We start from the raw sequence: 144,179 nt of genomic DNA, 5'->3' as shown, positions 1-144,179 counted from the left end.
AAATAAGCCAGGACGTTTATTCTGTTCACATTAGGATGAAAAGGAGACAAAACAAAAAGGTGGGTAGGGGCAATACCTGAATATTTTCCTGCAGCTGGAGGTAGGTAGGTGGGTAGAACTGCATCCCTCCATATTTTCTTGTCTTTTTAAACATCGTTTCTTTTGTTAATCACAGGTGTATTAACTAAGAACTGGAAGCCGGAATTAAAACCAGTGATTTAGAAGACACATCTCAAGATGGACATTCACTTACTTCCTGTACTGCACCGGGGCTTGGCAGTGATGAAGGGTCTCAGCAGTGTCTGTCCTCGGCTCTCCCAGCACCAGACCGTCGGGTAATAGGTTTTCTGTCACCACGGGACAGTGGTCCTGTAGGAAGCGGCTGAAACTCTCCCCTCCAATCACTAACTGGGGTTTCTGTAGGGAGAAGCAGCATCGGTAAGGGGTCCAGAACAAAGTTTACGGCGGTCGTAAACCAGCAACCAGTGGATTTATCAGTGTCCCTACCCGAAGGCCACGCGCGAACCCTCCGATTCCATCTCCCCGGAGACTGACGCACAGAATTCACAATCACAACAGTCTCAAGCTGCGCTCAGTCTCATCCCGGGAGAAAGGCGAACAAGAGTCCGGGTGCCCTTCCCGAAGTACTGCAGCTGTGCAGGCCGGACCGAGGCCGGGAGGACCCTAGGGGCAGGACTCTGGACCTCAGCAGGAGGCCCAGGGTTGCCCGCGCACCGACGGGTCCCCGGGGCCCGTCAACGCTCCACACTGCCCCCGCCCCCGGCTCAACTTGGCAATGCTGCTCAGGTAGTAGCAGGCATAGGCGACGCTGAAGCCCAGGATCAGAGACAAAGCCCACGCCCGAGCCGAAGAAGCCGACGCGAACCTGGTGCTCCAGGTAGAGCGCCAGCTCCCGGGACAGCACCCGCAGGTCCAATGGCCAGGCGCTGCATGGTGCGAGCCCAGCGCAGCTGCAGCGGAGGCCAGCTCGCCGGAGTGCCGGGGGACCAGAGACGCCGGGAGGAGGCGCCTACGGGGTGGAGGCGCGGCTTCTGCCTCAGCCAACGGCGGCCCAGGAGGGCGTGGCTCAGCCCGGCCTGCCCCACCCCACCTGCGAACCTTCCAGACGCCCGCTGGAACGCCCCGGGTCGTGGACCCTTAGTGTCCCTCCAGAACCAGGAGAGAGCGCGCGAGCTAGACAGACACAAAAAAACAAAAAAACAAAAAAACAACAACAACAACAACAACAAAAAAAAAAACAGGCCGGGCTGCTACTTTGCTACTTGACCTTGAACTAGTATACTCAGCCCACCTCGGGAGGCAGCACTTTGCATAGGGCCGGCACTTGCTTCTGATTCCAAAGCAGATGGAAGGAGAGCTTGCAGGACGCCGGAGAGAAATCCTCTGTCCTATTGGAGCTTGTGTCCCCTAGAGACTGTTTAAAGGAAAAACATCCCATCAATTGCAAGACGCTCATGCTGGATTTTCAGTCTCCCGGCGAATCTTTTAAATAGCTAAGGGCTATTAAATGAGAACTAGGTCTAGGAAAGGTCAGGTACTGGAAATAGGATTCAATCATGTGGCTCGTTAATTAACTCAGGTGTATGACTACCTAGGATGTGCACAGGAAACCATTTATGAAGTAGGCTCTCTTAGACTTGTTTGTGGCAACATAACAGAAATCTGAGAGTTAAAGACATCTGAAACAAGGGTGGCAAGATTAAACAAGGAAACAGTGAAGGTAAGAGCTGCTGAGACTACAAAAAAAATGCACAGAGTTCTAAATTACTTTAATATATTGCTCTTTTTCTTTTTAAAGAGAGAGTCTTACATAGCTCAGGCTGGACTTGAACTCACTATGTAGCCAAGAACTTAACATTTTCCTGCTTTCAGCTTCCTAGTGCTGGGATCATCAGCCAAACTGGGATTGCCACCAAGACAAGTTTATTTCCTGCAGGGGGATGGAAACTCAGGGCTTTGTGCCTACCACACAAGCACTCTACCAACTGAGCTACATCTCTATATATCTATATATCGCCTATATGTACAATCAATATATTTTTACAGCAGCCCTTGGTACTTGTATTTGTGGATCACACTATGAAATGGCAATACATGTCTAATCTATAGGGATCATTCGGGGTAAACTAGCGTGTCCATTGCTGCGGGTAAGTCATCACCCCTTTATGTTGGCATCCTAACAGTTCTGAAATAATAAAGTGTTGCCCACAAGTTAGGATTGTAAATTAATGATCTCTTACTTCATAGGGAGATGAGATGGGTTGGAAGTGAGCAATTTACTTGGTTTTGCCTTGGTCATTGAGGCTTGTTGGAGTTGGTCCCCAGAATAACTTCACCTTCACTGAGTAAGGCTCTCTGGATATCTCCGTCTCACTTTGTTTTGGTTTTGTTTCTCTAGACCAACAGTTCTCAACCTGTGGACTCGACCACTTTGGGGGCATGGGACCGATCCTTCCACAGGGGTGGCAAATCTAATATTCTGTATATCAGATATTTACATTATGATTCATGACAGTAGCACAGTTATGAAGTGTCAATGAAAGTAGTTAGAGACCAGCCTGGGCTACAGGAGACTCTGCCCCCCTTCCCCAGTGTTGCAGAACTTGTCCCATGACAGCAACTCTTCTGGGTTTTTGTTTTGGCCTTGAGCTGTGCTCTGGGAATGGCACTGCTACCTCTGAAAATAAGATGCTATCTGTCATCTCTGCCCCCGGCTTGTGGGAATTCCTAGTGGTCCCTGCCTCTTAACTTGGCTGGTGTAAGTAGAGTTAAAAAAAAAAAAAAAAAAAATGCAGTCTGGGATAACAGTGTAGCTTTCCTCCAGGAAAAACAACCACCTGGTTTTTATTATTTTTCCTGAGTGTGTGTGTGTGTGTGTGTGTGTGTGTGTGGTGGTGGTGGTGGTAGTGGTGCTGGAGATTGAGCCCCACAGCCCCCATGCAATGTTGGAAGTGCTCCAACGACGTGTTATGTCCCCAGGTCTCATTTTCAGCTACAGTCTATAGTGAAAGGCAACTGGAGAAGAACTTTTGAAAATAAGTGAGCAAAGACTTAAAATTTAGCCCAGCTTTTGGTTGTTATTACAGAGGAGGCAGAGAGTGAAAGTGGCCTGAAAGAAGAAAGAGGCTTGTGTTTTCTGGAAACTGGAAGTCCAGAATGAGGGACCTCATCTGACAAGGGTCTCATACATGGCAAACATCAGAAAGACAGCAGGTTATGAAGAAGAAGCAAATAATGAAAGTGCTCTTACAACATCTGCACCCACCCAGTCCCATGAAACCAAACACTTACTACCTCAAGAACTAACTTAGTCCTTCCAGAAAGGGAGGAACTCTCTTGACCACCCAATTATCTCTTCAAGGTAAGTGAGCATGGTAAGGGCTCTTCAAGTCCTCACTCATAATTAGGGACAAAATTTTGACATGAATTTCAAATAAATAATTATTATTATAATAATATATTGATATATGCTATATATACTATGTTAATATATGTTATATATTTTATATAGTATATATAATATATATGTTACATAGCATATATTACATAATATAGCATATTATATATTCACAGCATATGTGATATAGCATATTTCATATATATGTGTGTGTAGATATATATATATATATAAAACAAGTAGTGCATTATATACATATATAATTCCAGAAAAATACAAAAGAAAGAAGAATGGATGATTCCAGAGAGTGAAAATAGGCAGCTAGATTTGAAAAACATAATTGACTTGTTATTAAGTACTTTTTTATACCTTTTACATTTTGTATCATGTTTTTTGTTTCACATGTAAATAACAACAAAGGACAAAGAGAACTGTATTGGTTAACATTGTTTCAAGGTTAAAGCTAAACCATAGAAGGGACCCTGTCTTCTAAACTTTGGAGGAATGTTTTTGCTGTCTAGTCAGATCTGTGAAGGTGAAGGTGTGTGAGTGGAGCATATACATATATGCTGGACATGGTGGCCCATACCTGTAATATATATATTCAAGTATATTTACTTAATTATAGTTGGACTATAGTCCCCAAGCACATTATTACATTATTTTTTTTTAAGTTTTATTACATTGATTGATTGATTGAGTGAGTGAGTGAGTGTGTGTGTATGGTGGATCCCATGGAAAGGTACACATATGGAGGTCAGAAGATGACTGCAGGAACAGGTTTTCTTCTTCTACCATGTGGGTCCTGGGGATTGAATTCAAGTTGGCTTATTTGGCATCTTGGTACCCTTACTTTGGGCTTTGGCCACTGAAGCTCTTTCATTTTGGATACAAATTCTTGTTCAGCCCTCCTCTGTTGTTTAAGGATCCCTTGCTGTCTAGTCCCACAAGGGATTATTTCTAGTACTGTTACAGGCCTACTTCTTGGCTATGTCCAAAGCCTAAAGCTAGTTACGTCTCTAAAGAGCCATGGTTTATTCTTTCTTTTGTAAAACCAAGAATGATATAACCAACAACATTGGAGTATCACTGCCTTTAGAGATACTGTGAGCTCAGCAACATATACATGTATACTATCCATATATCTGCAATGTTTCTATCTGCATCTATCTGAATATACAAAATAGCTCAAGATGAATTTCTTAACTCTCATATGAATTCTCTGAGAGTTTATGAGGAAGAGTTATATCTCTTAGCAATGGTTTTTTTTAAATGCAATAGGGTACATCCTGTACCTTAACCTTCTCCAGTCTAACAAGTCAGCAACAGAATCCAGTAAAGAAGAGCTTATGATTTGTATTTACAGAGAATTCCAGAACGGAGAAGCATGGTCAGACAATGAAAACAAATTAGGTTTTACTCAATTTAAAATGTGCTATACAAATTACTATGAGAAATAACAAGAGTCATTAAATTAATATGCTTTTTGTTAGTAAAATACTGTGACCTCCAATTTCAGCTCTGTATCTTATTGTTATAATCACGGTCCTAACATGAGCACTATGATTTCGACTGACAGACATTACCTCTTTTAAAAAAAAAAAAAAAAAAAAAAAAAAAGGTCTTATTGGAGCTGGAGAGATGGCTCAGCAGTTAAGAGCACTGGCTGCTCTTCCAGAGGTCCTGAGTTCAATTCCCAGAAATTACATGTGGCTCATGACCATCTATCTGATGCCCTCTTCTGGCATTCAAGCGTACATGCAGATAGAGCACTCATACATTAAATAAATAAATCCTTAAAAAACAAAAACAAGAAACAGTCTAATTGAAGCCCTTACTATGGCTTCGAACGCATAGTAGTTTTCCTGCCTCAGCCACTCTAGCTTTAGACATTAACTAGAGACTATTCATCAAAGACATACACTACAAAGTATAGCTTAACATATATATTATAGGCTCATTCTACTCTAAGAACTGAGGATGAAAAATCCCCAAGATAAGAGGAGTTAAAATATGGAAAGAAAGAATGCCTACGTGGCCCAGGATGCTTAGGAATGAAGGGTAAAGGGTCAGCTGAGTCTGGGGCTTGGACTTCACTCCAGTCTGCACATTCATACTGATGTTTGGAGTCTTAAGTAGAAATGTGTACATGGCTTCTCTCAACACTAATTTGTTTATTAGATTCAGAGCCAAGCTGTATCCACAATAGGGAGAAAAATTATCCCTCCTTCCTCCAAGGTGACTGGCATCATTTGGGAATACCTTTGTGTAGAGAGGATTTATAGCCCAGTGGGGATGGGGGAGAGAGAGAGAAGCAGAGAGGGATGTTCTTTCCCCAGGAAAAAGCCAAGGACATACTTTTTATGATGCAGGGAAGGAAGGAAGGAGAAAAGGGAAGAGGAAGAAAGGAAAGGAAGGCAGCCAGATACAGATTATAAATACAATGACTAAGACAAAGATCTTATCAGAACTACAGCTTAATTCCTCTGGTTCTACTTCATTCAAAGAAGCAATTTCCTTTTAAATATTATTATCCACCAGCCTGCCTGCCCTGACTGTCCTGGAATTTGGAAGGTAGCAATACTTTGCTTCCTGACTTAAGGAATAATACGCATGCACTGCCATATCATTCTTAAGCAAGGCAACTCTTCTAAAGTGGATTTCACCAGGCTTAGCTGTATATACACTATATGACAAGAGGATATAGTCCTTGGAAAGGAGATTCGAACTGCAACCCAGGTGGAGGCAGTGTCCTTCCCTGTCTTAAAAATCACTGTACCCTCACAAGGTGTCTTACTTTCCTATTGCTGTGACAGAATAGCATGATCAAGACAACTTATAAAAGACTACATCTAATTCAGCTTATGGTTTAGACAGTAGCTCTCAACCGTCCTAAAGCTGTGACCCTTAAGTACATTTATGGTTGTAACCCACAACCATAAAATTACTTTGTTGCTACTCATGATTGAAATTTTCCTACTGTTATTAATCAAACTATAAATACTTGATATGCAGGATATCTGATATACAATCCCCAAAGGGATTGCGACCACAGGTTGGGAACCACTAATCCATGATGATAGAGCAAAAGTATAATGGCAGGGATAGCTTGGAGCTCACATCCTGATCTCTAAACAGTGCACATAAAGAGGCACATAGGAAATGACATGGGCTTTTGAAACCTTGGTGCTTACCCTGCCAGTGATATAGCTCTTCCCACAAGGCCACATCTCCTAATCCTTCCCAAGTAATTCTGGGGAATTAAATATTCAAACTGGGAATTAAATATTCAACTGGGGATTAAATATTCAAACATATGAACCAGTGGGGACCATTCTCATTTTATTCTCTGATACATACCATTCTGTTTCATCCCCTCTCCTGCATGAGGGAGTCAGGATATGTGACTGTGATGGAGTATTACTCTGGTGACTGTTACTTCACACAACAAAGGTAAAAGGGATTTTGCAGGTGTAATTAAAGGTCTCTAGTCAGTTGACTTTGAGTTATCAAAAGGAAGATTATATTGGGAAGATCTGATCTAATCAATTTCAGACCTTTTGTACTGGCTGGTTTTGTGTGTCAACTTGACACAGGCTGGAGTTATCACAGAGAAAGGAGCTTCAGTTGGGGAAGTGCCTCCATGAGATCCAGCTGTGGGGCATTTTCCCAATTAGTGATCAACGGGGGAGGGTCCCTTGTGGGTGGTACCATCTCTGGGCTGGTGCTCTTGGGTTCTATAAGAGAGCAGGCTGAGCAAGCCAGGGGAAGCAAGCCAGTAAGAAACATCCCTCCATGGCCTCTGCATCAGCTCCTGCTTCCTGACCTGCTTGAGTTCCAGTCCTGACTTCCTTTAGTGATGAACAGCAGGTGTGGAAGTATAAGCTCAGTAAATCCTTTCTTCCCCAACTTGCTTCTTAGTCATGATGTTTGTCCAGGAACAGGAACCCTGACTAAGATATCTCTAAAAAAGAGATCTGGATCAGGAGTAGAAGAAGTCAGAGGCTTGACTGCTGGCCCTGAAAAACAGCTGCCATGAGCTCCTTAGTGGCAGTCCAATGCCTTTTGTAAACAACTGTGTGAGCGTGGAAGAGGACCTAAAATGTCAGACTCCACTACAGCTATGAGCAGCTTGACTCCAGCCTTGTGGGACTCTGAGCAGAGGGCCCAGCTAATCAGATCTGGGGTCTTTATTCACAGAGACAATAAACAAGTGTGGAATCACTGTATCTGTGGTTTATAAAGCAGCAATTAATTGATATATCAGTCATTTCCATTCTAGGGTGCTTTCATCTATTTGTCTGTCTGTCTTGTTCTCCCGAATGTTTCTTATCAGTTAAAGAAACTCAAGTTTTTATAATCTTATAAATCTATTCCTAATCACATGTCCCCGTGTACTTACTGGTCTATCTGCCTTCCAAATAATAGCTAAATATTTTGAAAGAATGGTGTGGCATTACATACAGCTTACATAATGAACAAGATAGGACACTGTTTTTCTTTCATGTGAAGGCAGGTAATATAGGGTGTTGGTGGCAACTCAAAGAATTGAGTGTCCCAAGATGCTATTTTCTATAGCATAATATATGGTCCTGTGGTTTCTTTTATGACTCCCCCAGTCTTTTTAGTTGTATTGCAAGTAGGTAGAAAGGGCAGGTAATAGAAGGGACTGTCACCTGTCTAAGGAGTGATCTCAGATACCTGTTTATACCTAATTCTATAGAACTGGGCCACATGGCCACACTATTTTTATGAGAGTTTTGAGAAAGTCTATCTATAGTCAGGCACATAGCTCAACAGGGTACATGAGGTCTTAACAAAATTGAGGCCTTGTTTGTGAAGGAGATGGTGGTTTAGTCTACTTATGTTGCTATGAAAAAAATACTTTAAGTTAGGCAAAAATTTTAGCAGTGGAAATATGTTACTCAAGTACTAGAAGCTGTGAAGTCCCAGACCAACATACCAGAAATGATCAGGTGTAGTGGTACAGTACTCTAATTCCAACTTGGGAGGCAGAAGCAAGGGGAGCCTACAGGTTTGAGGCCAGCCTGGTTTACACAGCAAGTTCCAGTCAGGGTGCAGTAGTTTTCTTATTGCTGTCACAAAATGCCTAAGAAGATAACTTAAGGAAAAAAGAATCTATTCTGGCTCACTGTGAGAGAACACAGTTCCTGATGAGAAGGGCAGGGGTAGTGGCAGGCACTTGAGGGGGCCAGTATCTAAGTCAGGATTCAGAGAAAGGAGGGGGATGGGAAAAGGGGAGGGAGAGAGCAGAACAGAGAAGAGAGCTGAGGGAGGTAGGAGGGGCTGGTATTCAGTTTATGTTCTCCTTTTTATTCAGTGCATGACCTCAGTCCATGGAATGGGGCTGCCCATATTCAGGGTATGGGTCCCCACCTCACTTACAACCCCTGGAAATTTAGTAACCTGATAACACAAATATTTTAAAATTATAACATTTCCCTTGTGGTCTCTAAAGACTCATGTTCATTTCCCAATACACCATTCCTACAGCTCACCCCTAACCCTGCACACTATCTCTAACCCTGAAGTCCACCCCTAACCCTGCAGTCCACTCCTCAACCTGCAGTCCACCTCTAACTCTGAAGCCCACCCCTAACCCTGCAAACCACCTCTCACCCTGCAGTCTACCCCTAAAAGACCCCAAATCTGGAAAGTTCTGATGGGAAAACACCAAAACAGCCCATTTTCTCAGTGGGCCTTCTTAACTAGGCTAACCTTCTTTGGAAATGACCATATGGAGACTCCCAAAGGTGTGTTACATAGGTGATTCTGTCAGGTTGACAACCAAGATTAACCACAACACACTGCTAAATAGAAAGACATGATCTCCCAAAATAAATACATAAATAATAAACATTCAAAAAAACAGTAACAGATTCAGCATATGTCTCGCTGTATTTTAATGTGGCAGAAGACACAAAAAGGTTCTCTTAAACTTCTTTTTAAAATTATTCTTTAACAATTTCATACATATATAATGTATTTTTACTATACTCACCTCCCAATTACTCCCTCAGTCCTCTGTTCTCAACCCCTCTCTGACTTTTCATGTCACATTATTGTTATTTCTGTGACCCATGAATTTAATTATGGGTGCTTGCATGAGCACGCTGTGGGAACTTACCAGTGGTTCCATCGCTGAAGAAAGATGGTTCCTCCCATCCAATGACTTCCAGGTGCCTCTCGGGAGGAGTGGGGCCTCATGAACATCCTCTCCCTGTCCGTGTTGGAATGTTGCCTGGCTCCGTCTGTTCAGGTAATCATTCCTGTGGTATGTTCCTGAATGAAGCAGCCATGTTACGTCTAGAAGACAGCCTTTCATGGCACTCCTTTCCATCCTCCAGCTCACAGGGAACTCTATGCAGAGCAGGCTAGGCTTGACCCAAAAGAGCAGGAATTAAAGGTCTGTTGCCACACCTGGTCCAGCCTAGTTATTTAAGGACCTAATTCCATTTACAAGGGTGTAAGTCCCGCTTACCCTAGTCATCTTCTCAAAACTTTCTCTACTTTTTTGTCTTTGTCATTAGGGTTGTACATTTTAAGAGAGGAAAACTTCAGGGTCACACAGCACATCAGGGACACTAAGAATGTGCTCTATGCCTGTTACCAGATAACAAACCCACTGCAACCTTGATCTTGGACTTGAAGCTACCCAAATAGATCAAGACAGACTGCAGAAATTAACGCAGAACCAAGAACTATCCACCTAAGTCAAAGCAGTTTGCAGAGTTCCTGTGAATCCATTTGCTCTTCAATCTGTTACTGTTGTCTAGTTTGTACTGTTGTCTGGATGCACTGGTGTGTGCCTGTAATCCCCCACTATCTGGAAGGAGGATCATTTGAGCCTAAGCTTGAAGATCAGCCTGAGCAGAATCTCCCCCTCCCTTTCCTTTTAGAGACAGGCTCTCACCATGTAGTCTTGGCTGGCCTCTTTTTTTTTTTTTTTTTTTTTTTTTTTTTTTTGAGACACTCTCTCATATAGCCAAGGCTGGCTTTGAACTTCTGATCCTCTTGCATCTATCACCAGAATGCTGAGGTTATAGGAGTGTTCCACTATGTCTGGCTCATGTGGTACTGAGGATAAGTCTCAGGGCTTTCTGTATTTGAGATGTAATAGCTGTGTGGTTGTCTTCTGGAGTAATCTGGACCTGTGGAAGACTCATCTTGATTACATTAATTGAGGTGAGAGGATTTGATGATGATGGGCAGGACCATTGTCTGGTTGGGGCATTGAACTGTATAGTGCTGGAAACTTAATAGTATAGGCATCCATTTTCTGTCTGCTTCTTGATTGTGAATATGATGTGAGCTGTCAGGAGCTGTCATGCTCCTGTCACCTTGGCTTTCATTTCTCTGATGGCCTGTATTCTTGAACTGAGAGCCAGAATACAGCTTTTCTCCTTTAAGTAGCTTTTCATCAGAGTCTTTCACCACAGCAACAGTAAAAGAAACTAAGACACCAGGCTATCAATTTCCTAACTGAGCTATACTCCTAGCCCTAAATCTGACTGTTTCATCCAGACCTTTCTAGAACTTTTTTTTAAAGACTTCCCTGCTTTTGCCACTATTATATTGGATACAAGTAAATCTTTGCCTGGTTGCTTAAGATTTCCTCCTCAAAAAGCTGGACAGATAGATGGCTCAGTGGTAAAGAACACTCTGCTCTTCCAGAGGACTAGGGTTTGATTCCCAGTGCCTACATGGACATTCATAGCCTTCTGTAACTCTAGTTTTCGGGGATCCAGTGCCTTCTAGCCTCTGAGGGAACAAGGAACCTGCATAGTGTATATACACACACACACACACATGCCAACACCCATACACATAAAATAGCAACTTAAGACTATTTCTTCCTTTATTGGTGTTCATTTGCAGTGAGATCTTCTGACTCCCAAGAGAACTTCTCTTAGCAGGAGCAAGACACTGCTTTTCTCCTCTCTGATCCTACATTTGTCTCATGGAGACATGGATCTACTGCAATGAAAACATACTAGGTACTTGTAGCATTGCTCTATGGCCTTAGGGTGCTTACTCAGCATCTAACTCTTTATACATCTCAGACATGAGTCTCATCAATGCACTGGGTCCCCTAAACTGTGGGATCCATATACCTAGATCTCTAAATTCATAACGTGACCTTTCACTGATCCTGAGATTGGGGGAAATATTCCTCCTTCTTCTCTCTTATGGAGTATGATTCAGCTTTCTCTTCCCCCTTATCCTTTTAGCCATAAGTCAGCCAAGGGTCCTGAGACACACTCTTTGTTTGTTTTGGGACATTCTACATCTGTAGCCTAGGTTGGTCTAGAACTCAGGTACTCAGGCTTGCCTCAAATTCATGGCACTCCACTTGCCTCAACCTCCAGAGGGCTGAGCCACCATTCCTGGATTCCAAAATGTATTACTGTCCATTTTCTTTATAAACTCTGCCGTTGGTGCCTTCCAGTCACTTTCAAGTGTTGGATGGTGTTACATGTCTTAATGCATTTTCAGAAATGATACAGAAATGGTGTCGCTTTATCATCCTGATAGAATATATATAATTTTCCTCTTCTTTAGTTGCATGAAATTTCAGGGGACAGCAATTTCCTTCCATTGAACGCCCTCTCTTTTGAAAGAAAGCATGGTAACTAGAACATGATCAGCGTATAGGTAGACCATCCTGTCTGGTGGTGTCTTGCACTGCAATGACTGGAATGTTTAAACCGATGTATAGTATCTGGCATCAGCTTGAAACCGATGACCATCTTATGACTGAGCCTGACGTCCATTCTTTACAATGATGCCAACTTGCTGGGCTCATGGCTCAAGGAAGATAGCTACAAGGCACGCATTGTGATGGTGTTTGGACTGTTTCCTTGAGACAAATTGTAAACAGACAAAAGATGATCACCAATGCCTGGTGCGGTATGATGGTTTTGGAGGAGAAATGCAGAATCTAGAATATGTCTTTCCAATGGAAATCTAATCAGGACATTTAATGAGAGAAAATCCTTAAGGCCATTTTTGTAAGCTCCATTCCAGGTTTGTCTAATCCATCCCTAAAGGATGCGGTTTCCTTGGAAAATACAGTCTTCAAGGAGGGAAGGAAAACTCTAGTGTTCCTTCTTATCACCTGCTGAGAGAAGATTTCTGAGAGACCGAATGGTTGTGGACCTCACTGTCAAAATAAGGTCTACTTATCCATGGCATGTGCTGCCCAAACCTGGAGAAATCTTGGAAGAACACTGAGTCAAGATTGAGAAGAAGGGCTCTGAGCTATGTTCGAATACTACAGTGAAGTGTAATACTTTCATTAGACCCTGGAGAAGGAGCCTCAACAGAGGTGAAGAGAAAGTTTGTTCAGTTTGGTACAAATGATTCAGTTTATTTTTGAGAAAGAGCTCAGTATGCTGTACAGGTCAGTCTCTAACTTCTAAACTCTAACAATCCTTCTGCCTTAGTCTCCTGGACTATAGGCACACATCACCAACCCTTATGGTACAAGCAATTCTTTTGGACTAGTTCACATCTTTACCTGTGGTACACAGAAAAGAACTCAGTAACCTCAAGAATTGCTGTGATTTGCACAATGAGCATTTGATAGCATGCTGAGAGGAAGAAAAACATGTTTTGTAAAGTCCTCATGGGAAACCACAGAAAACAAATCTAAGATTTCATAAGTCTTATACTACGTAAATTCTCATTTATAGTATGTGTAATTCGGGAAGGAAAAGGAAGGGACTGCTATTGGCTGGTTGATATCTGAGGTATTGGTATAAATCTATTAGGAAGTAAAATGCCATGGTTCTCAAAGACAGACAGGCAGAATATGTGTGCTTGTGTGTGTGTGTGTGTGAGAGAGAGAGAGAGAGAGACAGAGACAGAGACAGAGACAGAGAGACAGACAGACAAAGAGCGCGAGAGACAGAAAGACAATCTCTGTCAAGAGCCAGTCTGGTACATTTCTCACATAGAAATGTTGGCTGTGACTTTCTCAAGTACCCACGTTTGATGCTTCTCAACATAAGTATGTTAGAAAGTACAGAAAACAAACCCCAAACCATTATATTTACATATAATATTAGCTCCTCTGTCTTGCATGTGAGGTAGTTGGAGACCAGGAAGTTAGGTAATTTGTTAAAGGATATAGAGGGAACACCAAACTAGAAACAAAGTCTTCTGACTCCATTGCCTCACTCCACTCATTTTGCTCCAACAGCTGACACTATCAAAAACCTCAGACAGTTCTTCCAACCTGCTTGAGAATGCAAACCATTCCAGTGCAGGTATTGCATGGCATGTTCTGACCTAATTGTTACTGTTCCTCTTCCAGTAGTTCATTCTTGAACATTTGACTTGTTCTCCTTGTATCTGCTTTTATACCAAGTGTTTGGGGTAGAGGTAACAACACCACATGCAACTTAAAAGAAGATGTGAAACCCATGCTTGTTGTGATCCCAGAGCTTGACTAAAGCATATGTACACAAGCTCTTTAGACTCATCATGTCAAAAAGATACTGCTGCTGGGATTGTAGGGAAAGAACTTCCCTTGCGTCCTGGAGCTTCTACTGGTAACGATGAGAGTGCACACACAGTAAGCCAAGATGAGGAAAGGCACAAGTGAGGACTAAGGAACCTTTGTTCTAGAGATGTTGCCTGGACTCTTAAATCAACACACATGCATCAGAATTTCCAAGAGGTTTTGTTTGTCTTTCAAGACAGTGTTTCTCTGTAGCCCTGGCTGTCCTAGAACTTACTCTGTAGACCAGGCTGTCCTGGAACTTGTAGCTGCCCGCAGCCACATGCAAACCGGGTTACCTGTTGAGAGAATTTTGGGGTTATAGGGAAGGGGGGCGAAAAGAACGTACGGCCAAGTCAATGTTCACTGATCAAAGCCGTAAACTTTAATGGCGCCAGACCTTTTAACAGCCCTTCCCCCCAGACTCCAGGCTGAGTTCCGGTGGAAGTTGTCTAGCTTCTCTTGGAGGTCTTCGTCTTGACTGCTCCGGCAGCTGGGTGGGTCACCTGTTTAATTCAGGAATCCCTATACCTGGAGGAACAATGAACTTAACCTTTACTACGAGCGCTCCACCCTAGGTGGAGCAGGATCCTGGCTAACTGGGAGAAGTTAACCTTGACCAAAGTCAAACTCTGACCAAGTGCAAGACTGCCCCAATATGGCTCTGTACAGAACTCAGAGATCTGGCTGCCTCCCAAGTGCTAGGATTAAAAGTATGTGCCACCACTGCCCAACATTCAAGAGTTTTTTCTTTTTCTTTTTCTCTTTAGTTAGATGATTCAAAGGATTCCCATTTAAGCCAATTTAATTAAATTTTCTATCTTTTAAAATAAAAAATTCCAACCAACACAAAAATATTTTATTGTTTAAATAAAATAACGTTAGGAATGAAGAGAATGGAAATCACCAAAGAATAAATTTCTGAAATAATATATTAACACACACCATAATATATTAAGAATTTGAAACAGGGGCTGGAAAGATGGCTCAGCAATTAATAGCACAGGCTGCTCTTCTAGAACACCTGGTTTAAGTTCCCAGCATCCACATAATAGCTCACAACTGTGTAATTCTAGTCCCAGGTGATCCAATGTCGGGCCTCCAAAAACACTGGGCACACATGTGGTGCACAGATATATGCACAGACAAAACATCTGAAGGCAAAAAAATGGAATAATTTAGGATTATATGCAGTTTCAAGTTACAAAATGGCTATCTAATCAGGCCTGGTGGCATGTAACAGTAATCATGGCACTTGGAAGGCTGAGACAGGTGGATTATGAGTTAGAGGTCAGTCTGGGATTAGCAATTAGATCCTGTCTCAAAATGTAAGCCAAATAGCCAAGTGCACAAGCCACCCCCCCCCAAAACAAAACAAATCAATAAGACAGTGTGACAACTTAAAATCAACCTTAAAAACAGCTTGTCAGAGATAAATGCTTTTTGTAGAGCACCTGGCTGGATAGGTGAAGCCCTGGATTCCATGTCCAGCAGTGTGAACAAGAATAAAACCAAACATCAAAAAAAGGGTAATTATTATGTCATACAAAACTTTAGAAGAATAGGGGTAAGTGCCAGGGTCAATCAGCCAATCAGTGTAATGACATCATTAAAGCTCCAATGTCGGGTTTGTGCCTATTAATTACAGAGAATGAAACAGATATGTACCTTATTTAAGTATTTTTTGATCTATGGAATCAGAAAAACTCCAACTCTGGTAAGCACAGATCTGACTTGAGCCATATTGGGAGGCCTTCAGCTAGTCTCTGGACATAAGCTGACAGACAGTTCTCCAAAATAAGGACCATGTCACATAGTTGTGTCTATCCTGTGATTCTCTTCCTTTTTCTCTAACACAAAACAAAAACAAAAAACAAAAAAACACAAACAAATAAACAAAAAACAAATCACCCCCCCCCCAAGAAGGACTCAAAGGAAAGGAGATTTCCCTCGGAAGAATCCCTACCTACTGACAATGAGGATGCTAATGCCTGTGGATCAGAGGTAGCTTAGGAAGTTATGATTAACCCAGTTTTGACTCTAGTACAATACAGTAATTCTAGGGGAACCAACTATAATTACTCCTTTGCTTTCTGAGAGTTTCTTCTTGTTTTGAGACTTATAAAAGATAACTTATAAAAGGAAGCATTTGATTGGGTTAACCCCTGATCCTCATTGTGGGAAGTGTGTCAGTTGGCAGGAAAAATGGCAGTGTGCAGCAGCCAGAGGCTCACATCCGATCCACAAGGTGCAGGCAGAGAGGGACAGAGAAACTGACTGGGCCTGCCATGGGCTTTTCTTTTCTTTCTTTTCTTTTCTTTCTTTCTTTCTTTCTTTCTTTCTTTCTTTCTTTCTTTCTTTCTTTCTTTCTTTCTTTCTTTCTTTCTTTCTTTCTTTCTTTCTTTTTTGGATTTTCAAGACAGGGTTTCTCTGTGTAGCCCTGGCTGTCCTGGAACTCACTCTGTAGTCCAAGCTGGCCTCGAACTCACAAATCCGCCTGCCCCTGCCTCCCAAGTGCTGGGATTAAAGGCCTGTGCCACCACTGCCCCAGCTTGCCATAGGCTTTTCAAACTTCAAAGCTCATTCTCAGCAACACACCTGCTTCAACAAGGCCACAATCTTGTTGCAAGATATTTCCTATCCATTCACACTGAGGCAATGAGAGACTGACCAGTGATTGGAGGGGAGAGAGGAGGAGGAGGAGGAGGAGGAGGAGGAGGAGGGAGAGAGAGAGAGAGAGAGAGAGAGAGAGAGAGAGAGAGAGAGAGAGAGAGAGAGAGAGAGAACACCGAGAACACTTGGTGGACCAGAGCAGAGAGGAAGCCATGAATATCCAGATGGTTTCAGAAATATTTCTGGTGTTTTGGAGAGGTTAGAAATATTGGGGTAAGACTTTATCATTGTAAACTGGTATTATGTAATTGGTAGTTTTATATACATAAAGATATTTGGTTAACTATTCAAGTTTAAGAGTCATGCTTTACCAGATACTTGGAAGGAGTGATACAGAGGCCTGGCGAGGTGGTACTCTTTTTAAATAATTACCCCTACAACATCTCCTAATACTTTTCAAACAATTTCACTAATTGAGGGCCATGCATTCAAACACATGAACTTATGGGGACCATTCTCATTCAGACTGCCATACGAGGTCTTACTGAATTGCTCAGACTGGCCTGAGGTCTTGGGATCAAGTGCTCCTCACACAAAAGCTTTCCAACTACCTGGAACTACAAGCAACTTCCCTGGCTTCTGAAAGAATATGCAGTTGGAATGGACATACTTGGGCATGAGGATAATTGACATACTAACTTTCTGACTTGTGAGTGAGACATTTTAGCAATAAAGTTCAAATAAGAGCCTTTTAACTAGTCTTTCTTTCCCTGAAACAAGTCACAAGTGATATCATATGCTTGGGAGAAGTGAAGAAAGTACTGCTATCAAAGACGGGAATCATAGGGGATAACGATTCCTGTCACTCTCCTGCTTAACTTGCTCATTTAGACTGAGCAGGATGATGGCTTGATGGCTTGTTTATTGCGTTGGGTTGACTCAGATGGTGAGTAAGTTGTAGCTGCTTTTTAAATGTGGCTCCATCACTGAAGCCCACTATTATGCAGCTCAGCTATCACAGCTATTGATCTGAAGATGCTCTTTCTTCAAATCACTTGACAAGGATGAACATATTGCATCCTCCTGGCAGCAGCAGCAGCAGCAGCAGAAGCAGCAGCAGAAGCAGCAGCAGAAGCAGCAGCAGCAGCAGCAATAGCAGCAGAAGCAGCAGTAGCAGCAGCAGCGGCAGCAGCAAAGCTTTAGCCTTTTCCCTCTGAGTCAGGAAGAGTCTGCTACTTTGTATCATCCATCACTTGCTTGTCTTTCCAACCCACAGGGCATCACTTGGCTTCATTGTGTGGATGGCAGTAAATAGATGTGCCTGGATGAGGCTGTGTGTCAAGAACTGTAGATGCTTCAGTAGGACACAGAAGATGAAAGAGGCATTCTAAGAAAATTCAGGTCTTGTCATTTTGGTGAAGTTGGTAGGAGCCCAGGGACATGTTAGAATATCCCATCAAAATGGCAAGTTGGTATACCTTAGTTGCTAATATGTGGACTTATTTGTATTTTATAGGCAAAATAAATATGCCACATTTGTATTGCTCTGTTTCTACCTTTTCCAATCACACTTGATTTGACCTGGTCCTGAAGCAAGTGAAAGTCTCTGCCACAGGCCCAGGTTGCAGAACAAGCTTTTCCCCACATGGGACATGTGAGCAACAGAGTCCATGTTGTTGAAGTGTCTAGTGTCAGATGGAGCATGTCCATGGATCTTGTGGTAAGTGCTGTAAGAATTGTCCAAATCTCTAGGACTTGAGGGCAAAGTTAGCCCACACTAGTCATATTTTCCATTTGAAAAGTAGTATGTTTGCTCCTGAGCTGTAGTTGAGGCGAAATTCCTGCTCCTGATCAAGCAGGGTGCATGCTTTGAATTTGTGACCATTATGTTATTTCCATAGTCAGAATCAGTAGGTTCAGGAACCAAGTTTTTGTTTTGTTTTGTTTTTGGCCCTTTTCATCATTTCACTATTAAATAACTACCTTATGAATTTTGGGAATGGGTGTTGAAAGGGGATTGCTTAAAATAATAGAAAATTGGGACTTACAGGTCTGGAGGCCAGAAATTTTATTAGAGCCACCTGAAGAGTCATTCTGTTCCTTTCCTATCATTCCTGCTGTGATGGCAATTCTTAGTTGTCAGCTTGACTACATTTAAAATGAATTAAAACCCCAAAATGGAGGGGCACACCTGTGAGGTGTTCATTTGAAATGGGAAGATCTACTTCTAAATCCATATCTTTGAGGTAAGAAGACACACCTTTCATTCTAATCTTGAGACAGGAATACACATGCACATGTGAATGTACACACACACACACACACACACACACACACACACCCTTTAATCCAGATCTTTTGCACTGGGAAAAAAACATCTCTAATGTGAGCCACACCTTCTGCAGGAGGTCTATATAGGACACAGAATAAGGAAGCTTTTGTTCTTTGCCTGCTTGCTCTCACCTTCCTAGCTATCAAGTCCATTCCTCCACTGCCATTAGAGCTATTTCTTCATTATTCTGTTATGTACTGAAGACCAGTTGAGATATTCGGCCTCATGGGACTGAACAAATATTGGATTTTTGGACCTTCCTTTCATAGGCAGCCATTGTTGGGATTAGCTAGACCATAACCTGTAAGCCATCCTAATAATCCCTTTCGTATATGTGTATGTATATGTGTATGTGTACGTGTATATGTATATTCATTCTATCAGTTCCTCTAGAGAATCCTCACTAATACAGTCACCAAGCAGAGTGCACAGGAAGTGACGAGCAGAGAGCTGGGAGTTCAGGAGTCTCACACTCTGCTCCCACACTCGAAGTCTTGGAAGACTTCTCTGGTAAGAATGTTCAAACTGAACGTGCATGTTGTTACTTTGATCATATGGAAGTTTAAGTTTGGTAGAATGGTCACATTATTGCTGAACACCTGATATAGTAGGCTCTTTTTGTTAATTGTAAGAGAAGGAAGGAGGGAGAAGCCAAGTTTTGTCCTGCTTCTGCTGGAGCTGTGGAGGTTTGTGTGTGCTCCCCTCCCCAGTCTTGGATCTGAATCCTTGGTCTCCAGTTGGTGGTGTTGTTTGGGGTGACTAGGAGTTGTGGCCCTGTTGGAGGAGGAATGTCACTGGAAGTAGCCTTTCCAAGTTTAAAGGTTTGTCACTTTAAATTTGATTTATGTTTCCTGCTTGAGATGTGAGCCCTCAGCTCTCAGTGTCCATTTCTAGTCTCCATGTCCCACCTACTGTTGCGCTGTCCTGTAATCCCAGACAACCCTTTCTTCTGTAAGTTACCTTGGTCATGGTGATTGTAGCAGTAGAAAGAAAATTACTACAGGGAGATTTTGGCAGTTTCTATGTACCTACACAGGAAGCCAGCTCCAGCAGCTGCAGGATCAGAGTGTGCCCTGTATTCTCTGCTAATTAAGGTCGAAGTCTACCATTGTCTGGATGGCCTTCTGAGCTTGGTGCTAAATGATGGACTCCTGTAGGCATATACTTTTCACAGTCTACTTTATTTACTGATTTTTATTTTTTCTAAAGATTTATCTATTATATGTAAGTACACTGTAGCTGTCTTCAGGCATCCCAAAAGAGGGTGTCAGATCTCATTACGGATGGTTCTGAGTCACCATGTGTTTGCTGGGATTTGAACTCAGGACCTTTGGAAGAGGAGTCAGTACTCTTAACCACTGAGCCATCTCTCTAGCCCCCACAATCTATTTTAATAAAGGTTCAACCTTTCCTCTAGCCCACCACTTACCAGAGGTAGTGGAAAAGAAAGGTTATTAGGATATGGGGAAGTGGACCTGTTTAGAAATAGTTTTCGGGGTGATTCCAGTCTTTCTTGTTCTTAGTCTAGTCCAGTAGCAAACACCAAACATGAATCAGCAGCTGCAGTCCAGTCCACTGGACAGACACCACACATCAATCAGCAAGGACAGTTCAATCCAAAAGAAACTGAGAGGCTCACCAATCAGCCAAGTGGCAAAATGCAGCAGAAATCTCGTGACAAGTTCTTTGGTGAACTTCTATGAAGTCACCACATTCAAAACTCAGCAACATAATGTAAGGCAAACCAACACATGCATGTCAGCAGTGAAGAATAGTGAGGTGGAGCAAAGCAAACCAATGCTCAAGCTCCCACTGTCTGTGGGGTCATGTTTATATTCTTTCTAATCACCATGCATCTCTTAATGTGTTTGCCTAGCAAAACATCTTTTCAACTGTGTACATTCCAGCAAAACATTCTTTCGTCTGTCTGTACCAGCAAAACATCATTATAACCTGAGTCTCTAAAGAAACCAGAAATTTCCACTTTAGGTTCCCTTTGTCAGTGATGCTTCCTTTTCTTAACCTGAGGGATCCCAAGCCCCATGCCCTATAACTGTAGAACGTCACATAGCCTTGGTTAGATTTAAGGTTCAGCTTCTTCAGATAAGAAGCCATTCAGCTAGCACCTGAGATTCCTGGAATGCTTCCCCATGTTAATAAGGTATCTTAGTATCTTAGCCTTTAGCCAGTGACTTTTGCCATCCTTGATATTCCTACCCAGTACCCCAAAACTATATAATCCTTGATTCATCCCAAGTACAGTTGGTCTGTCTCTCCAAAGCTGGTTCCAGTGTGTCATACTCACAGGCCATTAGAAACCCTGTTTGTTGACTCTGCTCCGGTTGTCCTCATAGGACAATGGTCCCAGGGAGAAGGGAGACTCACAGGGTAGTGACAGTGGTAGGTGGTATTGGACTCCTTGTTTCAGTCTTAGTGTGAATAAGAGACGCTGGCTGGCTGCAAAATAGTCATAGTTCCAACAACAGCAGAAGCTACTCAGTCAGCTTCAGCGATAGCCATGTGGTTCCCACACCACACCCTCTTTTGCTTCTCTAGTACCAAGGGTTGGCATTTTAGAGTTTATTGCTGTCTCTTCACTTCTGTAGCTCTTCCAACACTTTTTGCAGTCAATTTGCTATATTAAATTTCTGCTGTTTGACTATTTAGGAGTGATTTTAATTTTCAAAAGTGAACATCATTTTTTTCTCTCTCTCTCAAGTAGGTGGACCTGAGTTCTAGATGATAAACTGCAGCATTTGGTGTTAGGACCTTAAGAGTTCTGGTCCTCTATCTTCTCCATCTCTCCATTATCCATCTTAGGGGACAGTGGATGAACAGCATGAAACCCTGAATCACCATGTGGAGCAAAGCATTCACTTGCTTCAGCCTACAGAATGCTTTGAATAAAGGGATGTGCAGTCATGCCCAGCAAGGACTGATTTATTTAACCTGCAGTTGAAGAGAAGAAATCTCTTAAGTTTTAAATGGTGCCAATTTCCAAAAAAATGGGAAATAAACTTATGTATGTATTATAAACATGACAGACCCATACATGATATAATAACTTCCATGATGAATCATATCGATTTTTGAAGGTACCAAGGTAAATACCTAGGGATGCAGGAGTAATCTAAGTTGAGAGAAAAGAGCATGAAAACTTGTTTAGAGATTTAAACAACCATTTTATAATGTCTATTTTATAGGGAAACATGCATAATGTAGAATATAGCATTTTCTTAAGGGAGTTTGAGGCTAACCTAGACTACATGAGATCATGTCCAATATATACAAAGAACTCGGGAAGTTACACTCCCGAGAAACAAATAACCCTATTCAAAAATGGGGAGCAGAGTTAAAAGGAGAATCCCCAACTGAGGAATATCAAATGGCAGAGAAGTACCTAAAGAAATGTTTGACATTCTTAGTCTTCAGGGAAATGCAAATCAAAACAATCCTGAGATTCCACCTCACACCAGTCAGAATGGCTAAGATCAAAAACTCAGGTGACGACAGATACTGGAGAAACACTTCTCCACTGTTGGTGAGATTGCAAGATGGTATGACCACTCTGGAAAGCAGTCTGTGGTTCCTCAGAAAATTGGACATAGTACTATGTGAGGACCCAGCTATACCATTCCTGGGAATATACCCAGAAGATGCTCCAACATGTAATAAGGACACATGCTCCACTATGTTCAAAGCAGCCTAATTTATAATAGTCAGAAGATGGAAAGAACCCAGATGTCCCTCAACAGAGGAATGGATGCAGAAAATGTAGTACATTTACACAATGAAGTACTACTCAGCTATTAAAAACAATGAATTCATGAAATTCTTAGGCAAATGGATGGAACTAGAAAGTATCATCCTGAGTGAGGTAACCCAATCACAAAAGAACACACTGATATGTACTTACTGATAAGAGGATATTAGCCCAAAAGCTCGGAATACCCAAGATACAATTCATAGACCACATGAAGCTCAAGAAGGAAGACCAAAGTGTGGATGCTTCAGTCCTTTTTAGAAGAGTCCTTCTTAGAAGAGGAAAGTGTGGAGTAGAGACTGAAGGAATGACCATCCAGAGTCTGCCCCACCTGGGGATCCATCCCATATACAGTCACCAAACCCAGAGACTATTGTGGATACCAAGAAATGCTTGCTGACAAGAACCTGATATAGCTGTCTCCTGAGAGGCTCTGCCAGAGCCTGACAATAAAGAAGTAGATGCTTACATCCAACCACTGGACTGAGCAGGGGGGGGGGGGGGTCCCAGTGGAGCAGTTAGAGAAAGGACTAAAGGAGCTGAAGGAATTTGCAACCCCACAGGAAGAACAACAATATCAACCAACCAGGCGCCCCCAGAGATCCCAGGACTAAACCACCAACCAAAAAGTACACATGGAGGGACCCATGGCTCTAGCTGCATATGCAGCAGAGGATGGCCTTCTCGGGTGTCATTGGGAGGAGAGGCCCTTGGTCCTGTGAAGGCTCGATGCCCCAGTGTAGTGGAATGGCAGGGCAGGGAGGCAGGAGTGGTTGGGTGGGTGGGGGAGCCCCCTCATAGAAGCAGGGAGATAGGGGATGTGATAAGTAGCTTCCAGAGGGGAAACCAGGAAAAGGGGATAACATTTGAAATGTAAATAAATAGAATATTCAATAAAAAAGCCACTCTCCCCTAAAGACACCCATTAACTTAAGATTACCTCTTAAATGCCTTTTCAATTTAAGAAAATGCAGCTATTCATTTAAGGTAAAGTAAAATTCTTTATTTTATCTGTTTGTTTTTTGAGACATAGTCTCACTATGTAGCCCAGCCTGCCCACAGATTTACCATCTACTTGCCATAGTTTCCCAATGTTGCATTTCAAATGTGTACAGATGTTTGGAAAATAAAATGCTGAAATTAAAACGTTGTATGGTTACCTGGGCGTGGCGGTGCAAGCTGAGAGCCGAGGCAGCAAGTCTCCAGGTTAACACCAGATTGAAGTATGTAGAGAAATTCTGCTTCAAACAAAATCCCTGGCATTAAAAGTAAAAGTCCAGAGTCTGGGAGTGTAACTGTAACTCAGTGGTAGAACATTTATGTACTTAACATGAGAAAGACCCTAGGTTCCACCCCATCACCCTCTTCCAAAAACCAATTTAAATATGTCATTAGATGTAATCATAATATGAAGAGTGGAGTCTGCTTATTATCCTGTGCAGTAAGTCCAGGCACAACTTTCAGAAGGCTTAAAAACAGGATACCAGTCACCAATTGTGGTTTAAAATGTTTGAAGAATACAAGGAACTTTTAATCTGTGCTGTCATATGCCCTATTCCCACTCCCTTTAGAAAAGAAGCCTAAAAGAGTATGCAATCCTCAATTCACACCCAGGGAATCATTAACTCTGACTTTAGCAGAACAGTAACCTGCTCTCATCCTCCTCACTCTTCCTTTAGCCCAGCCCTTCTTCCTCATAGCCAATGGGAAGCACCGTACCATCCGCAGTCACTCCAGGGACCCACCCTTCATTGCTCCAGACAGAGGCGGAGGCGGAGCTTTCAGCCTCCGTGGGCCCGACTGCGCGCGTGCGCACTCCTTCAGCGTCCAGGGGACGCTTAGGGATCCGTTTCCTGCCCCCTTTTCCTGGATCGCGCGACTCCCCCAAACCCTCTCACCCTGTTGTCGCTGAGGAGCACCTCGCAGTCCCTCGCGAGGCGCCGCTCGGGCCTGGACGCGGCGGTACCCGGATGTGGAGCCGCTCTCGCCCGGCGGGGACTCGGTGGCGGGGCGGAGCGCGGCGGCGTGCGCGGGGGCTGAGGGAAGCGGGCCCCGGGGCCCCGGCGCCGGCCGCTCGCCGGCCGCTAGCGCCGCTGCCCGTCTCGGAGCCGGCTCCCGGGCGCCCAGGCCCGAGTGAGCGGCCGGGGGCCGCTGAGGGCCGGCGGCTCGCCTGGCCACCCGCTGCGTTCGCCGCCGCGCCCGGGCGAGCCTCCCCCGGCCCTCCGCGCTCCCGGCCGGGGGAGAGCGAGGTTTGCTGGCGGCCGTCGCTGTAGCCCGGCCGGGGAGTCCGGGGCAAGCGGCAGAGCCCCCGCCCACGGCCGCTCGCCCTTGGCCTGCAATCCGCCGCCTGCGAGCCTCCGCGGGCCGGCCTCCAATCGGAGCGGGGGCCACGACGGCCACGGCCCGGCCGGGGTGAAGGGCTCCTCGGGGACCGCGCCACCGCCGCCCCGGTGAGTCGGCCCCACGGCCCGCGGGCCTCGCTGCCGCCCCCGCCGGCGTCCAGAGTGCGGCCTGGTCCCAGCTCTCTCACGGCTCCCCCGCCTGCGGCGGCGCCCACCGTCCGGGCCCCAATGAGTAACTCCCGCAACAACCGAGTGATGGTGGAGGGGGTCGGCGCCCGCGTAGTGCGCGGCCCGGACTGGAAGTGGGGCAAGCAGGACGGTGGGGAGGGCCATGTAGGCACTGTGCGGAGCTTCGAGAGCCCGGAGGAGGTCGTGGTGGTGTGGGACAACGGCACGGCCGCCAACTACCGCTGCTCCGGGGCCTACGACCTGCGCATTCTGGACAGCGCGCCCACCGGTAAGCAGGGCCAGCGGGCCTGGGGTACACGGGTTGGAGGAAGGGGCGAGGGAAGCCATGGGACGGTTGCCTTGCTGTGTAGTGCCCAGTTACGGGGAATAGTGTCCAGTTACGGGGAGTTTGAGGTTCCAAACCCGGTAAACAACTTGCAGAATAGGACATCCTCCCCAATCCACAGAATGACCATTACCAGGATGCTTTCAAGTTTCCTAGATGAAAACGTTGCAGACAACAGATTTCCTCCTGTTCTAGGGCAGGGGCCGGAGACGCTGTCTAATAAGCACTGACATTAATCAGCTACCAAGTGATAAACTGTCTAATGGGAGGCTTGCCTTGCCATATGGTGTGGAGTTGCTCGGGGATATCCGCCTCTTGGTGCCTTTGCTTTGTTGAGCTAGCCTTTTTTCTTCCTGCCTGTGACACAGAATGACTTAAGAGTTTAGTTGGTAAATACTATTTGAGACTTGAAAATGTATTTCATAGAAATTGTTTAATTATATATCTTTGTAGTAATGGGCAGTGTGAGCTGGTGTGTGTGTGTGTGTGTATGTGTGTATGATTACACGCGCGCATGTGTGTGACTTTTTCCAAGAGAAGGACAGACATAGGAAACGCTGTTCTTTTTCTCTGTTTAGCATCCTGTCCCAATACCATATTAAAATTCTACATATTTATCCTGAGAGTTAGTGATATTCTTGGCTTACCCCATTATAGGCGTCTGTGAGTTATTGATACTATGGTTTTATATGACAAACATGAGTTGCTCCCACAGAATAAAAACAACTTATTTCAGTCTACTTTCACTTAGATCTATTCTTGATAACTGCATTCATTTAAAAAGTTCATATCGAACTTATATTACGTTTCATAATTTCTAAATAAAATGTTACTAAGATAATTAATTCGGCAAAGCCTAAATCTTGAATTGGATAGTTACTGCTACCAGCAGAAAGAAAGTTACCACGAGCTAACTCAGTTTTGAACTCGCAATTTATAAAATTTTGTTTAATTTTTAAAGAGAAGGTCTTGGACTACTGTGTTATTGAGGCTGGCTCTGCACTCCTAATCCTGCTGCTACAACCTCCCCAAATGCTGGGTTACAGACATGGGTCACCAGACCCAGCTGGAAATCGTGTTTATTTTAGCTAGTTGGATGTGTGTGAATAACTCAAAAGGCCACTGTTACCTGTTTCTTGTGTATTTTTACAGTTTCAGGCACAGATGCGAATGTACTGAAAATACAAATCTCCTTAAATGCAAATAGCAATAAACTGTATTTAGTCTTCTACACTTGTATGTGCGCCTGCACATGTATGTCTGTGAATATGGGGTGGGTATACATCTGGGTGTGCAAGTGTGTGAAGTGAGTATCAGGTATACATCTGGGTATGCAAGTATGTGGAGGTCAGATGTGTGGTGTCTGCTTTGCTTTTTGAGGCAGGCTTACTCACAGAAACTGCAGCTGCCTTGGGGGTCTTCATGTTTTTGTACCCCCAGCTCTGGGATTACAGGCACATATGGGAGTCCTGCCCGGCAGTTTTTTGGCACAGATACTGAGGATTGCATTGGACTGAGCCATCTCCCCAGCCACCTTCTGCACTTTACTGACTTCATCTTATAATTCATATTGGTGATCATTCCATGTTTGTTTCCCTGTGTAGGTTTACTTTATTCTTTATAGGTGACTGGATGCAGAGATGTACTTTCCCAGTAGTATATTGATAGGTGATTACATCTTAGGTTTTACAGTGATGAAGTAGATGAATCCTACAATACCTTTGTGCATATATGCTACTTCTGCAGAATTGGAATTGCCTCACCTAAGTGAGGCACATATTTAATATTCTCATAGATATTGACTGATTGCCTGCAAAGATATTTGACCAGTTTATACTCCCAACAATTGTAAGTTTATTTATGCATACTTTAAAGTTTTGTTTTTATACTAGTTCAGTTAGGAGTCTGACCATAGTATCATTATTTGGAGGAATTTTTAGGATCAGTGATTGTAGGTTTTTGGAGAAATTTAAGTGTCTTTCTAGAGTAGAGGTATTTTTATCTCCACACGTTTATCATTTTCTATGTGGTGAGAACCTTTAAAATGTGTTTTTACAGCACATTGTTATTTTGATATCCTCCCATGCAGCTGAGTCAGAGCTTATTTCTTCTCCTATGTCATGATTTTTCAAGGGCTGTCAACATTGGCTCATGTTCTGTAGTATGGAGTCCATATTTTGTATTGATACACTTAGTATAAAGGCATGTGTTTTTAAGAAGTAACTATCAGAGCCTTTGTTTACTTCAGGATAATCTAACATTATCTAATAGGAAGCAGCTCTTGTTTGGCTGATTTCTTTTGAAAATACTGTTTTGGTGCTGGGGATTGTATGACAGATACATTTTAGCTCTTAACCATTTAAAAACACTTCTGCATGCTGGTTATGTAGTCTTCACATAGAATGCTTGTTGGAATGTTCCTGAGGTTTAATTTTCATCCATTAAATGTTTTTTGAAGTATTAAACAAACATAAGCTTTAGCTCTGGTTTTATCCCTAAACTTTATAATGCTGCTTTTGTTTTGCTTCAAAATATTGAATGAATGATGTCCATTGACATTTTGCTACATTCTGTAAGATTTATTCTGTTGTTATATTCTGTACTTCATAGTTATATACATAATAGTGGATATGGTAAAATTCTGCTTTCACCTTGAAGTAATTTTGGCTTACAAAAATATTGTAAACCAGTAAGATTTTTCTTGGTTTCACTTTTCTCTTTTAGAGTTCTTTAACTTTGGGCCATGTTCTCATTCTTTGTTTTTCAGAGGTACCAGCCACAAATCATGTAGATTGTCCCTCAAACTGAGTTGTCTAATGTTTCCTCATGGTTAAATATGGGTTGGGTTTTGTGGCAACACTCTGATAGAAATAGTGGCAGCCTTTTCAGTGCCCTGCATCAGGAGATGCATAATCCATGGTCTCAATACTATCAATTTAGCCCCTCTTCACTTCCTAGGACTTCTATATTATCAGTGCAAAATAAAATTAATATGAAAGATTTGAATAAGATGTTTCATATTATCATTCCACCTTTGGCCACATGAAGCCTACAAAGATGCCTTTCCTAGGGCTGTTCAAGAACGAATTACTGCCCTAAGAGACTTTGTCACTGAATAGTTTTGTGTAAAAATGTTCACAGTAGTGTTGGTTATATGTAAAAGCAAAAGTTAGAAAAAAAACTTTGAAAATATATAAATAGAATTAATAATAGTAATAGTAGTAGTAATAAATGAGAGAACTGTACATATTTGAGCAGTGACATACTAAAAGTGTAGGAGAGATAGTAAGGGAACAAAATTGTAAAATGTTGGAGTTGAGGATATGCCTTAGTGGAGGGGGGGCATTTGTTAGCAGCCCTGGGTTTGATCATCTTGAAGGAAAAAAAAAGGCCCTCTGATATGTTAAAGTACTACTATGAATTAGAGTATTTTTAAAATTATGTTGTGCATGTGTGTGTGTGTGTGGGGGGGGGGAAGCTGTGTGTTCTGTAGTAGGAGTGGCAGTTCTCTCTTTCTACTATATGGGTTCTGGGAATCAAATCTGCGGATTAGATTGTCAGGCTTTGAGAGAAGGCATTTTTATCTGTCATCTTTCCGGCTCTGCTGCAGTGTGCAGAATTTATGTTCTAGGCTAGTCAAACTTAAGGAAGAGGAACATTTGGTAGAAATTTGTATAATGTAACTTGGGTCTTAAGAGATACATTTGGGTAATTTGAAGTCACCACGAAGATTGTGGAAATACATGGGTTATTAGTTTGGGGTTGTGAAGTTGATGGTCAGGTAGGTATAGTTGATTCTGTATCTTTTAAGTACTAGTTTTAGACAATTTGGGGAGAAGTATATTTTTACTTAAGATTTGTCTTGTCATCATTTGAGTGCAGTACTGTATCATTACCAAGGAGCATGGAGAACATGAATTAGGATTTTCTAGAGTTGCCTTTCTTATTGTATGTGTAAAAAAGGTGATGGTTAGGAAAGTCAGATGCATTCAAACTCCTCCATTCATTGTTAGCCCAGGATGATGTGTGTGTGTGTGTGTGTGTGTGTGTGTGTGTATTTGTGTCTTGTTCTACAGTGTTCTAAGAATGTTTCTCAGGTTCCATGTGAAAGACCCCATAGGTGTTTGTAATCAGGTATGGGTTTTAAGCTGCTAACCTAGGATTAAAAGAAAGAAATCTTTAGGTTTTTCTTTTCTGAGATTCTCTTCTGGTCCATTTTTAGAACTATAGTAGAAAAGTATATTGTCAAGTGGGCAGAGCCTTAGGAGAAAACAGAGGTTAAAGAATAGTGAAGAAGATGCCAGACCAGGAGTGGGTGGGTGTGAAATACAGTTGAGATTGCTGCTTAGTAATAGTTATCATCTGCAAAGGAAGTTGATTTTCCTATAGATGTTGACTGTTTAAAACATGACTTTATATCTGTCTTCTAAAACAATGTTTTAAGTGAAAGTCCAGCTAAATTTTGGGGGGGAGGATGTTGGAAGGTTAGGGGTGGAGCCCAGAGTCTTTAGTAATTTAAGCATGTTCTCTTACTATGACTGTCCTTGTATTAGATTGTGCCTTAGTTGGATGGAGGACTTAAGTCTGTTTAGTAGACCTTACATTAATATTTCTTTTCCTTTTTAAAAAAGATTTATTTATTTATTATATGTAAGTACACTGTAGCTGTCTTCAAACACCCCAGAAGAGGGCATCAGATCTCATTACAGATGGTTGTGAGCCACCATGTGGTTGCTGGGATTTGAACTCAGGACCTATGGAAGAGCATTCAGTGCTCTTAACCACTGAGCCATCGCTCCAGCCCTTCATTAATATTTCTGAGTGGCAGATAGCATATAGATCACACTGGGATCATTTAGAATGCAGATTCCAACTCAGCATTTCTGATTCTGCAAGAACCAGTCTCCCCCTCTCTTTTCTATCTCCCCTGCCCCTTTTCTTTCTGTGTATGTGTGTGCATGTGCCTATTTAACACAATTGTGAGTGACAGTACAGATAAACATTTCCCCTTTATTCCCTTCCCTGTTTATAGTATAGTAGTTTAGAAATGATCACCACCTAATTCTTTCACTAAAAGGAAATTGATTATAAGATTAAAAAAATTAGAAATGAAATTTGTGGTATATTATAAATTGAACAGCACTCTTTTATATTTTTATTTGTATTTCCTTTTATAATGGTATTAGCTGGTTATTTAAAAATGCATTCTGTAACAAGCATTTGTAGTTTGTTTGTTTGTTTGTTTGTTTTTTTTTTTTTTTTTTTTTTTTTTTTTTTTTTTTTTTTTTTTTTTTTGTTTGTTTGTTTGTTTTTTTCGAGACAGGGTTTCTCTGTGTAGTTCTGGCTGTCCTGGAACTCACTCTGTAGACCAGGCTAGCCTCGAACTCAGAAATCCACCTGTCTCTGCTTCCCAAGTGCTGGGATTATAGGCGTGAGCCACCACCGCCCAGCTGTTTGTTTGTTTTTTAAAGCTACACATAATTCTGTTTTTTTTGGGGGGGGAGCGGGGATCGAGACATGGTTTCTCTATATAGCCCTGGCTGTCCTGGAACTCACTCTGTAGACCAGGCTGGCCTCAAACTTAGAAATCTGCCTGCTTCTGTCTCCCACGTGCTGGGATTAAAGGTGTAGCACTTTTTTTTTCTGCTTGAGATTTTATTGGGTAGTTGTCCCTTGATATTTTTAGAGGATTGGTTCTAGGATCCCTTATTGTTTCCAGAATCCAAGGGCTCTCAAGTCCCTTCATAAAACGGCATAATTTTGCATATAAATTATGAGTATCCTGTTTAAGTCATGTTTGGATATTATGCCTTGCAATGTAAAGCTGTGCATATGGTAGTTATGCTGTGTTACTTAGAGAATAATGACAAGGGGAAAATTTGTGCTTGTTCAGTACACTTGCATTTTAGCTTTCCTGATATTTGAAAAAAAATTTGAAAATTATTGTATTTTATGTATGTAGGTGTTTTGCCTACATGTACGTCTGTGTATCACTTGCATTCCTGGTGCCCATGGTGGCCAGAAGAGGGTGTTGGCTCCTGAAAACTGGTGTTCTAGATAGTTGTGTACTGCTGTGTGGATGCTAGGACTTGAACTTTGTAGACTAGGCAGGCCTTCCTGAGACTGAAAGTGTGCACAGTCACCACCTGGCAACATAATATAATTAAAAAAAAAAATCTTTTTAAGGAAGGGTTTATACAATCCGTCATGGTAGCAGGAATGTGACATGGCTGGTCACATGACATTTGCATTCAGGAAGCAGAGAGTTGAATATGTTTTCCTGAAAAAAAATTAAAACACTCTTTTATGTATTATATCTTGATCATGTTTTCCCCCTTTTCAAGCTCCTCTCAGATCCTTCCCACCTTCCCACCCAACTTTATGATCTTTCTCTCTTTCAAAACAAAAACATATAAAAAACCCTTCACAAAACCAGAAATTGAAACAAACAAGCAAAAACCCAGTAAGACCAAAAATGTCCAAACAAAAGTGAAACAAAAAGTCCACAAAACAAAACTATGGAGTCTGTCTCCCCACCACCCCCATGGGGCCAGTCTTGGTGTATAGTTGCTATAACCAGTTATACTCCATTGGAGAAAACTTTTTTTTTTTTTTTTTTTTGTCTTTTGCCAGTGGGTATCAGTTGCAAATAGTGTCTTGTCATTGACCTAGGGTCCCATGAACTTCCTCCCCCAAACATACAAAACAAGGTATTGGAAGGCTATTGGCTGCTCTCCACAACTGATGGTAGGGCCCTATTGCTGAAGACAACGATTACTTATGTCATTGGACATGGAAAATTTGATCTGGTATCTAACTAGAAAAGTACTTGAATCCTACTGGAGGAGATAAGTAGGCATCAGTTTCATCCAGCTGCAAACCCCATGACTTATTACAGAGATCTGCACACAAGATGAACTGGTGCAGTAGTGGCACAAAGGTTATGGGAGTAACCAACCACTGTCTAATTGGATTTAAGGCCTGCTCTACAGGATGGAACTCATAACTGACACCGACCAGATGGGTCACAGGCCTATTACTGTTATTTTGTTGAAGGAAATTAGCAATCAGCTCCTAATGACAAACTGCTATACCCATTGATAAGTGCCTCACTCAGTCTGTATCGAAGAAGCTTCTTCTTGCAGTTAGATGGAAACTAACACAGAGATCCACGATTGGACAGTGTGCAGAGAGTGGAGTCTTTGAGCACTCAGTCAATCTAAATGGGATGTTTTTGTCAAACAGCTCACTTAAAGGCTCAGGGATCAATGTGGAAGAGGAGTCAGAAAGATTAGAGGTGATCTACTGATCACAGACAGAACAGGACTGATGCTCATATGAATTCAGAGAGAATGTCAGCTTGGACAGGGTTCGAGCCAGATGATGTCCCAGCACTGAGAGAGGAAAGTGGACATGGGGTCCCACTCATAATCTTTCCTGATAGTTTTAATTCATGGTTGATTGGATTTGTGAATCCATGTTTACCCCACTGTTAACACTTTTTCTGTTATATGTGTTTTCTGTTTGAGTTGCAAATAATTTAATGTGTTTGTTATGGCAAATAGATGGTTATTTTAATGCATTAAATTTACGCACTTGCAGAGAAACACTGCTGCTTTGCTCTCCCTTGTAAGCAAAGCATATGCACCTATTCTCTAGCTTTCTTTTTTTCTGTACTTTGACATCTTTCTAGGTTGGCAGGTAGACATTGGTCTTTTTAAGTAGATACATGCATTTAATAGTTCAGAGTGTTTACTTAACTGCTCCCCTTATATTACTTCCTTTTATTCTGATGTTGTAAACAGTGCTTAGTACGCATCTTAAAATACTGGTTAGTTGTATGTTAATTTGTTATAGGAATTCTGTTTTCACTGATTTTTGTCAATCTTGGTCTTTTGAGAAGCTAGTTTATAGGTATTGGTGATCAATGAATTTCTTATTTGATCACTGCTACTGTATTCCTTCTTGTGTCTCATTTTTCTGAAGAGTTGGAAAATTTTATTTTTCATGTTATATTTTTGATGTCTATTATTTAATTGACTGAAAATTGTCAGCTTATTCCTCCTTTCCATTGCTGTGATTTTGTGGAAATAATCAGGAAAATTAGTTCTAAATTGTGTTTTCCTTCCCATAAATAAACAAATAATTTTTTAAAGGTCTTTCTATGAAGCCTTGGCCTGGAAGTCACTATATAGACTAGGCTGCCTCTACTTCCTGAATATGATCCTTTTAATGCTTTAGAATTTACTCTTATGATGACATTATAGTATGGGTTATAGTTTAGTGGTAGAATGTGTGCTTATCATGATAAAGTTCAGGTTTTAACTCCTAACACCAACAGAACAAAACAGACAACCTCAACAAACAACAAAAGCATTAAACTTTACAGTTAATTACTGATAATTAGCTTTAGCTGGTCCTAGTGGCATATGCCTATATTCCTGGCTACTCTGGAGATTGAGGCAAAAGTTTTATTTAATTAAACCTTGGGATTGACTGTCAGCTGGGCATCGTAGCAACAAACCATCTCCACAAATAAACAAAAATGAAGTTTTAGTATTTAAAAGTATTACTGTCTTGCATTTCATATCTTCCCCCCCTTTTTTTTTTGGAAAAATTCTTTCACCTTTTAAAAAGAAAGAGTAAATACTTTGAATACTTACAGATCCAAAACTTGGTTTATATTATTGCATTATTCTACCCACTCTTAAACCTGAACTATAATTCTAGGCTCAAACCCTTTCCTCTCAAAACTGCCTTCCATTAATTTCTAGCATTTACTGTTGAAGATAAAAAATACTAATGTAAACTAGTAGTATATAGTGTGATTATTGATTAACTTGATGAAATACTGCTAGACCTTATTGACTTTGTATGTGTATGCATACACATGTAGCAGATAGCTTACTATATGGAATTACTTCATATGAGCCATCAGGTCCTGGATCTTGAGCTGGCTAGCCTTTACTATCAGGATCGTACTGGGTCCTTAATTTTTCATTTATCTGTGTTCCAGATATATTAATTCAAAATCTCAGTTATACTAGATGTTTGAAAGGTTTCTCAGTGCTCTAGGATTGGCAGAGTTAACCTCATCAGTGCTCATGGGTTGGCAGAATTACTATGAAAACAGTTTTCTTACCAAAAACAATCTACAGGTTAGACGCATTTTCATCAAAATTCCAAAAGCATTCTTCGTTTAAAAAAAAAACAAAACAAAACCCTAAAATTCATATGGGAGCATGAAGAGCTTTCTATAGTAAAACAATCCTAAGTAGGAAGTACAGTGCCAAAGGTTATCACAGCACCTGATCTCAGTTTTAACCGAGCATAGCAGCAGAACTAACGTGCTACACAGAAGCAGACACACTGACCAGTGGAGAATAGAGACAAACTCACACAGCTGCGGCCATGTGGACATCCACACATGAAAGAACGAAACTAAATCTTACCCAAGTGTAAGCAAGTTTACAATGATACATATATGTGTGAAAATGTCCTAGGAAAACATAGTAGTGGATACAGTAGCTAGAACTGACAGAAGGAAAACCAAAATCATACCCTACCTACCCTTGAAGCCTGCATTTTGGCTGAAAATTTTGGCTAAGATATTAGATAGTATATTCTATTGTTTTATGAAGAAAACTGTTCCTATAGTACTTATATTTTTATGTGTGGTGAGGGAACAATAAAGATCATTATGGGATGTGGATGTAACCTGCAGTTAAAGAAGACTTACTATATTTCTTTTCTATCCTATTTACCAGGTAAGTGAAGAATTAGAGTATACATGTGTGTGTTTAGGATTATGTGCTCAGTGTGGGTAAAGAGCACAAACTCATCAGGCACATTTAAAAAAAAAAAAAGACAGGCTTTCTCTACTGCCTTGGGACTTGTGAAGTAGGTTAGCTAGCTGTCCAGGGCTCTGTTGGCCTCTCCTTGTCTCTACCTGTAGCTCTGGGATTACAAATGTGCACTACTGTGCCATTTTAATTTTTTGTTAATGTGGGTGCAGGGATGAAGGATTCAAGTTCTTTACCCCCCCTCCACTCCCTTTTCTAGACAGGGTTTCTCTTTGTAGTCCTGGCTGTCCTAGAACTCATTCTGTAGACCAGGCTGGACTTGAACTCAGAGATTCCCCCTGCCTCTGCCTTCTGAGTTATGGGATTAGAAGTGTACACCACCACTGCCAGACCAAATTCAAGTTCTTGCTGAATGAGCTATATTATTGGTCATTTCTTACAAACTATTTGAAGCATTTGTTATTTGAATTTTAAATAACTCAACTAAAAAAAAATTCCCTGAATCCAAAATAAAGTAAAAATTAATTTAGGATACAGGTATGAAAGTTTGAGGGTTTCAAAACCCTCAAAAGTTTCAGCACTACAAACTATATATGGGCAGGTTGTGGAGGCATGCATCTGATGTCATGGGAAGACTGTGAGTGAGGTTGGGGCCAGCTTGGACTACACAGTCAGTTCCAGGCTAGTTTGAGCTGCCTATGAAGCCTGCCATCATTCCCCTCATCTTAAATACCAGTTTCACATTGCTTTATCTGGTTTCTTAAGATGGGACAGTGTTTTCATATTTATTGTCAGACTTTACCTGTACCTAGGAGGGGTAGATTAAAATAGGTATACTTTAAGAAAAAGATTTAGGAAAAAAAAAAAAGAGCTGGACAGTGGTGGAGCTCACCTTTAATCCCAGCACTTGGGAGTCAGAGGCAGGCGGATTTCTGAGTTCGAGGCCACCCTGGTCTACAGAGTGAGTTCTAGGACAGCCAGGGCTACATAGAGAAAACCTGTCTCTAGGGGGGAAAAAAAGGAAAGAAAAGATCTAGGTGATTACCCTTCACCTTTCATTGCAGAAAGACATGCAGTTTTAGAATACTGTTGTTTTGTAAAAGAGAAATGTGGAACTCATCTTTAGTTTTGGCCCGTTCGGTCATTTATCTCAATTATTTTGGAAACTTGCCTAAATAGGGGCCCAGAAGTTACAGCATGTGCTAGTGTGCCAGAGGTGCACTGCTGACAGGGCCCTTTTAAAGCCCTCCTTCACGCTCTCAGGGGCAGCCGTGACTGATTGAGTTAGCTGACTAATTTACAATTAATAAAACTTAATTTTACTCTTAGATTTTTGGGGGGGGGCAGAGGAAGTAAATATAAAAGTGAGAGTTGGTTTGTTTTGAGATGAACTTTCCTCATGGAGTACAGTCTGGCTTTTGATTTTGCTGATCGTTTTCCTGATTCCTGGGGTTATGGGCACATGCCACTACTTGTGCAGCTCAAAAGTTGTTTTACTGGACTTATACCAGTTCTTGGGATGGATGGGATTCGTTTATTTCCTTTGGGATTGTAGAACAAGCTGTATGGTCTGTTTGCCTCATAACACTTAACACCATGAGATTCACAGGAGCATTCTGTAACACATACATAAAATTCTGTAGTGAAATATATGTATAACCCAAGGGGAACAGCTATTACCTAGTCTATGTAGCCTCTTGATAGCTTAGGTCATGGCTTACCATGCATGAGTTTGTTGCTATGTTTTTTAAAGTGTTTTGGTTTTTGGAATTACACATAAGAAACTGGCTGTCTCTCCTCTAGAGTCCCCTCCCCACAATGCTCTCACACTTCTGACAGAGTGGCTGTCTGGGTTGTGCAGGGAAGTCTCTCTTCAGATTCAAGGCCCCAGCATGCTGTCTGGTATGATTTCTCCTGCTTGCTCTCCTGATATAAGGCCCAATCAATTGGGCACCCTCCCATGGTTGTGGAGCTCACTTTCCTAGTAAAACTCATTTTGAAGGTGGAAAGAGTGTGGGTATGCCACCCTGAATTTCCCAAGCTTGTCTTCTGTAGACCTGGGGCATGCTTCTCACTTTGAAACTGAACAAGCAGGAACTGTGTACTATAGGTGCCTGTGGAGACAGTTCTTTGTCCTCCTAGAGCAGTGGCTCTCAACCTTCCTGATACTATGGCTTTTTAAAACACAGTTCCTCATGTTGTGGTGACCTCAACCATAAAATTATTCTCATTGCTATGTCATAACTGCAATTTTCTACTGTTATGAATTGTAAATATCTGATGTGTGACCCCTGTGAAAGGGTTAACTCCCAAAGGGGTCTTGACCCACAGATTGAGAACTGCTGTCTTAGACCATGTCTTTACCCATGTTCTTAAGTATGTCCCCACACTGCTGTCTTGTGCAGACAGGGTTACAGGGATTGAATTATGTCTTTAGAGGAACTAGGAACACAGAAGCGTTTTCACCATTGTACTCTATAGATTGTAATTTTGGAATAAACAGGTTTTTGTGAAATAGTCACGTTCTTGTATTACCTTTAAAACGCCCTCCACCCCCCACCCCAGTGCAGAACCCAGTTCTAGTTTAGTGTGTAAATGAACTTCTGGGATATAACCACTTAAGGTGGACTTTAAATAAGTGGAGGAGATAATGTCATAAAGTGCAAATAGCAGAGTGTAGATGTCCCTTCCTCTCCTCCTCCTCGTCATCTTTTTTAAAGTGTCTTTACCTTTGTACTTACTTTGTTCAGACTAATTTAAGTTATCAGAACACACATGAGATATTCTAGGGCTGGGTTTATTTTTTATTTTCTTTATGTTCATTTATTTTGTGTGTGTTTATGTGTATTTGTGTGTATGGGCCACAGCACACATGTAGACTTAAGAGGGCAACTTGGAGAAGTTGGTTCTTTCCTTCTGACCCTCAGGTCCTGGGGATGGAACTCAAACCATCAGACTTGCAGAAAGCACATTTAGTTCACTCTTTGTACTGTTTTACCAGAATCATAGGGCTAACTTGGTGATTTTGCTTTTTAAAAACAAGTGGAGTAGAAGCCTATTTATTTATTTATTTATTTATTTATTTATTTATTTTGATTTAGGAGAATCATGTGGGAGTTTTTCAGGGCTAGTGACAGAAAATTACAATTGACAACTCTTAGTATTTTGTATTATGGTGCTTAGGCGTCCCTTTCCTTAGGAAGCAATAGAAAATGAAAAACCTTGGGATTTAGAGGATAAGATTGTTGTTTCTGGGTTTTTTGTTTTGTTTTGTTTTGTTTTTTGGGGGGGGTATTATCTATTTTTTAAATTTTTTTTATTTTTTATTTTCTATATTCTTTGTTTACATTCCAAATGATTTCCCCTTTCCCAGTTCCCCCCTCCTCATATATCCCATAAGCCTTCTTCTCTCCACCCATTCTCCAATCACTTCCCTCCTTTTTCTCTGTCCTGGTACTCCCCTACAATGAATGCTGGGTCAAGCCTTTCCAGGATCAGGGCCCTCTCCTTACTTCTTCAAGGGAGTCATTTGTTATGCTAATTGTGTGCTGGGTATTCAGAGCTTCTGGGCTAATTAATATCCACTTATCAGAGATTGCATTCCATGTGTATTCTTTTGTGATGGGGTTACCTCACTTAGGATGATATTTTCCAGTTCTAACCATTTGCCTAAAAATTTCATGAATTCATTGTTTTTAATTGCTGAGTAGTATTCCATTGTGTAAATATACCTCATTTTCTGTATCCATTCCTCCATTGAGGGACATCTGGGTTCTTTCCAGCTTCTGGCTATTATAAATAAGGCTGCTATGAACATAATGGAGCATGTGTCCTTATTGCATGCCGGGGAATCCTGGGTATATGCCCAGGAGAGGTATAGCAGGGTCCTCTGGAAGTGTCATGTCCAGTTTTCTGAGGAACCACCAGACTGATTTCCATAGTGGTTGTACCATCTTGCAATCCCACCAGCAGTGGAGGAGGAGTGTTCTCTTTCTCCACATCCTTGCCAACACCTGCTGTCTCCTGAGTTTTTAACCTTAGCCATTCTGACTGGTGTGAGGTGAAATCTCAGGGTTGTTTTGATCCTAGACCTCAAGCAATACTACAGAGCAATAGTGTTAAAAACTGCATGGTATTGGCATAGTGACAGGCAAGTGGACCAATGGAATAGAATTGAAGACCCAGAAATGAATCCACACACCTATGGTCACTTGATCTTCGATAAAGGAGCGGAAAACATCCAGTGGAAAAAAGATAGCCTTTTCAACAAATGGTGCTGGTTCAACTGGAGGTCAACATGCAGAAGAATGCAAATTGATCCATTCTTATCTCCTTGTACTAAGCTCAACTCCAAGTGGATCAAGGACCTCCACATAAAACCTGACACACTGAAACTAATAGAAAGGAAACTGGGGAAAACCCTTGAGGACATGGGCACAGGGGAAAAGTTCCTGAACAGAACACCAATAGCTTATGCTCTAAGATCAAGAATTGACAAATGGGACCTCATAAAATTGCAAAGTTTCTGTAAGGCAAAGGACACTGTCAAAAGGACAAAACAGCAACCAACAAATTGGGAAAAGATCTTCACCAACCCTACATCTGACAGAGGGCTAATATCCAATATATAGAAAGAACTCAAGAACTTAGACCCCAGGGAACCAAATAACACTATTAAAAAGTGGAGTACAGATCTAAACAAAGAATTTTCACCTGAAGAAATTCGGATGGCCGAGAAGCACCTTAAGAAATGCTCAACATCATTAGTCATTAGGGAAATGCAAGTCAAAACAACCCTGAGATTTCACCTCACACCAGTTGTTTCTGATTTTACAAATGAGTCTATTTGACTAGGGGGATGAGTTAACACTGATCAAGCTCTAGCCTGCTAGGCACTGGTAAGGGTTTTTTCTTAATTTTCATAAGAATGTAGGCTTCATTTTGTTGATGACAAACTAGGCAAAATTCAAATTCATCTGAAATGAATTGAGTGGGTTGACAGTTAACAAATTGTGGTTATTCAAACAAATTGTGGTCTTTACCTCTTCGGTCTTAAGTCCTAATTTTTCTTTTTTGCATACATAATAAAATTGGAGTAGGTCGGGGTGTATGCACAAGTGTTTGGTTTCTAAAAATTAAGTAATGAGTTTTGGCTTTTGAGCACAGTTATTTATTTATTTTTTAAAAGATTTATTTATTTATTTATTTATTTATTTATTTGTAAGTGTTCTGCAGTTATCTTCAGACACCAGAAGAGGGCATGAGATCCCATTACAGATAGTTGTGAGCCACCATGTGGTTGCTGAGATTTGAACTCACGACCTTACTGACTGAAGAGCAGTCGATGCTCTTAACCGTTGAGCCATCTTTCCAGACCTAGCACAGTTATTTTAATGTATTCCCCTCCTCTCCAATATCTCTCATGCAGCCTTGGAACTTGATATGTAGACTGGGCTGGCCTTGAATTCGCAGTATCCCTCTTGCCTCTGCTTCCCCAGTGTTGGGATTACAGACATGTGCCACCTTGCCAGGCTTAAACAATACAGTTCTTAATTTCACATCTTACTTTATTAAATTTTTTACTCCTTTATGACAAATGCTAAAAATAACAATTACTAGTTTCTGATTGCATGCTAGTTTGACACTTTTTCTTTTGCCTTTGCGTGGCATAGTTATAATTACTGTGTGCATTTGGAAAAGAGTAAAACAGAAGGGAATATTTATCCAGGAAAGATGATATAGCGGATTTGCAGGTTTGGTTGAGATGTTTCTACACATTTTCTTAATGTTAAACACTAGTTGGCTGGAAGTAAATGTTATATGTCTATACTATTGAAACAGATTTTACAATCTTCTAAATATTTAAAATGTATTCCTCTTGGAATTTATGTTTACTATTGCCATTTAATAATTTATATCTTGAATACAGCAGGTCGGTGGGAAATATGCCCTAGATGTTGTGCAAGGGCAGACTTTTAGAGTACTGCTTGTCAAGAGCTGAACCTTTTAATCAGTTCTGCCTGGATTCGAATGTCAGTGTGTCACCCTAGGCAAGTCACTTCTCTGAGTTTCAGTTTCTTCATAATAAAACGGGATCAATAATACATGCTTTATGGTTGTTGGGAAAGTTGAGTAAAATGTTTGTAGAGCACCAAGTTTGGTAAGATCAGTTGATACTTTATTTTATTTAGCACTTCTGAAGAGTAAGAAATGGAGACTATACTAGACAGTTGGTAGGTAATAAAGCCCTTGCCCTCGGTAAGTATTGTAATTATAGTTTGGACTTGAGTACACAATACCCAAGAAGAGCTCTCATCTTAAAGGGAATAAGAAATAGTTTATTCTGTAGCCATTTTTAGTGATCATGGCCTGGGAACACAGATTTAGGTAGTTGTAGATTTCAAATTCCAATGTGGAAGCAGTTTCAAGTTTTTACAAAGCAGAGAAAGTCATAAATCAAGACAAGTTTAAAATACATTGGTGGTTACATCAGAGAGGCAATTGTATTAAGATGGAGTTTTTCTCTAGCTTTTAGGATGTAGAAGCTAGTGGTGGTAGAAGACCAGCAGGGGTCTACTTGTCTTGTCTGCTAGTGACAAGGCCATAGTTTTGACACAGGTAGGTGAGGACCTGCAACATTGCAATCTCTCTATAGTAGTGAAATTCTAATCAGTCATTTTCTGAAGATAGAATTTCTTTTCAGGAGTTTCATTCATAGACTCTAGGTGGCTAATCCTTTCTGTAACATCTGAAAGAGTTAAAGTTTAATGAGTGTATAAGGCATAGACTCTTTGGATGATGGCAACATTTATACCTCAGAAATAAATTGTGTTTAAATAATAGTATTGACTTTTAAATTAATTTTTTTTTATGTGAGAAATCTTTTTTGTTGTTGTTTTGAGACAGGGCTTCTCTGTGTTTTTCTGGCTGTCCTGAAACTCAATATATAGACCAGGATGGTCTGCCTTTGCCTCCCGAGTGCTTGGATTAAAGGCATGTGCCATTATGTCCAGTTTGATGTTAGAAATCTTTGAATTTGGAGAGAATTTCATGGGTCACAAGGTGCCATGCTAGTTTACTGTGGGTGTTTGTTTTTATATCTGAGAATTTGTTACATAATCCTTAAGATATCTAAGATAATCAATACTACTACTATTGTGCCAACTTAGATATTTTTATCTCACTTTGAGTGTGCTTCACATACTGAACTGCTCTAGGGACTTCAGTTTATTGTCTTTTTTCTTTATAGGTTTAATATTTTATGTTAATCAATTAAGAGCTTATATTTTATTTTTATTTTTATATTATTGATTTTAACAACATGCTGTTCTGTATTTAAATATTTCCAAGAAAAAGTTGTTATCTATATAAATTCTTTGTTGTTGAACTTAAGAGAGAGACTATGAAGTGAGAACAGATGCTCATTTGAATTTGAGTAGAATGAGTCAAAGCTTTCGTCAGGCAGAGGCTGTTTAATGGTGGCAGGTGTTTCCATAAAGCATTGGGGAAAAGAGCATTGACTCTCCAGGGTAATGCGGCATGCAGCAGCAAGGAGAAAAGCACTAATGGGTTTAGCTAGGGAATTAAGGGGTTTGAAATGAAAACTCTGCTGGAGCTAACAATCTTAAAAGATCAATGAAGTATTGGCCTTGTTTAGTGCCCTTTTTTCTGCTTTAGGTTTTATTTAACCATCAGTTTTTGTTTTAAAGTCAGTTGTGTTCTCATTATAGGTCCCACAGTGACCAGCTTTGTTTACTTTTTTTTTCTTTAAATTCTCAGTGCTAGTCTGTTTCACAGCTGTTCAGTGGCTTTGTTGGCATTTGAACTGTGGGAACCAAGGAAGGATTTAGATGTGCTTTTGTGTGCACTGGTGGTTTTCCTAAAGTATTGTTTCACACCATGAATTGTAAATTGTAGAAGGTTCCTTTTTTTCTTTTTTAGCGTCAATTGTTATTGTGTGTATAAATGGGTTCTTTTAAAGAAAACCTGTATGCAGTTTATAAGCTCATGAATGTTATCATTGTACTTTGTAGAAAATGAACTTAGAGATGAAAAATATATAGATAGGATAGTAGTTGCAAACTGCTTTTCTGTTGAGTGGGGACTTGAGGATAGAATTTTCCTATTCCCTTTGTTCAGCTGCCTCATCAGCTGCACAGTAGCTGTAGTGGGTGTTGACTGGGTCAGTGCATTTTTACTCTTGGGATTGCAGACTAACTGGAGGTCTACTCTGGTCTGTTCAGAAACAACCATTTTGTGGATGTCTACTGTTACTGGTATCAGCATCCTGACATTTTGGGCCAGCTTTCCTGCAGTGAGACAGAGATTGCTGCATATGGTATGGATAATATACTGGGGAATGACAGTGTTTTCATAAGCATGACATAACTCAGTGTAAGGGTTAAAAATCTCAGCAGCAGTGGTGTGCCCTCTTACTAATGTAACTAGTTGGGAAGTTTAGATTTTGAGTTACCCAACATCTCACAATTTCATTTACCTGTCTTACTTTTCCAGGTGCTCTTAGCATTAACACATACTCAGTGTAGATTCTCTGGTAAACTGCAAAGGGCAGTTCCATAACAGGTTTTGGTAATTTTCTTTCTGGTTTGCCTATGGGGATATATTTTGTAATTTTAAAAATAAAATGTTTCATTGTGGATATTTGCAAACTAGGTAAAATATTTTACCATGGCAACATTTTATGTATTTTAAAACTGAAAAAAATGTCCTTTGTGGGTTAATTTAGTTTTTATACATGTGGCTCTATATTTTCTACATCTGTTAAGTTTTTGTCTTTATACAAATAATTGAGTATATCTGTGCCTTTAAAGGATTTAAGTGTTTTAACACATTTTGAAAGAGTCCTCAGTGGAGGTTTTTCAGTATTTGATAATTCTGGAATAGTATTTTTATTTTACTTTTGATTTTAGTTTTGATCCTTTGAGATGGAGTTTCACAGTGTAGCCTTGGCTGGTCCATAACTTGTGGGAATCTTCCTGCCTCTACCTGGTGAGTGCTGGGATTATGGTATATGTATCACATCCAACTTTGGATTATTATTTTTGATTTATGCCAGTTTCAGAAATAAAATTGCTCTTCATTGTTTTTTCCCCCTTAAATTAGAAAATAAACACCAGTATGCTTCAAATAAAAGTTTAAAGCAATTTAGAAATGTAAATAATGGAATGTGGGGGTTGGGGAGATGGCTCAGAGAGTCAAGTGTTTTGCTATGCAAACAGGAGAACCTGAGTTTGGAATCTCAGCATCAATAGAAAAAGCTGGGGAAGCCAATTTACATACATGTGCACAAATGTGTGTGTGTGTTCAGTCCACATGTGGCTTCTGTGATTTGTTTCATGCTTTAAACGTCCTCCTTAAAATTGTAACATTTGCCAGTTAACTTTTGTCCATTTTTCTTGCTCCTGTGCTGCTGGGAATCCAACCCCATGGAGCATCATAGGCAACTGCTATCTTCTACTGAGCAAGGTTACTAAACTTTTTACTACTACTTTCATGATTTTCTTTTTTTTCCCTTTTAGAATCATACTTAACTCTTTATTCTTGGTACATTGAATTGTAGGAGAACTATAATAAATACAAAATATTTTTAGCTTTCTTTGTTACAGTTACTATGGTTACCTAACAGATCATTCTCAAACCATATGCAAAGTGATTTATGTGCTGGCTCCTGTGGGTCAGGAACTTGGAAGCAGCACAAGAAATGTCTTGTGTTCACAGGTTTGAAGCTTCAGCTGCGCATCTGGTTGCAGTTAGGGATTCTTAGGTATTTCTCTATAGCTTTTTCCACCATGCACTGCAGCCAAGCTTGAGCTTTAGGCTCAGCTCTGACACCCCTGGGAGGGAGAGCAACCAGCACAGAGGGTTGGGGAGCGGCTACATCTGCTTAGGCTTTCATGACCTCACATTACAAGTGACACAGTGTTCATAGTGCAGTGTCACTGTCGGCTACTAAGAGCATATGGGATGGGATCTAGATCAGTGTGGCCATGTTTTTTGAAAAAGCAGGTTGCCACATTACCTTCTTTAAAAAACACTCTGCAGCTCCTTAGTAACATAATATAATGCACATCTAAAACAGAATGCACTGATTTTAGTATCAAAATCTGTGAAATTTTCTTTCTTTTTTTAAAAATACAATGTGTGTGTGTTAGCCAAAGAACAACTTATGGGGTAGTTGGTTCTCTCCACTATGTGAGGTCTATGGATCTAGATGTCCTCAGGCCTGGTGTAAGCACTTCTATCTATTGAGCAATCTCACAGGCTCTAAAACCATGCATTAAAAAAAAAAAAATGCTGTGATTCTTGGGCAGTTCCTCAAATTTCTGTTTCAGGAAAACTGAATGATCATTTTTATTGTTCTGTACCAGATAATTATGACCCTTCAAAAATACCCATTGATGAACTTGAGAATTTTCTGATAAAACTTGTGAGTGAATGTATTTTCACTTCATGAATTTTTGGTAGTAATGACAATAGAAGTAATTACAGAACTGTTGTTATAAATTAACATTAGATGCCCATGAGTATACCGTGTTTTAAAATATAGTATATGCATTCTTCCTAATCTAAGGGGTGATTACAAAGACTTTGAGGATTATTCGTGCACTTTTCTCCCTCTAAGTTATTCTGTGACTTATTTAAGTTGTGTAGCTGTGCTCTGTGGTCTTAAATTTCAGTTTATCTTCACTTAAATAGGACTGTAATTTCTTGGGATCTGTGGCTGATGCTCAATATAGTCAGACTTATTTGGCCATAGTGTACAAATGTCATGATTAACTGCTGGGAAGTGGCAGTGGGTCATCTACTAGCCTGGAAAGCTGGTTTCCTTGGCAATTACAGAGTGAAAACAGTTGAAAGGAACTAGAAAGATAAATGTATCTGGATCACCAGAGCTTTGGGGAAAATCTTTAGATGCAGTAGTAATAGGGCTACTGAGAAGATGAAGAAGTACTTGGTAAAATAGGCTTAATTAATATAAATGATCCAATATTCTCTGAGGAATTAGGGATTTTAAGTGTCAAGTATTTTTTAAAGAATTGGGCTTTAAAAGTTCCTCCACTTCTGTTTAAAGACTATAGGATTTGACTAGTAGGATGTATAATTTTGATCACTAATTTATGTAGAGGACCTAATACATTTAATGAATATATATTGAGGGCCTTAAATAGTGTATTGCTTTGGCTTCATTTGAAAGGAAGTGTTTTCTCAGTTTTAGGTGATACCAGCATTGTTCAGATCTCATATAGTTTAAGCTATTTTTGTGTTAGAATTAGGGTGTTTCTTTCTTTGTTTTGTTTTTTGTTTTTTGTTTTTTGGATTTGGGTTTTTTGAGACAGGGTTTCTCTGTATAGCCCTGGCTGTCCTGGAACTCACTCTGTAGACCAGGCTGGCCTCGAACTCAGAAACCCACCTGCCTCTGCCTCCCAGAGTGCTGGGATTACAGGCATGTGCCACCACTGTCTGGCTCATATTTGTGTTTTTATCATTTAATATAACACTATAAATATACAGGACATAAAACATTTCTGAACTTGTAAGTCCCCAGTTTAACTCTGTAATTTATCTTCAAGTTCTGATTCTATTTTATGGTCTTGCTGAAGTATGAAGCCTCTTGTGCTTGCTCTTCTGTGATGTCTTTCTTTTTTTGAGAGTCTTACAAATCTGTCATTCCTTCTGATTTGTTTTGGTGCTGGCAGTTGACTACGTAGATATTGTATGCTCTGCTCCATGGTATGTCCTCAGCTCTAACCAGAAAATTATTACTTCTTTTTGGTTGATAGCTCCCCCATTTCTCTCTTCCCCTCACCCACTCTTTTCTCTCTCCTCTCCTTCCCCTTCCCCTCTATTCTCTTTTCTTTCTCCCTTTTCCCCCTTTTTTTCTGAGATAAGGTCTCCCTGTGTAGCCTGGACTGGCCTTGAATTCAGGCCTTGCATTTCAAGTACTAGGGATTCTGCTGTCTCTTGACATTATAGTTGGACCCCTTCCTGCCTCCACTAGAAGGAAAAATTACAGAGGGGAGGAATTATCTCAAGTCAGTGCCTTAGGATTTCTATTGCTATAAAGAGACAGCATGACCATGGCAAGTCCTATAAAGGAAAACATTTCATTTGGCTTACAGGTTCAGAGGTTTAGTGTATTATTGTTCTGGTGGGAAATATGGCAGTGTGCAGACAGATGTGGTGCTGGAGGAGGAGCTGAGAATTCTGGATCTGGATCAGCAGGCAGCAGGAAGAGGAAGTAAGCCATTGTATCTGGCTTGAGCTTCTGAAACCTTTAAGACTCAGCCCTAGTGACACTTTTCCTCTAACAGGGCCACAGGTCCAGATCCTTTCAAATAATGCCATTCCTTATGAGCCTGTGGGCTCATTTAAACAACCATAGTCAGTAAAGCATGAGTACCTGAATTCTATCTGGAAGGCATGTTAAAATGGTGGCAGAGTGCTTATAATCCCAGGAGTAACCCCGGGGTTTACTGGCTAGTCAGTCTAGTCTAATTGGTGACTCACAGGCCAGTAAGAAGCCCTTTCTCTAAGGAAGTGGATGATACTGAACTTTTCTTCATGCACACATATACACACATATACATGTGCTAAAAAATAAAATCTGAGTTAGTAGACATCGATGTCTACTGTCTTCTTTTTCCTTTTGGTCAAACATTTGTGAAGTAGGAGACTTTGTGCATCCGACATAAATATTTGGCACTGAAAGTCACACTCTTGGGTTGTCCAATTGCCACTTCAGTTCACACTACGTGTTTTCTCCTTCCACCTTCCCCAGCTTTACTTTGGCTCAAGCACAGGCTTGTACTGAAGTTCAGCTTCTTGTTTGGAATCTGGTTATCTGAATATAGAAAATAAATATTACAGTTTCTTTCTTATTGGGGAGTAGTACTAGTTACTAGTTCTTTTAGAACTTAATAATATTACTATTTTTGTCCTGTAGTTCTTGCACATACAGCACATTCTTGGAGTTTTAGTGTATACTGCCTAACCACTTAAAAACATTGTACTTTCTCCAAAGGAGGCTAAAGTTTTCAGAGTAAATAGACTTCCTTTCTTTTCTTTAATTATGGAAAACTTCCTAAGTTAGACAAAATACAGAATAAGAGATATCTATGTTAACTCACTGGGCATCTTTAGCATGGCTGATCTTAGTTCATCTAAGTCCCACCTTCTTCTCTGCCTCTAGTTATTTTGAAATGTGTATAAATATCTTGCAAATACTTGAGTAATAACTTTCTAAAGAACACAAAAATAGGCATGAGATAGCTTTAGGTCAGTAGTAAGTTTACCTGCTAGGTTGTTTTAAAAAGTGGCGACCCTGGTGTCACAAGCCACAAACCACTGGTTTCAATGTATTGAAAGTGTTGCAGGGTAATAAAGGAGGATTGGCCCCACTCTTAAAGTTACTTTCAATACTTTGTTGTTTCTTTTTGTGTCTGTTTCATTCTTATGTGAGCAGTCTGAGGGAGGTTTTAAGTTGGTAACAAATGTATTGTTTTCCATTTAATAGGGAAATTTGATTGCTAATATTTTTAAAAGCATTTTTAATTGTGTGCTTATGTGTATGGAGTGTGATGGTATTTGTGCAAGATGCACCAAAGAGTCCAGATAAGGGCCGGGCGGTGGTGGCGCACACCTGTAATCCCAGCACTCTGGGAGGCAGAGGCAGGCAGATTGCTGAGTTCGAGGCCAGCCTGGTCTACAGAGTGAGTTCCAGGACAGCCAGGGCTATACAGAGAAACCCTGTCTTGAAAAAACCAAATCCAAAAAAATAAAAGGGTCCAGATAAGGATGATGAATCCCCTGGAGATGGAGTTACAGATGATTGTGGGCTGTCGGACATAGGTGCTGGGAACCAGAGATAACTTCTCTGAAGCATGTTGTATGTTCTTTACTTCTGAGCCCACTCTTAGCACCAGTTGCTAATCTTTTCAGTTTTTGTTTGTTTGTTTTTATATTTAGTTTGTGGTATGGGTTCACATTTGCCATAGAGAGAGTATGTAGAGGTCAGAAAAGAACTTGTGGGAATTGTGTTTTTCCTTTCACTATATGGTCTTGAGATGGAACTCTGGTTGTCAAGCTTGGTGGCAAGCATTCTTAGTTGCTGAGGCATCTGTCTGTCTCCTCATGTAGCTTAGGGTGTTGGAAGTTGCTGATTCAGGAAGACATTGAGTTCCTGATCTCCTCCATCTCCTAAGTGTTAGGATTATAGTGTATGTCACCATATATATATCCATCCTTAGCTAACAATTTTCTAAACTTTAATGTTTATGGGGGAAACACTGCTAAGTACTTAAGTAAAAGTTCATTTCTTTTGGAATAAGTATTTACCTGGATAGTATGTTGCAGTTCTCTCAAAATCCTGAGGGGTTTTTATTTTCTTAATTTATGCATCCATGTTTATATCATGCATGTTTGCAGGTATGTGGGCACACACATGTGGCTGTGGAGGCCCAAGATTGATATTAGAGTGTTTTCCATTTGTTGGATCAGAATCTCTGAAGTGAATCCAGCGCTCAAGTGATACAGGCTGGTCTAGCCAGCCAGCTGCTCTGTGTCTACATCTGAGTACCAGGGATAACGTCTAAACCATGGCCGTAGTGCTCTCACCAGTCTCTTCACTGAGCTATCTCCACAGCCTCTTATTATGTGTATTAATAGTCAGAAACGTTTAATTGATGGGAAAGCGTTCTTTGTATTAAGCCCAGATTTTATGGATGAGATAGCAAGTGCTATTGTGTAACAGTTTAAATTGTCTAATATCTATACCAATAAAGACACAGGAATAAACTGAGCTGAAAACCTCCTAGCTCAGCAAGGTATCTTTATTTTTTTTAACTATATACAACTATTTTCAAGCCTGGTCCTATAACTGAACTATTAGTGTTTTTAAAATCTCTCTCTGTCATTCTACCCAACTAACCCTAGAGGGGTCCTTAGCTCTCTTTCCTAGAATACCATTTTACCCATGTCTTGCCAACTGCTTCTCTGTTGTCCTGAAAGCTCAAAGAGAGAAAATCCCTTTTTCTTACCTGGAACATTTTCCATAAAGGTTCTTCCTCCAAGTCAAGAGAGAGAGGGAGAGAGGAGGGGAGGGAGAGACAAGGAGGGGGCAGGGGAGAAGGGAGGGGAGAGAGAGAGGGAGGGAGGGAGAGAGGAGGGGAGAGAGAGAGAGAGAGAGAGAGAGAGAGAGAGAGAGAGAGAGAGAGAGAGAAAGAGAGAGTGCAAGAGCGAGAGAGTGCACAAGCATAGGAGAACGTGGAGCTCCAGGTGCTCACAAAAGAAGTCTCTAGCTCCTCCCTTACACTCTTTTTGTGTCCTCCCTGAACCATTTTTGTGTAGCAGGGATCCTAAGCCAAGTCTGTAGGGGCAGAACCTATGGTGGAGTAGTGCAAGGCCATCCAGCTGACTTTGCCTTGCTTCATAGAGCAGAGAACACAACACTTCTCTCAAGCAATTTGTCTTAAAATAGGCAGAAACTTTCCATTCTTCATCATTAACCTATGGAAACTTTTTGAGATACATCCAAACTGTATCTCTTCAGGACACACCTAAATGCAATATATGACAAATGCAGTATGTATTTAATCTTTCATATTTTGCTAACAATTAGCTTTTCTATGTATAATAATCAAACATCCTATAACACTATTGGTTTACGTTTTACTAATAAAAAGAGAGTAGAAAAATTGTTATGATTTATGATTTAGTTTATGATTTATATTGATCAAAGTATTTCAGATCTATCACCTCAAAATTAGATGTATTGTTTTTCCCCTGTCCTTTGTTAAAATAACCTGTAATACACTGTTGTGTTTTCCCCAACACAGTAGTACACAAATAAGTGTTTGAGAGTGACATAAACATGTGATTGTTTTTATAGGCATCAAGCATGATGGAACTATGTGTGATACCTGCCGCCAACAACCAATCATTGGCATTCGATGGAAATGTGCAGAGTGCACCAATTATGATTTGTGCACTGTTTGTTATCATGGAGATAAGCATCACTTAAGGCATCGCTTTTATAGGATTACTACACCAGGAAGTGAACGGTAAGGGAAAGAAGTTTTTCTTCATGATTTTTTTGTTTCATCCTGTTAGCTTTCAATGTAGGAAGTAGCTTTTGACAGTTTAGATTTAGTGTTGGGGAATGAATAGCAGGCTAGACATTGATGATGTGAGAAACTCTGTGAAGGTAGAATTTTATTATATGTGCCTGCCTGCCTGCCTTTCTTTCCCCTTCCCCTCCCCTATTTTCTCCCCTTCCGCTTCCCCTTTGCTTTCCTTTCCTTCCTATACATGGTCTCACTGACTGACCTCCAACTATTATTATTATTATTATTATTATTATTATTATTATTCAGATGATCTTATAATTTTTTTCTAGCATGGAGACTTAGCATTGCTGATCAGTTGGAAATGCATGGGCAACCCATAACTGAATAATGTTTTCTTGTTATACCATTTGTGTTATAACTTTCTACCCAGTGAACACTGTGGCCTGCTGATTGAGTCAACAGGCACTTACTAAGGGTAGGGGACTAGAGACATGGCTTAGTTGGTGAAGTGCTTGCTGCACATCCATGGGGACCTATATTTGAATACTCAGCACCCATGGAAACCTAGGCAGAGTGACACATTTCTGTAATCCTAGTGCTGGGGAGACAGAGACCGGATGTTATTTGGAGTTCTGGTAGCCCATCTAGCTGAACATTGAACTATAGATTCAGTGAAAGATCTTTTCTCAAAAAATAAGATGGAAAAGTGGTTGAGAAAGAACCAACATTGACCTCTAGCCTAGACATCTGCATGCACACCTGCACACACAGATGCATCCAAACATGGATACACATACAGAAAGAGACTATATGGCAGCTACTGTATTTGTGATTTGAGGATAGTTTTCTTAAGGCGTTTATAATTTAAGAGGAATGATAGATCATGAAGGATGATCATATGATGTTTTAGTATATGGTAGGATAGTGTTTTAGTTTTTAGGAGCTTTGAAAAGGGCATAATGGGATAATGGGTGTGAAGTTTTAGGTTATGGATTCTTAGTAGATAGGATACTGCACTTAAATACAGTCAGCTAGAGAGTCACAGCTAGGAGTAATATGGTAATAGAGTTTTGAGACACAGCATCTCCAATTGCAAATTAAGGCCCTGCACTCAAACTGAGTACTTTGAAAACAGTTATTTTTGCTTTTTTAAATGAATATAACAATTAGGTAACATTCAAAAAACAAAAGTTTGAAATCTCTGAGTAAAAATGGTAGATGAGAAAGGGGGAGATGGCCTTGGGGAAATCAGCTGACTCAGATAATTAAGTGAATCTCTTTCATGTCTGTAATGCTCATAGGTGTGTAATACTCTGGAGGCAGTATAATGCAGTCAGACCTGTGTCTCAGACTCATTTTTCTGGCATATATACAGTATTCACAGTGCTTGAGTCATTGCTCATCTTTCGCAGATTTTTAAAGCCGCCCCGCGACCCCACCCCTGAACCCAGCTTACTGTTCTTCCTAGGTCAGAGCCAAGTATGGTTTATGACTCTTCTGGAGATGCTATCTGCAATAAGTCCTTACAGAGGACACCTACAGCCAAAGCCTGAAGTGCCGAGATTAATTCCTGTTCTGACGTCATTGCTTTGTAAACTCTTGTGAACCTGAGCAACATGTTTTTGTTATGCCTCAAGTTCCTCATTTGTAAAATGGGCAGTGTATTGTTGTCTTTCTTTTAAGGCGCTAACACTCACACCCATGTGAATGCTTTTATGTATAGATTACTATTACTTAATTTTATAAGATTGTGAAAATAAAACTTTTATTTTTAGGGTTCTGTTAGAGTCTCGTAGAAAATCTAAGAAGATTACAGCCAGAGGAATCTTTGCTGGTGCCAGAGTGGTGCGAGGAGTGGACTGGCAGTGGGAAGATCAAGATGGAGGCAATGGGCGTAGAGGAAAGGTGTGCACTTTGTAAAGGTTCACCATCTGTGCTAGAGTATCGTGTGTTAAGAAGATTTCTATTGCTGCTGTAAACACTTTGCCCATTTATTTCCATGCCAGGAACAAGTTTTTAAAAATCTTCATTTTTTTTTTCCTTTTGGAAGAAAGCAGTGTTCCTGCTTACTAGTGTTACTGTTTCTTGAGAAGGCTGTAGGTGGGTTTTACTTCAGGCTTCATGTTGCTATTGCCCAGATGGGCCTTCCTGAAGACTCCATTTTGGGGCCAGTCCTTCTTAAGTAGTACCTCATGTTCTTGATTCCTGCTACTAAAATTTTATCTGAATGGCTGAGGGTATAGCTCAATTAGAGAGCCTTAAGATGTTCCTGGATTTGATTTACAGAGTTGTGAAAAGTATAAACATTATAGCCACATGTTTATATTCTATTCTTTTAAAGGTTTGTTACTGAGTAAGCAGCTACTTTTTTTGGGGGGGGGGGGAGTCTGGGGATCAAACTAAAGCCCTTGTGCACAAGAGGGAGGTGGTCTAGGGCCAGTATTTGGGTATGTTGCTTATATTTATTTTGGATTTCATATTCTTTTAGCTGATACTTGATTATCTAGTTAAACATTGTTGTATATACTCTTCTGTGCTATATTAGATGGTCAGTGTACTGAAATGAGTAGCACTTGAAACATACACCTCACGCTCAGGTCCATTTCTGTCGTTTGAAAATCTTGCTTGGGAATAGGACAGAGGTTCAACTCTGCTTTCCTCCAGGTCAAACCAAACCACAAGAGAAAGATGAGTTATTACACCCAACCACTGCTTTTATTTAAAATAATAGAGCATTAAAACAAAATGAAAGCCAGACAAGTGTTTTACTATATTTCTGAATAGTTTATTAAGAAATATAAACTTCTTCCCTTTTTTAATCCAACAAATTTATTTAGCATGTATTATGTACAAGGAGCTAAGAAATGAGTTCTTCCTGTCTGGAAGTTTATCTTTTAATTAACAGAGGTAAATGAAAAAAATTGAAATCTGATTTCTTGTGAGAGTGATGTGATATATATATATAAATAACAGCCACATTAGTGTCCCCTGAGGTGTTATTAAAAGTGAGCAGTAATAAACGTAGTTTATGACAGACTTTCTAAACCAGGATCTTCATTTAAAGATGATCTCTGGCTTTCTGTTGCTGTGACAAGAACATTGGCAAAACCAGGTTGGGTTGTGGGGCTGTTACTACATCCTACATGTTATATGCTATGGTCCAGCATCTTGGGAAGCAAGGGCAGGAACCCAAGGCAGGAACTGAAGTAGAAGCCATGGATGAATGTTGCTAATTGGCTTGCTTCCTATCACCTGTTCAGCTTGCTGGTTTTTTACTACCCAGGACTACCCACTCAGGGGTGGCACCACCCTTAGTGGGCTAGGCCCGCCCACTTTTAAATCATTAATCCATGAAAAGAAAAAAATGGGGGCCTTACAGGCTTTGCCTACAGGCAGTCTGATAAAGGCAACCCCTCAATTAATGTTCCCTCTTCCTAGGTGACTCTAGCTTGTATCAAGTTGACAAACAAAAAGAGCACTAACCAGTCAGCATTTTTGGGAGAATGAGGAAAAGACATAAATAAAATTAGGCATTCCTGAAGCTTTGAATTATCACAGTTTTAGTTGGTTGTAGTTTATTGCAAGTTATATTTTAAGAAAAAAAATGAATAAAACCATTTTGTACCCATGTTACGCATGCATGCACGCACACACACACAACACAGACACACAGTTAATCTGAATCAGAATTACTTAAGATAATGCTAACTATGCAACACCAAATACTGATTAATTAGAATCTGAAGGAAGGTTATTGCTACAGATGGATTGCTGCACTTTCACTTCAACACCTTACAAGCTAGCTAGGTGAGATTGTACAGTGGTAAGTTGGGCAGAATCCTAATGCACAGTGGAGTAATGTTGGACTGAATTTAGAAAGATGGTTGCCTCTTTTGAGAGACAGGTGGAGGGTGGCTGTGATGAGGTGCAGTGAGGACCTGAGAAGTCTGGGCTTTACTTTTTAAGACAGTGGAATAATTATAAGGGTGTTCATTTCTTTTTTTATTTTTAAAAATATGTTTTAAAAGTGTTTATAATACATATAAAACTTTAAAAGAGTATATGGACTTACTAGTAATTTAAAGCATTTCTCATATGGTTCACTAAATCTTAAAAAATGAAATCCTTTTATTTCTAGAAAAACACGGCCAAATATTCCACAAACTGTTCTTTATTTCAGAGCAGAAAAGTTTAGTATGTATTTTATTTAAAGTAATATTAGTCTGCTTTTATGTTTATAAGTACTAATGATACAAGTTAGAACAGAATGGAAGTGCTGGTGCATGCCTTTAATCCCAGCACTTGGGAGGCAGAGGAAGGTGGATCTCTGAGTTTGAGGCCAGCTTATTCTACAGAGTGAGTTGCAGGACAGCTAGGGCTACACAGAGAAACCCTGTCTTAAAAACAACAACAGCAAAAAGTTAGAATGGAGAAAAAAAGTGGTTTGAATTGTGTGTGAACAGTTGTAGACAGACGAGGCTAGAGTGCCAGCTTTGTTCTCACTGTATGCCAGTTTGTGTACTTGATTATAGACCTTTAAGGAGAAGTTAGTAACTAGTATCTATGTGTATGGGAGCATGTGTTTGTATGTGGTGAGTAAGGAGATGGAGAGAGAGAACAAGTTACAATTTAACTAAGTTTAAGAATCAGTGAGTGAGTGGGGTGTTGTATCTATGTGCCCACTATTGCATGCTGTTCTAGCTGGGGTAGCCTGCTTTCTTAACAACTGAGCAGCCCACTGCCACTAATATTCTTTGCAACTTTGGGTTCTAACTAGAAAACAGGCTTATTATTAAAAATTTTTAATTATGTATTGGATAATTGGCTTAAAAGAATATGCTGTGTTCTTAAATAAATTTAAATTTTGCATTATTTAGTTTCTATTAATATAATTCCTCTGCTTCCTAATTAAAAATTTTTTATAGTGATTTTAGAATGTACTTCATAACTCTCAGGTAAGGTCAGATGTGATGACATAAACCTGTAATGCAGACACAACCTTTGTGGTCACCCAGGGCTAAGTACTGACAACTTGTTTCAACCCCCACCCTGCCCCAAACCAACAACATCAAAAACACTAGCCTAGGAATACAACACAGTAGTAGTATAGTGCTTGCCTAGCATACAAAAAAGCCCAGGGCCAAGTACCACAAGGGGAAAACAAAAACAACAGCAGCACAAACAATTATGTAAGCTGGATGGGGTGGTAGACATATCCTGCAGACCTTTCCCTTGGGAGACTGAGGCAGGAGAATTTTGAGTTTGAAGCCAGGGTGGGCTACCCCAGGATATTCTATCTTAAAACAAAATAAAAGTTAAAATTCTGGAAAAATTGTACTCAAATGATAATTCAACAATGCTAAAAGTGACTTTTAGCTGATAGGCAAATAAGTATTTTTCCTGATTTTGTTATAGGTTGATAGATGAAAAGATTTTTAAAGTTTCAGTATAATTAAAACATCTAACCTCTGCATTTTTTAAAAAGAGTTGTTTTTTTTTTTCACCTTAAATTTTTTATTAGGTAACGGAAATCCAGGACTGGAGTGCCTCCAGCCCACACAGTGCAGCATATGTTCTCTGGGATAACGGTGCTAAGAACCTTTACAGGGTTGGCTTTGAGGGCATGGTGAGTAGTGAAGAAGCACACCTGTGAGAACCGGGCCCATGCTGTGTGTGCACTGCTACCTGTCCCTGACGAGACACATCTGAGCCCTGGGGTGCACTAGGACAGGAGGTCCTCACACCTGACACCTCCCAGCACTGTGTGTCTACACTGCTGAATTGTAAACATGCTTTGGCCATAGTCAAGCTTTGGGTATCTTACTATATGTTATTTTACACATTCCTTTGTAATGTCTGTGTGTATGTGCCAGTTACCTGCTATTTACACCAGCTACTCTTAGACCTTCTTTTCTTTTCTTTTCTTTTCTTTTCTTTTCTTTTCTTTTCTTTTCTTTTCTTTTCTTTTCTTTTCTTATGTATCTTTTGTTTGTCTGTTTGTATTTTCTTTAATTTACTTCAAAGTTTTCATAAGTAACACCCAAGATTGCCTTGATGTCTTGTAACATTTCTTGTAACACATAATCATAGGTGTCTTCTCATTCAGGTCCTTAATAAGAATATGTTTTTTTTTTTTATAGAAATAAGTGCGAAGGCACTAATTAGCCAGATAAATGGGGAAATTACTTGTAAAGGATGAAAGGCTGGGTTTGGTTCCATTGCATTCTTCCCTGCTTCTGCAGGCTGCTTTGTTTTACATAATTTCCCTTCTTGTATTTGCCTTATAGCTGTAATAAACATGTGAAAGGATCAAATGTAGTCAGAGTTTTGGTTTATTTTGGGTAAAGTTATTTTAGAATTTCAGTGTGTTGTTCACACCTCAGATAGTGGATATTTCTGAGAGTTTATTTGTGTGCCTTGTGCTTTTGAAAGTACCATAAATTTGATGGGCGGGTGCTGACTGTGGACTTTAAAATTAGATAGCTGAAAGAACATAAGGTCTTTCTGCAGATGAGTTTTCTGCTCTAATAGATGTTCTGAAAGTAGAGCTGACTTGGCTCTCTCAGCACTGCCTCTGCCACCATGCTAAGTGGGGCTGGTCTGCTTCCTACTTTGCCTTATTACAAGTTTTAATGGGTGACTTTTCTGGTTTCTTTTCTTCTTAGTCTGATCTCAAGTGTGTCCAGGATGCCAAAGGAGGTTCTTTCTACAGAGATCATTGCCCTGTGCTAGGTGAGTTAACAGATAAAGAACATTTCCAAATAATAAGTCAGGTTCATAGAATTAGTATAATGTCTCAATTGAACAGGAAAAAAATTGATTATCATTAACGTTATATAGAGAAATACATAGTTTTAGTTTTAAAACAATTATTTCTTTTTTATAATTTATTTAGGCTCAGAATGAATGTCATGTCTTGGGAACTGATGTACTATTTGTGTCATAATGTGTATGTATTTAATAAACTTTTAACTGAACTTACACCATTGAAATTTTTTTGTATTAGGTTATATCAGTGTTGTATCTTCCGTACTACTGAGGAAAGAATTTGACCATTTTGTGATTATAAATACCTCACACTTAATATAATATATAATATTAATATATAATATATAATATAATATAATATATTCTTAGTAAAAGAATAGCTTCAAGATCAAGGTAATATAGTAAATATAATTCAAGGAACATAAATGTTTTTAAAGAGTAAAGAAGCCAATTCTGCTTTTGTTTACAAACTGGCTCTTGATGCTGTATTATGATGAGTCCACGGTCTCCAAGCACTCCCCTCCTGATAATGTGTGAGCTTTCATTTGACTTGCCTTTTTGTTGAAACATGCTATTGTCTTTCAGCATACTTTTCTTTTTAAACGTGTAAGAAAATGCACATGCTTTTGGCTAGCCCTTATTTTCTTGCTTTCTTTTGTGCCTTTATAAGTAAAGTGTGAACTCACATGAACATTTTGATCCCTCAGTGGAATGCTTTATGATTTTAAATCTTTGTCCCAGAATCTTTATTTTTAATTGGCCTTAGACAAAAATGCAGATTTTGTTTGTTAAAAATACTAAGCACATTTGAGGAAATCTAGGTTTCCCCTTTAGATTCTATATTTAGTTACTATGGTTATTGGGGCTCTGGTGCAGTGCAGGAGTCATCCAAACAAACTGTGTTATTATCTTTCAGAATGCTGTATTTATTTTTATTAATGTATATGAGTACACTCTTGTGTCTTCAGACACATCAGAAGAGGGCATCTGATCCCATTACATATGGTTCTAAGCTATCATATGGTTTTGGGAATTGATTCAAGACTTCTGGAAGACCAGGCAGTGCTCTTAACTGCTGACCTATCTCTCTAGCCCCCAGAACTCTATATTCTGATGTAGGATTGGTAGTCTTTCATACATTTTGCTTCTACTTAATTTTTATGAGTGACTATATTGTTAGAAATTTCTTGGTTTGTGGTTTTGTGGATCAAGCCCTGTGCTGTCCATCTGCTTGACAAGAGGTACAGCACTCAGCTCTAATGCATCTTGGCAGCTTATGAGCTATGTTGATTGACTTTTTGTGATTGAGAACTCTGTCCTAAAATCTTACACTCACATGATTATAGTTAGTTTTGGGGTCTTGTAGCATAGCATAGTGACTTTAGTTAACAGTTGTGTCTGTTTTGCTCTCAAAATAGCTAATAGAATTTGTAATGCTTTTATCATAAAGGACACATATGAGGTACTGGATATGCTTATTCTTACTTGCTCATTACCCATTATATGTATCTATTAAAATATAGTATATCCATGAATGTATATAATTATCACATCATTTAAAAATAAACTATTTGATAAAAAGTTTCTAAGGGGATACTATGAATCAATAAATGGCATAAAGTAAATGTAAAACACAGACTCTTACACTAAAACACTACAACTAATTAGAGAAGATTCAAAAAAGAAATGGACAATTAACACAGACCTCTGTCTTAGCAAGGGTTTCTATTGCTGTGGCGAAACACTCTGACCATAAAGCAAGTTGGGGAAGAAAGGGTTTTATTCAGCTTACACTTCCAGATTGTAGTCCATCATTGAAGGAAGTCAGGACAGGAACTCAAACAGGACAGGAACCCAGAGTCAGGAACTGATGCAGAGGCCATGGAGAGGTGCTGCTTACTAGTTTGCTTTCCATGGCTTGCTTAGCTTGCTTTCTTAAGAGAACCCAGACCACCAGTCCAGGGATGACTCCACCCACAATGGGCTATCACCCCACCCCCACCCCTCATTGGTTACTGATTGACAAAGTGCCTTACTTACAGGTGGATTTCATAGAGGCATTTCCTCAACTGAGGGTCCTTCTCTGATGACTCTAGCTTGTGTCAAGTTGATACACAAAACCATCTAGTATAACTTAACCAGTCCAGATAGCAAGGTAGTGATTGCACAGAATTGACATGAATGAAGTTGCATACTGCAGTGACTGCCTTTTTTCATTCATTAATTGTGTTTGAAATTACAGGTGAGCAGAATGGCAACAGGAATCCTGGTGGATTGCAGATTGGTGACCTGGTAAATATAGACCTTGATCTAGAAATTGTCCAGTCTTTGCAGCACGGTCATGGAGGATGGACCGATGGCATGTTTGAGACTTTAACTACAACTGGAACTGTCTGTGGCATTGATGAAGATCATGACATTGTAGTACAGTATCCAAGTGGCAATAGGTTGGTATTGTTTCCTGGGTTTTGATGACAAAGTTAACACACAGAGATAAGAGCCTTAAAGAAAGAGAGTACTATGCTGAAACTCAGAGTTTATTGAAGTTAGTTCTTAGGCAATAGCTAACTTAATTATTAATTAATTCTTAATTTGCCATTCTTAATTTGTTCTTGATAACAAATTAAGAGCATGTGGGTAAGACAGTGAGGGGCATATGTGTGTGTGTGTTTTTGTGTGTGTGTGTTCATATATTTATGATAAAAGCTTTTTATCTTTAAAATGTGGTGCCATGGTAGTACACACTTGTAATCTCAGCACTGAGCATATTGAAATAGGAGGATTATTACAACTTCAGAGTTGCAATGAGTGGTTGTTTGAATGAGAAATGTCCTCCATAGGCTCTGAGTTTGAACATTTGGTCCCCATTTGGTGGTGATGTTAGGAGGTGGAGCCTTTTTGGCAGTAGCACTTCAGTGGTGGCAGGCTTTGAGAGCCCATAACTCCCTTACTTCCAGTTTGCTCTGTTTCCTTTGTGTGGTTGAAGTTGAGATCTTCCAGCTTCCTGTTGCAGCTGCCTGCTGCCATGCTTCTTCCACCATTATGGATTTTCTCTGTGACTGGAACCCAAAAATATACTTTTTGTTCTATAAATTGTTTTTGATGCTGATATTTTATCACATGAACAGAACCTGAATAAAAACAATTCTATGTGCTATTAACATTAGGTCCAAAGTTAGCTAAATATTCTTTGTTCATGGTATACTGTAACAGTCTATTGTGGATGAAGAGCAGTGACATTACAGTTCCTTCAGCTCATATCTCTGGGATCCTCTCTCAGCAGCACAGCTGCTTTTCCTTGCTTTAGACACATGCATGTCCCTTGGTCTTGTCAGCAGTGTAGTATGGCATGCACGGGGTACTGTGCCCATTGTAGGACTGTGCGCAGTTCCTCCTTTGTACCTTTTTCATACTGTTCCCACATGTGGTAAGTAGCTTTTTTTTTTTTTTTTTTTTTTTTTTGTCCTTTGTTAGTAGATTTTGCTCCTTTACCTTCTGTAAATATCAAGTTTATAAGCTTTGACAACCTTTTCCCTCTACACTCCATGGTTTGAAGTTTCCTACTAGCTGTTAAAATTATTATTGACTCTATATCTTGATTTCAAGTTCTTGGAGGCTTAGTATATACCTTTTATTTTATTTTGGACCTTTTTAAAAGCTGTAGTTAGAGGCAGTAGCTAATATGAGTGTCTGACTTGGTTTTTGTTTTTTTTTTTTACAATAAGAGAGGGATTTTATTTACAATAAGGAAAACTGCATCAAGTTGTTTGCCTAAGAATGGAATCTTCTGTGATAATATCCAAGTATTTTTTTGTGGGTGCATGTGTATGTTTGTTAGTTGTGTTTTGGGGACATGGTCTGTATATTTAGCTTAGGCTTACCTGGAACTCACTCTGTAGTCTTGGCTGTACACAAACTCAGTCATCCTCCTGCCTTGAATCCCTTGCCCCATGCTGGGATTTCAGCCTTGCACCACCACCACTAGCTGTATATCCAGATCTTCAGGGTGTACCCAGTTGTATCAGTAGATATAGAAATATTTTAGAACATATTAGGTCAGAAAAAAACATGAAAGGACAAATGTAAGGGAGTAGGAAGCACTCTATATAGAGGGAGAGAATTAAGTCCATACTTCTGTGTTTAGGTGCTGTTGTAATGTTTTCCAGTACAATTTTGGGAGATAAAGGACACTGGCTGATGAGAAAGAATAGAATTTTGTGTATCATTCTTTAAAAAATTCTCTGTGTGTGTTTGTGTGTGTGTGTGTGTGTAAACGTGTGTGTATGTGTGTGTGTGTGTGTGTGTGTGTGTGTGTGTGTGTGTGTAAGCGTGTGTACTTACATTGAAGTCAGAGGACAACTTTCGGGATTTTTTTCCTTCCATCATAGGCAGTCGCAGGGTTTAAACTCAGGTTGACAGGCCTGGTGGCAAATGCCTTTAATTGCTGAGCTACCTTGCTGATCCCTGATTATGATTCTTAACTATTTAGAGATCCTTTTCTTCTGGGGTTGCTTTAGAAAAAAACTTTACTTGCATGGTTGTAATGTTTTATTTATTACTTACGTGTATATGTGTCTGCATGAATTTATGTACACCATATATGTGTAGGAGCCATTGGAGGCTTTGGACCCACTGGAATTTACCTAAGGGTGGTTGTAAGCCCCGGATGTCGATGCTGGGAACCAAACCCAGGTCCTATGCAAGAGTGTGTTTAACCCAGTGGTTCTCAACCTTTCTGATGTTGCCACCCTGTAATGCAGTTGTTCATGTTGTGGTGACCCTCAAACATAAAATTATTTCATAACTGTAATTTTGCTACTGTTATGAATCCTAATTTAAATGTCTAATATGCAACCTCAACTGTAGTGACCCACAGTTGAGAAACACTGGCCCTAACCTGTGTGTGACCAGGTGTTTTTTGTTTTGTTTTTGTTTTTTACTGTAGTCTGATCTTTTAGATTCTCTTACTTCAGATAAGCACTTGGATTTTGAACAATGCATAAAATGCAAATAATTTGGGAATTTCTTTGACAAGGTATTTTTTTTTTTTTTGAACTGGAGTCCAGTGTTAAGTGGGATTGTAATTAAGTGGAGTGTGTTGTGTATGTTTTGGTACATTTGTTTGATGAGATATTAAGTAGTCAGGAATATGATAGTGGCACAGAGAAATCCTTATGTAAAACAAAGAAGCCATCATTTTGGATTAGGGACATAGCTCAGTTGTCGAGTGTTTAGCTGGCATGAATGAAGCCTTGGGTTCAGTCCCCAGCATTGCATAAATATCATGTATGGCACATGTCTGTTATCTGAGCATTTGAGGTACAGAGGCAAGAGGGCAGAAAAGTAAGATTGTTCTCAGTATATTTGAGCCTAGCCTGGGCTATATGAGATTTTGTCAAAACAAAAATAAAAAACAAAATAAATTTGATTTGTGTGTGTTTCTTGGGAACTTGAACCCAGGATTTTGTGAGGTCAGACAATGACTATCACTGAGCCCCAGACCAGATTTTTTTTTTTTTTTGGATACAAGGGTTACAATTATGGAAAACATTGATGCACAGCAAATTAAAACTAGATAGTCTTTTATCTGTGAGATTGGCAGTGGTAAAGGGCAGTGATTTCTACCTTCCTAATGCTGGGATCTGTTAAATACAGTTCTTAATGTTGTGGTGATACCCAACCATAAAATTATTTTGCTACTATTTCCATAATTGATTTTGCTACAATTATGAATCATAATACAAATATCAGATATATACAGGATATCTGATATGCAACTCTCAGGGGTTGTGACAGTTGAGAATCCCTGATATTTGGGATGGATATGCTTGGTAGGGAGTTTGGCTAGAACAGAATGGTAAATACATACATGCGATCAGGAAACTTTCTTAAACTGCTCTGAAGAAACCAACTCTGTGTGCAGTGAGGTACGTACAGTGATGTTCTTTATGTATGATAGATACTGGTAAACATCAAAAGTTAGGTTAAAAAAATTCAGAATATAATTGCAGAGGATTGCTTTATTATTATGAAGTAGTACAGTGTTTTTCTCCCTGCAGTGTTTAAAGATATATTGAGTGAATTCACTTGTTCTGAGCCTGGTTCTGCTTTTGTAGATGGACCTTCAATCCTGCTGTTCTCACTAAGGCAAACATTGTCCGAAGTGGGGATGCTGCACAAGGTGCAGAAGGAGGCACTTCACAGTTTCAAGTGGGTGATCTTGTGCAAGTTTGTTATGATCTGGAAAGAATTAAACTTCTCCAAAGAGGACATGGTGAATGGGCTGAAGCGATGCTTCCAGTAAGTATATAGTTTGGGAAAAAATATTTATACTGTGCTTATAAAATTAATTAGCTAATTAAGTAAAGCAAATTAATTTTAGAAAAAATTGGAATTGATAATCACTCAATATAATTGTAAAGAAAGGTTGTGCACAGAAAACTGACAAAAGCTAAAGTCAAGCAATTCAAAATAAGCTAAAATAAGTTAAGGATATGCTAAGATACAGAAGAATGAAAGAATAGGAACAAGGTGTTAGAACACAAGAAAGAATTCAAAAGAAGAAAAAAGTCATTTAAAAAAATGGCTAAGGAGATGGCTCAGTTGTAAAGTACTTACCAAGCAAGCATGAAGGACTGATTCCTTCATCCAGAACCATGTGAAAGTCAAGCATCTGTAACTCCAGCATTGGGTAGCAGAGAGGGAGCAGCATGTCGGTGGAGCTTGCTGGCCTGCTAGGCCAACAAGTGGGTAAGTGCCAGGGTCCATAAGTTGGTGGGAGAGGGAGGGAGAGAGAGGAGGTGGGAAGGATGAGGGGAGGGAGGGGGAAAGAGAGAAAGAGAACTTGACCCTGTCTGAAATGATAAGGTAGAGGGAGAAGTGGTTCAGCATGTAAGGGCTGATGATCTGAATCATCAGGACCCACATCTGAATCTTCAGGACCCACATGATAGGAGGAGAGAATTGCTTCTTAACGTTTTCCTCTGAACTCCACTTATACCATGTCGATGGGTCCACACATACCTACATGCACACACATGCACACTTGCATTCTTACACACACAGTAAATAAAAGTAATTTAAAAATAAAGTGGAGAGTGATAGTAGAAGACATCTGTTTTTTTGGCATCCACGTGAGTGTGTGTGCTTGAGCATGAACTTCTTAATGAACTTATGTACCACACACAGATACACATACATACTCCGTACATATGCACAAAAGCCTTTTAAAAAGTGACGATTAGCTGGGCAGTGGTGATGCACACCTTTAATCTCAGCACTTGGGAGGCAGAGGCAGGCGTATTTCTGAGTTCGAGGCTAGCCTGGTCTACAGAGTGAGTTCCAGGACAGCCTGTGCTAAACAGAGGGGGGGAAAAGGTGATGGTTAAGTTGGAAGGAACATACAACAAGTAATTACCACAGATAATACCTTAGGAGCAATAGAAGCATCAAAAGCATGAAGAATTTAAATATGAAAAAGATAAAGTATATTCCACAGAAAATGACATGTAGAGAATATTTGATATGTTCATATATAAGCCCTGCAAAAGGTTTGAAACAAATAAGATTCTTTTTTGGTCTAAATAACATCTTGTGAATGCCAGCCAGCTCTCTTCCATTAAGCTAACATTCATAATTCCAGCTAAATGTTGTTGAAGTTGGAAACAGGTTTGAGGCTGAACTTGAAAGGGAGGGCACATGACATACCCAGGAACCTACTCGGATAGAGTGACGCAGTCTTTGAGGATAGGAAACTTTCTTCCGACTGCTAAGAAAAAAGGTCAATTAAGGAAAGAAAATGTATATTTAGCCAAAGTGATTTAACTCTAGGGGTTGTAAATTGCTTTGAGTAAGAATTTAAAGGCCCTGTTCCCATAATCTGTTCTAGATATTCTACTAAAGAATGGCACACTGATATAATCCAGGTGACTGCTTGCCAGCTGGTCATGCTGTGTGTTTGTTTGGTTAATTAATTTGAAAGGGCAACACATACAGTGATTATAGATTATAACAGCATAGCTGCAACAGTCAGAAATAAAAATGAGGAAACATGAGAAGTTTAAAAGTTTGTTTGTTTTTTAGCTGTGTTAACTATCACAGAATATTATTATATAAAATTATTGAAAGCCTGGTGTTCAATGACTGCAAATAGCCTCAGTGATAGCGCTTGTTGCTTGTGTGAGTTGCCCTGAGAGAACTTAAGACAGTTTTGGTGGGTATGCCTGTTTTTTTATTCCAATGCTGTTCTCCAGGTAGGCTCTAGACAGGGATCCTAAGGACAGGATTCACATTGGCCAGGTCATGTTTATCTGCACCAAGAATAAGGCACATGGTTAGTGACCTGTAGAGAGCCAAGGTCAAGTTCCTGGCCACGGGAACATCCATACCTAAAAGAAGTGGGACTTCATCACATTTAATGAATTTGAGGACAAGGTAGCTGAGAAGTGGCATGTTCAAGATGCCCATGAGATCTAATATATCTATCCCCAGTTATTGTCTTCTGAACAGCTGGTAAGGTCCTGCATTCCTGAGGGCCTCCACTGTGTGGGAATTCTACACTCCACTAGTCATGCTCATTAATAAATATTATATCCAGTCTGCCTGCCTTCGTTTATTTGCTTGCTTGTTTGCTTATTTCTTTATTTATTTGGTTTTTTGAGACAGGGTTTCTCTGTGTAGTCCTGGGTGTGCTAGAACTCATTCTGTGGACTCAGCTAGCCTTGAACTCGGAGATCCCACCTGCCTCTGCTTCCCATGTGCTAGGATTAAAGGTGTATCACCACTGCCCAGCTCTAGTCTGCTTTTTAAAAGTGTGTATGTGAAGATGTAGGGAAGGGGGGGTATGTAAGAAGAACACACAAATGACTAACTTCAATATTGTTCATACTACTGAATAGACATATTCATGTATATGAGCCTTTTTTAAAAAATAGAAGTAAGGAGATGTATGGTCACATTTATATTTATATAAAATATTAGTTAAATGTAGCTGTTAAGGACAATATAAATTTATGTTAAAAAATGGTAACTGGAGATTTAAACTCAGTTGTAGAGTGCTCAAAACTGGCTCACTAAAGTCTGTAGCTCCAGGTTCAGGAGATCTGTGGCCCTCTTTTGGCCCCTGTGGACAACTTCACGTTTGTGGTTCACATTTATGTACTCAGGCATGCATGCATACATGTAAAATACGAAATAATCTTAAAAAAAATAAAAACAAGATAAAGTAAAACCCTATTTCTAACTTCTGTCCATGAAGAAGCCTATAAGTAATGAGAAGGTAGTAGCAGTAACCAGCTTAGTGTAGGTTACGATTTTAAATAACTTTCTCCTACTAAAGAGGAAAGTTAGGTGAGAATGGGTCTTGTACCAGACAGCAAAAAACATATCAGGGTTTGTAGAGTTGTACTCAAAGAATGAACAACAGTGAACTTGAAGAGTTCTCACTGACAACATGCAGAAGGATAGAAAAGCCTGTTTAGCTATACCAATTAGCAGAATTCAGATTGTGAGTCAGATAATCCCATTTCTTCATACAATTTATAATGAGGAAAAAAAAGCATATAGACTGTGAAATTTTTGAAAATTTTTTTTTGAAAAATTTATTTTGTTTTTTTAAGCATTCTTTTGTGTCTTTAAGTGTATATGCATCATGTGTGTGCCTAATACCCAGAGGTTGGAAGAAGGCATCAATCCCTTGGAACTGCATTATGGATGCTGTGAGCTACCATGTGGGTGCTGGGAATTGAACCTGGTCCTCTGCAAGAGCAAATGCTCTTAATCACTGAACCATCTCTCTAGCCCTTAAGGTTTATTTTTTTATGTTTGTCTGTCTGTAGATCTGTTCATGTGTGCATGTAATGCACATGCCTTTGTAGTCTAGAGGAAGGCATCAGATCTTCTAGTGCTATAATTACAGGTGATCATGAGACAACCATAGCGGGTGCTTCGAACCTAACTTAGTTACTCTGCAAGAGCAGTATGTGCTCTTAACTCATGAACTTTGGATCTTCATTTTAAACAAACTAAAAAGTTGTTTATGTGACAGCTGGAAATTTGAATACTGATATTTTATGCTTTATGATACAGAATTGCTGATAGTGTTTAGTGGGTAGATAATAGTATGGATCTGTTAATAATGTATGTTTTGTATGTATAGACTGATATAATCTTGTAATGGAGAAAAGGTGGGGGAATATATGAAGATTGGCCATGAGCTGATAATTATTTTTAGCTGTTGGAGAGTATATGAAAATTCAGTATACTCTTAGTTACTTTTGTTTGCAGATTCCCATAATAAAACATCAAAGGGCAGATGAAAAAGAAACTAAAACATTTTATATAGTATTTATTAAATATTATATATGTATAGATATATTTTTAAATTTTATATTTTATATTTATTAAATACTATATATGTATAAATATACATATATATGTATAGAAAGTATTTATTAAATATTATGTATATTTTAGATATATGCATATCTATACCTATATGTATGAGAGAGGGAGAGAGAGAGAGATAGAGAGAGAGAGAGAGAGAGAGAGAGAGAGAGAGATAAAAGAAATGGGCAAAAAGGCAAGAGAAATCTAGAAATGCTGGGACTCCTTTTAAGAAGTTGGAAGAGTCAAACAGGCCAACAGTGTACAAGGTTGATCATATCTTTAGGAATTAGTCAGCAATTTTATTCTCACCAGTGCTTAGTTGCTGTGATTCTATAATACTTAAGAGATTGGCTTTTGAAGCTGAGTCTGAAATGGGGCTAATAAAAGTGCTTGTTTCTGGATTAGGTGTACCCATGAATATCCAGGTCTTAGAACAGTGCTTGTCATCTGGTGAGAACTCATGTTGCTACTGATGTCTGTGCACAGCTCACTTTCCTACTAGATTTAATATACATGTTATTTCTTTAAAAACAGTTGCTTTAAATTTTTATTTAAGAGTAATTAATATTTTATGTTTATCAGTGTTTGCATGCATGTATGTGTGCCGCATGTGTGCTGGTGCTTGGAGAGGTCAGATGAAAGTGTTTGATCCCTTGGAACTAGACTTAGTGTTGGTTGTGAGCCACCATGTGGGTGCTGGGAACAGAACCCAGATCCCTGCAAGAGCTGGTGCTCCTAATAGTTAAGCTATCTCTCCAGCCCCATTATTGAGATATTTTTAAAAAGATACTATTAGGTTTGTGATGAATAATCTATTTGAATATTATTATGTCTCAAAATGTTAAAATTAGTAACTAAGTAAAATCAATACTTTAAAATACAGAAGATGGTTATTGCATTTAATAATACAATTTTCTTTTTTAAGACTTTAGGAAAAGTTGGCAGAGTACAACAGATTTATTCGGACAGTGATTTAAAGGTGGAAGTCTGTGGAACATCTTGGACATATAACCCTGCAGCAGTTTCCAAGGTGGCACCTGCAGGATCAGCTATTAGCAATGCTTCTGGTGGTAGGTTTGTCTTGTTTCCTTAAGGATAATGGCCAGATCTCAGGCTGGAAATGGTAGCACACACTTTTAATCCCAGCACTCAGGTATATCTCTGAGTTCAAAGCTAACTTGATCTATAGCGCTAGTTCCAGGTCAGCCAGAGCTACATAGAAAAACCCTGATTTGATAAACAAACGAGGGCTGGAAAGATGGCTCAGTGGTTAAGAGCATTGAATCCTCTTCCGAGGGTCCTGAGTTAAAATCCCAGCAACCACATAGTGGCTCATAACTACCTGTAATGAGATCTGTTGCCCTCTTCTGGGGTGTCTAAAGACAGCTATAGTGAGTGTACTTACATAATAAATACATAAATCTTTAAAAAAAAATGAAAAACAGTTCTCATGCACAGATGGTCATGTCTGTGCATGTGGCTTTCTTCTAGATGGCATAGGCTCTTGGGCATTGAATATATACTTTGTAAACTTTTTTATTTGTTTATATTGTTTTTTTCAAGCAGGGTTTCTCTATGTAGCCCTGCCTTTCCTGGAACTCAGAGATTCACTGTCTCTGCTTCCTGAGTGCTGGGAATAAAGGCTTGTGACACCACTGCCCAGATACTTTTATACTTTGAAGAAGGGCTTTTCTTTTATACCCTCCCTTCCCCTTTCTGCTTCTTCCCCTATCATTCTTCTTTCCAGTTCTCCTCTTTTTAGTGTACTAAGTGTTCATTACTCTGGCTAAGGTACTCCTGGGAAGGTTCCATGAATTTGTGCTTTTCCTTGGGCATATCAAGTTTCTCTGTATCAGAGAGACACTTGAAGTTCAGATCTTACCTCAATCAGAAATTGAGTTTGTTTTTGCCATAAAAATCCTCTCTTGGCTTACATTTTATATCAGTTACAGTAACATTAGAACCCATGGTGTCTTAGTTAGGGTTTCTATTGCTGTGAAGAGACAGCATAACCAAGGCAACTCTTATAAAGGACAGCACTTAATCCAGGTTGGTTTACAGGTTCAGAGGGTCAGTCCATTATCATGGCAGGAAGAATGGCAGTTTCCAGGCAGACATGGGACTGAAGGAGCTGAGAGTTCTGCATCTTGATCCAAAGGAAACTAGGAAGAAGCTCTCTTCCACATTGGGCAGAGCTTGTATGTAGGACCTCAAAGCCTACCACCGTAGTGACATGTTTTCTCCAACAAGGCCACACCTATTCTAACAAGGCTATATCACCTAATATTACTACTTTCTGGTTCAAGCATATTCAAACCACCATACATGCTAAATATGAATTTGCTTAGTGCTTGGCTAAACTTGTTTCTAATGTCCTTCATATGCCCCAGCTTTGTGTGTACAGTCTGGTTTAGTCTGCATCATTTTCTGAGTTACTTTTGCCATGTAGTAGAAAAGAGAGGACCATAGTAGTGAGTGGAATATACCAACAAACAACCAAACCAAACCATTAGGTTAACAGATATGGTGGTTATATTTGCTAAGTAGAGGGAAGAGGAATCTGAGTTTGAGGCTAGCCTGGGTGTCTTGAAACTCTGAATCCAAAAAAAAAACAATGATTTCAGATTTTATTATGTAATGGTATCTGCTTTTTTCTCTTTTGAGTTCCTGTTGCAGATTGTTAGTATACCGATAACTTAAGTCAAGCTGTGTTGATTTCTATTTTGAGCTAGAAGCATCATGTTAGTTTGGCTACATCTAAACTAAAAAGCGAAGAGTAATTAATGCCTATTCTCAAATAATTTGGCTTCACATTCCTTTTGGTCTTTCTTTTACCCCACTTTGTGATTACTTTGCTTTTGAGTAATGACTCAAAGAATTAAAAGACTGGAACTTGATATCTTCTGTTACACTATTTAGGAAAAACAGTCAAGTGGCACTTAACAGAGCTTGCTCTTACCATTTATATGTTCATTTTCAGCGGAAAGTTGATTTCCTCCTAAAAATGTTTCCCCCGATATTCTAGAGGGTACATTATTTCTGAGTTATAATTGCTGTTCTGTTTTGTTTACTACAGAGTATAATGTTCTACTGTCTGTAGTATAGAATTAAGCTCTAAAATGCATTCTTACAATTGTGGGATTGCCATACTAGTGTGTTTATCTTTAGTATGACTAAATCTGAAATTATTTTAGTCAGTAATGCTTTACTTTTTCTACAATTACAATTTGGAATACACTGTTTGAAGACTCTGAAAATATTTATGGGGTTGAATTTAATAGAGCTCGGAATTAATGCTTATTACTTGCATGGGTAGCTGTCTGTACACAGTAGAAATAGCATTAATTTAGAAATAGTAAAACAGATAAATTGTTTAGGAACATGGAGAACATCTGTTCCTTTATTAACAGCTTGTTTTATGCCTTGCAGAAAGACTCTCCCAGCTTCTGAAGAAATTATTTGAAACCCAAGAATCTGGTGACCTCAATGAAGAGCTGGTTAAGGCTGCTGCCAATGGAGATGTGGCTAAAGTAGAAGATTTGCTGAAAAGACCAGATGTGGATGTGAGCATTTCAAACATAACCCTGAGGCATATGCAAAAATAGTAGTTTAATGATTTAATAAAGACTGAAGTCTTTTAGCCATTTAGAAATGGCTCTTGCAGCTTGTAGGAAACATGAACCTGTTTTCATTCTTCCTGTAGATAGTGTTTTTAGTAATAGATATTGAAACTACTGTCTTTTCTCCAGTATGTATCCTCCTCTTCCAGTGCCAAAAAATTGGCTGTGTTATTCATACTAGGATTAGTTGTTCTTTGTATCTGTTTTTGTGTAAGCGCCTGGCTGTTTTAGTTATTGAATATAGTTTGAAGTCAGAGTAGTATAGTACTCTTTGTTCTTCCTGCTCTCGTGTGTGTGTGTGTGTGTGTGTGTGTGTGTGCGCGTGTGCATGTGCACGCACGCGCGCATGCATGTTCGTAGAGCTTTTAGTTTGTTGGTTTTTTTAAGTTTTTTGGTTCTGTCAATAGTCACTGGGATGCGTTGTAGTTTGCTTTGGCCCTTTTACTGTCTTGTGATACATGATGTTTGTGTATCTTCCTGTGTTTATGTGTCCTCTTCAGTTTATTTCCTCAGCAGTTTAGAATCCCATCATAGAAATCTTTGACCTCTTTGGTCAAATTTATTCCTTTCTGCCTTTTGGGTCCTAGTGGTAACTGGGATAGAAAAGCTTCCTGTTCAGACGGATTGCTGGGGAGGCCTGCTAGTGCTGTGTTTGCAGTTTGTTGATTAATTCAAGTTGTTTTTTGGTGGGTCCTTTACAGTTGTCATCCATTTGTTTGTCTTTCCCCTTTTTCCTTCTGTACTTAAGTTCCTTTCCTTGGGCTTTTCAGACAGGATCTTGTTGTATAGCCCTGGATGGTCTCTTGCCTCAGCCTATAAGATGTTGGATAATAGACATCTGCTACCTTGTCTGGCTTTCTGATTTTCTGTATAGAAATTATGTTCCCTGCAGACAATGACAGTTTGATTTCCTCTTCCCAGATTAGATGACCTTTGTTGTGGTGGTTGTTATGTATTTGTTTTCCTTTTGATTGTGTGCTCTGTGATTACCAGGACCAAGTGAAATAAATATACAGTCATAGTGACCATCTTAGCCTTGTTTCAAATCTGAAAACTTTACCTCATTTAGCATATTAGGTGCTGTTTACTGTATATGACCTTTATATTGAAGGTCACATATTGAAATATTGAATATTGAAATATATTTCAGCAATATTTAGTCTGTTTAGTTTTCATCATAAAGAAACGTTGGATTTTATCAAGTTTGTGGGGTTTTTTTTAGCATTTATTGAGATGCTCATGAAATTTCTTGGTCTTTCATTTGTTGAGGTAGTATAATCATGTTTATTGATCTTGAATCTTGATACATTTCTTTGCCTGAACTACACTGATTGTGATGAATGATCTTTTCTAAAGGGTTATTTCCCTATAGTTTTGTTTTGTGTGTGTCCTTGTCTGGTTTTCATATAATGATAATGCTTACCTGATAGAGGTTGGAGTAATAATTGAAGAGAATTGGTGTTCATTCTTCCTTGAGAGGTACAGTTGAATGAAGCAAGTCTGGGACCTTGCTACTGATTCCCTCTCACATGTTACTTTCCACTCAGGCTATTTGTGAAGATACAGTGTTGAGAGAGAGGATAGGATGGATACAAAAGTCCTCTATGTATCTACTAATGTGTTCAGGATTCCCTTGGTGCTCAGTGCTCCCTGTTGGTTATAATTGCTTTTCATCTTCAGTTTTCAGTATTCCTCCTTTTCTTTAGTCACGCTAAGGATTTTTCTATTTTGTTTTATTTTGTCAGAGCACACTCCCTGTTTACTTGATTTCATTTTCAGTTTTCTTCTTCATTTATTTCTGCTCTGATCTGTGGGTTCTGGTATTCAGACCATGGCCTTGGCACGTGCTGACTTGCTCTTCAGCACACACTCTGATCTTCAGGGTTTTGTTCCTTCTATAGATTTTTGGATTTAATTGTATTTTTATATTCTTTGGAGCACAAAGATAATTTGTGTGATGGTTAATGTGGATTATTGACTTAATTGGATTGAGAAGCATCAAGGACATTAGGAAAATAAGTGTGTATGTAGAGAAGGAGGATATTTTCAGAAAAATTCAAGGTAGTAGTGAGGAGATTAAGTAGTGAGGATATTCTTGAATGTGGGCAACACAAGCCAATAGACTGGGAATCCAAGTAAAATAAAAGGGGAGGCTAGCTCAGTACAGGCGTATTCATTCTCATTCTCTCTCTCTCTCTCTCTCTCTCTCTCTCTCTCTCTCTCTCTCTCTCTCTCTCTCTCTCTCCCTCCCCCTCCCTCTATCCCTCTCCCTCCCCTCCCTCTCTCCCTCTCCCCTCTGTCCCCCTCTCTCTCCCCCTTTTCTTCTCTCTCTTCCTCTCCCTCTCCCTCTCCCCCTCCCCCTCACTCTCCCTCTCCCTCCCTCCTTCCCTCCCTCCTTTTCTCCCTCCTTCCCTCCCTTGGCTATTATGATGTACATTGTTCTGTCATCACTACCCCCCATACCTTCCCCTCCATGTTGGTCTAAGGCATAAACCCTCCAAGAAATGTATATTAAAAGAATCATTCCTTAAGTTGTTATTCTCATTTGTCACAAGAAAAAGTCTTAACTAACATAGTTGTTTATCTGAACTCTTTGTTTATAGTTGTGTGGATTGGGATATAGGGCTTTGCACATTCGAGGCAAGTGCTGTAGCACGAAACTGTATCCTAAGCTCTTGGAGTCATTTTTGGCGGCATTTTTATTTTCTTGTAGAAACTTTATACATATGTTTCAGTATGTTTTGATCACTACTCTCCTTCACCTCCTCCTACTGCCCTCAGTCTTTTCCATCTCATCTTCATGCCTTTTAAAGAAGAGGTCAAGCAGTACTGCCCAATATATGCATGGCATGGGTGTGGGGCCATCCTCTGGCATAGGCACCCTACCACCAGTAGCCATGCTCCTAAAGGACAGTGACCTCTCCCTCAGCAGCTATCAGTTATTCTAGGAGTGGGGTCTTAGGGGCCCCTTCCCACCCATGCTGGAATCTTTGTTTTTTATTGAGACAGAGTTCCTGACTGTCCTGGAATTCTGTAGATCAGACTGTCCTCAAATCACAGGGATCTGCCTGCCTGCTCTCCCACTTCCTGGCTCCATGCTGGAATGCTAATGGCTAGATCTGTACTGAATGACTAGAGTGCTGCCCTTTGATATGTGCAATAGCTGTGCATCCAGCAGTAAGCATTTCATGGCTCTCTTCCCCATTCTTTGGTTGTAACTTTATCTCCTCTTCCTTGATGTTCCTTCATGTCCATTGATTGAGGGAGGTTGGTATAGATGACCCACCCACAGGTGAAAATATAGCCAGCAGTTGGACCAGTTGAGAATCTTTATATTAACCATTACCTAGTGAAACAATAAATCTATGGGTAGAAACAGTATTAAGCAGAGTTTCACAGCATAACCTTTGAGCCAAAAGCCCTCCCACCCCCCCATCCCCCCATCCCCCTGTTTTTTTTTCAACAGTACCAGGCATGAAATTCTTCTTGTGTAGCAGGCCTCATATCTAATCAGAATAGTTACTAACAGCACTGTCTTGCCACTATTATACCAGGCAAATTAGTGTTTTAGCCTATACCAGTATAGTAGAAAATAGGTTTGGAAACTATATGATGTTTGTGGAAATCAACAATTACATATAAATACTGCACTTGATCTTAGCCAAAAGGCCGAGAAGTGATACACATAAATACTGGATCAAGGAAAAGTAAAGCAAATTTAAAAGCTCTTGAAACAAAAATATAAATATGGCATAATCAAAAATCTATGGACTAGGACAAGTACCTACTATAGCTTTTGTCTCTTACCTTATTTTTTAAATAATTTTGATGATTATGTTGTGATATTTTAATGTTAGATTGCTCTCAAAGAATCATATAAAGTCCATATTTATTGGCGATTTCTGATTTGTGATATTTATTAATATTTTCTTCTTTCTTTTTTAGGTAAATGGACAGTGTGCTGGCCATACAGCAATGCAAGCTGCTAGTCAAAATGGACATGTTGATATTTTGAAGTTACTTTTGAAGCAAAATGTTGATGTTGAAGCAGAGGTATATAAGCTAAGCTTGAAAACAAGACTAAGTAAACCTTTTATAAAAATAATTCCATATAAGATGGAATTTCATTCTTGAAATTTAATATTCACCCTATGTTATCCAAATTAAAAAATTAAGAAAAGATAGTTTAGAGCTTTCTTCTGCCTTTCTCTTTCTTCATTATTCCTTCTCTCTCTTTTTAATAATTCCTTAATATTTCAGATATAGTTTCCTTCTTCTAGAGTAGTAAAGCTATTGGGAGCCCAACTGCGCTCTCCATGATCCTTCTAGAAATGTGTACAGGGTGTATACACTTGGGATCAGCATCTTTCTTATCTAGCACTCAGATATTTTTTTTCTGAGTACAATTTCATTATCATTGGCTTAGCCTATTTTTTTTTTAACTTTCACAGTGTATCTTTATCCCTGCATGTGCATATGCTTAACTTTGTGTGTATTATAAAAGGGCAATAAATACTGACCTTGGAGTTTTAGCTGGGACATCTATTCTATGTATGAGGTAGAAACATTAGCTTATTTTGTTAACTGTAACATTAGGGGGAAAAGGATATCAGGATTGTATTTATTCTAGTTTAGACCAGGCTATGGAATAGTAGTTTTGTTTTCTCAACTCTCCTGTGGGAGGACTTAAGATGCTTCAGTTACCAGAGGATCTCTCTAGCTCTTTCTTTTTTTTAAATTTATTTTTATTTTATATATATCCTTTAAAAAGATCTTACTGATCTTATGTTACTTTTTTTTCTTTAATTTTTTATACTTTATTGGATACCTAAGGAGCTTATGGTGTTTTACCACTAAATAGTTTATCATTGATATTGGAATTTTCTGTTGCCCATGAAGAGTGTTTGAATGAATTTTAATTTTTAATCCCTCCCCCCCCCCTTTTTTTTTTGCAGGAGGAAAGAGAATGCATGTTTGTGCTTATATGTGCATACATTTGCTGGTATAGGTGTATGTGTGTGTGTGTGTGTGTGTCTATGTGTCTATGTATCTATGTGTCTGTGTGTACATATGCGTACAGGTATCTTTGCAGACCAGAAGTTAACATCAGATCCCTTTGAGCTGGAGTTGTGTGTGGTTGTGATGTCGGTACTGAGAACTGAATATAAGTCCTTTTGCAAAGTAATACATGCTCTTAACCACTGAGCCATCTCTCTAGATCCATATGCTTAAACTTCAAATGAACATTGAGGAAGACTCCAATTACATAACAGTTATTTTTACTGTGATGTTTTACTATGAGATATATAACATGATTTTTCATTTGCAGTAGTATAAGAGTTGGATTTTTCCTGACTGAATTTAGGAACTTAGATGTGGGTTAAAAGTTTTTTTGTTGCTGGGCAGTGGTAGCACATACTTTTAACCCTAGCACTTGAGAGGCAGACTCATGTGGGTCTCTGTGAGTTGGAGACCAGTGTGGTCTATAGAGTAAGTTCCAGGACAGCCAGGAGTACACAGAAATGTGTACTTCTTGCCCTCAGGAGATGGCCTACAGAATAGGGTATAGCTGACTCAATGCCATTGGATTCACTTTCATCAGTAACTTTTTTCCCTGATTAATTGAATTATTATAAAATAAACATCCAGTTAATACTGTAAACTTGTAAAACTGGAGCTTGAGTTGTTGGCTGGATGTTTGTAAATAGTCCTTTGGTTTGGAAACTGTTCCTTAGCTAGAACAGTGAGAACCTGTCTGGGACTTGTGTTGTAATGCTTATATAGATTTCCATTCCATGTGCTTTCTTCTACTGCAGATTTATATAACTTGTAGAAGTAGTATACAAAGCAATATTCCTCTGTCATTTAATAGCAGTTTCTTGGAATCTTTGTGAAGTAAGGGTAAGATGTGAACCTTAATCAGACTGTACCAGTCAATGTAGAGAGAAACAATGTTAGTGCATCTTGAAGTGAAGTGCCTGGGACACTATTGTTCCTGGTCACATAGGCACTGGGTTACTTGTACCCAGTTAAATTTTCCCCATCTGTACTGTGTTGGAGCATTGAGTGAGTCTCCTTATCTTTTCTGATCCTTGTTAGACTGTTAATTTAGTTGGGAGAGGAGGGAAGCTCTGTACTCACCTCTAGAGTTTAGTTTTCTTTTTAAAAAAAAAACTAAATAGATTTTTTACAATCTTGAAGATAAACATAGTATTTTCCCTTATTTTTCTCCATTAAATTGTTCAGAAGTTTAAAATGGTAAAAACATAATATTAAACATTTTACTACTGATACTGTATATGGTTTTACCTAACATTGGAGAATGATTGCCTTTGGAATCAATTCAAGAAAAGTTGTATATTTGCTAATTTAATTAGTTCTTGTAATGGCATTAGCAAATAAAAGGATGCTTATTATTTAGAACCCAGAAGTGACACTACAAAAACCCAGTTTCACAAGTGTTGAAAGAAAAATTATTTAAAAAATTAATTAAAATATAAATGCAACTCAGTTCAAGATAGACACAAAAATGCATTGATTCCCCCCCCCCCCCCCCAGAAGAGCTAATATTAGCAGGTTTTGGCTGGGGATAGACTATACACCAAATTTCTTTGACTTAGGAAAAGCTCAAAAAGCTATTTTGGAAAGTTAGCTCTGTCAGTTTACTAACCACAGGGTACTTTTTGTGTCCTCCTTATGTATAGGTTAGAATGTCAAGGCTTGTGGGAGCAAACTTGGGGCCTCTTCAGGGATTTGGGATTTTTTTTCCTTTACTGATGAAGTATTAAGATATGGAGGTTTAGATGAATGTCCTTTGTTTTTAGATAGCATGCAAACATTCTTAGGTTATTAGGAAATTGTGATTTTACTAAGGGCCTTGAGGACTCTTGACTTGAAGGTTAAGCAACAGGAGCAATATGAGACTTCACCATAGACCCTGATTTTTTTCTCTTCTTCCCTCCTTCCCTCATCCCCTCTTCTCTCCCACTCCTTCCTTCTATGTTCCCTACCTTCTTTCCTTCCATCTCCCCCAGCCTCATTTGTATACATACATATATTGCTATGTGTATATGTATGGCAAATACTTACTGATTGAGCTACCTTCTTTAGCCATAAACCCAAAATTTAAAAGATATTTTTGCTTCTAAAATGATACTGGGTAGAAAGTTCCATGATAAAAGCTTTAATTTCCTGAAAGGTGGTACTGTTATGGCCATGCCCATTGTTATCATTGCTATGTAGCAAGTAAACTTGTTTTCATTCTTTGAAAACACAAAATTCCCATTTTCTTGTCTGTGATAATATTTTAAGGGATTGTAATATGGAGAAAGAAACAAAGTATCATTTTTAACATGACACTTTGGTATCACTTATATTTTTTTCTAGCTAAAAATTTCCAACAGGCAGAAGAAGACAGTCTAGGTTTCCTCCCTCCCTCTCTCCCTCCCTCCCTCCCTCCTTCCCCTCTTCCTCCCTCTCTCTCTCTCTCTCTCTCTCTCTCTCTCTCTCTCTCTCTTCTCTCTCTTTCTTTCTTTCTTTCTTTCTTTCTTTCTTTCTTTCTTTCTTTCTTTCTTTCTTTCTTTCTTTCTTTTCTTTCTTTCTTTCTTTCTTTCTTTCTTTCAATAGATGTTACTTTGCCAAATTCTGGTTATCTCATTAATGAAAACAGAAACAAAACTATAAAACTGGCTTTAGAATTGATCAATGTAAAGAAATCTTTCTGTTAAATACCAGGACAGACTCAAGTTTACAGCTATCAAAATGGCTTTAGATATTTTTACCAGGAATGATAATTGAAATTGCTATTGAAGATTCCCTTATTCTTAAAAACTGACCTGGAATATCAACTATAGATAGGGAAGAGAATAATGGAGAGAAGTATTGTGTAAGAGAGAAGCACCCAGACTCTATCTCTGAAGACAACCTGGTGATGTGAGGCCTGCCCTCATCATTTCAGGGCCTTGTCACCCTCCATTGGGCCTTTCACAGATTTGCCTCTCACAGATTCACCTCTCCCAAGTACTTCTACTGTGTGTGTGTGTGGGGGGGGGGGCAAGCACACGAACTTTTGTGCTGCCAAATTGTTTCCAAACTGTAGAAGTCAAAAATACTCACTAAATGGAAAAGATAAATAGCACAGTGTCTTCCTTCTTCAGTTACAGTGAAGTGAAGGCAGAAGTGAAGCAGAAGGGCAGCGGGATCAGTCTGCCTTACAGCGAGGGAGGGACAGCCACATCACAGCTGAGTGAACTGTGGGAATGAGGCAGGCCTGGCAGGTGGAGATGAGGGAACAGGCTGGAAAATCACTTCAAGAAGAGTAACCGTGGTATTGGTACAGTGACAGGCAGGAGGATCAATGGAACAGGATTGAAGATCCAGAAATGAACCCACACACCTATGGCCACTTGATCCTTGACAAAGAGGCTGAAAACATCCAATGGAAAAAAGATAGCCTTTTCAACAAATGGTGCTGGTTCAACTGGAGGTCAGCATGTAGAAGAATGCGAATTGATCTATCCTTGTCTCCTTGTACTAAGCTCAAATCCAAATGGATCAAGGACCTCCACATAAAGCCAGACACTCTGAAGCTAATAGAAAAGAAACTGGGGAAGACCCTTGAGGACATCGGTACAGGGAGAATGTTTCTGAACAGAACACCAATAGCGTATGCTCTAAGAGCAAGAATTGACAAATGGGACCTCATAAAATTACAAAGTTTCTGTAAGGCAAAGGACACCATCAAGAGGACAAATCGGCAACCAACAAATTGGGAAAAGATCTTCACCAATCCTACATCAGATAGAGGGCTAATATCCAATATATATAAAGAACTCAAGAAGTTAGACTCCAGAAAACCAAACAACCCTATTAAAAAATGGGGTACAGAGTTAAACAAAGAATTCTCACCTGAAGAACTTCGGATAGCGGAGAAACATCTTAAAAAATGCTCAAAGTCATTAGGGAAATGCAAATCAAAACAACCCTGAGATTTCACCTTACACCAGTCAGAATGGCTAAGATTAAAAATTGAGGAGACAGCAGGTGTTGGAGAGGGTGTGGAGAAAGAGGAACACTCCTCCACTGCTGGTGGGGTTGCAAATTGGTACAACCACTCTGGAAATCAGTCTGGCGGTTCCTCGGAAAACTGGGCACCTCACTTCCAGAAGATCCTGCTATACCACTCCTGGGCATATACCCAGAGGATTCCCCACCATGTAATAAGGATACATGCTCTACTATGTTCATAGCAGCCCTATTTATAATTGCCAGATGCTGGAAAGAACCCAGGTATCCCTCAACAGAGGAGTGGATGCAAAAAATGTGGTATATCTACACAATGGAGTACTATTCAGCCATTAGAAACAATGAATTCATGAAATTCTTAGGCAAATGGATGGAGCTAGAGAACATCATACTAAGTGAGGTAACCCTGACTCAAAAGGTGAATCATGGTATGCACTCACTAATAAGTGGATATTAACCTAGAAAACTGGAATACCCAAAACATAATCCACACATCAAATGAGGTACAAGAAGAACGGAGGAGTGGCCCCTTGTTCTGGAAAGACTCAGTGAAGCAGTATTCGGCAAAACCAGAACGGGGAAGTGGGAAGGGGTGGGTGGGAGAACAGGGGGAGAGAAGGGGGCTTATGGGACTTTCGGGGAGTGGGGGGCTAGAAAAGGGGAAATCATTTGAAAAGTAAATAAATATATCGAATAAAAAAAAAAACCAAAAAAAGAAAAGAAAAAAAAAAAAAAGAGAGTAACCGTGGACTCTGAAGAGCACATAGAGGACTCGGAGAGGAAATAGATGCATGCAGGCCTGTAGGGCACTATTTGTGCTGACCATATGGGCTGTGGTTTTGTTAGGCAAGATGGGTCAACTTCAGTGGCACAAGCTTTAGAGGGTTGAAAGGAGAGAGAGGGCAGGAGAGGAGGAGCAGTGTTAGGTTTACTCTCCATAGAACCCTGTGTGCACTAGTACACAGAGTAACTCAGAAGAAAGCAATAAAATTTAGAATTGAAGCTAAGGTACTGTGATTTTTCCAATTTAGAAGAGAAACCTGAAAACATTTAATTGTACTGTCCTTTTTTTATGTGTGTTCTATAATCTTTAATTTAATTTTTTTAATTTATTTATTTTTGTATTTTTGAGACAGGGTTTCTCTATATAGTCCTGGTTGTCCTGGAACTCACTCTGTAGACCAGGCTGGCCTTGAACTCAGAAATCCACCTGCCTCTGCCTTCCAAGTGCTGGGAATAAAGGCATGTGCCACCACTGCCTGGCTATCTTTAATTTTATAAAAATGTTGTTACCTTTAATATCATGTATCAGGGCTTAAATTTTAATGTTTGTTTTTAAATAAACAAATTTGATAGGGCCTGCATAGCATGCGTCTATTAGTGATTTCTTGTTTGTTAGTTTTCCTTTTTTCTTTCTCTTCATTATTCTCTCTCCTCCATCCCTGCCTGTCTGTCTTTCTGCTTGTCTTTCTTAAGACAGAGTCTCGCTCACTCTGTAGCCCAGGCTGTCCTGGAACTTACTGTATATTCTGTGCTGTCCCGGAACTTATAAGTATAGGCTAGCCTTGAAATTTGGTCCTCCTGCCTCAGGCTCCTTAGTGCTTGGCTTATATATGTGTAGCACCATGCCTGGCTTCAGTTAATAGTTTTCTAATAACCATAAGTATAATAAATTCATATTTATAAATAATATTTTTATTTTGTTGGCAGTAGTGGATTGATGCTCCCTTTTTAAATGGAAAGGTAAATGAGTAGTCTTAAAAGATGGAGGGGGTGGTGAAGTGGCTCTGATTAAGAGTGTGTATTACTCATGTACAGGATCTGAGTTCAGTTTCCAGCACCCATGTTGCATGTCTCATAAGACCATATAACTCAGGAACTGAAACGTGCCTTTGGAATTCAAGGGCACTTGCACGCACTTGCACATAACCACAAGCTGACACTCACATTCTGTCTGTCTGTCTGTCTCTCTCTCTCTCTCTCTTTCTCTCTCTCTCTTTCTCTCTCTCTCTTTCTCTCTCTCTCTCTCTCTCTCTCTCTCTCTCTCTCTCTCTCTCTCTCACACACACACACACACACACACAGAGGGAGAGAAAAATATTTTTAAAAATTACAGAGAAAAAACTCCTGATTGATGGTTAGGACAATTAGTTGTCTGTCTTTCTGTCTCTCCTGTTTCTCTGTCTCTGTCTTCCTTTCTTTCTGTCTCTCAGGATGTGTGTGTACATGTACATATGCTTGTGATACTTGAGTACAATGCTGTTTTATCAGTGTGAGAATGGAACCTTCTCTGGTTGTTTGCTAGTCCTTTTTCAGTATTGATGATAGGTAACAAAACTTCCTTGTAGAAGGGAGTTTTCTATCAGTGTGTTTTTCCTCTTGGCCCCAAGCTCCTGGAAATAATGACTCTAAGACTCAAATATATTAACATATACCTAGGCCATATAGCTAGGCATGTTTCCCAACTGGTTTATAGATTAGTAATCCCATTCTTCTAAGTTCTGCTATGTGGCTGTTTCCTTGGTCCTTAGTTTATATGCAACCGTCTTCTATGTCTGGGGCCTAAATCTTCCTCATTTGACTCTATCCCAGAATCCTTTCTGCTTACTGAATGTCCCATCTTCTATTCTGCCCATTCCTATAGGCCATAGGTTTTTTTTTTTTTTATTGACAAGTGATACACATACAGTACACAAGAGATTTTTCTCTGCACCTCCTATTTTGATTCAGCTAGAAATGTCCACAAGGTAGAAATTTCCTACCTTTTCAAGAAATGTTATTGAACCAAATTCCCACATAAATATTATCCTTGATACCTGTTTAAAAGATAACAGGCAGATATTACAAAACAAAACTAAAACCAAACTTATCTTGAATTCAGTACCTGTTTTGTGTCTCTTATTTGTTTTAGAAGTATTTAATTACAGCAGTATTTACTTATGTGATCTTTGAGAAGTAGTTTTAGGTGACTGTGGGTACCAAATGAGTTTTCAAACCCTTTGTAAAATCTAGGGCGTCTGCTAGGTACTGACACAAAGATTGGGAGTCAACAGTTTTAAAGGAATACTTGAATAGGCTTACATTTAAGTGTAATTGTGTTGACATTTGGAGTGTAGTATTCTTATGAAGATAGTAGGAATATTATAGTACCCTTCTGCAAAGGAAATTAGGCTGATTGTATGTAAATATGTGTGATACATAATATGTGTTACCTTTATGGTACAGTACAAGCATTTCCCCTTTATAAAGTAGTTTATGTAAAAGTTAATCTATCATCTCTTTAGAAATATGACTATTACAAACAGTATGGCAAGTGTAGTTTAATTCCTCTGAAAGAATTATAGAATTTTGGATTTTTTTTTTTTCTCTGTATAGCTTTTTCTGTTCTGGAATTTGCTTTGTAGACCAAGCTGGCTGGGAACTCACAGCGATCTGACTGCCCCTGGTACCACTACCAACCGGCTCAGTTTTTAAATCTTAAAAAAAAAAAAAAAAAAACATTACTTAGTAAGATTTTCTGTTTTCAAATACACAGAAGTGGTATGTTCAGCACTTAGATGCAACATCTGACTTAGATGTAATTTGACTAATGTCTAATTCCTGTGTAAAGGTAATTAAGACCACATTGTTTTATATCTTTTTTGTTACCACTCAACTGATAGTAGTATAGTTGTCTTGCACCTGGTTTAGTTGTGCAATCTGGAAATGCCAGGACTTGGGATACTGAGACAGGAGGAGGAGGAGGGCTCAAGGTCAGATGATATGAGACCCCTAGCACTACTGTTTCAGTAAATACCCTGATATTGGCTTAGTTCAATATGATATAATGTAACTAACTAGTTTTAACATTTGTCATTTTTATATTTACTTTTCCACAACTTTTCTGCCCATAATGTGGTTTGTGATTATTTTATAGCTTTAGATTTTTTTTTCTTAACTCTTCTGATTAAACTTTCATGCTGATCTTCAGGATAAAGATGGAGATCGAGCTGTTCACCATGCAGCCTTTGGAGATGAGGGTGCTGTCATAGAGGTCCTACACCGAGGCAGTGCTGACCTGAATGCTCGTAATAAGCGTAGACAGACGCCTCTTCATATTGCTGTCAATAAAGGTCATCTTCAGGTTGTGAAGACTTTGTTGGACTTTGGTTGTCATCCCAGTCTCCAGGTAAGACTTGAGTGGAATATACTAAGCAGGCATTAGTAGGACTGGTTAAAGTGACTTACCAAGTTCTGTAGTAAATTTGTTATTATGAAGGATATCCAAGATACAGGCTGATATAAAATAACCTATTGTGCAGCTATTTAAATATTTTCATTGTAGCTTTATTATTCTAGATTCTAGGTTTAAGTCTGTTTTGGAAAATATATTATATTGATTTAGAGTAGGAAGGAAAATAGCCTGATTTTTGAGACAAAAATTTTGCCTAAAAATGATTTTTTAAGCTAGTTTAGCAACTAGATGAACTTAAGCCATATATGTAAGAGGAACATGGTCTATGTCCATGAACACTGTTTTTTGCATACACAGGGTTAAAATTTGGAATGAGTACTTAATTTCATAGAAAAATAAAACAGCATATAATCATAATATGTCAGTGTTTGGGTTTCTTTCTAGCCTTTTTTCTATCTTGATATCTTTAACAAAATAGACTTGAAATATTATTTTTAAATGAAAGTATTTTTAAATATATTTTATAATTATAATAAATTAGTATTTTAAATAAATGTTCTTGAGCACTATTCAAATATATAAAACTGCTTTCTTTAAGTTGAAAAGGCAGTATTAATTAGAATACAACAGGAGTAATCACTGTGATTTTAAATAGCTTGTCTTAGGAATGATTCTAGATATTAGGAAATGGCTGAAGCCCAGGAGAGGTAGAAGTGAGCAGCAGGTACTACTCAGCAAGCTGTTACTAGGAATGATTTTTCCGAACTAGGATGTAACTTTATGTCCTGCCTGTAGGAGGCAGAACTAGTGAACAGAGGAAGAACTCCCAAGTATTGATCTGTTAAAGAGAAGGAATTTAGCCGGGTGTGGTGGCGCACGCCTGTAATCCCAGCACTTGGGAGGCAGAGGCAGGCGGATTTCTGAGTTCGAGGCCAGCCTGGTCTACAGAGTGAGTGAGTTTCAAGACAGCCAGAGCTACACAGAAAAACCCTGTCTCAAAAAACCAAGAAAAGAAAAAAAAAGGAGAAGGAATTTTAGATCTACTAACCTTTCAGTCTGAAGGGGGAAACAGTTATGTGTACGGATTGTGATAGACAAAGCGTACTTGAGACCTGTGCTTTTGAATCGCTGTTGTGGGGACCAGGAAGCAGGACAGATCAGGGACCCATGGAAAGGTATTCCAGGCCACATTAGTTTACCTCAGGTGAGAGCCTGCATATTTTTAGTGTCAATAAATAGAAGGTAGGTGATTGGATTGAACTTGGGTTAGGAATACCTTATGTAGGTAGGTGCCTGTGATTGGAAAACACTTCCTAAACAAGGCCAGATTATACTATAGTTTTCATGTATTTTATTTCAAGGCCATATGTCTCTGCCATTACAGAATGAGGAAATCATGACTAATGCATAGCTGAATGGGTATGACTGTGTTCCTGTAAAATTTAATTTATAAAAACAGGTGGCAAGCTGGATTTGATAACTGTGGTGTATAATAGAGGATATGCTGTATATGACTTTGTAAAAGTACAAATTGTATATAAGCTCTAAATAATTCACTTTTACTGATGATCTATACTGAATTAGAATTCATTGCTAAGTAAATTGATTAATGATAAATACCTCCACAATAGAGTGTGACATTGGATGTGTTAATACATGCCTGTAATCCCAGCACTCAAAAAGAAGAGGCAGGAGAATCAATAGTTCAGAGCTAGCCTTAACTATATAGAGTAAGTCAAAGGTTAGCTCAGGCAGCAGTGTGAGAATGTGTCTCAGAACCACCACCACCACCACCACCGCCGCCGCCGTGTCAAAATCAGACTAACAAGAACCTAGACCATAATTGTTGACTGACAGCTTTTGCTTGTTAGAGAGCCTGCTTCTTTGTTTAGTAGTGAGTCTTCCTGTTGATGTGGTGATCAACAGAAGGAGAACTAATGGAAGTCTCTTTAAACTTAAAAATACAAGGATTCCGAAGGTGACACCCCTCTCCATGATGCCATAAGTAAGAAGCGGGATGACATTCTGGCGGTTCTTCTGGAAGCTGGAGCAGACGTGACCATCACGAACAATAACGGCTTCAATGCCCTGCATCATGCCGCACTGAGAGGGAATCCCAGGTACAGGTCCTCTTTTAATGCTTTAGGTGCTACTTAATTAAAGATGGTGTCCTGTTGGCTGTGGTAGTCATTTTCCTGATGTGATGAGGACAGATTTGGCTAATTTCATCATCTCAAATGATAAAGCTCTGTAGAAAATACGCCTTCGTTCATCAGGTACATGTTGCTCCAATATAAGTATTCCGAAGTGTTCTATTGAGTGTAGATATAAAATATCTACATATTTTAATTTTGCTTCTTCAACATCCTTTTTAAGGTGTCTTTTAATATCACATATTATCCACTTACATGATGTTAAGTATCTATGATCATTGTAATACTGGGTTATTTGGATATGTAATACCAAAGAACTTTAATTTTATTCTAGTAATGTGTGTTCTACCAGATTAAAAGGATTTGCTGGTTAAAATTGGAAAGGGCTGCTTTTGGAGACAAATACGAATGATAAGGTTTTCATAAACAACTTATGTTTCCTTATAGTTGAGTAAAACCCTATAATATATACTATGAAAAATGTTTACTTTGATGTTTTGTAATTTTATCTGTTGTGAATTTTTTTTAAAGGTTCATTTATTTATTTTATATATATGAGTGTACTGTCGCTGTCTTCAGGCACATCAGAAGAGGGCATCAGATTCCTATTACAGATGCCTATGAAGCCACCATGTGGTTGCTGGGAATTGAACTCAGGAACTCTGGAAGAGCAGTCAGTGCTATTTACTACTGAATGGTCTCTCTAGCTATTGTGAATGCTTGTTCTTTGGAACTCTTTAATATGTGTGTGCGTATATTTCTAATTCTTTGAATATTTTTACGGATATGACACATTATTATTTCCAAATGCTAAAATTTTCCCTCTTTTAAGACACAATATCAAATATAACGTGCTAACATTTTCCCTTTCTTTGAGCATTTTCTAGTCTTGCTTGTTAATGTGTCTGTCATCCATAATGTTTCAGCCTGCTTTTTGTGATCTTGTTTTCACACAGTCTGACATTACTTAATATGATTGTATTCTGGACTTCTGTTCCACCTTAGTTGTAACTAGTAATAGTTCTTTAGTTAGTATAATTCTCTGGTGTTTTTGAGAGTGTTTTTTTTTTCTTTTTGGAAGGAACATTTGCACTCTTTCCCCCATTAATTTTTTTCAACATTGTATAAGCTCATCTCAGGACAAGTGCTTGTAATCATTTCCACTTGTTATGATCGAAAATGTGAGAAGTTTCCAGAATTTGCATATGCACGTGTAAGTATGTATTCATGCATGTATGTATGTGAATGTATGTTTCTATGTATGTATATGGAAACTGAGTATTCTTCCTGGCTTTGATTTTAGTTAATAACAGTAATTTTTCAGCAGTGCATCAGCAACTTTGTATAACTGATAGTTACCGGATATGCTTTTCTGAAGAAAAACTTAAAATTCTGTACTTGAAAAGATGTCTAAGGTGCCTTATGTTTATGGAAGGTATGCTTTGAGATCTGGACTTGAAGGTGCAGATCAAAACAGATTGTAAATTTAAACGCTGATCTGTAGGGTTAGGAATTGTAACTCAGAATAACACTGGTCCTATTTTCTGATACTTACTTGGTGGTTTTGTTTATGTATGGGGCCCTGGAGAGTGAGCCCAGACATTGTATATGTGAGATTCTCTTGAGCATCTCCAGCCAGGTATTTGATGCTTATAGAGATCTTTCCCCTTAGAGCTTAGTCCTGTTATTATATCTCCATTGGGTAAAACTTCTGTTGTAAATCAAGATTGATAAAAAGTGAAAGCCAGGTTTATTTGAATGAACATGAAGCCCAGGTCACCCAGGCACCTGCCTGTAGGCCTTCACCATTGCTGAAATGTGTGCTTAGTAAGCAATGTAAGCCGCCTGCAGCTCTCTTGTAGTTACTGAGAAAATCGGGTGGATATTGTCTCCTTCAGTTCGTTTCCACTTAGAGACTTGTGAGGAAAGTTTCTCTGAAGGACAAAGACAGAAGCAATGGCATGTTTGTTAGTGAGGGTTGTCAGCTGGCAAGCAAAGAAGAGTGAGAGTTAAGGGTCTTCATAGGTAGTAAGTAGTAACGTTTTAGCATTTTCTTTCTGTGTTAAACATTACAAAACTTTTGCTTCAGGTTCAGGGTCAGAAGAATTAGATGTTGTTGTTAAAGTCTGTCCCTGGACAACATTCTGCTAAAACTCAGTTAAATAGTGGCAAAATTGGAGCCTTAGTCCCATTGAAGATCATTATTGCATTTCTGGAGTACTAAATATTATTACAGTTTTCTGTTCTGTAACTTAAAACATGCATGCCATGTACTGGAGGGTGGCTCAGTAGTTACAAGCACATCCTGCTATTTTTTTTTTTTTTAAGAGGATGTTCAGTTTCTGGTACCCATGGCAGGTGGCTTATATTTATCTGTAACTCCAGAGGGATCTGATGCTTTTGCCCTCCATGGGCAGCTGCACTCATGTACACAATCCCACATACAGACACATACAAATACACCTTACTTTTAAGATTAAAAAAAAAAAAACAACTTTTAAATTATGTGTGCCAGTGTGAAATAGTGTGATATTCCCATCATGTTTTTAGGTGAGTTTTCAATGAGTTTCTCAGATATTTTTGTCATTTTCATTAGAGGTACAGTAGGCATTTTATTTATCACTTTAAGAAAAAGAGATTTAATAATGTGACTTTTAAAATTTAAAGTGCTTTTATAAAAGTTTTAAAATTTTATTAATTAAAATGAAAATTTAATACCACGACCACAAATAAATAACTTTATTTGAAATTCCTCTTATCACACATTTTCATAAATCTTTAAAGAAACCTCATTAACCAGTTTGGTTCTTCCAAATAAAACTAACAGTTACTAGTTATAGTTGCTTTTAATTATAGTCTGTATGAATTCAGTAGGTTGAAATTAGTTGAGATGTAATTCACATTCACAAAACACTGGCTGTCCTGTGGTAATCAATGCATAGCTACAGCTGGTTGAAGGGGACCAAATCCATTGAAGAGGCGATTTGGTTCCATTTTACCAGCTTTAGCAAAGCATTGCCGCTGCTGGTTTAGGATCCAAACAGGTTAAATGCTCTTTTGTAGAAACATGACAGGTATTAGCAGGTCCCATACTAGTGTACCAGTGGTTAAATAGGAAATTCCCATGTTTAGGCACATGTCCTACTACTGCTGTTCTTGCAGCTCACATCAATGTGCATCTTTGCTTAATTCCTAAATGCACACAATAGCCTTTCAAAACCCACATTTAAAAGAACAAGTAAGTCATAATGCGTTTCATAGTAGTGCTTCTAAATTATCACCCAGTTGGTTTGTTCATTCAGGTTTCTATGTAGCCCTGGCTGGCCTGGAACTCACTATGTAGATCAGGCTACTCTCAAACAGAGATCTGCCTGCCTCTGTCTCCCAAGCGCTGTGATTAAAGCTGTTTGTCACTATGCCTGCAAGCCAGGTTTTTAAGTAATTAAACTAGAAATTGCAAAAGTGTCGTGTTAGCTACATATTTTTGTACTGCTTCTATTTTAGTGTGATAGTAGAGGACTTAACAAGTTCTGATAGGGAGGGTAAGGATATGAATAGCCTTAAGAAAATAACTCTGTCCTTTAATTTATTATTGCATCATACATACCTTCAGTGTCATTCTTTGCTTTTACTTATATTGGCATACTAACCCTAAGTTCAGAAAATAACCTTTTTAAAAATCTATTTCCTTAACTAAATTCTATGCTGTTTTGAATTTAGATTGTTTAGTTCTTATTATAAGATTATTGATGCATTGATATATGGTAGTTGGCTATAATCCCTGAATTTTGAATATTAAACCTACCATGTGATACCAGGACTTAAGCACTTGTTAATATGATTCTGTTATAGTTTTCCTGCCTGAAGAAGATATCTTATGACACATAATTTTGATAAATTATAGTTTGTCTGTAAAATAAGAATGCTGAGGAAAATACCATATAATTTTATTTTTTTAAACTAATATGGTAGAAGGACAGCACAATCTCAGATAATATGCAAATAGTTTAATATTCTCTTCTAATTGTTGTGCTTCTGTTGAAATTAATGTTAAAAAGAATTTTAATTCTTTCCATCATTTTTTCCAAATAGTGAAGCAGGTGTTCTGTTGCCTGAACTTAAGTGCTGAAGATAGCACTTACCCGGTTCTATTTTTAGTAGCTCCATGGCAGCCATTGAGCAAGTGCAGTGCTCAAGTGTGCTTTTGGGTTTTGTGTGTGGGCCATATCAGGACAGGGAGAGGCCATGGGAAAAAATAGTACAGCGCCTGATAGTGTAGCATCTGTTATCCTGTCAGGGAGACAGCTGACGTGTTTGAGTTAGAGCAGTGTCAGCAGATGCCCAGAGTTTAACATGTACTCACTTCAAAAGGACAGCTGATCAAAGTGCTGGATGTGACATTTCAGAGTGATTCAAAACACTCCTAGACATAAGCTGAACTTGGAAGCAACAGAATCAGTTTTCAGTTTTACTTTATAAATGAATAGCTAGTGTTCTCTAAGGATTGTAACAACCTCTTAGTTGTGAAAATGTTTCTTAATGAATTATTAAAACCTTCCAGACCTGTGGAATAACTAATGTAATTGTTTATAATTCATTATGAGAAGAACAATACCATTTGATATAATCAAGGATCACACAGACTTGTATTTTTGACAGTTTGTTATCTATATATCCTGTTTACGCTTTAGTTGTGGCCTAGGGTTTTGCTGTCTTTATAATTCTCTCTCATGCTATAAGTACCAACTACACTTAAAGTACAGATTGGGTTAAGAACTGACAAACGGAGAAGGACAAGGGCCAGTGATTTCATGTGTGCTGTGTAATTTTACTTAAAAGATAGTCTTTAAAAATTATAGTTTCAATAGCTGTCAGAAAAGAAAATAATAAAACCAAAAATTTTGGCTTAGAAAGTCAATCTCTCTGATGTTAAAATATGAGTAAAATCAGCTTTTTGTTGCTTTATTTTTCTTATTAGATTTGTTGGTCCTGATGTGATACACTAAAATAAATATCCAATTGTGAAGACAGGTAATTGTTGATCTGTGTCTCACTGTTTTGTGCTAGCAATACTACTTCCTCTGTAGTAGTCAAATTTTAATCTTGTGAGTATTCAATGTAGAGTGTAGTATGTCTTAATGTAAAAGTTAAAATCCACTTCCATGGAACTTTTCCCTTAAATATAATATAAGGGATATTAGTTTGCACTCATAAATGGCAGGTTCTTTTGGAAAGGGGCTATTAGTATTGTCAGTGGCTATTTTCTTGACAGTAGATTAATTCAAAGTATGAAGGTCATCCTCCTGGAAAGAGTTTCCTTTAGCTTCAGCTTAGCTTCCTCTTGGCGGACATTACCTACCCAAAATACATACTTCTTTACATTCCATAGCATCGTATGTTCATATGGGTACATAAAGAAGTATGTGCTCTGAGTAGGCACTACTACGCCGATAGTTGTAAACACACGAAGCAGCCCATTTCTCCCATTTGTTAGTAGAACTTTCTGATTACTTTCCTGGAACAGTAATAGATCATGTGCAGAGATTAGCTTATCAAAGACTGAATTTTACAACAGATTTACCTGATCCCATTAATGCCGCTTCTGCTCTTTGTTCTTTTAAGCACTGCCATGCTTTGCCCTGCTTCTTTCTTTTCCAAGAGATGCAGTCAGCAGAGTCCTAAGTGTATTCAGAAATGTTAGCACACTTGCTGCTCTTGAAACACTCATACATCTCTTATCTTCTTTATAATTTGCTTCTAGATCCTTTATAGACAGATGAAAATCAGTTTAGCTTAGTTTAAATTATTTTTATAAACCAGATACTTAAAACTTATTGGAAGAAATGTTATAGTTAGCATAGGCTTTGAAATTGGGTCATTTCATTGTGTGAGTGAATTAATGTTCTTAAATGGAAATTTAATTTAACAGATTAAAAACTCACTATCACTTAGCAAGTTTTTGTTGTGTTTCTGTTTGCATTGAATGCAAATTCAAATAGTTATGTCCTTGGTTTATATGATATTACTTTTTAAAAATGGTTTTTAATATAATGGAAAAGTACTAAAATAACTTTTCCAAAGCCCCCATAAAGGAGCAGAAGCACTTTAGTCTATGAATCTCTGGGTTTTACCTTAAGTATTTAGCACAAGGAAAAAAAAATTAGTGAGTGGCCTATAGTCTCTAAGACATTTTGAAGGTTAATTCAAAAGGAGACATTGAGAAGCTTTGAGATTTGGTAAAGAATAGAAAAGGGAGTGCTAGGAGGGAAGTGGGGGAATAGGATTTCTGCAGCCCACAAAAATCTGTGAGCTGCCAGCAGGGGCCTCAGTCAGCAGTGCAGCTAAGAATGACCATGCACTGTCATGCAGATGTCTGTGGCCTGTGTAGTAAACAAGGGGAGACATTTTATAACCTAAATCTTGAAATAGCTTTTAGAAGCAGTTGTGCTTTGGAGGCCAGGATGCAGATTTACTAGAGAAGAGAGACACAATTGAAACAATTGTTTAGTCTAAAATAATATAGAATATGTCTTTAGGGATATGTCAGTGGTAGTTTGTACATTTTTGAAGTTATCTGGCATGTTATTTGAACAATGGCACTTTTAAAATTAAATTATCAATTTGAGCTTTGAAATTAGCCTATGCCCAGATAGAAATTAATTTAACAATGAGAATATATATCAGTCAATATTAGATAAGCATGCAGAAAGTCAGAAGCATCCTTACAAGTCGGTTCTCATGCTTGGTTACCTGTGAGCTTAGTGTCCTGCAGCACTTTACAGGGAAGAGATGCAGTGACTAGAGTCACATCGCAGTCATATCATGACTGTTCTTTCATACTGCTGCTGATCCAGCACTTTTTTTATGAGCTGGGTGAAGTAAGCAGGTGTATAAGTGAACACAAAACCTTACCTTTTAAGATAAATTTGAAAAACAAGTTAAATATACAAAAAAAAATACATAATTTACCTTTCTCCCTTGCTCTTCCTTATAGACATACACAGACACAAATACACAGATGTGCATGTAGGCGTGCAAACACACACACACTCTTTCTCTCTCTCTCTCTCTCTCAAATTGAATCAGCACTGGTCATATGATTTGGACTGTAACATATCAATTATATAGATATGTAGAGAAAGTTAAGTAATGGGCAGGTTGCTGCAGTGACAAAGAGACTGTATCTAGGGTTTTTGTTAGATGAAATGATTCACAAGAGGGGAAAAGTTGCAGAGGATGTTAATTTTGTAATCTAAAATTGAAAAAAAAAACTTCAAGCAAAACTCTAAACACACCTCACACTCCCCCAAGGAGCTGTAAACATTCACCCTGTTTCCTGTGCCCACCAGAATATACTGGGTTCTTCTGATGGAAATATTCTGCATCTTTCTTGCTTTGGGATTCTTTTGGATGAACAGGAGTTTGAATTTCCAGGGTTAGTGGTAGATCTGTAATGAAGCTACCTTGTTATATCCAGAGGTCTGCAAGCGAAGTCAGGACTTCCACATAGTCATCACAGAGGCCAACTTATATTCTTCCCGACTCAGTGGCCACAGCCTAGACTGTTAGAGCTTTATAGGCAGCTAAGCATTTGAAACATGCACTCCCAGGCAAACAGACTCTCTGTGCCTCTCTCTTCCCTGACCATATTTAGTCAGCCATAGCAAAAAATAGTCTCTCAGCTGTCGATTGTCGATCTAAAAGCTGAGGAGGCTTCTATCTTGCTTTCTGCCTATTGATTGTTCTTCCTGTGCTCCCAACACTGCTTTGCCATTTGTCCTGCTGTTTTTTTAGTACTGCCAAATAAAGCGGTGTCTCATGTTTCCACTTACATTTCCCAGATTCTCCCCGAGCTTGTGCTGAGACTAGGAAAACCTCACGAGGCTGTCACTATACTTAGAAGCACTGCAGAGGAAAAGGGTGGGGTTGGGGGGGGCACAGCAAATTTGCCTGGTTGGTAGCAAGACAGTCTAAAGGCAGATCTGCAGGATACAAAAATCCCTCTGCTACCAAAATATTTCATAATCTGACTTTTTTGATGGTTAAAATGTTTTGTATAGTAATGTATTACACAGCTGTTGGCTTGTCAGGATTTTGTACAGTTATATTTAGGGCTAATTATTTCTATTTCTTTTTAATTATTTAAAAAATAATAAATAGTACTTGAATGGAAAATAGAAATGGTGTGTAGAATTTATATAGTGACCGTGAGATAAGATCAGTAAGAAACTTGCATAAAGGATTCTTTGGAAGGTTATTTAGAATCTTAGTTCAGTGTCTACTTAGGTTACTTTGCCATAGGGCTTAGTGAGAATATGGTAGGAATGCCTATGGGTAATGATGTACTTTGAACTGTATGTACATGTACAAGTGCAAAGATGCCTTTTAGTGTGTATTAAGCTCTTAAACCTAAGTCTAAAGTGGTCTCTTTCTTCTCCCTTAAGCCATGATTTCAGTGTTCTAAGTACCATTTAGGTATAACTATTCATAGACTAAAATGGTCATGGATTTTTGCATAACTTTGCTCTATACTATGTGTCTTAGAAACAAGAAATACTTAATAGTTCTCAATTTTAATAGTGTATTCAGGTTTAACTTAAATATAGACATTACTTGTAACCAAAAATGAGTAGTGTTAAAACATCAAACCCAGCAAATTCATAAAGATAAAATTTAAATCTCAAAAGCCTGAATAACCGGGAAGGAGAATCCAAATGTATCTTGTTCTTAATTCAGACATATTCTTCTAAGTAGCCATTGAGCTAAGAGTCAAGTAGAACTACATCCCCTCACACAGGCAGGGGGGTGGTCCTTGACAGTCTTCGTCCTCATGATTAACTTGCTTGGGGTGAGGATTTTAAAGGAATGCGTTTGTGGATACTGGTGAATTTTAGAAAACTACCTTATCCAGATGTTCAAAATTTATGCATATTAAGAGATGATACATGTCAGATTGTAAAAGAATTTTCAGGTCCTAAATTACTCACCCCTGCTGTTCAGTAGCAATGAATACTGTGCCATGTTCCTGTGCTGGGTTGTGACATTGAAATGAGTTAGAGAATTCCTGCTCCTGTGCTCAGCAATCCACCAAAGATGTGGTATTACTAATACCCTGCCTGGATGCTCAGACTTGGTGCCCTGTGTTTCTTCATTCTTTCCACTTAGCAAAACTTTGAGCTCTGATTTCCATGTGCAAAGACTTTCCTTTTGTATATAACTGTATAATAATCTATGATATGGCTCCAAAAACTTTTGTTTGTGTTAACTTTCCTAAATTTCTTCATGGACTCTGTACTAATCTGCTTTACCTACTATTATGGGATTCTTAACTAAGCAAACATTTAGTTAACATCTAAATGTTAATTTAGTTAAAGATCTAACATCTTTCTATAATTAAGTGATACTAATATGCAAGACTTCTGTAGTTTACCTGCTGGATTTGAGAAAATGTTCCCTCTTGCTGTAGAAAGATGGAACATGGAATTCTAATTCTAATTCTAATGAAATAGCATGGCAGGCCCTAGAGATTGGCCTGGTACCATTTGAGCACCACATACCAGTGTAGACAGCTGCATGTCCCCTCTGCTTCTTGGAACTCACTTGTTCGTCATTCAGCAAATGTCTGAGCACTGCCATGTGCCAGGGATTAGGCTTGGCACCACTATTAGTTGTTCTGGAACTTAATGCTTTTTTGGCACTATTTACAAATGCCTGCTTAACTGGTAGTAAGATCTTATCCCTAAAACATCCATGTCCTTAACCTATTGGAGAAGAACTAGTTGATAAATGGAAGAGTGTGTCTCTATTGGGAAAAATAGCACCAAATCTTAGAAACTGCAATTAAGTCTGTTGGCTTAGTAAAAGAAATTGACTTACTTATTGAGTTAGTAATAATATCTTTCAAGTAATTTCATAGCCCTCATGCTTGCATTATAGCAGTAGGCTCTCCTAGTGACTAGCTAGAAGTGCTGCAGAGAAGATCCTGTAGCTAACCTTCCAGGCTCTATGGTGTGTTCCTAAAATTGCCCATTCTGTAGAAAGAAGAGGGCTGACTGCTCTGATCTATTATTGGTGTACTGAGGTGAAGGGACAATTTTTTCCCCTTTATTTTCTTCAGGCTTACCTTGCAGGCTGGGCCTAAAGATGGTATCTCTTCTCAAGGTCGTGTATTGTTTTGTTTACTGTTTGAAAGGGGTTGTTAAGTCTCTAATTACTATCTCTGGAGTGGGGGGTTAGAAAGATGGCTCCACTGTTTAGAGCACTGGTTGTTCTAGAGGGTCTGGGTTCCTAGCACCCAAGTGGCAACTCACAACTGCCTGTAACTCTAGTTCCAGCAGATCCAAAATCCTCATGCAGACATACATGCTGACAAAACACCAGTCACATAAAATAAAAATAAATAAATCATTAACAAATTTACTCATGTGTATATATGTGTGTGTGTGTGTGTACATATATATGCATGTATGTGTATGTTTATATACACATATGTATGTGTGTTTATATATATTTATGTACATATATAAAAGTGAATCCTATGTAGCTCCAGTGTAGAATGTGCCTGTTAGCCTGTATAGATAGATAAACATGGTTTTGCATTCCTTGAGTATGGGCTATATAGTGCTTGTCAAGAGGGTAGAATAGAAAAAGTGGAGAAGTGTACACCAGAGAGCCATGACACACACTCCTCCATGCACGTGTCCGTGGTCAACATTGAGAGTGGTAAGTGATGTGCACAGAAGGTGAAAAGTGATGGAAGGCACTGTGTATGTAGTTATTCTGCCAGGGGCCCCTAGCCCCAGACTGATGAGGAGAAAAATGTACAGAGTGTCTAGTTTATACTCCTTAGGCTTCTTAGCTTTGTCAAAAACAAAAGTGCAACTGGCACAGCTGAAGAGGACCTTTCGGGGATAAGCTTTAATGTGGCTGTCTTCAGACACAACAGAAGCAGGCATCGGATTCCATTACTGATGGTTGTGAGCTACCATTTGTTTGCTGGAAATTGAACTCTAGAAGGAAGCAGTCAGTGCCCACAACCATTCTCTCCAGCTTAATTTTTAAAAGCTTTATTTATCTATTTTTATTGTGTGTGTGCATGTGTGTGTGTGTGTGTGTGTGTATCTGTGTGACCAGCTTATGTGTGTAAGCATGTGTTCACACATGCGCATCAATATTCCATGATGTACCTATTAAGGTCAGAGCACAACTTATAGGAGTGGGCTCTCGCCTTCCACCTTCCACCATGAGTCCCTGGAATCAAACTCAGGCTCAGCCGCAAGCACTTTTACTTCTTGAGCCATTCTACTTGCTCCTTCAAATTCTATTTTTAAGACTCTTAGAATGCCCTATATGGGATTCATAAAGTTCTGCCATCAAAGACATTTGCAACTAAGTCCTCTGATGTCCTAGTATCCGTGTAGTATCAGCATACTTGCATGGGTTTTACATAGAAAATATTTTTGTGAGAAAAGGTTGCCAAGAAACATTTATTTCTTAATTTGGTTCTCTGGGTCTCTGGGACTATTAAGTTTTTTTTATGTTCTTTAGGGTGTCTTTGACTTTTTTTGCTTTTTGAAAATATTAATGATTTTAGAAATGTAATATTGAATTATGGGTATCATTCGATGCATCTCACAAACAGAATTTTAGCACTAAACATAAATCAAATTTTAATTCTGCTATTTCTAATAAGCTACTGAGTATGTCTGATCACTGTTTTCCTACTGTCTTGCCCTTATTACCTGCTGCTTTTTGTTATTTCTTTTATAGGTAGAAACTGCTGAAGGTGAACCATTCAGGCTTGCTTCTTCAGGCCACGCTGTTTCCTTTCTGTCCTTCCTCCTGGGAGGTTTCCCTGTCAACCACAGCTTTCCTCTGTAGCACTTAGGTTCTGTGTTTGCTGCATTCTGCAAATGCTGATAGTTTGTTTGGCTCTCAAAATATCACAAAGCAAAACATTGGAGAATTATGATAGTAATTTCTGCCTGTGTGTAGAAACATGATTTTCTTTTTTTGTTTTTTTTTAAAGGCTATCTTCATTTGATTACACGGTTTCTTTTGTATATTTTTCAAAAGAAAACAAAGATCATATTATGCAAATATAAAGACAATGTGAATTTGCCTTTCAGTGCAATGCGTGTTTTACTCTCAAAATTACCAAGACCATGGATTGTGGATGAGAAGAAAGACGATGGTTATACTGCCTTGCACCTGGCTGCCCTGAATAATCATGTGGAAGTGGCTGAGCTGTTGGTGCATCAGGTAGGAGAGGCAGTTATGCTTTAACAGACATAGAACTTTCTAATTCTTTAATTTATTTCACAAAGTGGATATTAAACTGCAGATATAGGTTGCAGTAAAACCCCCATGATGATGAAAATTAACTCATATATGCTCTGTTTCTAAACATTGGTTGTTTTGTTTGTTTGCACGAAATAAACAGTCTTCATATATGGCCCAGTCTTAGCTAAAACTCAGTATCCTGCCTCAGTTTCCTTAGTGTTGGGACTGCAGGTACGCACTGCTAACATTGGCTCTCCACCCACTTCCTCTCATTTGTGTTTGCACCATGCTACATGTATAGAGAGGTCAAAAGAACAGTCTTCAAGAAATGATTTCGTCCTTCCATCATGAGACACTTGGAGATCAAACTCAGGACATCAGGCGTGGCTGCATCTTGCCAGCCTCTAATACTTGCTTGTAATCTCCCTACTGTGCACATTTAAATAGGTATAACAGATGATCTGAGAATCAGGTATCTCATGACCAGTCAAAGAAACATAATTAAACATGATAAAACAAACCCAGAAATGTCTGTCTTCCAGAGTATGGCATAACTTGCTGGAGTTTCAGCTCTGGCCAGCAGTCCATGCATGGGCACAGGTGGCCCTCACAGTTGTGATTAGGTGGGTTTAACCTAGCAGTGTAAGGTGTGTCTTTTGAAGCTTTGACTCTGTTCTTAATTTTGCTTTGTTATGTCAGGCATTATGCTAAGCAACTTTTTGTGTTGTATTTCTTAATCTTTACATAAGCCCTATGAAATAGGTCACACTATTTTAGAACTAAAGAAAAGAGCTACATAGTGAAATGCTTAGAGAAGTTTACATGGCTTATAAGTGGCAGAGCTTAAGACAGAGTGTCTTGATTGTAAAATCAGTTATTTTATCTGTAGACTCTTTCCTTTTTCTGTAGTAACAGCTGCTTTCAGAGTCCATCCTCACGTTCCTTTCCTCAGCATGCATAGGACTTCCTGCTCTGCCTTTACTAACTTCATAATACTCAGATCACCTCCTCTCTTCTTTTCACTGAGTGAAGAAGAACTTGGTTGTGCAAGAGAAGGAAGTGAACTTCAGGTCATTAAAGTTACTGAATCCTATGTGGAGACACAGTTGCTTTTTAGAGGTGCTTACAGCTTATGAGAGTTGCTCTTAGGGGGATAGTAAAAGAGAATACTGTTCAGCTCCATACTGTACTTTGTCCCTGAGCTGGTTTGAGGTAGTCACTGTAAAGGAAACTCTCATGTTTACATTAACTGTTCTATGTAGGTTTGCTGTCTGTCTGATCAGTTTTCATTATTTGTATGAGAACTGTGTCGGGGTAGCTTCCAAGGAAGAAACAATGGTGGACAGAGCTTTGTATTCCTTGTCAATAGCTGACAGTTTGTATGTTCTTCTCTGTTGTTCAGATGTAACCATTTCAAATCTGTTCATTATTAGGGAAATGCAAACCTGGATATCCAGAACGTGAACCAGCAAACGGCCCTACACCTTGCTGTTGAACGGCAGCATACCCAGATTGTTAGGGTAAAGTATTTATTCTTGAATAGCTTTTTAACCGCGCTGAAGTTTAGAGCCTTTCATTTGTGTCTGTGGGATAAGGAGTTAATACCTAGTTCAGCATATTGCTCTCAGACTTCTCATAATGTTAGTGAGAAAATTTAAAGTAATAATTTGAATAATTGCATCCTTCTTAATATATGTAGTTGATAGTAAAATAAAAGCTTTGTCTGGGAATTTTGCTGCAGATTGGATAATTGAACTATATGTTTTTAATTTACTAATTTGGTGATTTCAAACAAAATACCTGGAAAAAGTATTGCTTTAAATATTTTTATGGAGCAGTGACTCTCTGCTACAGTGTCACCAGGAAATGTGACAGCAAAGTTCATTCTGTACTGTGCCTCAGAGCAGCAGAACTGGAACTGGTCTTTTGTTAGTAGCTTTTCTCTTTGCTATGACAAAATAGCTGGCAGAACCACTTAAGAATGGGAAGGGTTGGTTTGTCTCAGTGTGAGAGGATGCAGTCTGTTAGGATGGGGAAGCCATGGCAGTTGGTTACAGTGTATCCCTGTCTCTTTTATTCAGTCTGGTAAGTCAGACCATCACACACATTCAGTGTGGGTCTATCTTCCTTTGATAAACCTCTAGAAACTTCCTCAAAGACATGGCCACCCAGAGGTGTGTTTCCTGGATAGCTCCAAATCTAGATAAGTTAAGAGCAGAAATTAACCACAAGTTTGAAAAAAATAAGTCTTAGGATTATATTTTATATAACTTTTTAGAACAAAAAAGAGACAAAACAAGAAAAAAAAGTATGATTTTCCGAGACAAGTAAGACTGTGCAGAGACTAGGTTCTGTAGATGCTTTTGTTTAGAACTCTTTGATATTCGTAGAAAGGATTAGGAAGATTGCTGAAACACCTTAAAGACAATCTAAAGTGAACTTACAATTTACTGTGCAAGTCACTCGATAAAATAATAAGTAACTTATTTTGCCAAGTGATTGGGTTTTATCAAACAGTGTTTACATTTATTGTTATTTAAAATTTCAAATAGGTCCAGAATGATCACTGCTGATAGTATACTGCAGTTTCATATAGGTATTGACACTATCCAAATGAGGCATCTTTCTCTCAGCTTTTGGTCCGTGCAGGTGCCAAGCTAGACATTCAGGATAAGGATGGAGATACTCCTCTGCATGAAGCTTTGAGACATCATACTTTGTCTCAACTACGTCAGCTACAAGACATGCAAGATGTGGGCAAGGTAGATGCTGCCTGGGAACCTTCAAAAAACACAGTGAGTAAAGATAATGTCCTCTCATATTTACTCTGCATCTGATTTGCATTGGGCAAAACATTTTATCGGAGGTGGACTTGGGTTTATCAAACTTTAGTCCCTATGAAGTGCATTTGTTCTGGATCTTACCAAAAGTTGTTTGGTTCTTTAAAACTTCAGTAGTACAAATGGGGTAGAGTGAGTATCTATTATGGTTTTAATTTGAAATCCCTAATTGCCTGTTCATTTTGACCTGCTTTCCATTTGATCAATCCCATGTATATTGTAAGGTATTGCTCAAATCTTTTTCATTAGAATTTTAGTATTCTTTGTTTTCTTGTAGTTTTAATTTTTGAGGTATTAGGAATTGAGTCCTAGGCCTCATGCATACTAGGCAAGCACTCTCCTACTTCCCATGTCTTTTGTTTTCTTCTAATTATCAAGAATTGTTTATACGAAAACAAGGTCATATCAAGGATGTGATGCATACTTTTGCTGTCTGTGGCTTGTATTGCTACTGATTCAGTCACTGCCGTGTCTTCTCTGAGGGGTGACCATGCAAGGTAATGACTGGTGGTACAGTGCTGCTGCATAGGAACAAGCTAACTTAGTATGAAATGTTTCTGTATGGAAGTAATAGCTTACTTAAGAATAGTGAATGATGTTTTCCAAGAATTAAAATATATATAAAGACAGACATGCTAACTCATGATTGTAATCCCTCACTTAGGCTAAGGCAGGATTTGTGACCAGATTGTGCTATATAGTGAGTTCTAGTCTTTCTTGCCTATGCTGGAGTGAGACCCTATCTCAAACAAAACAACAAAAGCATTCCTGTATAATTACATATCCTATGGTTTCCAGACACTGGAAATATACTGTGTCTTCTCCAAGTAGAGAAGAGTCAGAAGTGCAGGTATACCAGTCGTGTATATAATGGCTGGTGTGGTGTGTCTGCACCTCCTGCCTTTGTGAGGAAAGAAGGTCCAGAATGGATAGTTGGTCCTTTTTGCCTTCTAAAAAAACTTTTCATTTTTAGAAAGCTGTAAGAGATGGGGCTCCATTTGATCTAGTATTTCCCCCAAGATGCTTCTCTAAATTCAGATGAGTCTACAAGTCTAAAATCAGTCTGTTGATGTTCTCCTTGTCAGTAGTGCCTTGGGATGGCAAGAAATGAGTTGTGCTATACATTCAAATTTGTCAAAAATTCCCTTTTGACAGTAGTGTTTTATGATGAGGCCTCAGTCTACCCCCTCATCCTCAAACTCTTGTTCCTTCTGCCTTGATCTTTGAATGGCTGGGATCATGGTGTAAGCCACCATGCCCAATTTTTGACAGTGTTCTTAGAAGAACAGAATGTCTTAATGTTGAAAAAAATGTACTTAGTTTTTCCTTCTATTATGTATGCTTTATGTGTCCTAAGAAATGTTTGGCAAGATGGTCATTCAGACTTGATGCTTTAGAAGCTTATGAAGCTAAGTGTATTAGTCTGGGTTCTGTAGTCACTGAACGCATGGGCAGTCTCTATATAGTTAGGGAATTTGTCGATGACTTACAGTCTATAGTCCAACTCCCCAACAATGGTCAGCAGCAGCTGTGGATGGAAGTCCAAGGATCTAGCAGTTGCTCAGTCCTGCGAGGCAAGCAGGCAAGGAAGAGTGAGTAAGTCTTCCTTCTTCCTTTGTCCTTATATAGATCTCCAGCAGAGGGTGTAGCCCAGATTAAAGGCTGTAGGTTTCCTGCAGAGGGTGTGGCCAAATTTAAAGGCTGTAGTTCTCCAGCAGAGGGTGTGGCCCAGATTAAAGGTGTGTGCCTCCATGCCTTTAATCCCAGATGATCTTGAACTCGGAGATCTCCTTGTCTTAATCTTCCAGAATTCATAGCCACTATGCTTCAAGATCTCCATGCCAAGATCCAGGTCAAAAACTTATATCTCTGAGCCTCCAAATTAGGATCATAGGTGAGCCTTCCAATTCTAGATTATAGTTCATTCCAGATATAGTCAAGTTGACAACCAGGAATAGCCACTACTATTGCATTTAAGTTCAAGTGACGTTTTATATAGAGTATGTTTAGGTTGCAGTTCATTTGTTACTGATCGATGACCAACTGTCCCTATACCATTTGTTGAGTAGCGTCTTTTTCTGCTTGAGTGCCTGCTGCCTCTATCTAAGATCAGTAAGCTATTTATCTGGAGGCTTCCTACAGCATCTTGTTCTTTTCGTCTATGTTCTTTCTTAGCTATGGGATACCCACTCAAGTGTCTTAGAGCTTATGATTCAACATTTGTTTATATTGAAATCAGGTCATGGAAGTCCTCCAAATTTATTTTAAATGATTGGCTATTTTAAGCCTTTACACTTTCAAATGAATTTTATTATCATTTTAAAGAACATAAATGAATCTGAGGCCCAAATGTTTGTGAGTTGTTGTCTTATAAGACTCTGAGTATATATTTTTAACTCCTTTGTGCCTTTTTTCCCCCTTATTTTAAAGTTGAGAGGAGCATACTTCTCTCCATGGGTTGTTGTATAAGATCATAAAAGTTCTTAAAATAGTACCCAGCTTCTCTGGATCCTCGGTGAGTCTTCATACTTACTTTAACAATTTTAGATGTTTGGATCCATAGCTCAGATGATGTAATCACATCCAGGTTCTTTTCATTCTTTTAAGTTTTGCCTTGGTTCAGAAGCATTGAGAAGTTAGTTGATAGTGACCCCAGAACTAAACTGAGTAGGAACAAAAGTGCTATTTCTTCTTAACCAGTTCCTCAGCCTTAATTGACCTGACTTTCTCAATCAGTCATGTAGAAGGCAGGCATCCAACTGAGTTTAGCCACTTTTGGTTCACTTGTACACTGGAGAGTTGGTTCACAAATGTGGGAAAATCAAGGAAAATGGGGACTGGGGAGAGATGAATCTGTATTAGGACTGAAACTTGCATGTCTGATACACACATATGGCAAATTTCTGTAAGGGAAAATCACGACTCTTTTCATTTGATTTCAGTTAATAATGGGACTTGGTACCCAGGGGGCTGAGAAGAAGAGTGCAGCATCTATTGCATGTTTCTTGGCAGCCAATGGTGCCGATCTCAGCATTCGAAATAAGAAGGGTCAGTCACCACTGGATCTCTGTCCTGACCCAAGTCTCTGCAAAGCTCTGGCAAAATGTCATAAGGAAAAAGTCAGGTTTGTAGTTTTTGTCATGTAATGTACTATTCTGTCCCTGAGATGCTGTGCAGCTTTGTAAGAGAGACCCTGGGACTTACAGGTATATTGATCTTTGCAAGTGTTGCCATTCTACTGTATGGGTAAGCTTAAGAAACTTCTTTAAACTGGTTTGACCTTCTCGGAATCCTACATGCTCTGGGAATTTGTAAGGAAAAGCCTTAATAGAAAAAAAAAAAAAAAAGCTCTTACTAACATTACAATATTCTCCTGCAAAAGGTAGTTTACTCTCTATGGACAGAGTGAGTATCATGGAAAATTTGTAATACTTATAGCACTTTTCACCAAGACCTTGGAGACAGTTACTAGCAATAAAGGGTTAAAAGAATGAACAAAGGAGCTGCAGAGTTGATTGGGCATTTTCCCTAAAGGTGAACATTTCACACATTTGTATGTGAAATGTCAGTAATTTTAGTTAAAATTTCTGGTATACATTATTTTTTAACTGAGTAGACATATAAAAAGTACATATCTCTTTTGAACTTTATATCTCTTATCAGTGACTATATTGGTACCTGTCCCTTTACTTTTGTATTTTCTCACCTCTGGTTTTTTTTTTGTTTTTGTTTTTTTTTTTTAAGAACATGTCACTCCTTTTTTTTTAAAATTTAAATGTTTTATATATGTGAGCACACTGTTGCTGTCTTCAGACACAGCAGAAGAGGGCATTAGATCCTATTACAGATGGTTGTGAGCCCCTGGTGGTATCTTTTAATTAATATAATAATATGGGCTAGAGAGGTGGCTCAGTGGTTAAGAACACTGACTGCTCTTCCAGAGGTCCTGAGTTCAATTCCCAGCAACCACATGGTGGCTTACAACCATCTGCAATGGAATCTGATGCCCTCTGAAGGTATGTCCGAAGACAGTGACAGTGTACTCACATACATAAAATAAATAAATAATTTAAAAAAAAGAAATGAAAAAGTAAAAAGAAATAAAAAATACAATAATATAGTGCTACTTGGGGTTTTTGTTTCATTCCTCTGGCTTCTGCTGTGTCTGTAGATAGAATGTGTTCTAAATGAAATTTCACTTACATTAGTTTTTGTTTATTTTGAGACAGAGACTCACTATGTTGCTCTGACTATCATTAAACCCACCTGCCTCTTCCTCTTGAATGCTGGGATTAAAAGCATGCACCATTACACCCAGCTCATTAAATTAGCTTTTGCTAGTGGTTTTAGCTTTTTTTTTAGTTCTTAGTTTACCCTTTTTCATTGAGTCTTAATTTAATTTGAAGATTGACTGGCACTAGAAGAATGTGAAGGTGCAGAGATTTATAAACAGGAAAAGGTACCTGTTTGGTCTATGCTTTTGAGCAATAGAGATGTGAAAATAAGCACTTAATAAGTCTAAAAAAAATAGAGAAAAGCTTTTACATAGGGTTACTAGCTGGTTTTGACCATAAGGAAATAGTGACCCCAAGTGGATAAAGGGGAATCAACAGTTTCATTGAAGAAAAATCCTAAAACTAGTACTTAGTGGAAAGGGAATTGTTGACATTTGAATTTTAATATAATCTTTTTATGTGTGCTAATGACACTCTTGATGTTAAAAATTAACATATTTGTTTAAAATGTTTGGATGGGCTTGATTTGAAATATTCTGTCTTATTAGTGGCCAAGTGGGTTCCCGGAGTCCTTCTATGATTAGCAACGATTCTGAAACTTTAGAGGAATGTATGGTGTGCTCAGACATGAAGAGAGATACTCTTTTTGGTCCGTGTGGACACATTGCAACATGTTCTTTGTGTTCCCCTCGTGTCAAGAAATGCCTCATTTGTAAAGAACAGGTTCAGTCCAGGACAAAGGTAACAAACTGGCAACTATTGTGCTGTTGTGTTGTATTGTGGAGTTCTGTGATACATAATGCTTCCCTCTGTGATCGGTGTTTTACTATGTTCTTAGAAATAAGTTAAATATCGTAATACATAATTTATACATTTAAAGAGATTACTTCAGAGTTTCTGAATTGATTTCTAGTCTAATCTTACTAATGTTCCTTGTCATATTATTACCAGGATTTAAATGTTTTTTTAACTTTCAGTCTTTTTAGTTTACATTTCCTTTTTTTATCTAAAACATAGTACTTAAAAATTAGTCACCTGTTTTTCTTTCAGAACCTTTTACAACTTAGGTACAGTGAATTCTACTTTGTATTTTGTACTATGAAGTTTTCAAATGAGTGGAAAATTTAAAATATAGACACATCTAACCAGTCAATAGATTTGCAGGGTTACTAGCTGTTTTTTGACCATAAGGAAATAGTGACCCCAAGTGGATAAAGGGGAATCAACAGTTTCATTGACGAAAAATCCTAAAACTAGTACTTAGTGGAAAGGGTGTTTTTAGAGGAATCATTTGGGTTCTTTGGTAATTAGGGAAGTATAAATACATTACAAATTAATTCAAACTTTTTGTTGAATTAGGAAATAAAAGGTTGGGTTTTTTTTTTTTTAAAGTGCTAACAATCAAAGTGGGAAGTGATAACTTTGTTAAGTAACATTACTACATGCTGGGAGGACATCTTCTGCTCAGAGTCACAAAATGCTTTGATTCAGTTGTTCCACGCAAGGGAGTGTAACCCAAGATAATAATCCAGACAGGGAATATTTGTGCTTAGAAAGACTTTTAAATAGAAGAAAGAATAGATAAGTGATTATTAAATCAATTTGCTTTATTATTTTAAACTCTTACAAATAATATTAGGTAATTTACTATATTGGTGATAGTTTTTAAGTTTTTAAGGATATCAGAGACCAACTGGGTTTTACTGTACTAAACTAGCCAGGTCTGCAAACTCCATGTACAATACTGTGCCACAGGCTAGGAGAGCTCACATACATGAAAGCAAGATCAGTGTTGTAGTGGTTGGTGGTGTTATAGTGAGAGGTGGTCATTTCTGGATAACAATACTAATAAATAATAAAAGGTAGTTAAGTGTGGCTGTGCTGAGGGAAGGCAGGCTGTTTGGAAAACAAATGGGAGTCTGAGGGAATGGTGCGAGCCACAGTGCATAAAGCAGACACATTGTAGACGTGGTCAAATCGAATTATAAGTTGGTTGTGGAAGACTTACAGACTTAGTGATGGGATGGGTAAGGAGTGACCTAATCACTCTAGGCTTTAGGAAGCATAGGAATCGGCCAGATCCTAAAAAGTGGGGCTTTGATGAAGAACTCTCTAGACAGAGGCAACACAAGCAACCTCTCTTGGATTTAACAGTTTGACTTCTCTGGGTAGGATGTTGTTGTTGTTAGTCTTCTCATAGTCATTTGTTTTAATACTTATTTATTAAAATTTCCTTAAAGTTTTTGAAAGAAAAAAAAAGGGAAACTAAATTTAGCTCCTTGTCCCTGACCTCAGATGAAATGGAATCCTTCTACACTGCTCTTCGTGTCAGATATGAAAGGAATACAGAAATAGCCCGTTACACTAGGTACCTAGTGATGTGAAAACAAGAAGGCAGGAGAGCCAGAGAACAGGGCTTCTGTAGTGGGGAAGGACATGGTGGCATAAGATGGTGGGGTGACATGATTTCTCTGCACTTGTTCACTCTGCCTTTTCTTGCTGTAGATTGAAGAGTGTGTGGTGTGCTCTGACAAGAAAGCGGCTGTTCTTTTTCAACCTTGTGGGCACATGTGTGCTTGTGAGAGTAAGTAGCCTATTGGGAACCTCCCCAGTGTTGTCATAGAGACAGAAGTAAACAACTACATCTTTGTTTGTTTGTTTATTGGATAACCCACCTACAGAAAAGCTGGACAAGCATTTAGTACCTTTTTGGTCTCTACTTTTGAGCAACAGAGTATACTGAATAATTTGATTACTGAAATTCTATGTTCTATCAGACTGGACTCTCTTAAAATTCATTTGGTTTTTTTGTTTTGTTTTGGTTTTTTTTTTTGGGTGTGTGTGTGTGTGTGTGTGTGTGTGTGTGTGTGTGTTTACTTATTTATTTTTGAATTTTTATTTATTTTTGTATTACCACAAAAGGAGCTCTCTCTATCACACACAATAGAAACTTACTTCTAAACCTATTACAACATCTAGTCCATCCTTTTGCTTATAGCAGTGGTTGGTGTGTGTCTTCACCTTAACATTGACTTCCCTGTGTGTGTACCTGCCTGATTCCTCAACTCTTACAGCTCTGTTGTTTGGGGTTGTAATTTTGTTACATTAACTGTTAGGTTAGGAGAAAGTTAAGAAGTCTTTTCTTTGGGAAGAAAATATTGAAGCTTTTGAGATGGTTTAATTCAGTGGTTCTCAAACTTTCTCATGCTGTGACCCTGTCATACAGTTCCTCAGGTTGTGATGACCATCAACCATAAAATTATTTTTGCTGCTTCTTCATAACTGATTTACTGTTGTTAAGACTCTCGATGTAAATATATGATATGCAAGATATTTGATATGCTACCCCTGTGAAAGGGTTGTTCAACCTCAAAGGGGTCATAGCCCACAGGTTGAGAAACTGCTTTAAAGTTTCCCTTAAGGACATTTATCTTGAAGGTCTTGGCTTTTTATATCCTTCTTATATCTTACAGGGTTTGAAATTCTCTTTCCTTTGCTGGTTTTTTGTTTGTTTGTTTTGTTTTATTTATCAGTAAAATATCTCAAAAAGTTTAATACTTTCTTTAAATGATATTTCATATTATAAAATAGGTTAGTCAAGAAGTATTGGGTTTTAATGTTATCTAGCTAGAATACCATGCAAAGTACATGGTAATTGAGTCTCATTGCTATAGATGCCTTTTAAATGTTGGGTTAAATTTTATTTTATATTTATTTATTTGTGAGCATGTCTGTAGGTTGTGTGTGTACCTGTGGGTCTATAACTAACATGGTGTGTGTAGGGGAGTCTGAGGACACTTAAAGGGAGCTGGTTCTCTCTTCTGCCCTGAGGTTCTGGGGCTCAAACTCAGATGGTCAAGCTTGGCCACAGATAGCTTACCCACTGAGTCATCTTATAGGTCCCTGGAATACTGGTGTTTTGTTTTTATTTTTGTTTTAATTTCTTTTCATTCTGATAGACAACTAAATAATAGGCCACGGATTTGTACTGTCGACAGTCTATAACTCAAGTAATTGTTTCTATTTACCAAGGCAGGTGTAAAGGCTGTCATCAGTGTCAAAACATTTCATCTGTTAAGTAAACTTTTGTAGACCAGAGGTTGGTAAACTTTTCTATACGAAAACATATAATCAATGTTTTTTTGGCTTTGTAGACCAGATAGCTTTTGCAGTAATCACTCACTTCTTCCAACTACCCAGTATGTCATTGCAGTCCAGAAATGACCATGGGAACTATGGAACTCTGTTTCAATAAAAGCTTATTCCATGAACAGGGCAGTGATTTGTTGACCCCTTCCTGCTGTAGACCAAGTAATGCCTGTGAGAGACTTAAAAGATAATTGTAACCATTAGTATTGAGTACACAGGCCTATAAACCCCACATTGCCCAGCTCCTAAACATGCTCTTAACCACTCTCTTATCTTATGGCTGAGGTGAATAAGTATATGCTAAAGTGCTTAGTTCAGAACACATGCCACAGTGATGTTAAGTAGAGCATTGGAGTCTTAAAGCATATAAAGTACGTTGGCCAGTCAAAGGAAGAGTTATATCCTGTTTGAAGAGGCTGATTATTTGTCTGTTTGTTTATTTGCTTATTTATTTATATGGAAAATTCTATTGTTTAGAAATACGTAATTAAATAGTTATAGGAAATCCATGTAATTTTGATGGTATGTTGTTTGATTAGTATTTAATACATTAATCCTTTAAGAAAAAGGTCTGCCCCCAAACTGAAATCTCAGACTAGATTTGTTAGTGCCCAAGGTTAGCCTGGGCTACATGTAACTGCATGTTACATCACCAAGTGTAGGACTGTTCTATGTTTATGTTTTGGTGTCAGGCTCAGTAATAATTCTACACCCAGTGTGTTGCCATTAGAAGTATATAACCCACCCTGTCCACATCCACGATTCCTTGGCTTAATAAAGTTTGAAATGAAGCATACTTATGTGGTAAATGCTGATAAAAAAAGAACATGTTTACTTACTATTTCTTATTTTGTAATTAACAAGTTCAAATGTAAGATGATATGAATAATCAATAATGCATATGGTGCCTAGTTTTCTTTCTTTCTTTAGAAGTTTTTCAATTTGTATTCTACGTGTGTTTTGCCTAAATGTTTGTCTGTGTATTATGTACATGCAGTGCCTTAGGAGACCAGGAGAGGGTGCTAGCTCACCCCAGGCTGGACTTGCAAATGTTGCCATGTGGAAATTGAATCTGGATTTTCAGAAAGAGAAGCCAATGTTCTTAATGGCCCCTAAGTCTCTCCAGCCTCAATTTCTCCTAAAATATAGTTTTTGAAAATTTATTATGGAAAAGATGGTCTTGTGGAAACATTTTCCTAGTTACTCTGAAGCAGTGCATCAGGTGACAGAAGGGAGCCCAAGGGAGGGGAATAATAAACCATATATTATAGAAAATGTTTTTAGGAAATTAACATTTGGCCATCATATTTTAGGGAGGCAGAGGAAACCCTTAGTGACTGAAGGGCTGAGTGAATGTGTCATGTTAAGTGGGCACAGCCATATCAAGAGCCCCGGAGCTTCAGACTGATGAGAACCAACAAGTGCATGTGCTTACAGCGTGTGCAGTGTCCCCTGCAGCTTCCTCCTTTCAGATGTGTGTGTCTGGGTATGGCACTCAGAGGCCTCCTAGGCACTGAAATGTGTCTGTCAACACATTTGGTCCTCTCAGTTTCCTAAGCCTTAAGATCTTTTTTTGTCCTTGTTAATTGGTCTTTTATGGATTTTTTTGAAATAGGATTATAATTATATACCATATCCATATCCACTATATCCAGCTAAACTTAGGATTTGGAAATATTTACTAGAAAAAAAATCACTATTTAGTTACATTAGGAAATGTTTTCCTAATAAGCTTTTTGTTCCAGTGGACAGTTCTCATCTTTAGGTTAATAACATGATATTAAGGTAGGATTTTATTTTATAACTTGTTGTATGTAGCTAGAATCTGGTATGTTTCTTTAATGTTCAAATATGTAGATGAATTATAGAAATTATAGAAATACATCAGAGAAAGGCAGTGTTATTTTTGTTGTAGCTAAAGAAGTATTCTCATTTTCAGACTGTGCCAGCCTGATGAAAAAGTGTGTGCAGTGCCGGGCTGTGGTGGAGCGGAGGGTGCCTTTCATCACATGCTGTGGTGGCAAGAGCTCGGAAGACCCCTCTGATGAGATCTGTGAGTGTCCTCTGGTGGGGGTTCTTAGTTTGCTTTCTTGTTGGGCAGATCTCTCCATTACACTGTGCTGTGGCCTTGTTCAACCTAAGATATGTGATGTAGATTGACAGAGGAGTAGGTATGTTTTTTTGGTGCTTTTGTTAATTATAAAAAATGTAAAATTGGATTTTTATTTAGTTTGTGGTATGCTTATAGACTTTGAAAAAGTGTTTATGCATGTATAATATGTGTATGTAGGTGCGTACATGCCTCAGTAAGTGGAAATCAGAGGACAAGTGTGTGGAATTGGTTCTTTCCCTCAACCTTTACATAAGTTCTGGGGATCTAGGTTTATGGGGCAAGCACCAAGCACTTTTACCACTGAGCCTATCTTGCCAGCCTAACATTATACTTCTGAAGATTTGCAATACAAAGAACAGTATATTCATTATATACTCTTAAAGAGTATTTACTTTTTATTTTAAAGATGAAATTTAGTGGCTGTGTTTATATATTTATTTCTGGGAGTCAGATTAATTAAGCATATACTATACCAATGAGCTCTGTACCAGACCAATTTAGTGTATCTGGAAATGGGGTGCCGAATTCCAATTTAATTTTTTTTTCAGTTTACAAATGTATTATCTTGGTCCCTTTACATAGCAGACTTGTTATGTTCTAGGCAGTGTTATGTTGCTGTGAAGAGACACTATTACCTGTAAAGGAAACAATTTCAGAGTTAGTTCATTATCATCATATTGGGGAGCATGCTACATGCAGGCAGACATAGTGTTGCAGAGGTAGTCAAAAGTTCTGTTTCTGGATCCACAGGTAGCAGGAAGCAACTCTAGAATTGGTTTGGGCTTTAGGAACCCCAAAGCCCACCCCCAGTAACACACTTCCTCCAACAAGGCTGCACCTCCTAATCCCTGTCAAGTAGTGTCATTCCCTGATGACAAGCATTCACATCTATGAACCTATGGGGACCATTCTTATTCAAACCAACACAGTCATTGAGCTGGCCCAGCAGGTAAAGAACATACCAGTGTTAAGCCTGACATCCTGATTCACTCCCTTATGTACAGGTACTCAAGAATTTATTTGATTCTTCGTTTTTAAAACATTTTGTAAATAGATAAGAAAGAACATTGCTACATACACCTCTGCCGAAAGCTTTTCACAAAGAGAGATGATTAAAATTCTTAGGCATGGGTATTAGCTAGAATAAAAAGTCAAGGATATTAAGAGCAGGGTAGGTAAAATCAAAGCGCTCCTATTCACAGCTTTCTGAACTTTTCAGACCAGATTGTTAACCATAAGGAAATCTTGGCATAAAGAAAGGAGGCTGGTCAGGCTTGGGTGGCTTGTGCCTGTACTCCCATTGTAGAGAGTACTCCTCTCCCTCCATCCATTCTTCCATTTTCTTTCAGAAAAGAGCAACCCTCTGAGGGATATCAACCAAACATGGCATAACAAGTTACAGTTAAGTCTAGGCACAAACCCTCATATTAAGGCTGGATAAGGCAACCCAGTAGGAGGAAAGGGTCCCAAGAGTTAGCTAAAGAGTCAGAGACACAGCCCACTCCCACGGTTGGGAGTCAGTGAGAACACAAAGCCACACAACTGTGACTGCATATGCAGAGGGCCTATCTCATACCCATGCAAGCCCTGTGATTGTCACTTCAGTCTCTGTGAGCCCCTATGAGCTCTGTGAGTGTTCTCAACCCTTTGGCTCCCACAATTTTTCTTCCCCTTCTTGTATGGGATTCCTTGAGCACTGCCTGATGTTTGACTGTGGGTCTCTGCATTTTCTCCAGCACATGATTTTAATCCTAGCACCTGAGAGACAGAGACAGGCAGATCTCTTGAGTTTAAAGCCAGCATATTCTGTGTACTGAGTTTCAGGCCAGTCATTTACATAGTAAGACCCTGTCTGAATGAATATTGTCATCATCATAGTGAGTTCGAGACCTGCCAGAGCTATATAGAAAGACCCTGTTTGAATAATCATCATCATCTTTCCCGTCCAAGTATGGTGGGTACTATCTGTATTTTGAACACTTGGAAGGTGGAAATAGGATCAGGAGTTTATGGCCAGCCTTAGCTTACACAGTGAGTTCAAGGCTAGTCTGGCCAATGTGAACTTTGTCTAGAAGGAAAGATACATTTTTTTTTAAGTCATCTAAGAAACTGATTAGCACTCCTTTAGTAGCTGTTTTGCTGTGATTCTAGTGACCCATGAACAGAGAAAAAGGAGTGCATGTTTTGAGCTTGCCAGAGGAAGCTTCAAAACTCACAAGTTCTCTTTTGCTGTAAACCTCTTTCTCTCTCCACCTCTGCCTCCTTTTTTGGAGAAGGTCCTGCTATGTGGTCCAGGCTGACCTTGACCTGATGGCCATACTCTTGTCCTCAGTCTAGGGAGTGCTGCAGTTGCAATCACACATTACCATGTCTGGATTCCCCTGTTTCTTTTTTAAAATTATGTATGTGTGAATGTATGTGCAGGTGCCCATAAAGGTGTGAGGCATTGAATCTGCCTGGAGCTGGAGTTACAGGTGGTTGTGAGTCATGTGACATGTGTGCTGAGGCTTTGTTTAAGAACATTGTATACATTTAGCCACTAAGTACCCTCTCTAGCTTCCAAACCTTTTACCTCTTTTAAGATTATAAATGAAGGTTATTTAGATGTCACTACTTTATCTTTCCTCTCAGTGTAGAACAAAGTTTTGAAGAAGACCCTAAATGTTAGGCTCCTCCACCCTGTTCTTCTGTTGTGAAGCTTATAGAACCCATGGCGTGAAGGCATTCTACTACCAACCATCTTCAGCCCCACAGTTTTGTTTTTTAATAATTAAAAGTTTAAAAAGTATCACGTCAAAACAGTAATAACTAAGGCTTTTCTTGAATTCTATTGTAGCAAGTGGGAATATCCCAGTGCTGCAGAAGGACAAAGACAACACCAATGTTAACGCAGATGTGCAGAAACTGCAGCAGCAGCTTCAGGACATTAAGGAGCAGGTAATGATTACATCCCAGCACCCAGTCTGCTGTTAAAACTACTTAGGAACTCACTGTCATTGCCAAGTAAACTAAAGAGGATATTGTTTATGGCTACAGACTTGGTGGAAATCAGTGTTTAAAGGCTGGGTAGTGATTTTTTTTTTCTGCTATGAAGAAGCAAAGGGCCTAGAGCCTGGTACAAGAGTCTTGTCATGCTGTGGACTCTATGACTTGTGTGTAGATCTGTGTGTATATACTTTCATATGTGTGTATTTATGTGGAAATCTGAGGAAAAAAATTAGTGCAAGATTGAGACTCGTGTTCATCTGTGAAAGGTGGATCAAGGGGAGAGGGGAAGAACACAGCAAAAGGAAAAATAAAGCAAATCCTCTTTGGTCACTCCTTGCTATTTGACACAGGGATTTAATTGCTTCAAAGACTCAAGCAGCAAAAATGTGCTCTGAGGTTGACAGTGTCATCACTATTAGCACCAGTTTTAGCATCCTAGATCCCAAGTTTATCTGAATTTATGAGAAATGACCAGTAGAGCAGTGGTGTTCAATCTTCCTAATGCTGTGGCCTTGTAATAATAATACAGTTCCTCATGTTGTAATGATCCCTGACCATTAAATTATTTTATTGCTACTTCACAATTATAATTTTGCTCCTGTTAAGAATCATAATGTAACTATCTGATATGCAAGGTATTTGATATGTGACCCCTTCACAAGGAGTTGTGACCCACAGGTTGATAACCATGGCAATAGCAGGTGGCCCAAGATAATTCATGACCATAGGAAAACTAGTTTAAAACTGAATGCATGCATTTACTAAGCCTTCATACACATATCTGAAGAGAGCAAACTCTTTATTGAGTTGGATTTTTTTTCTGTAGAATCAGCATTTAGCAGTGTTTTTGTTTGTTTGTTTGTTTGTTTGTATGTATATGTACAAGTGCATGCACAGGGTTGACAAATGTTCTCCTTGGTAGCTCTCTGCCTTCCTTGTTGAGGCAGCTATTTCCTGGACCTGCCACTCACTCTCTAGCTAGGGTGACCACCAGCATGCTCCAGGGCTGACTGCCTCCCATACACCAGGATTACAAGTGGGCCAGTGTGCTTACCAGGATTTTACTTGAGTTCTGGGGTTCTGAACTCTGGTCCTCACTTGCTCAGGAACCGTAACTATTGAACCATCTTTTTGACCCTTGTTTGTCTTTAATTTTTAAGTTAGCATACAGATAAATGGGTTTTGTTATGACATTTTTATAAATACATGGTATTCTTTGTTCTTATCTGTAACCCTCCCAACAACCAACCAAACAACCTTCCTTTTGTTGGGTGTGCCCTATCCTCTCCCCTACTTTAGAGTTTCTTACTGCTTTTGTGTCTCATGAGTTCCATTGCACTCTTGGCCACCTGCCTTCATATATATCCCTCCTGTCTTATATTCTTTTGTGCTTCATCAATGTGGATACATACATTCATTTGTAGAAATTTAAATCCACATTTTGCATATGAGAAATATAGGAATATTTGCCTTTCTGAAGCTGACTTGTTTCATGAAACACGATTTCCAGCTCCTTCCATTTTCCTGCCAACATTGTGATTTCATTCTTCATTATGGTTGATTCCCATTTTAAGTGCCACATTTTCTCTTTGTTGATGGGCATCTAGGCTGGTTCGACTTACTGTAAATAGTGTGGCAATGAATGTGGATGTGCCAGTCTCTGGTGTACTGATGTAGAGTCCCAGAGTGGGATAGCTGGATCTTACAGCAGTTCTGGTTTTAGTTTGCTTAATTTGTTTGTTGTTTTGTCTTGTTTTGTTTTTGAGAATCTTCATACTAATTTCTGTAGAGGTGGTACCAGCTCGTGTCCCTGCATCAGTCTTTTTCCTTATAGCCTTGCCAGCACTTGATTTTGATAGTCGTTTTCACTTGAGATGGAAGCAGTTTTAATTCACATTTCCCTAATGATGAAAACTTTTTTAGATATTTCTTGGCCATATATTTCTTCTTTTGAGAATTAAATATTTGATTCATTTACGCATTTGTTGGTTGGATAATTTGTTTAATTTTTGGAGTTTTGTATTTTCTATATATTAATCTCCTGTGTAATGTAGTTGGTAATAGTTGTCTCCTGGTTGATTAGTTATGCAGTCTGTGTGTTCATGAGTGTGTATGTACATGTGAATGCACATGTAGAAGCCAGAGGTCATCTTCAGGTACTTACTTACTTACTTACTTACTTTATTTATCCCCCAGCACAAGAATGTGCTGCTCCTTATGAAGTGCTGGGGATCTGAATTCATGTCCTAATGCTTGTCCTAACAAGCACTTTCCTGGTGATCAGTCTCCTTAGCTATAGTATGTTAGATAGGGTCTTCCCTGGATAGTCTAGAATTCACTGTGTAGACCAAGCTGGTCTCAGACTTGTGATCTTCCTGCCTCAGCTTCCAGAGTGCTAGGAGCATGTGTGTCACCATGACAGACTGTAGATTGTCTCTTTGCTGAAAGCTTCTTTTGTTGTGGGGAAGCTTTTTATTTATTAAAGATTATTAATGTAGATAGGAACATATTTGATTTAATAAAGCAGTTTTGGGCTTAGAGAGATGCTCCATGGTTAAGAGCACTTGGCTGCTTTTCCAGAGGTCCTGAGTTCAATTCCCAGCAACCACATGGCAAAGTAAAATGGGTTTTTATTAGTGTAAACTATGTTTATGAATAAATAATGACTTCCTATTAGAGTGACTAAAAGCATACACCTAATATTTCCCTAAGTCTTGATAACAAGTACTACTGCACATTTTTTGAGAGCAAAAACTCTGGGACTAAACATTCCAACCTGACTTGTCTTGAAGATGTTTTGAACCATGTAAAACCAGTTTGTTTTTCAAGTGGATTGGGGTTATATTGTATCTAGAAGTGTAGTGCCTAGCAAGGGCTCTCAGCTGCATGCCTGTACTGCATGCCATTTCAGTGACACATACCTGGGTATTTGTAGGTAGCAAGTCTGCTTCAGGTACAGTGGGGCTGCTTTTATCCATTGCTCATTCTCCTTTTTTTGTTTTTGCATTCTTTATTTTATGTAATAGTTACTTTTAGGATTTATTATAATTTATGTTGTATATGTTTGGGTGCAAGAGTTTAGTGTATTTCATATATGCAGAAGCCAGTGGAGATCAGATACCCTGGAAATGTGAGCCAATATGTGAGCGCTGGGAAGCAAACTCAAGTCCTTTTAAAGACCAGTAAGCATTTGTAACCTCTGAATTCATAATATTTGTTTTAGGTACTATTTTGAAAGAATGACTAGTATCTATTTTGTAGGGATGACATCTTACTATAACTATTTTGGACAACTAATTTGTAAATAACTAACTTATTTTTAAGCTGGGCATGGTAGCACATACCTTTAATTCCAGTACTTGGGATGCACAGACAGGTAGATCTCTTATTCTTCTGAAACTAGCCTGGTCTACATAGTAAGTGCACTGGTGAATGTGATATAACAAGACCTAGTCTCAAATCTCTCTCTCAAAAGCAAACAAACAAACAAAACACCTTGAAGAATTTATTTCTGAAAAACAATAGATTGTTGGACTAAAACCAGAATAGAAAATTAACGATACAAAAGACTGACTGTCGTGTTACACTTATAGTATAAAATGGCTTCCACTTACTTACTGTCTCATTGCATTTCAGACAATGTGCCCTGTGTGCTTGGATCGTCTGAAGAACATGATTTTCCTCTGTGGCCATGGAACATGCCAGCTCTGTGGAGACCGAATGAGTGAATGCCCAATTTGTCGCAAGGCAATTGAGCGAAGAATTCTTTTGTACTGATTATGAAACACAGAGTGTTTTGTTAGCTAAAGTATGTGATCATGAGATCTTAGTAGGTTCTAAAACTAGTTTGGAGTTTAATGGGTTAATTTGTAATTTCATAATTTCTTTATTAGAATGTAGTTAGACTATATATGGACCACCATCACAACAAAAACATACAGTGTTTGAAATTGCCGGTGTGTGTGTGTGTGTGTGTGTGTGTGTGTGTGTGTGTGTGTGTGTCTGTGTCTGTGTGTGTTTTCCTCTTGAATTTGGAACATCAAATCCATGGTAACTCCTAGAAAATTTGCTTTTGGCTTTGAAGGGGAAAATCCTTTAAGGACCTCCTTTTACACTTTTCTATTGCATTTTTCTTTTTTAATATGTACACATTTGTTAAACCTTAGACATTGGCTTACAAGGTCAGTATTCCACATGATTATCATGATTTCACATGGTGAAATGACTCGCTGTTCCAAAAAGTCATACCGAAGGTGAGTGGGGCAAGTCAAACTATATCATGTGTGCTTGGTGACACAAGTATAGTAGAGATGCCTCCTGGCTAAGACAGTCCTGAAGGAAACATTGTATTTCAAGATAATTTGAAGTTATCCAAATGATTGTTTCTGAATTTTTAAGTAAGTGAAAATATGAGATAAGAGAATAATGACTTTACCTTCTTTTCTAGATTTAAAAGGAAAATTGACTAACTTAAATGAATGATTTCAAAATCACCAGTAGACATGAAAAGGCAAAGCAAAATTTTAATGAGAACCGAAGTCTAGCTCAGAATGATGCAGTCACACCTCTACCTGGTTGTCACTGCTGCACTTCTTGTATTAACTTCTCACTGTTTGCATCAGTCATTTGTAGAAAAACATCTGTGAAAAGTAATTTCCGTTTTCCTGGTGACCACTGACCTGGGCTAGATCTAATCAGTGCGTGCATGCCATCTTTTCTGTGTCTCTGAGGTCTCTTCAGCTGGGTGGTGCATTGTTAGAGGCAGCAATTTTTTCTGTATGTCTATTACTTCTGACAGTGTTATGGATTCTACTTTCATCAGAAGCCTTACTTCTATTCTCTATTGGATAGTAATTTTACTGTAAAAAACGTAGTTTTTCTTTATACCTAAACAGATGAACATTCTTTAAACTGCCAACATTAACTAAGATATAATAAATAGTGTCAGATACTTAGAAAAGAGTGCCAGGGCATTTGTAGAAAAGCATGGAAAATACATGTTGACTTGGTTAGGGACCTAAGCATTTTGTCTCCTTAAATGAGTATCTTTGTATGTAGCCTAAATATACACATATTAAGTGTTCCAAAATTCCTCACTGCTCTATTGTAAAAAATAAAAAAAAAACCTGTCAGTTATTTACAATAGTGTCTACCATGTGCTGTGTATAAGCATGTACTCTTAAGGATAGTGTTCTTTGGAGATAGTTTCCCCTGCATTCAAATCTGGCTAGCTTGTGTCTTTTTTTTTCTGTAGCAACTAAAGTGGGAGAACAGTGTCCAGCCTGGCTGTACTTTGTTGCTGGTGGTTACTTGCTACACAGTGAACTGGGCTGCTGGCTGCCTTACAGACTTAGCAGTTCCATGTCTGTGTTTAGCTGAGTAACTGCTTTGTTTCTTCTTTGTGTTTTTGAGATAGAGTCTCACTATGTATTCCAAGCTGACCTAGAACTTACTGTGTACCTCAGGCTTGCCTCAACCTTATGATCTTCTTGCCTCTACCTTCCAATTGTAAGATTGTAGGATGGGGACCCCACCATATTTAACAACTGTTAATCATTTTGGAGGGTACAATCCTATTGGTTTCAAATTAGGAATGTTCTATTGTAAGGAAGCAATGAGGCAATTTTTTTTCTAAGTATAATTTGAAGGGTTTTTTGTTTTTTAAAGATACATCTGATGATACGATGTTTACATAAAGAGACAGACTATCTTCTTGCCAACTTGGAAAGAGCACAAATGAGGATCTTTTCTTCCTTGCCATAGGCTGCCCACCTCTTTCCACTTGTATCAGGCAAGGAGGGATGGCTGCTATACAGTTTGCCAGCCTGAGAACCTGTGCACCACAACTACATCCCACTTCATTCATTCCTTTCTCTGTCTCCCAAGCTGCAGTGCTAAGTCTTATCCTGTAAAGATTATATCTGTCAAGGGATAGACCTGCTGATCGGCTCCATCATCTCCTCCATGCAGAACACAGCACACTAGCTTATGAGAGAGAAGCCATCAAGTCTCTGTAGTGCTGGGGACTTTCGGCTTCCTCCTTGTCACTTGGCCATTTAAGTTATGCATATTGTGAACAGATGCACTTCTGTTCAGGTCTTCGGGCATCTAAAATTATTGTAAATTTGTTTTGGGCTTACAAGAGACAGTAAGACCAGGAACTGAATCATGCCAGTGACTTCCTCCGGCACTCTGAAACTACTACCTCTTAATCTCTTTACGACACTTGGCCCCTTTGGGATCTTTCCTTCTTGTTACCCAAACCTCTTTTTCCTGTGCCTCAGAAGAACTATTTTTACAATGACATGCATTCATTTTTTTAAAGTATTGGACTTGGGCTAAGTGGTAGGCAGGAAAGGTCAGTGTCTTGGCACACTCAGCGTTTATGCTGCAGTCTTTGCAGCCGTCTGTGGACAACGGGATGGGATCCTGAGGCGTGTGAGTACTCCTCACTGGTGTTTCAGGAGAGCTGTCGGGAGCAATTTTGGATTCCCTCTGTGTGCCCCTTGGCCCACATTGTCTCCTAATCACTAAGACCACCGGCTTCCTCACTCAGCACACACACAACTTACCAGGCGCTGCTGCCACAGCTGCTCTTGTTCACATAGTCTAACATCCTTACCTGTGCCGTACACATAGAGTTTTATTGGGAACAGGGTTTTCAAGAGAATATAATTTTATATTAGTGTAAGAATATTATACTAGGCAAATGTTTAGTTTAGTTACCTGAATTACGCTTAAGATATTTGTAATTTAATAATGACAGGTTAACTAGAAGTCTACTGAAACATAAAATTAACTGGAAATAATTCTTTAAATTTATATTTTTGATGACTTTAGCCTGAAAGAACATTTTATTTTAGAATGTTGAAAATGCATGCTGCTTAAAATTTGTCTAGTTCAAAATCCAAACCTTGCTAGGTCATTTTACACATGGGAACATCCTGGTAGTCATGTATAGCCTGATGGATGTTTTTGTTTATTTTGAATTCTGGACGCTTTTTGGATAAGGAATAGTTAAACTTGCCAACTAGGACAAGGCTGGATGGAGCAGAGCTGGCTTGGGGGATTGGGGTTGCAACAAATAGGAAACAAAAACAGCACAGAGGAAAGAGGCATTGTGGAGGATTTGCCACAGTATTAGTGGAGAGGGCATATTTAACTAAAACATAATAAGGTCTATAAGGTCAGTTCTTCACATGGCTTGTCGGTTGTTTTGTAAATTACAGATTTTAACATGACTTGCTCTTTTAAGGTCTAAAAGGAGAAACATCCTTTCTGAGTGTCTGAAATGGTTATAGTAATAATTTATATAAAAACACACTCATGGGAGTTGGGAGGGGGGCTGGAGAGATGGCTCAGTGGTTAAGAGCACTGACTGCTCTGCCAAAGGTCCTGAGTTCAGTTCCCAGCAACCACATGGTGGCTCACCACCATCTGTAATGGGATCTGATGCCATCTTCTGGTGTGTCTGAAGACAGTGAAAGTGTACTCACATACATAAAAGAAATAAATAAATATTTAAAACAATGAAAAACAAACTCATGGATACATTTTTGGTTTTTTTGTTTTGTTTTGTTTTAATTGCAGTGAGAACCACATATCATAAGGTTGTTGTCCTGACAGCTTCTAAACATGCAGTTCCAAACGGTCACTTCCACTCTGTTTGTTGGGAAACAAATAGAACTTGTACCCACCAAATGTTCCCTTCTTCCTTCCCTCTGTGCAACAGGGTTCTGACTACTTATAACACAAACACTCAGATTACTGAGTAGAGCCATTTGTGTTTGTAAGATCCAAACCTTGGTACACATCAGGTTCCTGAGATTTGAGGCAGGGTATCAAAACTGCTATTTTTTACATGTATGTTAATTGAAAGTGTTTATTATTTCATTATAAGCCAGAGGGGAAAACACATTTTAAATATGGGAAATAAGTTAGCTTTGGTTTTGTACTATCTGGGAAAGTAATAGATTTTCACAAGTAATTTGTGCCTTGTTAGAAATGTCATTTGTCCTTGAATCTACCTGTCAAAGTTGCAGAATACATTTTTCTTTCAAAATGGCAACCCAGTTTAGCTTGCTTGACTGTTACAATAGGAATGCTTACTGATATTACTTGATAATCATGTATATCCTTTTGACTTACACAAACACACATGCAACAGCAGTATTGATAATTACAGTTGTATATCTTTAAACACTAAACGTGAGGAAGCTTTTTAATGTTGTCGTGTGTGTGTGTGTGTGTGTGTGTGTGTGTTGCTTTACTGCAGTGAGGGAGAAATCATTTGCACCAAGCTTTAGTGGCTGATAAGTGGCTAGCAGTGGGTAAAATAAGTTACAATGTAAAAATAGGAGTGGATAAGTTAATAAAGTTAAGTTGCTACCTTGGTATTTTCTACCTCCTTTTCTATCAGAACACTGCTTTTCTTTCACCCGTCTAGCATCTTGTCTTATTTGTGGGAGAAAAGGAAACAACCTGAAGTTAAAGTTAGATTTTCTTTTTTTGAGAATTTAAGCAATAGGTACAGGAAAAGTGACCTGTTACATTAATTTGGTGCCTAAATACAAAGGTTTGAATTGATATATACAACTGTCTAAGAAGAGTAGTGCTGAGTATTTGGACTGTCCTGTATAGTTCTCTTGATTTTATTTCATAAACACGACTTCTTTCTTCAAAAGCAAAGTGGTTTTCTAATTTTTTATGAAATAAGCAAATATGCCATTTTGTCTGAGTACAGTTTCAGGAAGCTATTGAAAGTTCTGACTCAGGGCTTTTTAACAGTTAAAGCAATTGTTAATATATTTTGAAAACTCCATCTGCATAATTCTTCAGTGCCTTGATTAACTTGGCAGCACTTAAAAAAAACTTTGTATTAGGCAACCTTCAGTGCACCAGTCATGATGTGTACGTCCTAATCATACTGCTAAGCATGTGCAAGAGCACCTCTGTGTGTGCTGGGCTTGCATAAGTCTTTAAGGGAAGTGTTCTACATTTGCACTTGATACTTGTTTTTTTGATTCTGGCTTTTTTGTTTTTTTTTTTTTTTTTTTTTTTACAAACTGATTATTCAAGGCCATGGCACTGTTACCAGAAAAAAATGGTGTTTGCTATATGCAAGTCACCTTAAATAGCTGTTGGGGAGAGGACAGAGCTCATATACTTTGTATCTAGTACGAAAAGAAAATCAGTTCAAAAAACAGATCATCTTCCTCTCAAGTGGAAACCAAACCAAGCCAAACCCTTTGTTTAAGTGGTTCAGTTAAATAATTAATTGAAAGGAAATCATGAATTGCATGTCGTTCTTAATGCTGATCTGTAGACTAAATGCATGTTTTTCTGTCTCCTTCAGTATATGTCTGCCATTCTCAGTATAGTATATTCAAATGGTAGAAAAAAAGACTGGCTCAAATGTTTTGCGCTTTGTAATTTTTCCAGTTCTTTTTAGCTTTCAATGTTGGAATAAATTTAAGTCTTGTTTATGGGTAAAGCTTCTGTATGGAAAAATGATTCTTGCTTATTAGCTTTTGTTTATTGAAAAATGCTTAGTAAAAACTAAGCTTTTAAAAAATAAATGCAAACATTTACCATTAATAAAATCTGTGGTGTAATATGTTTTTCTCTGACTTTTTTGGAAGCAATTCTTTATAATAATATACATGAATTTTTATTTTTAAGGCATTTGAAAGCAAATCTCAATACATCCAAAAAATCCTATTATTGGAAAGAAAATTACCATATCTTTGAGAAACAAGGACATCTCTCCAACTCAATGTAAGAAGTGAGCATCCACACCTAGAAGGCTCCGCTGTGAGTGCTCACGTGTGTGTCAGGAGCCTGTCTGAGGGCAGAGAGGCAAGCGTGTCTCAGTGCTCACCCTTTCAGGGTGAAAGTGTGTGCGGAAAGTAACCTGAATAGAACAGACTTGATCAAAGAAAGCCAGACAGGAAGGGCTCAGCCTTTCTCTCTGTATATAGATAACACATTTTTTAAAAGCTTATTCCTCTTCAGAAGACAGATATATGTGTGTGTATGTGTGTCTCTCTGTGTGTATGTATAAAATTTTTAGAAGGTAGATATTTTACAGCAATGATGTATCTCTCCTTTTCAGTGTTTTGTGACTAATCAGTCATTGAATAGTTTGGGGGTATTTTATTTTTAATTGCTAGACGTACTTTGTAAAGTCATTGAGGTTTTTCTAATTCTAGTTTAAAAGATGCATATCTCAAATGTCTAAAATAAAGTCCATTGAAAACAAAATCTTTTGTTTAATTGATAAGAGCACCTGTGTTCCAACTTTAAACTGAATTTATTTTGGATAACATCTAATTAATTGTATTATGTGTTTATTTCTATTACTGTATAAATAGATATCTCATGGTCATATTTTTTATTAAATTGAAACTGTAGGTTTAATAATAAATGACATTTTAGAAAATATGCTTTATATTTTATCATTCACAGTTATCCTTCATAGACATTAGATTTTCACTAATATTTTATGGCACAGTTTATCTCGAACCTTGGATAATGCTTTTTAGAGCAACAATAAATGTTCAGAAGATGGAGTGAAGTGTGAGAGAAGTAGAAAGCCCGCAGTTGCTATAGCCTGAGCCTTGACTAATAGTTTCCCCATTTACAACTAAAGTAATAGTTGATGAGCTCTCTTTTATTTTCATGAGAAATAATAATAATGATAATGATATATGTATAATAATATAAATAATAATATAGATGTACAGTAGAAAAGGTGTAAACTTATCAAGCCTTATCCAGACCCATAAAATAATAATAATAATACATAAAACATAATCTATAATAATACAGCAACAACAACAGATGTAGTAGGTGCAGTCCAGACCCATGGCAGATCATGAGTGGATGAGTGACATGTCAGGAGACTGGTTGGTGGTGCAGTGGCTGCATGGCGCCTTGAGGAGAGATGCTTTCGGTGTGCTCTTGATAGGCCTTGCATTCATTCACAGAACAACTTTCTAAATGACAGAATTTTAGAATAATACAAGTATTTCTTATTTTGCCCTCTCACCAAGTAGTATTAGTATTAGTATTGAGCAGAACATTAACAAACAGAAAATGCTGCTGTGGACAAATCGAAGAGGTGGACAAATTCAAGAGAGGGTCCTATATGCTCAACCTTTTCCTTCAGCAGTAGAGCACTGGACTTGACATGTGTGGACCCAGGCTCAGTCCCCAGGACTGGGAGGAAAAAACATGAGACACGAGAGAAATCATAGCATTTCATTAGTCAGCTCAATAGAGTTGACATCGACACAGTAATTTACTACCAACAGCAAAGTATATACATAATTCTCAAGCTCATATGGGGCCTTCATATATACTTAATGTATCTTAAAAGAATGACACTCCATATTCTCACAGACCATGATGGGATTAAACTAGAAGTCTAGAGAGGTGGTAAATAAAAAGAAATCCCAGTCAACAACTTGCTGGTGACTAAGCCACACAAGTAACACAGAAGCCATGGAAATCTCAAATGAAAGCTACTTTGGATTCTGGGTATGGTGGCTTGTACTTGTGTTCGTAGGATTTAGGGGGTTAGATAAAAAAGATCTCAAATTAGAGGCTGGCAAGTTGGTTGGTATACACAGGCACATGTAAAGCAGTCCCCACAAAAGCTGGTAACATTGACAGTGTACAGTAGGAAAGGTATAAACTTATCAAACCTCCTCTTTTGGAAACTAGGAGAGGAACAAACTAATCAAAAGAAATAAAAATGGGAGCAGAAATTGGAAGGGAAAAAAATAACCCAAAAGTGTAAACGGATTTATTGGAGGAATATTATTAAGAGACAAATCCTGAAATGATCAACTAAAGAGATGAGCCAGGTTAAATAGGCAACTAAAAGGCAGGAATATACAGGGTGCCATCTCTGCAGATCTTATGGGCATTAAAATGTAAACTACATGAAAGCCACATGGTGGTGTGCACTTTACAGTCCTGGCATTTGCATAAGGGAGCCAGAAAATCATCCTCTACTGCAGAGTGAGTTCAAGCCTGAGCCACACCAGGTCCATTTGAAAAGAAAAACATAGTATTGCCAACAGTTCTATCCCCGAGTCTTTTATGCTTGTTTTACTTTATTTGCTTATTTTACCACCTAAATTGTTTTATTTCTTGAAAGGTGTTTCTATCAAAGAGAACTGAGAACTCTGGATAGCTATCAAAAAACATTGCCTTCAAAATAATTAGCCTTTAAAAATAAAGCAAGTGTGAACAAGATAATTTGATGCTGAATTTTATGGAGTGTTTATGGAAGAGATTATACCAGCTCTGTGCTGTCTCAGTCACCCTAATCTAGACAATCTTTCACAGGCTTTCTCGGAGGCTTGTCTTCTACATCTTGCCAAGGTGAGATCAGTTACCATCACAACTCAACCTTTGTCAGCTGGATGTAAAAACACATCACTTTCTAAGTGTAACTTCCATCCCCACAGGCTCAAGGCCATCTCATAATCATCTTTAAAGCTTCCAGGTCTCATTGAAGACTCATAACCATGAACTTCTGTAAAATAAAAAACACTGTAGAGGTCTTTAGACACACCAGAAGAGGGCGTCAGATCTCATTACAGATGGTTGTGAGCCACCATGTAGTTGCTAGGATTTGAACTTGGGACCTTTGAAAGACTAGTCAGTGTTCCAACCGCTGAGCCATCTCATCAGCCCAGTATTTTAAATTTTATATTACTGGACTGTCTTCAATCCACCAGCTCCCGAATAATGACACAGACACATACTTATGACAGCTTAGGTCTTATAGCTTAGGCTATTTCAACTAGCTTGTATAACTTAATTGATTTATTCTAAGTTCTGCCACACAGCCAGTTAGCTATCCCTCACTAAATCCCAGTACATCGACTTTCTCCATGTCTGGCTGGCATCGCCTCCTCTGACTCTTTCCCAGAGTACCTATCTCTGCCTGGAAGTTCTGCCTTTCCTCTCCTGCCCTGCTGTAAGCTGCTTTTTATTAAACCAATCAGGATGATGTAGAAGCTGTTTACAAAAAACACTGGCAGGTGCTGCTTCATAAAAATAACACCAAAGTTGGCCTGTATTCAATTCTGCTGATACAGAAACCAGCATTTGAATAATGCAAAGACAACCTTTACACAGAGCACAAGAGATCATCCCAACAATTTGATTGAGTGATTGATTGTTATTGTGTCTGTATATGAGTATGTCAGGGTCAGAGGATAGCTTAGTGGAGATAGTTCTCTCCTTCCACCTTTACATGGGAATTGAACTCAGGTAGTCAGGCTTGTGTTTACCCACTGTGGTGGTTTTAATATGATTGGTTCAGGGAGTGGCACTATTAGGAAATGTGGCCTATTTTGATTCATCAAATATACCATGCTATTGCAAGATATTAACAATAGAAAAAGCTGCAAGTGAGGCAGTGTATGGCAAATGTTCTGTCTGGTCAACATGTTGGTAAACCTAGAACTGTTCTAAAATTTTTTTAAAATCTAAGAGTAGTTTTAATAATGTCTTCCTTTCATTAAAAAAAAAAAAAGGATATGGAGCTGGGTATGGTGGTGTACACCTTCAACCCCAGCACTTTGGAGGCAGAGACCCAATGATATATATATATATGGCTGCCCCACAGGCTGGGTCCTCAGTCCCAAGTTCACTGTGACTTAAAGGGATTCTAAGAAAATTTAAGGTAGAGATGTACACTGTTCATTTTGAAATGTAATTATTTAGTTGAAATAAGTTAACACAGGTATTTTGTCATTCTTAACAACTTAAAATATTTTTGTTAACCATGTCATAATACAAAGAAAGGGAAAAGATCAAAGTATAATTCTGTGGCTTGTATTTACCTCTAGACCTTTGGTCCTTGATTATGACCCTTTAGTGCTCTCAGGGTACCAATCAACAGATGAATAACAGTACCCACTCATGCCCCAGTTTGTCAACAGTATGTTGTTTGTCAACAACTCTTTTTTTAATATTTTTATTTTCTATATTCTTTGTTTACATTCCAAATGATTTCCCCTTTCCCGGATCCCCCCTCCCCATATATCCCATAAACCTTCTTCTCTCCATCCCTTCTCCAATCACCTCCCTCCTTTTTCTCTGTCCTTATATTCCCTTCCTATGCTAGATCAATCCTTTCCAGGATCAGGACCCTCTCCATACTTCATGGGAGTCATTTGTTATGCAATTTGTGCCTTGGGTATTCAGAGCTTCTGGGCTAATTAATATCCACTTATCAGAGATTGCATTCCTGTGTAGTCTTTTGTGATTGGATTAACTCACTTAGGATGATATTTTCCAGATCAAACCATTTGCCTAAAAATTTTGTGAATTCATTGTATCTAACTGCTGAGTAGTATTCCTTTGTGTAAATATATCACATTTTCTGTATCCATTCCTCCTTTGAGGGGCATCTGGGTCCTTTCCAGCTTCTGGCTATTATAAATAAGGCTGCTATGAACATAATGGAGCATGTGTCTTTATTGCATGCCGGGGAATCCTTTGGGTATATGCCCAGGAGAGGTATAGCAGGGTCCTCTGGAAGTCTCATGTCCAGTTTTCTGAGGAACCTCCAGACTGATTTCCACAGTGGTTGTACCATCTTACAGCCCCACCAGCAGTGGAGGAGTGTTCCTCTTTCTCCACATCCTCTCCAACACCTGCTGTCTCCTGAGTTTTTGACCTTAGCCAGTCTGACTGGTGTAAGGTGAAATCTCAGGGTTGTTTTGATCTGCATTTCCCTAATGACTAATGATGTTGAGCACTTCTTAAGGTGCCTCTCGGCCATCCGAATTTCTTCAGGTGAAAATTCTTTGTTAAGATCTGTACCCCATTTTAATAGGGTTATTTGGTTCCTTGGGGTATAACTTCTTGAGTTCTTTGTATATATTGGATATTAGCCCTCTCTCAGATGTGGGGTTGGTGAATATCCTTTCCCAATTTGATGGTTGCCGTTTTGTCCTTTTAACAGTGTCCTTTGCCTTACAGAAACTTTGTAATTTTATGAGGTCCCATTTGTCAATTCTTGATCTTAAAGCATAAGCTATTGGTGATCTGTTCAGGAACTTTTCCCCTGTGCCCATGTCCTCAAGGGTAGTTCAAGGCCAGTCTGTTGTACATGGCAAGCTCCAGGACAGCCAGGGCTCCATAGTGAGATCTTGTCTCAGAAAAATAAACAACCAAATTCTGGAGTTGGAATTACAGACACTGGTCAGCCATCATATGGGTCCTGGGACCAAAACCTAGGTGCCCTGAAAGAACAGCAAGTGCTCTTGGATCCCCTGAGCCATCTCACCAACTCCCTTTTACTCCCCCCTTTTTTCCTTTTCTTTTACAGATAGGTCCCTCATTGGGCCTAGAGCTTACTATTGAAAATGTAAAACTGCGAAACTAATGACAAGTACTCAAGAAGTAAATATGTGGCCAAATGTAAATGCTTATTGTGCTTATATGTGTTGGGTTTTTGTCATAGTTTTGTTTTATTCATTTTTTTGAGGCAGTCTCGCTATGTAGCTCTTGTTGGCCTATAACTCACTGTATAGACCAAGCTACCCTTGAACTCAGAGATCTGCCTGTCTTTAAAGAGCAAAGATTAAAGGCATGCTCCACCAGGCCTAGCCAGTGTGTATTTAAATCATATGTAGAACTAAAATGGTTAAGAACTAGAATGTAAAAGGTGAGAGGGGGGTGCTGTGGTTTGACGATTTGGGTGTTTCCTCATGACTTTGAGTATTGATGTTTAATACTGTGGAATGAGATGAAGACTGAATTGCACTCTGGTGCCTTAGAGGTGGTGTTTTTGAGAGGTGGTTAGGGCTATGTGAGGTCTCCCTGGTAGGACTCCAGGATTGAATCCTGTTGGCCTCTTACGAATAAAGAGAGAAACCAGACAGTGTTCCTGTCTCTGTATCTAGCTCTGTGATGCTGTATGCCACCGTGGACCACTGCCAGCAACAAAGACATGAGGAAAAGCCCCAAACCTCACACCTGCAGGACCAGGAGCAAAAATCCACTTCTATTGTAGGAAGTAGCCTGTCTTGGTTACTTCGCTATAGCAGTGAAAATGCACTAATATAGAAAGCAGATAGACCATTACATTTCTAAATGTATAGTTATTTAAAGAAAGTGAAGTAATTACTTTAGACATTAAGAGTTTAGAAATGTACACATTTGGATAACCATTAAAATGAAGACAATGTTAAACACGTTAATTGAAAACAAGGATACTGTGGCCTTTCCATATGCACGGTTTAACTCAGGCATTTGCTACTGTAATAGACAGCTGAGTAAGAAAGAAAGGTAAGGAAATTACCCCTCGGAGCTAGGTAGTTTGAGGCTAGCCTGGACTAACAGCCTCAACTCTTTCTTGGGAATGAGACCCAGGAAGTTACAATCTTGTCTGTGCTGTATTGATGAATTGAAAAGTCTCCCTGACTTGTGCCCAGGAAGTTACAGCCATCAGCCCTGAGGTCAACCAGGTAGTTTTAAAAAAGAAAAAAAAAAGAGGGGGGGCTAGTTTCTTCAAGTTTAGCTCAGGATTCATTAATGTTCAGCCCATATCTCCTCTGGGAAGAAGAGGTGCCACCTGGTCCTCAGTCATCAGCCAGGTGCAGCAAGTCTGTGGATGTGCACCTCACACTTCTTGTATAGTGAGAATCTTAAGTTTCTTTAAAAACCCAGTTATATAAATACGGTTTTGTTTTAACCCAGGTGTGGGATACTGGCTGCTTCATATTGTCCACAACCACTTAGAATGACCGGCTCGTGGTCTGTGAGAGGCGTGATTTCTGCCAGCTGCAGATAGTTTATGTGTGGAATTCTGGGGACACCTTAGAGGCTGTAAACGCCAGCGCCTGAGAGGGCCTGTGTTGGCTGCTGCTCCCCTGCTGCATTTGCTGTTTTGCTGGATTGCTGTTTGGAGATCAGATTTCCCCCAAGGAACTTGATTCCCCTAATCAGCAGGAAGTAATCTAAAGACGTCTACACCCCTTTTCCCTTGTAACCTTTCTCTCATACCTAATTTTGGGGGGTTGGAAGGGTGGTACTGTAGCCCCCAATAAAGTAGCCCCCAAACAGTACACTTACAGTATGGGCACCTTGAATGTGAGGATCTTTGAATTTTCTCTGTCCTGTGAGAACACAGTGGAGCTGAGGGCTGCCTTCTGACCACTAGAGGGGAGGTGGTCGGCCATGCACTGCGGCTGGTCCTCGCCTCTAAAATCCAGCCCATTAAGAGGGACACCATACTTAGCACACAGGAAGTGTGTCCACCTGTGTGTGTTTGCAGAGATGGTCATCTGGCCTCCCTGTGGAATTTGCTCCTTTACCTGTTTCTCACTGAAGAGCATCGTGGGCTCTAGTAACTGACACCATCATGTTTAATGACAACAACAGAGCCACCTTCTTTGCACCTGTGCCACACAGAGCTTAGTATGCAGCCGATTGGTCAGCACTACAAGACTCAATGATCTGTGAGGGTGCGGAGACTCAGAGAGGTGACACTGTAGTTTTTCAGTTGTTAGTAGCTGTACTTAAAGTCGACCTAGTTTTCTTTACCTTTGTTTATTGGAGGGGGGAGGAGGGACAAGCTTTTATATAGCACAGACTGGCCTTGCAGTTGATCAAGCTGAACATGGCCTTGACTTCTGACACTCCCTCCTCCACATCCTGAGTGGGGGTTATAGGAGGGCAACAGCAAGCCTGACTTCCAAACTACTGTCTCCTTTTCCTTTCCTCCTTTTCCGTTCCCACATTGTCCTCCTATGCTTCCTTCTCCCTCTCCCCCTCTTTTCCTCCTTCTCATGCCCCTGTTCCTTGTCCCTTCTTCACCCCCACCCCCATTTTTCCTTCTTTCTGTTGTTTCCAAAGCTCCCATTCCAGACACAACAGCCTCCCTTTGATGGCAGTGCTGAATTGTGCCCGGAAAGGCATTAATCCAAAAAGTAACTGTGAAAAAGGCTTCAAGTTAAATGGGAAGAACCAGAGGGATTCATGGGTTACCTTGATTTTCTTTGAATTTCCCAGATGAACCATCCAGGATAATGGTTTCTGGAGTCTATTTAGTTGCATCATTTTTATTCCACAAGGGGGCAGTAAAAGTCTCCTAGAGCGTCAAGTCCTGAGGCTGCTGTGTTAAGGGACCTGGGCCTGGGCTAAAGTGACCTGCATTGTCTGTCCCTGCCTTCCTCTGTCTTCACATAGCCCTATGGTGGGAAACAGGCAGAGGAAGCCAGTGTAAAGTCAGTCTTTACTTCTCAGTAAGTGATGTTTTAATTAAAACTTGGAGCACATAAAGTATGTTAACAACCAATTTAAAACAAAACAAAAAACCCTGTATCCAGGGTCGATGTTGTGGCTCAGCGGGTAAAGGAGCTTATCACAGAGCCAGATGGCCTGAGTGTGATCTCGGGATCCATGTGGTGGAAAGAGAGAACAGATATTATCAGGTTGTCTTCTGATATGCAATACACACAGGCACAGCACACACATATACACACAATGTAATTGAAAATATAAAACTCCTCTGTATCTCACTATTATTGTTATTTATTATTATTATTATCGTTATTATTATATTTTTTGAGACAGGGTTCTTCTGAATAGCCCTGGCTGTCCTGGAATTGTAGACCAGGCTGGCTTCAAACTCAGAAATCCACCTGCCTCTGCTTCCCAAGTGATGGGATTAAAGGCGTGCACCACCACTGCCCAGCTGTATCTCACAATTATTGTGTCTAAGGGTTTTGAACAAAAGGTAATATATGTCTAAGGTAACAATAATAAAATGGGCTCGATGGAGTGATCTAAATGGCAGACACCATGATTCAAGTATTGCTTGACTAGCAATCTCTGCCTGGGAGCAACATAACAAGTTGTCTCTCCTGGATAAACAAACTCTACATTCTCCATATTCCCAGCAGGGCCACTTTCCCATTCTATACACTGATGTGCATGATCAGGAGGCAAAGTCAAGACTGTGGGGCCAGGAACTCATACGATGGGAATTCTATATTCAGAAAACAACAGAAAGTAACAAATATAAATACAGATGTGGAAGTGGGTTTTATTTACAAGAAGTCACATCAAATTACAGTTAGAACAAAGATTGCACATATTCCATATGTTCCAAAATTAAGATTTTGTTTTTCTTTTTGGAGACAGAGTTTCTCTGTATCCCTGGCTGCCCTAGAACTTGATTTGTAGACCATGCTGGCCTCTAACAGAGATCTGCCTGTCTCTGCCTCCTGAGTGCTGGTGTTAAAGGCATGCACCACCACGCCCAGTTAAAGAGAGGATTTTTAAAAACTCAACTCCCTGATATCTTTCTCCCTTATTCTTAGTTTAAACTCCTGATCATTCAGTGTGTCCATGATTTTATTAATAGACAAAGCAGAAAGATAATATAACATGGTCCTTTAGCATGGTCCCTTCTACCCTGCCTTCTTCCTCCCCCTCTCCATTCTTCTCTCCCACTTTCTTCCTTATTATGTCTTTCCTTCCTTCCTTCCTTCCGTCCTTCCTTCTTTCTTTTCTTCCTTCCTTCCTTTCTTTCTTTCTTTCTTTCTTTCTTTCTTTCTTTCTTTCTTTCTTTCTTTCTTTCTTTCTTTCTTTCTTTCTTTCTTTCTTTCTTTCTTTCTTTCTTTCTTTCTTTCAAGATAGAGGTCTCTAGTAACCCAGATTGCCCTCCATCTGGCTGTATACCTGAAGATGACATTGAATTTCTGATCCTTCTGCCTCTGTCCCTTGAGTTCATGCCATCACATGTTTATAGTATGTTGATCTAATACAGGGTCCCATGTATACTAGACAACAAACTTTGTTGCGTGCGCGCGCACGCGTACACACACACACACACACACACATTTTGTTTGAGGTAAGAGTTTTACACTGTAGTTCAGGCTGGCCTGGAACTTGTGTGTCCCAGGTTGGCCTCAAACTTGCAGCAATATTCAGCTCCAAAAGTTACATTTTGTGTACCCCTTTAAAAAGAAAAGTGGTCATCAAATGTTGCTGGTCTAACGATGTCTGCATGTAGAAAATGCAAATAGATCCACATCTATCACCCTGGACAAAACTCAGGTGCACGTAGGTCAAAGACCTTAACATAAAACCAGACACAATTGTAGGGAACTGCCTTGAACGCATTGGCACAGGAGACAACTTCTCGAACAGATCACTATTATCTCAGGCAGTAAGATCAACAACTAATAAATGGGACATCATGAAACTGAAAAGATTCTGTAAGTCAAAGGACATCAGCCTACAGAATGGTAAAATATTTTCACCAACTTCACATACAACATAAGGCTAATATCTAAAATATATAAAGAGATATTAAGATAAATATTAAGAGACTCGACATAAACCTACCAAATATAGATTCCAGGAAGATTGTCACTGTACTAGATTTCCATATTGCCCCTCCAAATGTCCCTACTTTAAAAAAAATTTAAATGGGGTACAGATCTAAATGAAGACTTCTCAACAGAGGAATCTCAAATGGCTAAGAAATGCTTAAATGTTCAACATCCTTAGCCATAAGGGAAATACAAATCAAAACTACTTTCAGATTCCACTTTACACCAGTCAGAATGGCTAAGATCAAAAATACAAGTGACAGCACATGCTGGCAAGAGTGTGGAGCAAGGGAACACTCCTCCACTGCTGGTGGGGGGTACAAATTTGTACAGTCACTTTGGAAATCATTATGATGGTTCCTTAGAAAATAGGGAATGGAACCACCTCAAGACCCAAGTATACCACTCTTGGGCATATACCCAAAGGACATATATCTCAAGGACACATGCTCCACTATGTTCATAACAGCTTTATTTATGATAGCCAGAAACTGGAAACCACCTATTTGTGCCTCAATTAAAGAATAGGTAAAGAAAATGTGGTAATTTACACAATGGAGTATTATTCAGATGTTAACAAAATGACATCATGAGATTTGTAAGCAAATGGGTGGAACTAGAAAAAAAATATTTCTGAGTGGGGAAACCCAGACCCAGTAAGACAAATATGGTGTACTGGCTGGTTTTATGTGTCTACTTGACACAAGCTGGAGTTATCACAGAGAAAGGAGCTTCAGTTATTGCAGAGAAGTGCCTCCATGAGATCCATCTGTAAGGCATTTTTTCAATTAGTGATCAAGGTGGGAGGGCCCATTGTGGATGGTGCCATCCCTGGACTGGTAGTCCTGGGTTTTATAAGAAAGCAAGCTGAGCAAGCCAGGGGAAGCAAGCCAGTAAGAAACATCCCTCCATGGCTTCTGCATCAGCTCCTGCTCACTGACCTGCTTGAGTTCCAGTCTTCACTTCCTTTAGTGATGAACAGCAATGTGGAAGTGTAAGCTCAATAAACCCTTTCCCCCAACTTGCTTCTTGGTTATGATGTTTGTGCAGGAATAGAAACCCTGATTCAGACATACAGTATGTACTGATTTATAAAGTAGATAATAGTTGTAAGGTAAATAATCATGTTATAATTCACAGACCCAGAAGTTAAATAACAAGAACTCTGAGGGGAATGGGAGCACATGGATCTCCCTGGGAAAGGGAAATAGATGCCTACAAGATGTGCTGGGTAATGGTGGTACAGAACCAATGACTGGCCCAATTTGATGCCCATGCCATGAAAGGAAGCCCATACTTGACATTGCCTGAATGGTGAAGAACCAGAAGCTGGATAGCCCAGGGACCAAATGTGACTGGGAAAAAACATCAGCCAAATGATTCTCGGTGGTATTCTAATATTCATAGGTTGGAGCTAGTCTAGTCAGAGAGTGTTCATCTAGCAACTGATGAGAACAGAGACCCACAGCCAAACAATAGGTAGAGCTCAGGGAACCCCATGGAAGTGGGGGAGGAATGATTGTAGGAGCCAGAGGGTAGAGGACACCATGAGAACAGTGTCATTTTAGTCAGGTTCATAGAAGCTCACAGACAAGCAAAAATCATGGACCCTGTATAGGTCTGAGCTAGGTCCTCTGAGTTCATGTTCTGGTTGTGTAGCTTGGTGGTGGTGTGAGAGTGGGGGGGGGGGTGTCTCTGACTCTTGCCTGTTCTTGGGATCCTTTTCCTCCTACTAGGTTGCCTTATCCATCCTTGATATGAGGGTTTGTGCCTGGTTTTATTTTAACTTTTGTGCTATATTCGGTTGATATCACTGAGAGTGCTGCTTTTTTTTTTTCCTGAAGAAACACTAAAGGAGTGGATCAGGGGAAGAGGGGAGATGGGAGGGGGTGCTTGGAGGAGTGGAGGGAGGGGAACCTGGTCGGGACATAACGTATAAGAGAAGAAGAAATGATAGGTAGATAGATAGATAGATAGATAGATAGATAGATAGATAGATAGATAGATAGATGAAGAAAACATGGTGCATGCCTGTAATTTCAGCACCTAAGAGGCTAAGGAGGAAGGTCTGTTACAAGTTTGGGGCCAGCCTAGACTACAGGTTAGAGAAAGACCCTGCTTCAAAAGAAAAAAGGAAGAAAAGAGAAAGGGTGGGAGGAGAAGAGGAGGAGGAAAACACATTGCCAGCTCTCCATGTTGTGTTTTCAGCAGGGCATTCCATTTTGACCCAGTGTTAGTGCAATCTCTGATGACTGCTTTTCCACCCCACCACTGTCCTGATCGCATATTTGTTTTGAACCTTCTTTGTCCTCCTCAGCCTGCACAGTTCTGCCAGACATCTCAGGAGACAGCATGGTGGTAACCACCTCCCTTCCATCCTGAAACTAGACAACAGAGTCCTAAAAGCTTTTTAGACTAGGGTATTTTAAAAATAACTTAGGTTCACACAGAAATATATCTGTGGGATGCATTAATGCATCTAATTAAATCCCAAATCAACGTGTCCTTGACACATCCTTATTTGACTCAGCTCAGAAATCCCCAAGGGTAGTCTCTCTCTAGGTGACAGAAAGAGTGTTGAAAGGAGGGCAAAGAAGAGTGTGGGGTGCCGCTCAGTTGGTAGAATGCTTGTCTAGTATGAGTGCACGAAGCCCTGGGTTCTGTTCCCAGACACTCGTAACCAGCTGTGGTAGCATTATTGCCATGAATAGTTGGTTTTAATCCTCAACTTGCAATAATCTAAAATTGAAAATATCCTAAAGAGCAGCTTGTCCTGGGAACAATGCTGTGGATGATTTTCTTTTCAGATTAATAATTATTTTATGTGTATGGGTATTTTGTCTGCATGTATGTCTGTGCACCATGTGCATTTGGTGCCTGAAGAGGCAAGGAGAGGACATTGGATCCCCTGGAACTGGAGTCAGACAATCCTGTGATACCATGTGGGTTCAGGGAGTTGAAGCAGCCCACTATATTCTGGATTTGGGTCCTGGACTGTAAGTTAAGCACTAAGGACACATGCATTCATGTCTCTCTGCTCTTCACCGTGGATGCCTATATGCCTCATGATCCTGCTGTGACTTCCTGCAGTGAAGGACCCTAGAGTGGTAATCCTAAACTTACCTAAAACATCAGGATATTCTATCACAGCAACAGTAATTAAGCTAGACGATATACCATCAATGAAAAATATATTGTACCTATTTTATAAACAGAATGCTCGCATGAATAAGCTACTGAGAGAACTCAAGCCCTGGAAAGGAGCCTGTGCTGGTGAGAGGCCTGTGGCTTGAGTTTTGTCAGCTCCAGAGTAAATCCCCTCTATACATACTTAAGGAGCCCATGTGCCCATCAGCCTGGACACTGCTCAGAGTGCCAGTAGCCAGCAAAGACAAGCTCACTCATACAGATGTCTAGCTACTAGTGGGACCTCCAGCTCCTGGCAAAAGTCAAAATGCTCCCACGTCCCCTAACATTTCAGTCTCAGCTTTGGGTCATGTGCAACATTTTGGTCACTAGATGCTGTGTTACAACCAAGGTCAGGGGACATAGATAGCACAGGAGCCATACATAGCTCAGCTATTTCCCCAGTACTTAGGAGGCTGAGGCAGGAAGTTCTTGAGTTCAAAGCCAGTTTGGACTACATAATGAGTTCCAAGCCAGCATGAGCTAAGTAACACAACCCTGTCTCAAAAATCAAAGACAACTGTGATGGCTAGCTCTTATAATACAGCACTAAAGAAGCTGAGGCAGGAGAATTGACTTGAGCTTGAAGCCAGATTGGAAGAAGATCCTGTGTTTCTTTTTAAAGAAAGAAAAGAGAAGACATTCAATAAATTATTAACTATAGCCACCCTCTTGGGTTATAGAGTCCCAACACTAGAATATATTATCACATTATATTATTGTGACCACTATCCAGCCTCTCTCCACCACCACCTGCTTCACACCCCGCTAATCCTTTTCTTGACTCTTCTATGGGATCAGCTTATGAGAGGGAGCGAGCACTATTTGCCTCTCTGTGCCTGGCTTCTTTCTTACAAGGTCTAGGTTCACCCATGTTCTCACAGATGGCAAGATTTCCTTTTTATAAATAAGATGTAAGATAATTGATTTGTTTCTTGGCAAATACAAACTGTCATCAGCTAGCATAGGGAGGGACAATCTAGCTGTAATAGACTTGACTTGCTTAAGCTTTGTTAATCAATGACAAAAGAATTATTGCCTCAAGTTGGGATGAATTTGTGGACAGAAAGATAGATGGAAAATGTTCAGTCAGGTTGGATTTCAAAAGAAAATCATATAACCAATAATCATATTATGATTTCTTTGTGTAATGATTTAGTATGTTTTTGAAGAATATGGTTTTGTGCTGATGGGTTTTTTTTTGGAGAATATGTAATTTGTGGCTGTATTGTAAAAGTGATCTATTTTTCCTTACATAGAATTTTTTTTAATCTTTATAAAAGGGCTAAGAAAAAAAAAGATTTCCTTTTTATGAATGCATAACCCTGTGGTGTATAGGTACCCCAAGCTTCATATCTGCTGGTCTGTTGATGAACACCTTGGTAAAGTCTGTATCTTGGATATTTTTGATAGAATAACAGTGGAACATAGGAGCATAGGTAACCTTTAGCTCACTGAGTCCCTTCCAGATGTGGGATGGCTAGATAAGATGGATCAAACTATTTTAAATTTACTTTTATCTATTTTTAATGATTTATTTTTCATTATCATTATTTTTGTGATCATTTTTGAAACAGGGTCTTACTTTGTAGCTGTGGCTGGTCTGGAGCTCACTTTGTAGACTAGGCTGACCTAGAACTCACAGAGATCCACCTGCCTCTGCCTCCTGAGTGCTGGGGTTAAAGGTATGCCCCACTACCCTGGCTTTACTCTTCATTTATATGCATGTGTGTGAGCTTGTGTGAGTTGATGTGTGCCCACTTGTGTGCAGGATCCTTTGGATTCCAGAAAGGAGAGGGGCCAGATCCCTCCCTGGAGTTCCAGATGGTTGTGAGCTACCTGGATAGCTGCTGGGGACCAAATCCAGGTCTTCTGCAAGAGCAAGTTCTCTCAACTGCCAAGGCATCTCTCAAGCTGTTGACTTAGATTTTTTGAGGCAGGACCTTACTCTGAGGTACAGGGTGGCTTTGACTTAGGGTGATTCTCCTGCTTTAGACTCCTAATGTCTGGGTATAGGAATGAGCTATCGTATCTTGCTGTTCTGAGCAGTATTTGAGTGACTTCCATACTGTTTTCTGTGTTTACATCCATGAGTGAAAAGCTTTTCATTCTCTACACCCCCTCTACACCACGGCAATTGTTTATCTTTTGAAAATGGCTGTTCTTACTAGGGTGAGTTGTTTTGTATTTACCCTGGGACACAGAAGGAATTTCGCTACACTTGTCCATTTGTTTATCTTCTGAAAAATGTCTGTTCAGATCTTTTTGTGTGTGTGTGTTTCGAGACAGGGTTTCTCTGTGTAACTCTGGCTGTCCTGGAACTCTGTAGACCAGGCTGGCCTCGAACTCAGAAATCTACCTGCTGCTGCCTCCCAAGCTCTGGGATTAAAGGCGTGTGCTACCACCGCCCGGCCAGAACATTTTCTTTTTGGATTAGTCTTACTCATTTTTCTCTTGACTTGTTTGGGTTCCCTGTGTACTCTAGGTGTTATTTAACTCCTGTGTGGATGAATGGTGTGTGCAGACTTTCCTCCTAGAGGATGATCAAAGCTGGGCTGATTCTTCCTTCCCTGTCCACACAGCCAGGAGTCTTTCCTGCAACTATAAGGCCCACAGATCTTCTATCTGAATGACACAATTGCAAAATACCATTCCTGTAACAAATATACGATTAAGACTCACCCCAGGCTAGCCTGCAGTTAGATTGAGGCATAGCAAGTTGCTTACAAAGCATTTTCTATGAGTACATCTCTGTTTAATCAGATGACAAACAAATTGGTAACTGGGACCAGAACTTTTCACTGGCCTATCACAGTTCTGGGTGTGTCAGCACAGAAAAAAATGTATGTTGATGGATATAGCTCTGATTTCTCTCAGAGGAGCGAACCTCTTGGCAGCTTCCTCTTAAGTAGGCTGAAGAGGCCCTGGCTGGGTGCAGATGGTGAGGTTATCTCCTGCACAGACTGTCATGGAGTTCCCCAAACCTTGGTCACAGGCTCTTGGCCAGCCTCTCATATTTAAAGTGATTTTTCTTTCCTTAGTAAATTGATTAGATGTCTTGATATTTTTCTTTTATTCTTTAAACATTGGGTGCATTCATGTGTGTGTGCTCATGTGTGTTTGTGCTCATGTATGTGTGGTCGGAGGCCATTGTTAGGCATTTCATGAGTTGCTCTCTAACTTATTTTTTGAGACAGAGTCTCTCATGGAATTTGGAGTTCACCAATTTGAGTAGACTAGTTTGTCAGTGAGCCCCAAGGAGGCTCTTGTCTCCCCTCCCCAGCACTGGAATGACAACCAGTGCCAGCAAGTCTGACAAGATGCTGACTCAGGTCCTCATGTCTGTGTGGAACCATCGCCACAACCTCAGAACTCTTTCTTGGCGCATTAGGAATAGAACCCATCGCTTTATATACACCAGGCAAGTGAGCTACAATTAAGCTCTAGGCCATCTACCGTGATTATTAACAGGTTAATAATCTAAATGTAGTCACTGAGGGAATTACTCACTAAATCGAGAGGTTATTTAAGCTGGATCAAAGTCAGTATCCCATGATGCAACTGGGCATGTTATATCCCTGCTTCTTTCACCCTTTTCTGGTCTTGCTGCCATCCTGAAGCTATGTGAGGAACAGGGAGAGGAGAGGACTTGGTTTGTCCTTCCACTGGACTCCAGGCTGGCCTTGTCCTCCACATCACCTCATCCTTTGGAAGCTGGGACTCTATCAGGGCCTATCACTTTGGTGGTTGTGGGATTAGAACTCTGTAAGATAGTGGGAACTGGGCTGTTTGGGTACATTTCTTCTTTTGCAATAGTTTTCCTTTTCCCAGTAAACCAGGGCAGCAAATACAGACATGGTTTGTGTCTTCTGCCTCAGACAGGGTTCTGTAATCTCTGTCCTCCTAAGCTCAGGGCTTCAGGAGCCAGGGCTGGGATGCAGTGATATGTATAATACATTTTAGAAGGAGTGGTCCTGGGAGCCAGGGCTGGGATGCAGTGATATGTATAATACATTTTAGAAGGCGTGGTCCTGGGGGAACTTGAGGGCTGTGGTCCTTCTTTCCTAGAATCAAACAGCAAATTATATTTGGACAGAAAGTTGCATTATCTGATTTTTTGAAACTTCAATTTTTTTCACTAAATTTTATGCTTATTTATTATCAGGACTATGTTTCTGAGGCCTGGCTCTTTGTCTGATTTGGGGGAGGAGCCATTGGAACCTTACTGTTGTCTTAAGGCAGCGAGGGTCCTTTTCTCTGGGGCTAGTAGGGCAGCCCTTTCTGCATCTATCAAATGGATTAGTGACACTTGTCCAGAGGACAGTCTAAGAAATATCTCCTCATGTCATTAAGTAGCAACGCCTTCCCCACACCCTCCACCCCACCCTCATCCAGCTGGCATTTTCTTCCTTTTTTCCTACTCTGAACCTGTCAACTCTGCCCTCAAGATAGATCTAGAAACATAACTCCCACTAAGATCTGGGATGGAGT

At 39.2% G+C, this 144,179-nt stretch overlaps 1 protein-coding gene across 2 annotated transcripts; it reads left to right on the top strand.

The window, feature by feature from the left end:
* Nucleotides 1-24,951: 24,951 nt before the first annotated feature.
* Mib1 (MIB E3 ubiquitin protein ligase 1) lies at nucleotides 24,952-126,390 on the top strand. Of its 2 annotated transcripts, XM_052201383.1 has the most exons (22): nucleotides 24,952-25,450; nucleotides 51,218-51,389; nucleotides 53,171-53,300; nucleotides 56,917-57,021; nucleotides 58,061-58,127; nucleotides 60,406-60,610; nucleotides 64,280-64,463; nucleotides 69,475-69,619; nucleotides 71,979-72,112; nucleotides 76,115-76,222; nucleotides 85,164-85,361; nucleotides 87,336-87,487; nucleotides 99,649-99,781; nucleotides 101,236-101,322; nucleotides 102,436-102,597; nucleotides 105,585-105,766; nucleotides 107,426-107,618; nucleotides 109,383-109,461; nucleotides 112,966-113,079; nucleotides 115,976-116,076; nucleotides 119,764-119,935; nucleotides 125,809-126,390. In XM_052201383.1, exons 1-21 carry the CDS (start codon nucleotides 25,222-25,224, stop codon nucleotides 119,902-119,904), a joined length of 3,021 nt encoding a protein of 1,006 aa, XP_052057343.1. In that variant the 5' UTR covers nucleotides 24,952-25,221; the 3' UTR covers nucleotides 119,905-119,935; nucleotides 125,809-126,390. The 2 variants fall into 2 exon arrangements, with proteins under 2 accessions (XP_052057343.1, XP_052057342.1); XM_052201382.1 differs by lacking the exon at nucleotides 125,809-126,390 and having other exon boundaries at nucleotides 119,764-125,177.
* Nucleotides 126,391-144,179: the final 17,789 nt, after the last annotated feature.

This window comes from Apodemus sylvaticus, chromosome 13 (genome assembly GCF_947179515.1).
Source record: "Apodemus sylvaticus chromosome 13, mApoSyl1.1, whole genome shotgun sequence".
In the NCBI taxonomy this organism is placed as follows: Eukaryota; Metazoa; Chordata; class Mammalia; order Rodentia; family Muridae; genus Apodemus; species Apodemus sylvaticus.
The sequence above is the reverse complement of the archived record's forward strand: the minus strand, read 5'-3'. Positions and strand labels throughout refer to the sequence as shown.

Excerpts from the sequence above, each read along its gene's own strand:
- Mib1 (XM_052201383.1), top strand. The coding sequence starts at position 25,222 with ATGAGTAACTCCCGCAACAACCGAGTGATGGTGGAGGGGGTCGGCGCC. Across the intron at positions 72,113-76,114 it reads TGAAAAGACCAGATGTGGAT|GTAAATGGACAGTGTGCTGG; the intron begins GTGAGCATTTCA and ends TTTCTTTTTTAG. Across the intron at positions 85,362-87,335 it reads GTTGTCATCCCAGTCTCCAG|GATTCCGAAGGTGACACCCC; the intron begins GTAAGACTTGAG and ends TAAAAATACAAG.